Below are 140339 nucleotides of genomic sequence, written 5' to 3'. Positions count from 1 at the left end.
TCGAGGGACAGACTGGGGCACCCCCTTGGCTTAGAGGAATGATAAGGTCGGAATCAATGACAATCCCCCCCCCCCCAGAGATGATTAATAAAACAAGGAATTAGTCACAAATGTCCAAATGTTCTACATGAAACCAACCCGAGTCCGCATTGATCTCACTCTGCCTTCGGTTCTGAATCCTCAACTGCAGCACTGAAAGACAAAATAAAAAAAGATGAGTAATGCATTTGCATCGATGGGATGATAGTTGGCTTTGATGGCTCCGTGAGGAATGACAAGTAAACAGCAGTCCAATCAATAAATCACACTTGACAGAGAGGAAAAAAAAAAAAAAAAAAAAAAAAAAAGAGTCGAGCGAAGATGAGAAGCTGGCTCGTATTACCTAATGACTTTGCAACGCTTGCGCGCACACACGCACAATTTGTCCATTAACATTGAGCACACACACACACACACACAAACAGGTGAAGCCGATGATACATTTGAGTGAGACCTGACCGAGGGTAGGGGGAGGTCTGCCCTGGGTGGGAGTTGGAGGCCAGTAACTATTTATCTCTCACTATGTCTATTTCAGTCAGCCGCCATCCCCCACTTCAGCTGTCCCGGCCTCTCATGTACCCCCCCCCCCCCCCCCCCCCCGCCACCTCCCTCCCTCCCTCACGTCATCCTCGCTGGTACTGTCAGAACTATACTCATCCCGTGGACTTCACGCAAGAAAAAGTGGAGCAAATGTAAACAATGAGAACATATTTGAACACAAAAAAAAAAAAAAAAAAAAAAAAGTAAGTTGTAAATGTATAGAAAATGTGTCATCTGTATGTTAGATGTGTGTCTTTAAGAGGCGGGAACTGGCAGGGTGGCATGTGATGTCCGCGCGTGAGCAGTGGCGGACAGCAGCTCCCGCAGAAGTGTGTTTGTGTTTTACTGTTCTCCCGACAATCAAAAAACAATGTACTGTAAAAAAAAAAAAAAAAAAAAAATACAATAAAGCGGATGAACACTGTACATAAACAAAATATCCACACTTCCTAAAGTATATGAAAATAAAAGGGGTTAGTTAGAATTTAACAGAAGAGAAAACAGGTCCAGTTCCATAACATAATTCAGTCCAAATATTTGGTCGTCTGGCGGTCAACTTTAAATGAATGAAATTGAATTCCACAGAATTCCTACAGTGTTGATTGTTGATTTTGACATAGAACTGGAATGAGCAACAAAAGTCAAGTGAAATCATTTGAAAACATTTGACTGGCTGGGTCATGTCACATGTGCGCACACAAAAAAAAAAATCTCATTTATAAAACGTAGTAATTGTATTTGAGCCTCCCCAAAAAAGCAAGCAAAAAATGTTTGAACTGCACTGCGTTTTTATCAGGCAAAAAGCACTGCGTAATAATGTACTTTTTATAAATATAAAAACACAGTAATGATATACGTAATAATAAAGAGAATGTTAAGAATTCTGCAGCTTTTGCCACGCACTATGAAACAGAAATACAGATATATATTTTACATGGACATGGTCACAGCTTCTGAGTAAGCTGCAGTAATATTACTCGTTCCTCACAGAGGATAAAGAATATATGCCCGTGAGTAGTGTTATATCACTGCGTGTGCTGCGCCACGTGTGCTGCTTAAAGGGTTGTAACACCAATTCTATGCCCCTTTTTTGCATTGTTTGTTAGCATAACCTAAGTGGATTTTCCTCAAGCAAGGGATAAGCATGTTTATAAGCAACACGTGTTGAGCCCAATCATCCCAATGAGAGGACATGTTCAAAGTGATATTAGTGTCTTGGCATTCACCTCTCAAACATGCATGACGGCACACACGCGGAGCAGCTGCCAACCTTCCTCCTCCTCTTCCTCCTGCCCCCCCCCCCCCCCCCCCCCGCTTAAGCCCACCACCCCACAAGCCAGGAATCACGTTTTCCAGCAGGTGTTGGAACACCTTGGGGACAGCCTCGACGACCACAACGTCATTTCCTCCGCTCGAAAGGACGACAGCTGCTCGCCGACGCGACAAAAGCGCCAGGACGTGCTCGTTAAAAGAAGCCCATGGAATTCCGGGAATGCGGCTGACTGGTGAAGGCGGAGTCATGCATTGCGTTGACCAACACAATCATTAGCTCAGACAGACAATACGCCGTCCAATAACAAGCGTGTACGTTTTTAATTAATATGTTTAAAAAAAAAAAAAAAAATCCATCTCGCTACACTTAACAGTATATCATCTGGCCCTTGCCTTAATGACATCAGCATTATTCAGTCCTCTGATTGGTTGGTGAGAGTAAACCTTGTTACAGCCAACTTGGACTAGCGAAACACGTTCGTAGCAATCCGCACACATTCATATATGTAATAATCAGCATCTCTGGTGAATATGGTGTGTTTCATTTAAATGTTTGATCTTTTTGTCATACTACACTGGGGAACACAATTTTTGTTCAGTTTGGTCCAAAAGCTGATTTGAACTAACTTTTGGGTGCAAAATACCATACTGATCTCAGTTTTCCTCTATCACGTCATATTTTTGAGCTATAGCATCCCCATTTTCTGAAAAAAATATTATATAAATGTGTATGTATGTAAATAAAACACTAAGATGGAATAGTTACAAGCTTTGAAAACTAAAAGAAAACAGCATAAAACGATAACGAACTTAGAAGGTTATGAGAAAAGCCAGCACTAATACGCTTAATTTCTAAGACGTTAGTTTTCTGTTTGCAGATATTGAGAGTCTGACATATTGGGAGCCATACACACCTCTCACCACATTGTCTCAATTGTGACTGCAAAAAAAAAAATTAAAAAAAAGTCAAATCATAATAAGCAGTCAAGCTGTCAATTTTGCTTATCTGGTAGGCTGTGGAGAAAAAAAAAATACTTTTCCAATTTTGGAGTCAGCATGCCAGTTTTAGTTTTAATCAGCATAAAAATCGAATTCAACAGAATATTGTTTTCAAACTGTTGACCAGTGTTATTAGATAAATAATATAACAGAAATAAATTGATTAATTGCAAACTGCTATCACAGTATAAAAAGGTCGGTCAAGTATTGGGTAAGTCATCACTAAAGGCTCAGTAACACTGGTGAAACTGGTGAAATTATGATAGTTCATATTCTGAAACAAATATGATAACAAGGATAACGGTTTTACTTACCATTTTAAAATTGTGCCAACGACCCTTGTGAGGATACTAGATGAATGGATAAATAATTGTGTTTATATATAAAATAAATAAATAAATAATTAAAAAGAGTTTAATCAATGACTTCCGCCTCATGTTACTCATTGCTGCCGCCTAGTGGCACTTGTCTGCTATTGTCAACTATAGCCGGCAAAGACATTCTCACGCAGTACATTTATACCAACTTTATTATGTCACAAAGTAACGCATTTATACTTTGAATAGTAACTCCAGACTACTATTGGATGTAGTAACGCGTTAGATTACTAGTTACACAAAATGGCAGCCATTTGGCATCACTGTTTATAGTAATATAAATAGACTATGGTACAGTGTTATGTCATGTGTGTCCTCTCTTAACTCATTCACTGTCAGACATTTTCAGACCACCTTTTACCCTAACGTTTGACAAAAATGGCAAAAAAAAAAATATAGGATTGAATAGCTAAACTGTGAAAAGACAAATACATTTGTCAATGGCAGCGAATGAGTTAAGTGTCAAAACAGCAATACACAAAGCCTCTGGCGAAATCCCAGTGTGACAGCAGTCGCTAAATCCATTCCCCGCGATCGAATCCTTGACGCTATTGATCACATGACACCCCGTGTGACTGAATATCCAACTCACCTTCACCTCTGCATATTGATGCTAATGTAGCCAATTACCCGCCAGTTTGTTGGAGGGAAAACTCAACTCTCCACTGCGCGTCGTCTACTTAATTGCTTCCATTCCCACATGCTCACCTGAGCGGAACTTGTTCCGGATGAGGAGTGACCTCTCGGAGGCCAGCAGCGTCATGGCGGCTCTTGAAGGGCGGCGCGGCGGAGAGACACAAGAGGGACTACCTGGTGTGTGACCACCAGGATGAATGCAAGCTGTTCTTCTTTTTATGTGTGTCACTGCGGGGAAAGCCAACGGAGTGAGAGAGGCAAATGCTCGCAAGTCCGCTGATCGACACAAAGTGGTATTGATAGAGGCACAGCAAACGCACACACACAGACACAGATAGAGACGCAAGACCTCTAACAAGCCAACTCTGGCATCGGCAGTCGTCCCGGTAGACGGCCTGTAATGATCGCGATGACCTGATCACCGCCCAACACCGCTAATAACCACGCGGACCATTATGACGAGTAGAAAGGAGGAATGAAAGCAGTATCCTGATAGCAAATTTATTCCATCATCGAAAAACAGTCGGCCTGATTTGAGATTTTCTCATAGACAATTATGGAAAATAAATTCAACAGAATTGGACAATTGAACTGTACAGGACAGTCTTGACTAACGCTAGAAAGGTTATTATAGTTAACGAAAACTAACGGGAAAGCGAAACTTGAGGAAACATATTTGTTAACGAAATTGAATAAACAGTCGAAAGAAGGTCAACCGGTTGTGTGTGGATTGTCGTTCACTTTACTTCACAGTCAAATGAGTGTCCACTTTAATGTTTCTTGCTGAAATACAAAATTTTGTCTTCACATTTACAGAGATACAGTATTGCAAGCAAAAATAGTTTAATTTTTTTTTTTTACTGACTTCTCATTTTAAAACTAGTTATCCATCAATTTGCTGGGTATGTATGATAATATGAGATGATCGTAATCAGTAACTACAAATGGCTCATGTTAGAAATGAGTTTGACTACCCAGCTTTTAGTACTTTGCTTGATTACACAATATATAGTATTTTTTTTAATCTTGCAATTGACGAATACTCCATATTGTTAAAACTCAAACTAAAACTATGAATAATACAACTAATAAAAACTAAACTAATACGTCATACAGATGCTATCGGTTAGCCCCATCTACAGTACAGTGTTTCCCATTAGCATTTAGCTAACTGACCTTAAAGACAGTGTTATGAGATTTTTTTTCAAGTACACAATGTAATGCTCTTTGTTTTATGTTTAGGTTGACCTTTAGTTGAGCTTTAAACAGCTTGCTGCGTCGTTTTTGAAGAATTGTTCACTATACCCAAAGACGTCTTTTTTTAGGCTAGCCAAAACAATTTTATTGTTGGGTGATTTTTCTTAAATTCAATCAAATATTCCTAATTTCATTTTTTACAAGACCAGTCTTTGCGGCACGGTTAACCCTCTCAAAACACTCACTGGCTTGAGAGAGAATTATGGCCAGTGGCACGTTATTCTTCAATAAAAGAAGAAAGACATGATTGTGAACGCCTGTACGGTAAAAAAGATGAGCGAGAGCGGGCTGCCAATGGAACGGGAAAACTACTTACATGAAACGAGGAGAGAAGCTGAGCGGCCCCTCGGGGTGGAGGAACTGGAGTTGACTTAAGATGAAATTGTAGGAGAGAATTGAATGAGGACAAGGAGGAGAGTTGAAGAGAGCAACTAAGTGGCCGTTTGTTTAGTGGCGAGTTCCTTCTTTCATGTTCTTTTCATGTCCGCACTTTCATCGCTGCTTTAGTTCTGACCCGCTGCGTCCTTTTTTTCTTTCTTTCTTACTTTCTGTCTTTCTCCGTCCAACTCAGCCTGTCGCCCCCTCTCGCTTTGCCCCTCTCTGCCTGCCCCAAAGCATCATGGGTCCTGAGTGCCAACTGTGAGAGACTGTCAAACCCCCCCCCCCCCCCCCCCCGCGCCGCCGTGGCCTTGCCCACCATGTTATGTCGCCCAGCTCACAGCCAATTCCCCCCTTAACCCTCACCCCGGACATCTGGTGACGCTCCGAAAGAGCAGCATTTTTTTTTTTTTTTACAGCCATGTATTCTTTTTTTTTTTTTTTTTTTTTAACTTTCTCGCAAAAGTTGATAAAGTTAACACGTCGCTCACTCTCAGTGTGTCATGTGATCCGTTGAGCAGCACCTGGGCCGGGAGACGTTTTATGACCGCGAGGCCAATGGGGAGCGTTTTGGACGAATGCAACAGGGCTCATATGCTGCCTTTGGGAAACCTTTGGGTCACCCCTCTTAAAATGATTGACTGCCGCTTATGCGAGCGTGTGCGCGTGTGTCGTATCCGACTTATACTGTTACAGTTACAGCGCAAGTGTACTGAATCAGCAAAGTTTTATTTTCTAGTCTGAAAAACAAGTGCGCGTGCGTGTGAGCGTGCGTGCGTGAGAGTATGTCCGATTGTGTGAGCATGTAAGATAAGCGTGGGTGTAAGTGTGTGTGTGTGTGCTGTGAGCGCGCGCATGATTTACCTTGTCCCAAAAAAAACTGACATTGCATACTGCATGTTCTCTATGTGTGTGCGTGTGCGTGCGCGTGTGTGTGCTGCGATAAGGCTGGTAAAGTGGGGGAAGTGAGGACGTGGCAGGAGCACCTGTTCCTCCTCTTTGATGGACGGGCCTGTGTGTGCTGGTTCAGCAGGCCGCAGCAGGGGGGAAGAGAAGGGGGGGGGGGGGGGGGAGCTGTGAAGGATGGGAGAGGACAGGAGGCAGACACGAGGGGCTTCGGTTTTGCGGACGATGAGGCACAGCAAAGCTTTGAAGTGGCAGTGTGGGGGCATGCGGCAGCCAAGTCGTAATGACGGCGGCAACGTGGGAGCGCTGCAGGGGCTGATGGGAAAACAGGCTAAAGAGCATTGGGGGAGGCTGAGGAGGGTGTAAAAAAAAAATAAAATAACACCGTGGCATTTTGTCTTACGAGTTTGATTCTTTCGTTGATCGAGCTTGTGACTCATTAAATCCGTTTTCACCACTGAAATTAAGTGAATCCGTTGTGTAGTGGATGTGTGCATTTAAGGGGCATGGTCTAATAAATGATGTCCGGAGTCGGGGTGGCTGTGATGTTTTACTGCGAAGCTTATAAGCTTCAAATACAGTAAACACAAGGACAATGATTACGTTTACGTGCAGTCACAATCCGAGTTAAAGCGGAAATCAACCCAGAAGAGAATATTTTCCCAGCAGGCCCATAAGTTCAAACAAAGCATTCTGATAAATATTGCGTTTGTGGAATAAGAGTTAATCCACTCGTTTTTAGCCATCTCCGGGGGCGGCCATTTTGGCTTCTGTCGACTGAAAATGACATCACAACTGCTCACAACGACCAATCACGGCTGACCTGTTTTCTGAATCTGAGCCGTGATTGGTCGTCGTGAGCAGTTGTGATATCATTTTCAGTCGACAGAAGACAAAATGGCCGCCCCCAGAGATGGCTAAAAACGGGTGGATTAACACTTATTCCACAAACGCATTATCAGAATGCCCGTTTTCAACGAGTGGGCTTCCATAGTACATATCTTGAAAAAAAAATGTTTGCATTGACTTCCCTTTAAAAGGTTTATTGTCTGCATGTAAACGCAGTCATTGTTAAGACGACATGCCGACAGCCTCAACTGACACCGTCACTCTCAACACAGAGTGGCTAACGGTTTAGCTAGTTAACAGCCAGGCAACTCTACCTTCTCATTAGATGACTTCCATGCTAGCTAGGCCTGCCTTTTAATGTGGACAAAAATAATACCTGCACCTCACATACATATATTGTGGTTTTATATGCGTGACATTTTGAAATATACATAATCAAATAATTATTTGGTCACTATACTTTATGGATTTCGTCTATAAATGGGGGATTGTTGCATTGCGCAAAGCAGAAATCGTCAGTGGGCGCAAATATTTGACTTGCTCTGGGCTCTGGCAAGCCATTCGATCCAGTAGTGCGAGTCCTCATTAGGGTGGTGGGTGAGCTGGAGCCTATCCCAGCTGATTTTGGCAAGAGGCTGGGTAAACCCTGTACTGGTCACCAGCCAATCGATGGGCACATGTGGAAAATTTGGAAAGTTCAATGAACCGAGCAACTTTTGGGAATGCGGGAGGTGAGAAATTGGCCATTTGTGAGATTTGAACCCTGAATCTCTTGCCTGTCAGGCATATGTGCTAACCACTAATGCACCGTGCAGCCTGCTACCAAGATTATGGGATGTAAAAAGGAGGGGTTCAAGATACACACAAAAAAATGGGTGAACTCAAAATTCAAGGCAACAAATGATCACATTTTTAGTTGGGCAACTTCATGTTTACATTTTTGCTGTTTGTGAAAATTGGCTTTCCCGCTTTTCGCAACTTTAAGATATAAGGAAAAACAACTCACATTTTTTTGGAGCAAAGAACATGCTTGCTTTTCTGTGCTGACTAACATTGTTGTCATAAATGTCAATAATTTAGATTTTCAAGGTTTTCCACCTTAAAAAATACAAGTTGTTTGGGTTTTTTTCAGTGCACTAATCAAGAGTCGAACACTGCATTGGTCAATTATGGTTGCCATGGAGCAAAATGGAACACGCCGCAAAAAGGTTTTATTTAATTTGCGCAAATGGAGCAGGCCCGTATGGAAAACCAAATGAACCTTGTATGTTTTCCACCTGAATAAGGCTCAACCTATCACATCTTTTCACACAAATAATTTCCGGTAAAATTGAAGCAATTGCTCGTTAGCGCTGGTTGCACTCCCTCCCTCTCAAATTAACACCTTCTTTGCCCCCACAAAAACACTCCCTCGGTGTTAATGCTGCTCTGAAGCCTTGTGTGATGTTAACCTTTTCCTTGGCGCAATATCAGATTTCACACTGTGCTCCCTGCTGCAAAACGGGCATGCATTAGCATGTAAGCCGGGAAGAAAATGTGCTAATGTTAATCGATCACTTGCATTTTTTATTTATTTATTTATGATTATTATCATTATTTTTAATATGACAGATTGTGCAGAAGCTGAGTGTAGTGAAGAGGCATGCTGAAAATGGAGAGCCAGAAGAGGTCCTAACCCATCACTGATATAAGTGCGCCCTCACGTGGCCAAAATGAACACTGCCAAATATTCCGGTCACACCCCTGAATTTAGACTCTCAGGTACACACAAATTGAATGTGTTTTTGTTCCAGCAGAGCCGACAAACAGCAAATATGTCACGGAGCAGACGGAGTCACGGGGGAATGAAATGCTCACACTGTGAGACAATCATTCAAATGTTGCACTGCAACCTTTTGCATTTCAACGACTTGCCAGAGTAAAGCTCCTGATGTCCTGTTCTACTATGTGCCACACGCACGCGCACACACACACGGTTCGGTTTGCACAAAGCTGGTTTGATCAGTTGCTATTCATCGTCATGCACTGAGGACCTTAATGTAGACTGAGTGAACTACAGTCTCTTCTCAAGGACCTCAAATGAGCATTATTAATAACATGAAGTAAAAAAAAAAAAAAAAAAACATTAAACAGGTGTAATACATTAAAAAATTCATATTTATAGACAAATATTCATTAACTAAAAAGTCTTAATAAATTAAAATAAATCATGAGTAAACACACTAATAAAAATGTGTATTAAGTAGTTGAAGTAGTAGTAGTAACATACAGTACTACCATTAATCACTATTATAATTTTATATGATCAAACATGGGCGTTAGTTATTTGGTCACATATACAAAAAAAAAAAAAAAAACACAACTTGTATTTTTACGGGGTTAAAACCATAATTTAAAAGGAAACTTTAAAATATCAATTATTATGGCAACAATCAACAAAGTAAGCAAGTTGTTTGCTCCAAAACAATTTGAGTTGGTTTAAGTTAACTTCAAATTGGGGGAGAATACAAGATACAATTAGTTCTGTTTTAGTTGTTGTTATGAAATGTGGGAAAAATTATTTACCACAACAGCAAAACTTAGAATATTTTGTTGAGGTGTCCAACTCAAAATGTTATCAGTTTTGTTGCCTTGAAATTTTGAGTTCACTCAACTTCCTTTTTTAGTGTCACCATAATCAGAATCATGATAATGACGACGATAAAGTCACCTACCAAAGGACCCGAAAGTATTATGAGGATGATGATTACTATTATTGGACAGTGAAGTCAACCAAGAACCAGAGATTACTACAGTATTTATTATTATTATCATTACTATTATTATTGCTACTACAGGGACCAGACATTATTACAATTGTTATTCATATTATGGTTATTGTTATTGTAACACCGAGATCGCCACAGGAACTCAATAATGGTGGTTGTCGACTAGCATTGTTTTTGGTGCATTATGATTAGTCATATACCTAAGGGCCATAATTTTGTTTTCATGCATTATATAACATAATTAGCAGCGGTGTAGAAGTCACCGCATGCCCTATTGGAATGTGAGTTGTTGGATGGTTCGCAAATGTAAAGGCGGCATGCAGTGATGAACTGAGCCCACAAACCGTTCACGGATTCAATTAAATCGTACATTTTAGCACACACACACAACCACAATCTATTCTCAGAGCTTGTTATAACCTTTGCTCTATGTGTACACACACACACACACACACACACACACGCCCGCCTCTCCTTCCACTGCCCCTCTATAAAGTCTGTTTGCCAAAGTATAATAAAGCCAGGCTTAACGCCTTCCTCTCGATGGGACAGTCACAAGGACCAAGTGGGGTCATTTGAGCAATAAAAAAAAAGCATTTAATAACTTTTCGGAGCTGTGCAGCTTTTGAGGGGCCTCTGCGGACTGACTGAATGGAGAGGACAAGTAAAAGTGCAGTACGAAAAAAAAAAAAAGAGGAATGTTATCACACAGGAACAACCAAAGCGTCAGTGGAGCAGCAGTTTAGACTATGACCCTTGAGCTTCTTTTTTAATATGTGTAAATGTGCAAAAAAATAAATAAATAAATAAATAAAAGGGGCAAAGACTACGTTGGAAGTTGTCAAACTGTATTAAATACAATTGAATATACTCCACAAATAAACAAAATGTGAATATATATATATATATATACACATATATATATATATTGTATGTGTTGGAATAACTCGTTTGGTCTTGAAATATATGTATTAAATACATCAAATTAGCAGGCAAACAAAATATAGAAAGCTTTCTTTTTTGTTTTGAATTCACTACATAAAAAAGTGAATATTGTGCTAAATAAAACAAGTGCAAATGACTCACAGTGTTTTTGTTCTGTTAAGAAATATAGATTTCACTACAAGGTAGTGCAGCTCTCCTTACTTAATACAAGGAGACACTGAGAAGAGTTTCTGTTATTTTTAAGCACTTTAAGGTCTCGTCGTTGATTGTGTGGGAATGCAATTTCAAGGAAACGTTTTCAATTTACAACAAAATCGCTATTTCAATATTCAGCCAGAAAGCTAAAGATAAAGTATTTGTTGGCCGTTAAAGTCCCTGTAAAGTGAAAACAAATGTCTACACAACACAGAGAAGAGTGACGGTTGCAATCCGGACAAATTTGAAGGATTAAATAAATCGGCAAGCATGTAAAATGACGCTTCAAACTCTAAAAAAAAAAAAAAAAAAAAAAAAAAAATCAAGTCACTGTCGCCAATTACGAATGTTGTGGGCGTGTCCGCTGAATGTGCTAAAACCACACCCGACTCAACAGTCAACTGTCAATCAAATACAACTTCTACCACCTGGAAAAATGGACGCTACTTGGCTACTTGGACTAGCGTCCTTCTTATGCCGAACATCCCTATATGGTGGTTGGAAAAAACAACGAGGCGCTGCTCTAAAGCGGCCACGACAGCGTAAAACACGCCTCCACACACTAGCTGTCACGTCAGACTTTAAAAAGAAAAGTCGGCTGGCTTTTCCGCCTTCTCTCCGTGTCGTGCGCACACTCGGGGCCGACAACCAGGCGTCCTGAAGCAGCCATGCTAGCTAACTATCTGAAGCGAAGATGCCTTTTCGGGGTGTAGCCAAAGCTTGCTAGCTAAACTGCAAATCGCAACTGCTGAGGCGAACAAAGGTGCTCCGCCCCCAAAAATCAGGCAACCTGAAATGACGGGGGAAAAAAAAAAAAAGTGTAACGCTATATCTCCACAACAGTGTTGTCAGTCTTTGCACATCTTCAAACAAGTATAATGTATTTAGAAACAAACCTCCGAGTTCACTTTACAGGGTCTTTAAATGAAATGGGAATAGCACACATTCGTATAAATAAAGTTGCTTTCAAAACATAAATATAAATATTGCAAGTGCTCCCGTCTTTGTATGTTTGGAACATTTTAAGTCTCCATTTCGGAATCAGAGTTTTCGAGATGAGACACGGTGGAGCTGTACCATTCGGCAGGCTCCTCCTCCTCTTCGTGACGAAGGCCGCCGACGCCGCCGTTGTTGAGCATTTCCACGGCCACTTGGTGGAAGGGGTGCTTGCGCTTGGTGTGGCGTCGCAGCGTGTTGCGCTCGGCGAAGCGCGTGTGGCAAAGTTGGCACTGGTAGGGCTTCTCGCCCGTGTGAACCCGTTGGTGGCGCTGGAGCTCGCCGGCCTCCCTGAAGCGTTTGGCACAGATGGGACACACAAAGTTCCTCTGACCCGTGTGGATGTGCTTGTGTCTCTGGCGGAACGAATCAAGGACAAGAGACATTTTTTATCCCAGCTAAAAATACAGTACAGCACAGTGCTACCTTCACTTACGAGTTGTTGTCTGTTCCGTGACCAAGTTTAGTAACTCAAACCAACATAACTGAAGCTGTAATTACAACTCTAAACTGCCCAAGTTAAATTGGTTGGCAAACCAAGGGGAAAAAAAAACAAAAAACAATTTTTATTGTTAGCGCCGGATACAGGAAGTTTAGCCTCAGTGATATGATACCTAAATTGCGTGTAAAGCAAGCAACAGCTCAAATATGTTTGTATTACTGTAGCTGGCAATCACAGAAGAAAACAACAGATCCAGTTTTGAGGGGCGGTTGACAAGCTAATGCTAAAAGCTAACACAAGGGTGTTGAACTTGTTTAAACCGTGAAATTACTCAAATGTAGAATTATTTTGGGTGTCATAGTAGGTCATGGTTCTGTTAAAAAGAACGAAGACTAAATCAACAGCAGATTGAATGACTTTTCAAATAAAACTAATAATCACGGTCCAGTAGTGCTTTTACTATAGCATATCGCTAGTCACCATGTTTGCTAGCCAGAAGCTGAGCGGCACGGGCAGACGCCCATTTTGGGGACGAGAGGACGGAGTGCGAGGATTTTTTTTTTTTACAAAGGACGGATGTGGGTTTTCGTCCGTCCCTGTAATCGTCCCTAACCGGGTCAAGTACTGACTGGCGTGTTGTATTCTTTTGAAAAGAAAGACCACTGTTCCCTTCTGCATTACTACAAAGCCTTCTTTTTTAACTTCCTGCAACAACACTGTAGTTTTTTTTTTTCATGTGCGTTCCCTGCAGTAACATTTAGTACATACCACACAGCTTTGCATGTGAAGTAAGTCCTTGTCTGAGACATCTCTAGAGCGGGAAAAATCCCTCCAAACCGTCATTCATACTCATGCCAGCACCGCCGTACACTTAAAGCTACGACCCGGAAGTAGAAGTCTTTTGTTCTCCTAAAATAACTGCGTTATTTCAATATCATTATTTTTATTGCGAAATAACGCAATAAAAACTGAAAGCTTAGTGCGTTATAAGGCAAAGGTGTTGCAATAAAACACAATAGTACTGCGTTACAATGCAACAGTATTGCGAAATTTCACAATATTGATTGCATTATATTGCAAAGTATTGCGTTTATATCTTAACTATTTTCGTGATGTACCCCCGGCGGGTTCCGTAGTGGAGCACTCGTCCTCGGTCCAAAAAAGTTGACACATCGCCAGTCAGTGACCGACAGTGGTTGTGTTGGCAGCTAAAGGCTATCTTGGTTGACACTTAAAACAGTTGTAAACAATTCAATCCGCTCACAAGATACTTCCAGCCGGTAAGTGGATGTGAATAGGAAATCATCCAGCTAATGAGCTTCAAAATGTTTATGAATTATTATTATGAAACTTCTGCCGGACACTTTTTTTTTTTTTTTTTTTTCGCCAGCGAGGGCAGACTGATGAAACGTAAGGACGGAAGCGCTTTAAAAGGACGAGGACGTTTATTTTTTATGAATAAGGAGGGAGGGACGACGACGGAAGGGTGCCCAGGTCGCGGACGGAGGACGGGCCGGCAAAATAGGCTCAAGTGTCCATCTCTGATGATAGATTTGACACCTGTGAGCTAACAGCTAAATGTACGGCATGAATCCAATTGTCCCCAAACACACAGCACTGACCTGCAGATGGCTGGAGCGCTTGAAGGCTTTTCCGCACTGCTGGCAAACGTGAGGCTTCTTCTGTGAGTGCGTGATGGCGTGGCGCTCCAGGTCAGAGAGGTAAAAGAAGATCCGCGGGCACAGCTGACAGTAGAGCACCCGCCGGGCAGACGGGTCGTTGGCTGATTCTGAAGGAGAAAGGGGCTCCGACGGGTCCAGCGGGTCCAGCGGGTCCAGGGGTTCCAGTTTGGGCGGCGAGGGAGGAGCAGCGACACTGGAAAAGTACATGTGGTCATCCAGGGGTAAACGTTCAGAGTCCAACAGGGGGTCAGGGTCCAGCAATTGGCCGTCTGCGGGGTCGGGCGTCAAAGTAGCGGCGGCTGCTGTTGTAGAAGATGGCTTATCGCTCTCATTCGGGACCTGCTCGGCAGGTATGGCTTCAATTCCAACGGGGGGGTCGGCGTGAGTAGGGATGAGCGAAGACGAAACGGCGGCCAGACTAGAGGCCAGGGCGCTGCCGGATCCCCCGGGTAGTATCACAGGGGGGTTGTTCAGGCACAATCCCGTGACAGGTTGAGCGAACGCGTTACCGGGCGCCAGGGGAAGGGAGATCTGGGACAGCTGACCAGTGGAGGGGTTTAGGATGGCGATCGGGGTGGAGGTAGAGTCACCGGAGGAAAGGAGGAGGAAGATCGGGGCAGAAGCATCAGCGGCGTTGGGAGTGAAAGACAGAGGAAGAGAAAGACTCAGGGGAGCAGAGGGGAGCAGGATGGGAGCAGTGGAGGGAGGGGTGGTAAGGATCTGGATGGGCTGGTTGGGGATGGCTAGTCCAGAATCTTGGGAGGAATTTGTATCCAAACTGCTCAAGACCTGCGGCGTCAGAGACGGCGACTCAGAAACCCCTGAAGGCATCACGTCGCCGGAATGCGCATCTAGTGCGTCAGCCAAACGTTGGCCGAGGTCTGAAACTGCCGAGGCGGGCAACTGCGAAGCCCCTTCGTTCTCGAGCGGGCCCTCGCAGGCGGCGACGTCCACTTGTGGCACCCTCAGTCCGTCCGGGCTGAGCGTGTACGGAATGCCCTGGTCGTCTATGAGAAGAAGGTTCTGGGCAAAGACGGAGGCGGGGTAAAAGGAAGGCGGTACCTCTTCGTCCTCCTCCACCACATCCCGGTCTCCCTCGCCCTCATATTCGTCCACCTCCATAATGAGCAAGCTGTCGCACGCGTCCAGAAAGCGTCCGTGTCTGGGGTCTCGATTCTCTCTTTTCTTGGGGAGACTCAAGTCCAGCGGCTCGCTCTGCTCCTCCACCCGGGTCAAGTCCTTCAGAGAGTCTTCCACTTGCCTCCCTAAATGTTCTTTCTTCACTCCCCGGCCCAGTAATATAACATCACTGGCTATATGGGTTTCTTTTAGGGCTTCTGAGAAATCCGAGGGGATGGCCTCTGCGTCCAAACCATCTCCACTAGCGTGCGTCGCTCCTGTGTGGTCCTTGGTCTTCACAATAGATATTTGGTTTGTTTTTCGCGCACTACCGAAATGCAAGTCTTTGGTGGGTCTAATGGTGGAGTCGGCGTTGGGCGTCTGGCACAGAGCAGGAACCGCAATTTGGTTTCTGAGTGGCTGCCTTGACCCATGAGTCTCTCTCGTGTCCCGGGGGGCGGGCTGGCAAGTCCCGCCCACCACTGGCTTGCTCCTGTTGATTGACAAAGCATCCTGGTTGGCGGGGCGCAACCGGAGGCTAGCTGCCCCGGTTGCTTCTGAACCTGACCCCTGCAAATCCCTCTTTGGCTGTTCGCGCGGCACTTCGTGCGATTCTGCACACGGGCTGCCATTTTGGACCTCCGGGCTGCCTCTTGTAGCCAGCTGACCATCCATTTTGGTTCATACCCATTTAGACATCTTGAATTTAAGAACATAACAACACATTAGTGAGTCAAATGAGCATAGCAAAACAAACGTGTCAGATACGTGTATGTGTGGGAGGTAGAAGGGGGCTCGAGATCAAAGGGGTCCTCAGTTTAAGACGGCTCCGACATACACTTCGAGGGTAGGAATGGTGCACAATGAGTTAGCGCAAGCAAGAACACCGTATGTAGGTTAGTGACTACTGTACAGCTTAAAGGCCTTTTCACACTGCACTTAGCAACATGCAGCGTACCCCAAACCACGCAGGTACGGGGGTACAGGTTTGCAGAACATGCTGACTCCACACAGGAGGGCGGGATTCGAACCCATGACCACTGCACTGAGAGGCGGACGTGCTAACCAGTCGACCACTGTGCCTCAACATGTGTATTTTATACAAAATGTTTACATAACCACTGCGTTAGCATGGGTTTGTGTGTCGTTCGGCCCACCGTAGCCTAGCCTACTGTTTTTCATTAGATTTTGTGAATCATTATTGTCTATATTTGCTGGGCATATTTGTAGTAAAATTGATATTTATTGATATGCTATGCCGCGTTCCGACTTCCATACACGTTGGGGTTACCGGTACGTCGCTGGCCGTAAGAACGGAACTCTGTCGTAAGCCGAGGAGCCACATGCAGTATGTGGGTCAAGTTCGGTGAGCGAGATGCTAATGAGCCTGTCACGTGATCTCACCAAACTCCACGACATCCTATCAAATGTGACGTTCACTGACACTCTGTTAAATTATAAAACACGTTGCAAAACAAATCTTAAAGGGCTCGTGTGTGGGTGTAGCGAAGCACACTGCATGTCGTCTCTCCTACTTCCTCATCGAAGCACACCGTGGGAATTATATGATTATTTAAAAAAACGTGTTAGTGGCTCTGCCTGTGTCGCAAAAGAAGAGAAGGCGATAAGAGACAAGCTGAATAGCAGGACGCCATTATCCACAGTCCAGGGTGCGAGCTGTCATTGCGCCGTGACGGGGGGCGGGGGGGGGTATCGAACCCGCGACGTCGCCGGCCGGCACACTGACGCGTCGTCCCGACATCCGAGAAGCAAGCACACGAGAGTTATATTTACATCTTATGTGTGCAGGAAGGGAGACCGCCGCACCGCTGCTTCTTCCTCGAACCTCCAGCCAGCCATTTTAGAAGCCGAGGGTCCGAGCGCCAGCAGGACAAACTTTACGGCCGTCCCCCAACGAGCTCTTCGCGGCTGTTGACGACGAGCGGGCACCGCTTTGAAAATGCATTTTGTTTTTTATCTTTATAAAAAAAAAAAAAAAAAAAGGAAAATCTAAAGTGTGCTCCACCCATACGTAGCCGCCGTGCTATGAAGGGACTGTCTTACCCGAGCCGCGCACGCTTCCGGAGGACCAAATATGTCTGAGCTGTGTGCAGGGTGATACTGGCTGGGGCTCGGCGAGGGAGGGGTCAGGGGGAGTTGCTATGGCGGAGCAGCCTACCGGGTCCGAGCAGCGGCCATGCTCAGCCTATTAGGCATTTAGGCTGCTGTGGAACCTGCATCCCGCAGGCTCCCCACGACCACTGGAGAGGATGGAGACGCTTTAATCAAGTCTGATGACATCCAGCTCAAGTATGGAGTCACACTACCTGTACTTATCTGCATGGATTATGTCGTAGATTGTCTGTCTTAAAAGTCAGGAAGCAAAAGTGGGGTGGAGCGGTTCGGACTCAATATTTATGGTAAAAAAACAACAACAACAACAAAAAAAGCGCTCACTCCGGTCAGAAAAAAAATGAGACTGGAGCCAATGTTAATCTGTGTCGATTTTATTTCAAATCACTCCAATCACTAAAAAACTCACAAGCCTCTAGACTTGGTGCGTCACGTCAAGCAGAGAAGGAGAAGAAAAAAGATCACATACAGGAGCTGCACTGTAGCTAGCAAAGAATGTGTGAAATGTCGTCTAGTGCAGTGCTCAGTGGACACTTCATTTGGTATAGACCACGTTTGTTCGTCTGGTTTGGCATGTCTCAAAGAAACTCCTCCCCTCATTTCAACATAGTTCTCTGACAACAAGATGCCATGAAATGGCACCACGGCACTACTTTTATTTGAGATGGATCTTTAGCCTACCTAATAGAAGCTCCTCCCCTTACTTCTACATAGTTCCTTCGCACCAAGATGCCACAAGATGGCGCCAAAGCACTCCACAGGTGAGTGGCAGACTAAATGCTGCTTCACTTGGTTCTGGGAACACAAGACAACACACTATGGATTTGCCTCGAGTATGGCTGGTGCTATACAAATTGCATTGCCTGTCTTGTGAAGGCCGAATCTTCTATTTTTAGGTTGTCTGGTGTACCTAATGAAATATCCACTGTGTGTATGCATGACCATGGAGGCCCGGTGATCGCTATTTACAATATATTGCAGGATCATTCATGTAGAGGTTGAGTGTACCTGCACAATAGGGGGAGTTTGCAATTAAAAAAAAAAAAAAGCTTTTTGTCATATTTATTCAGACAGTGATTATGACTTGACATTAATACATGATGAAAATCATCTGTTAAAAAAAAAAAAAACTTCTCTGGCCCCATCTTAAGCCTCTAATCCACAGATGTCACACTCCGGTCCTCGAGGGCCACTATCCTGCATGTTTTAGATGTTTCCCTCCTCCAAGACACCTGATCAAATGATCAGCTGAGCCTGACAACCATCCTGATCATTTGAATCCTTTGTGTTGGGAGGAGGGAAACATCTAAAACATGCAGGATAGCGGCCCTCGAGGACCGGAGTGTTACCCCTGTGCTCTAATTTGATGTACTATCTCTGACGAAACTCGTGGCTTATTTCTCACAGCTCATATTAAACACGTACTGCTGTCAAAACATAATGACTGTTTTAACAAACGTTACAAAGAGTATTTTTTTTTTTTTTTCTTAATTGCAAACTTCCCCTATGGAGGAGAGGGGTGCAAATGGTCAGAACAGGGTTCAAACCACGCACCAGGAGGCACAGATCAGGCAGTTTGAACAGGAGGCGTTCACGGCGTTACAGTGCGTCGCGAGTAACACTACGAGGTCAGAAGGTCTCGGCGTCGTCGCACGCTTCAATCTCGGAGACGAGCCGGTGAGGGAAGAGTTTAAACTGCAGCCATGTGGGCTCTGCAAATCAAACACAGGCTCATAAAATATCACGGCAGCCGTCCACCGCCCACAACCGGACGCCGGGCGAGAAGGAGCGAGCGTGCGCGGTGCACGGCCGACGGCCTTACCGAGGTAGCAGGCCGGCGGCTGCAGCTCGCCGTCGAAGCACGTCCGCGCGGCGCCGAAGCCGCACTGCTTGTGAGGGTGTTTGCAGAAGAACGTCACGTTCTCTCCGTGAGGGACCATCGCGTCGGTGATGTCAAAAGGCCAACGCTTCACGCCGTCAATCATCACGCGGCTCCTCTCGGCGGGGACGAGGCAGCGAGCTGGGAAAAGCAGACATTTTTTGGGGGGGGGGTTACCCAACTTTGCCAGCCGCGCAAACATACACCCGCACAATCTCAAGAGTAGCCAGTGCAAGAGGACGTAACTGACTTCATCACAGATGTCATTTATTTTTTTCGAAAGCTACTAAATATGATTATTATTGTCATTGTGGAACTGTACCTCAGCACTGGGAGCTTTTTCTCATATTTTGGCGATGTACGTTTTGGCAGCATTTCATACACAAGGTCCTTCACAACTCAATGTGCTTCACATACTTAAAAATTCAAAAGCATTTACAAACAAAAGAGGTGAAGACATTTAAAAGCAAAGTAAATAAATAAAAAGTAGCTTAGAGGGGAAATCAACCCAATCACATTTTTTTTTCAAGAATATGTTCCCAGCAGGCCCACAAGTTGAAACAAGGCATTCTGATTAATATTGCGTTTGTGGAATATGAGTAAAAGCGGAAGTCAACCCAAACATATTTTTTTCAAGAATATGTTCCCAGTAGGCCCACTAGTTGATTAATTTTGCCTTTGCGGAGTAAGTGTTAATCCACTCGTTTTTAGCCATCTCTGGGGGCGGCCATTTTGTTTTCCGTCGACTGAAAATGACATCACAACTGCTCACAACGACCAATCACGGCTCAGATTCAGAGAACAGCTCAGCCGTGATTGGTCATTGTGAGCAGTTTAATTTTGTATCATGTTGCATAATGCTGTGGCCCATATTGATGCCATCACCTCATCACACATCAGAGAGTCGCTCACCTCTGCAGGACGGGGGCGCCGCGCTCCAGCTGCCGTTAGACAAACAGGTGACCTTCTGGGGTCCGTCCAGGCGGAAGTTTTTCTTACAGAGGTAATGGATGTCAAAGCCCACCTCGTACTCGGTTTTCTGGACGGCCACCACGTAGCCCTGCGCCACCTTACGAGGAGGTTCGCAGTACACCTCTGACCCGTGCATACAAAGACATTTTATGTAGTTGCTAGTGGGCGGTCACCAACATTATCAACCAAAATTCAGGATTCATTCCATCAAAATGTATTAATTTATTCCCTGTGCTCTTCATTTTCATGATGTTTCTCTTAGCTAAGAAATTTGCCACAAAAAAAAAAACGTTTTCTAAAGAGACTGAAGAATACAATATTAGAAATTAATGACACAATAATAAACAATAATAAATAAATAAAAAACATTTGTCACATTGTCAATCAAAAGTAAGCATTATTATGTATTATTATTATGTATGTATTAAATTTGTAAAATTAGATTATGCACTATGAAGTATAATGAGTGCCATGTCACATTCCACCACTAGATAGCAGTAAAGCACTGTGAAACTGACTACTTCTTGGAGCATGCGTGATGTTTGGAAATTATGTTGAAAATATATCTGACTTTCCAGATACACTGCCTTCATGATCAACTCATTTTGTCGTGCGCGGGGGGGTGAGGAAATAAAGGTGAAAACAAAACAAACATTGCAGGTGTGCGCATGGATTGCTCACTTACTTTTACAGATGGGGTGCGGATACTGCCAGGTTTGATTCTCCTGACAGTAATTCTCACTGCTTCCAACTATGTCGGCCCTGTGTAGGAATAAAAGAGAGTGGCGGGCAGATGGCTCGTGAGTGACATGTGACATTAGAGACGGCGAAAGATGCTCCTCTGCACGGAGGGGAAGAAACAAACGCCGATGAGAAGGGAAAAAAAAAAATAAAAAAGGTGTGAATGATTCCTTTTCTGCCACATCCCTTTCATTTCTGTCTGGCTCACATCTCCACTCATCTTGCTGCTGTGGATGAGTCAGTGTGGAAGGGAGTCCATTCAACACAAGCCTGTAATCATGACCCGTTTTGCTCAATGGAGGGAGAGAATTAGCTGGCTCGCATCACCATGGGGCCCCAAGCGAAATTTGACTTTGGGCCCCCCCTATATCTGACAATAAAACTGATTTTTGATCAGACATTGTTGGATTTCCATTTGAGGAATTCAAATTCATGAACAAATATGTACATTTCGTGTTTGCTGTTTTTGTGCTCAGGCCAAAGCCCTGTCTAATATAAACGTAGTGCTTTGGCGTCATCTTGTGTCTATATTAAAATGAGGGTAGGAGCACCATTAACGCAGACCACAGCTCTGTCGAAAAGAAAAGTATTGCTTTGCCGCCATCTTGTGGAGGCAGTCATAAACTTTTGAAGAGTGGGTCTCCGTCCTGCAATTAGTTCATAAAACTACAGGGGTACCTTGAGATACAAGTTTAATTTATTCCGTGACCACACTTTTAACCCAAAACACTTGTGAATCCTCTTTCATCCATTCCAGTCAAAACAACAAAAACACTTTTCTTACGTTTTTTTAGAAGGAAGAAAAATAGAGCATAATATTGCCCTCTATTAAAAAATACGGTAATGAGACATAAATAATAGAAATTAAAGAATTGAACATGTTTTGCCACATTTTTTTCTTCAACTCAGTGGACATTGTGCTGTTCCTTTTAGCGTGCGCACCTTGGCCACCTGGGGGCAGTATAATACGGGTGTACATACATCATGGTCTAAACGGCCCCGTAAGCCACAGTAATATGACTGGTACTTCGCAGAGGATAAAAATATATGCCTATGAGTGTTTTATTATCTGTTTAAGATAAGAACTACTAAAAGTTATCTTATCTCACATGAGCTTCTCCAGCGTGGCGTTCAAATATCTGTCACTTAAAGACTCATCTAGAGCGTTTCCCATGATGTGTTGGCATTGAGCTGGAGGACTTTATGGCAACGTTTTGTGGTTGGTTTGAATACACAGTGTTTACTATCGTCCACACTGCTGCTTGCTGTGAAGTGAGTTGAGTTTATTGCTACCATACAAATAAACGACGTTAACCCAAATATTTGTAATGTTTCTCTGCCGCTGGGGGCTTCATAGTGGTCGCGGGCGCTCAGTCCTCTTATGCCTTGAGCTGGCTCTGACTACAATACATCAACCCCCCCCCCCCCCCCCAAACTGCATTACTGCCATTCATCAGCCATCAACCCCCTCGCTCTCCAACACCTCTTCCCTCCTTCTTCTTCTGCTTTTTCTTCACGCTCTGTCACTTCCTCCACATCCACCTCCGTACCACTTCAGGTTCACATGCAGCTGCAGCCTACACACAAACTCACAGCCTGACCCCCCTCGCTCCTCTTACCCTCCACCACCCATCCACCCTCCCCCCGCCCGAGCTCACTCACCCTGACAGGCAGCTGTAGCGGATGGCCGTCCCCACGGTGGCGGCGCCCTCGATGGCGAAGGTGCTCGTCACCTCCCGAGGAAGGAGGCACGTCGGGGAGGATGCGGTAGGCTCAGGGAGAGCAGATTCTGGAAATACAATTCACTCGTTTAAAGCCGACAGTTCATCGAACATGACTGTGAGGCCTATATTTTAATAAGAATTTTTTTAATGGATAATAATGCTCACTTTTGATTAACTAGGTTACTATTGCGGTTGTATTTGTAACTTTACTCTATTCCCCAGAGAGCTGCCTCTGATATTAGGAAACTAGATGAAATATTGAAAATCCTTTCACCTATTTAAAACGATATTTTTTTTTCAATGTGTTATTCGAGTGGTTGTACTTGTAACTGCTCTGCATCCAGTGGTGTGCAAAGGGAGGGGATGATGGGGTAGAGGCCCCGTGCAGCACCACCCCAAATCGACGGCATCATTTCAGTGGGGCACCGAAACTTTATTTTTATTATTTTGCCAGGCAGGATGTACAGTTGATCTGGACTGGGCCATCCCACAAATAGAAAAAAATCTGCCAATAATTGATGACCATTGAAATGCATAAGAGAATAAATAAATAAATACATTTGAACCCCCCCCCCCAAAAAAAAAAATGTTCAAAAAAAGGCTGATGAACATTCAATATACACTTTCAGCCCTGGTAAAATGGGGTGGAAATAGCGCACACACAAAAAAACAAAAGGAAAAAAAAAAACATTAGAAAAAAATATTAAAAATAATTTTTGAAAAAAAAAAAAAAAAATTCGGAGAAATCAGGTGCTCACCCGCAAGTGTACAGATGTCCACTGTATACAGACAGCAAATAGCAAAATGGGTGTCACTTGTGGTACAAAGGCTCCCTCTAGTGGTCCATAAAAGAAAATCACTGCCTAAGTACAGATCAGTTATATTTAACTTTGAAGTTCAACACATTTTCATTTAATCTTGTGAAAATCTACATATTTTAAACATTTATCTACGATTCATCTTTATGTGCAATACATTTTAAAAGCACATTTTTTTTTATGTCCTTATGTCCATTTTTAAGCACAGTGTTAATGTTCAGACTGTATTTAATGTTACAGTGGATGACAATCGTACTAAATATCCCGTAGTACTCGAAGAGATAAGTATTATTTGAGGTGGTACTTGGTGTAAAAAGTTGGAGAAACATAGGTTTTAATACTAATAATACCATGTCAAGCTCGCCCAATAAAAAATATTCACATATCCCCAAACACAGAATAGAAAAGTATAGAACACAATAGAACAGAATTTTTATGACATAACTACTGAACAACAGCCGTCAGAACGACCTGACAGTGACGTCCCAAATATAGAAATTAACCACACTACTTCGAAAAAATGACAGCCGGGGACATAATGTGGCGTACAATATGTGTGACTTTAGTGCTAAAAAGCTTGCAGGGCTTTCAATGTGGATGTCGCTGAAGCACTTCAAGTACGCCCGATGGACAAGAAGCGAGGTCAACGGTCACGCATTAATGGAGGGTCTTGTTCAGTTTAAGCTGCCGTCGCCGTTCTTAGGTAACGCATTAGAGCACCTTCTCCACAACAGCGTCATTGTATAACAGCTCGGGCTGTTGGCTCGGGAAAAAGTTTCGAGTGCAAATAAAAATATCAAGAGCCCGCGCAGGTTGCTCATGGGGAGCGCCATCAAACGCCGGGCTTGCCTGGGGGGGGGGGGGGGGGGGCTATCTTTTGCTGAACGAATGTAAAGGCACCTATGGGTGAGGGTGGCTGGCTGTGGATGAGAGCCTGGAGCTCAGTACACTGGTGCTGCCTCCCACACACGCTGCGGCACCAAAGTGCAATGAAGCAGGTGTGTAATCTCAGTCTTTTTTTTTTTTTAAGATACATTATGCATCAACTGTTGCATCAATGCACCGAGAATAAAGGACATTATTTAGTCAGAGGTGGCTAAAGTACTGACATTATGTACTGTATTTAAGTACAAGTACAGATACTTGTGTAAAAAAAATTTTTTTTAAAAAGGCACAAGCAGCACTTTGACAGACAGGGAAAGAAATGTCACATTGCTAAGAACTAGCTAGCACTGGCTCAACGTTAATGCTATCAAAACAACATGTTCCCTTTGCTTTGCTAACGTTGTGATGTAAGTATCAAACTAATACTAAATTAGCTAATGAGCTAAAAACACACACACAACTTGGATGTGTTTTTTTTCCCCCAGATTTGACTGTTTTTGAAGGCTAGCACAAGACAACATAGTAGCTAGCTAGCCCGAAGTAAAATTCAAATGTTCTCTAAAAAGTAAATGCTCAACTACTGTAGTGTCTGGAAATGTACATATTAGCGGTGTACTGTACTTGTTTAAAAATGGTACTAGCCATCTTCTAACTAAAATTTAAGCTATAGCTTAAATTGATAAACTGGCCTTTCAGTAGCCTTGTACCAGACAATACGGCACCGGGACTATTGAAGCATTAGCTCGTGTAAGTCAGGCATTTGCAGGTTATAGGTTAGTGACCTGCTGGGGTTACTTAGAAAATACAAAGAGAAGATTGATGGGCATGTATGTCAATCAAAGACGGCTGTGTTCCGACGTTTCCCCATTATTCTCCATCTTTATTCTGACAACGGAATTGCCAGGACGATTCCGCCTCAAACAATTCACTTCAGTCTGAAAACCAGAAATATACGTATAGTATATTTGCACTCCCCACCACTGTTTTGAAAAGGCATTTTCCTCAAACTCAACACCCCCGAGCACCCCCCCCCCCGCCTCAACGCTGCCTTTGGCTGCCATTGTAGAGCGAGCCCTGATCAGAGGCCTCTCGCATGGAAGAGGATGAGAGGGAGAAGGAGATGAGAGGAGAGCGGGGAAGAGAAAGGCCTCAAGCAGCAAGACCAGCACAGCTCTCTCTCTCTCTCTCTCTCTCCCTCCCTCGTTGACTCTGTGGACTGTGATGGGCCGCCCACACACACACACACACACACACACACAAAGCGCGCACACACACACACACACACACACACAAAATGAACCCCCTCGCCACAATACACACACATCTACACTCGCATTTCTGTGCGCCACTTCGACAGTGATCGGCCGCCCACAGCCTCTCAGCAGGCATGAAGGAGCTCCAACACACACACGCACACGCGCGCGCAGTTGCAAAGCGGCGCTCTCACACGTTTAAAAAAATCCACCTACCTTCTGGCCGTCTCTCAGCAGCAGGGCGATACTCAGCACAAAACACAGAGCTGACAACGGTATCCTCATTTCACATTTCACGGCCTTCCGATGGCTCGCAAAGACCCGAGCGTGTGCGTGCTTGCAATGCATCGGGACCTTTTAAAGTGTCTTTTTCTTATGAGAGCTGGCAGGCTGACAAGAGAAATAAGCGTCGCGGTTTGGAAGGCGTTTATGCTGCGAGGAAGTGCACGTGCGTAGTGGGATTTGATTTGTGAATTCGACATTAATACGTGTTACATATTTGGAAGAACACCCATTCAAGGCGACACGGCGCAGTAGGGGGTTCGTGCATCTGCCTCGCAGGCAAATAGTTTTGGGTTTGAATCTCAACTTGGACCCTCTTTGTGTGGTGTTTGGATGTTTTCCCTGTGCTGGCGTTGGTTTTGTCTGCCCCCCTTCTTCAAAATATATAAAAAAATATATATTGCTGACTGCAATACAATACAATTTTATGTGGACGTCAAGATTTTTTTGTCCAATCGGATTTCATCCTTTTTGTGTTGCCGTGCCAGTGTAATCTGCCCAGGACCTTCAGAATCAGTGCTGCTGGCACATGTGACTGGAGCTGCTGCATATTAGCAACGGGACTGTTTCTTTAACCAATCAGAGTTGAAAGTCCAGCTGGCCCTTGATGACGTCATCGTCTGTCTGTCCTCTGATTGGGTGGTCAGAGCAAAACTAATTTGTGTTTTTGTATCGTACTGATTAGGGATGTTCCAGTCCACTTTTTTTTCAGACTGACACCTGATTAATTTCAACTCAGCCGCACGCTGTCTGCTGAGAGCGGAAACCGAAATTCAGAGTTTTTTTAATGAAAACGTTATCCTTTTTTTGCCAAACAGTATTGGCAAAACCAATTGTCATTTTTAGATTAAGCGGGGTTGTCGCTTTTAAAAAAAGTAATCAGTAACTTTTAAAAGCAATCAGTAACGTAAATACCTTATTTTTTCAAGGTAACTGTGGCAACGGCGAAGAAAAAATACCTTTCTTTCTGACGCACGCTGATTCATCTTTGTGTCAAACCGACGCAGTGTAGCACCACCTACTGGCAAGGAGGATTTATGTCCGATTTTTGTCCTTGAATTGGAAGTCAACCCAAACACATTTTTTTCACGAATATGTTCTCTGCAAGCCCACTAGTTGAAACAAGGCATCCTGATAAATATTGCATTTGTGGGATAAGAGTTAATCCACCTGTTTTTGGCCATCTCTGGTGGCGGCCATTTTGTCACTTCTGTCGACTGAAAAGGACAGTTGCTTAAGGCTCAGGTAATGAGTAATCACAGCTCACCTGTTATCTGAAGTTGAGCCATGATTGGTCGTTATCTGAGCTGATGTCATTTTCAGTCGACAGAAGTGACAAAATGGCCGCCCCCTGAGCTGGCTAAAAACGGGTGGATTTTGCTGCTTAACTCATATTCCACAAACGCAATATTAATCAAAATGTTTCAACAACTGGGCCTGCATAGAACATATTCTTGAAAAAAATGTTTGGTTTGACTCCACCTTTAACTATCGGTGGCTGGTGTCGACAGCCTTAATGAGTACCTGATACCTTGAAATAAGTCCAGTATCAGCCTGATACGATACCTGGTATCAGTACTGTCCCTTAGTGAGTATTGATGGTTTGAATAATTTGCCCGTTATTGTTATATGAATACCAAGAATGGTGTCAATCAAAAGTGAGCAGCATTCTCTTTCAAATAAAAGAGCTCTTGTATTGCGGCTCATTATTAGGTTGTGCAAGTGTACATGTTTACACTAAAGGTACAAGGCTGACTGCAAAATATTTTTCCAGCAGCGCAGCTGTGGTCGCTATGGCGACAACGAGGCCAGTCAAACACAATGGCCTTCATTCTTGAGTATGTCTCTCTATTTTGTCAACCAACACACCAACACGCCAACACAACACGAGAGCTACCTTCAATCTTCGGACACATGCACGCACTTCTGCTCGGATGAAAAGAAAAAATGAAAAAAAAAAAAAACCATGACTGGCTGGTATTACTGAATGCTTCCTGGTATTTTTAAATAAAGAACTTTGTACAATCATAATAAAACGTAATAAAAGATGAAAACAACAAACTGCCGTGGCCTAGTGGGTGACTGTCAATCACGATTATTAGTAATCACAATTATTCGTCATGTGAAGGAAAATATGTATTTTTACTCTTTCTCAACAAACAATATGTAAACCGTTTTTAGCTGAAAATAAAACTTTAAAATGAACGGGTTACCATTAACGCAATATTAATCAGAATGCCATGTTTCAACTAGTGGGCGTGCATAAAACATACTCTTGAAACAAAAATATGTTTGGGTTGAATTCCACTTTAATGCAATCCAAACAACAAAAACACAATTAAAGGGGAAGTCAAGAATATGTTCTATGCAAGCCCGCTAGTTGAAACAAGGCATTCTGATAAATAAGGCGTTTGTGGAATAAGTGTTAATCCACCTGTTTTTAGTCATTTTTGGGGGCGGCCATTTTGTAATTTTTGTCACCTGAAAATGACATCACGGTTGCTGAGGGCTCAGGTAACGACCAAATCACGGCTGACCTGTTTTCTGAAGCTGAGCCGTGATTGGTCGTTACCTGAGCTCTGAGCAGTTGAGATGTCATTTTCAGTCGACAGAGGTGACAAGATGGCCGCCCCTGAGATGGCTAAAAACGGGTGGATTTTGCCACTTAACTCATATTCCACAAACGCAATATTAATCATAATGCCGTGTTTCAACTAGCGGGCCTGCTGGGAACCTATTCTTGAAAAAAAAATGTGTTTGCGTTGATTTCCGCTTTAATGACAAAATTGATCATAAAAACAATTTACCAAGGGCTAACTGAAGAAATATGCCGTTAATATCCGAAACAAGTCCAAGTACAACTCATCATCTCCAATTTTTGCTCTACTTTCTCGTGCCGTGCATCGGCAGGGCGCGCTCGCTTGTTATTTCGGCAGTTTAAATGAAGACTTAACCATGTGCTCGCCCCCTGGTGGTTGTCTTACTAGTGTATGAGAAAGCGTTCGAATAGATACACAGCAAAGCCCACATTTTAAACGTTGATATCGTTGACCAACTGCTTCATTGAATCGTGGCGACGGAAATAGTGATCATGATTAATACTCTCCCACCCCTTCACCTGTGCAAGGGCCCTGCGGGGGTGAAATACTTGTAGATGACAGTACAACTCGTCACGCACCTGTGCAGATGGGCTCGTCCCCACTCCACTGACGGTCGCCTTGGCAACGACGAATGGTGACATCCAGGCCGCTGGGTAAGGCAAAGCCCGGCTTGCATCGCACTTCCAGGAGGGCGGAGAAGGAGTGAGTGGGGGAGAGCAGGCGCGCCGCGGCGTCCTCTCGGGGGGGCAGCGGCCAAGGACAAGCGCGACCTGGTGGGGGGGCAACAAACAAGGGGGGAGGGGGGAGGCAGACGATTTACGATCAGAATCACTGATTTAGTCTAATATCTCCCCTTAGATTATGTGAACTAAATACTTCACCCACACACCAAAAAAACTCTCACACACAACAAAAAAGTCAAAGACTCTCACATAAAAACAACTTACCACCTCTCAAGTCATTCTCTAATGCCCGATAAAATGTGTTAACTGTAGGATGTAAATAAATGTAGTTACAACCTCACTCGCACCTTCACTAGGAAACTCTCACACATACCAACAAACACGTTCACGCGCGCCAAAAAACTCTACCATTCACTGAAAAAAACGACCAAATTTTTCACACTTTGCCCGAAAAAATTCTCATGCTCATCAAACGGTCTCTCACATTCACCCAAAAACTCTCTCCAACATGCCAAAAAAATGCTGGCACTAACAGCCCCCCACAAAACAAAACCAAATAAACAAAAAAAAAAACAAAGGGGAAAAAGATCATCTTTTCAGTTCACCTTTTTTTTTTTGTCTAGGTGACAGTGTTTTTGTCTTATATGAGAGTCAAAAATTATGGTGTGAAAGAAACTCAAACGGGAACATGAAAACCATCTCATAAGTAACGGGACTTTTTTTGGGCTATGTGTGAGAGTTTTGTGTGGGTACAAAGGGTAAATGTAATTTTCGGCGTAAATGGCACCTCATAGGCACCCTTTACACCTCTCAAGTCATCTTCATTCAGCAATCATCATCACAATCAGTGAGCAGCCCCACATATGACACTGCCTGCTGATGTGGTATGCTTTGGATCACAAGCCAATCCTTTTCTTCCCCACACTTTTCTCTCGTCATCATTCTACTACAAGTCGACCACAGGCGCATGTGTGTTGACACAGCTGTGAGTAAACACAATAACAACTGGGCCTGGACGCACGCGCGCGCACGCGCACACACACACACACAGATAGAAATAAGCTACCTGGAGCCACACAGCTGAGCCCACACTGTCCGTCGCACAGACACTGCCGCTTGCTGCCGCAGTCTTGGTCGGCTTTGCACGGACGGGGACACGTCCTCCTTCTCTCGTCCCCCACGAGTCTCTTCGGGCACGGCTCTGTTGCGCGCACACGCACGGTTACATTTCCGTACATTTGGTGTTTTGTTTTGCCGCTGCATTCGTGCCCCCCTTGTAAAAACAGCAAACACTTCAAAGTCCACAATAAGATTTTGTTGGCCCCTTCTGCTTTGTGTTGTGTTTGAAGACAAAGCAAACCCGGGTGGGTGGGCCGACCAAATGTTTGCCACCCAGGTTGCCTTTTGGGTGCTTTGATCAGGGGTGGGCAAGTGTGGCCGGGGAGCCACTGAGTATTTGAATTATAAAGAGCCCTGTCATATTTGTTGAATTGATGGAGCTTTCTTTTTTTTTTTTTTTTTTCCTGAATTTGGTGAATTCTGATGTATTTGGGATGTTGTTAAGTATTATTCAATCACTTAGCTGATTAAATAATTGATTCGTTGTAAATAATAAACATTAGTACAGTGAACAATTTCAGAGACACTTTATTTTTTGTTTTAATGCTTTGAATAATTATTCATTTTAACAAAATAAATCAGAAATAATAAAATGAAAATTGAGAATGAATCATTAAAAACTATTTCACACGCACATTAAAACTCTTTTTTTCCTACTTGTGTCCATTTTAGAAAGAAAAGTTGGTGCTCGAGCACCAAAGTTTGCACACTCCTGATTTAAATGCAAAACAAAGAATTTGGGAAATTCGATACGACTTTTTTTTTCCAGCCCGATACCAGTATGGGTATTAACTCTTAAATACCACTAGTGCTTATAATAGAGAACATTTCAATTAACATAATGACAGCTAATTGTGACCTTTCTGTCTTTCTGACACACTTGATGATTCACCAAAGTGTCAAACAGACGCAGTGCAGCACCAAATACAAGGGAGACTTACTCGATTACGGACTATTTTTACTTTTTTTTTTTTACCTTAAGTATCGTTGCTGGTATCGGCAACCTTCATAAGTACCCCATACCTTGGAATAAGGCCGGTATTGGCCGAAACCTGGTATCAGTACTCACCCACTCCCAATAATAATAATGAAAATAATAGAATAACTTTTAAAAAAATAAATAATCATTTTATATATAAATTATTTATTAAGAATTTCATGTAATTTAATTCATAATTCATATTAATTCTATTCAATAGCGCTCTTCTAGGGAACCAAGGGCACTTAACAATTCATAATGGATTAAAATATATCTTATATGTCTGTGTGTTTGTGTGTGTGTGTGATGTATGCTTAGATGAACAGATGGTGCTTGTGTTTGAGGTTTTTTTTTTTTTTTTTTTAATATCCAGAGAAGCAGCATCACATGTGTTAGTAGCTTTTAGCTCTTACTTCCAAAGCCTATCCCTATTTTCATTCATTTTTCTTGCTTTGTATAATCCATCATATCACATGTCCCACAGCCAAATCCTTGTTTTTAGTCACATGCCAACCAACCTTCCCGCAAACAACACTTGAGCAGGAAGAGGGCAGGAAACGGGGGGACAGCCGCATGGGATCGCTGTCCAAGAATGAAAACATGTGTGTGCTACTGTATACCAGACACATGCAATCACATTTTTTTTTTTTTTTCTTTTGTAAAACCAAAGCACACGTGTGCCACGATGACATGCTACACTCTTCATGGAGACACAATGTACAGTACATACGTGTAATGCACACATACTATTGTGAAATACTTGTATAATGAATGACAGTATATACAACAGTGAGTGCTTTGTATGAATATTGTACAAGGTCTTCATATGTTTTATTCTTTATCATTAGATTTTAATCTATCTTTACAGTAGAGTGCAATTAGAATGAACTTCCAAAGGAACCTTAACATTTTGTGTTATTTAACTTTTGAACTGTCTCCAGCATGGACAGCCATTGTAGCAAAATGTCTTTTTTTTTTTTTTTTTTTGCAAATGATGCGCGGCTTACTGTACCTGCAGTAGGCTGCGGGGTCACGCTCGCAGTCAGAGTGCACATGAGGGACAGGAGCAGCAGCGCACAGTCCATCCTTGAAGCCAGGCCTGCAACCATCTGAAGGTGGGACATGCCCACACACGGACTTTGGAGGGAACAGGGAAGAGTGGGAGGGGTGGACGGGGTCATCAAAAAGAAAAGGAGGGCGGTTTTGGAAGCGAGGGAGAGATTGCAACACATCCGGTCTGTAGTAAGGAGGAGAGAAAGCAAAAATTCCAGTTGGAAGGACCTTTCACCCATTTCGGGAAAGATGGTGGATAAGAGTGAATTCAATTAAATGTGATTAATTGTGATGTATTTTGCAAAAAGAAAAAAAATAAAGGGTAGTTAAATTATAAAAGTAAAATGAAAATGTAAAATAAAAAAATGTTAACATAATAGCAAACGATAGTAAACAATAAATACAATTAAATACCTGCTGTTCCTGCTGTGCTCGCCATGGCCTCTTAGGGGCAGTATGAGTCCCGCATGGAGATACATAATGATAAAAAGAGTAGAACTAGAAGTGGCAAACTTTAATAATATAACTCTTTTTTTCACACATTACGAATAGTAATACATTTGACTACTGCTCTATTACCTGTCCGTCTGTATTACTGCAGCGTTATTATCATCATTATTTGAAGGACTCTCACTGCCGTATCTTGATGCTAATTTTCTATTAGCCTGTAAATGGGATCTTACATTGACTTTAGCATTGGCGATGTTTCTAAAACTGATTGTGTCGCGTATTTGAAAATACAATGGGTATATTGTTGTCGTTGTTTTTTTACAGTAACCTCCAACTGGGGCGTCATTAAACAGCCGAAAGCACACTCACGGAGGACAGAAGGACATTCGTCACACGCTTGCCGCTTGCAACACAGGAGCATTCAAGGTGTTTGGAAAATGCAGGAACTTCGTAAACACACACACACACACACACACACACACACACACACACACACACACACACACCGCTGTTGTTCAGCACATTTAGCATTTTTTTTCGACTATAATGTGTTGGTTATCATGAGAAGTCAAAATCGAAATCACAATCGCATTCTTGGCATTTTTTAAGTTGATATTTGGCAGATTTGTTTTTTGGTGTGGTTACATTCCATTGATCCCAGACTTGAATGCATCGTTTCCCCAAAAAACACAAAAGACGACAGCCGACCATCAGCTTGATGTGTCCAGGCCAGGGTCTTGTTTAATCATTGTGGATAATTATTATGAGAAATCAATAACATGATCAGTGTCTTCACATAGACACATATCATGGATTATTAATAATAACATAATTAAATGTATCTTTCGTGAATTTGTTATTTTAGAAATATGTTTATCCAAGTGGTAGTCCTTTGCATTAGTACCCACAACTAGCCCCTGTCAAAAGGTTCGGTTTAGTAACCTAACATTTTTTTTAGTTTTTAGTTTTCAGTTTAGTAGTCAGTTTTTAGAACGTGGATGGAGAAAACCCTACGTGAGTAAGGGGAGGACATGAACATACTGTACATTAAACTTCAATGTTCAAAGCAAATGAGTGGGGAAAGAATACATATTTGGACAGTATAGTCATCACAACGGGAGTGGACATAAAACAGGCTGACTGATTCCACTGTGTGGTGGTGAAGTGTGGGTCATTTGGACGGCTACAGTTAGGTCAGAGATATTTGGAGAGTGGCATACAGCAGCCTACACAAACACAATTGATTTGAAACAAAGAAAATAAGATCTGACCCAAGTGGAGACTTTAAGATGTTAAGCCCCGACCCCCAAAAATATAATAAACACCAACCAGGTGCAAACCACTTGTACCGCTCATACACAGGACACCGAGATTAGACTTTGCCAGAAAACGTTTCAATATGAACCTCCCATATGGTGGAAGTGCATTCTTTAAACAGGTGAAACCAAGGTCGAGGAGAGAAAATGATGGGAAAGGGAAGAAGCAGCTTGTGATCCAAAGCATATACCCCATGAGCGATTGATGGTGACGATTAACTCCAATTTACCACCATCACATAAAAGAATAAAGTGGAACTCAAAGCAAAACATTTCTTTGCACTCGTTGTTTTTTATGCCCCCACTTGTCTAAACACGATATTCCGATTAATATTGCCGGCTTAATGGAATAAGAATTAGGCGGATGAATCCATGCATTTTCATCAATCTCAGGATTCTGCTGTTTTGGCTTTATACCGTCCTGCTGCTGTCGAATGAAACTGATGTGCCCTCGGGCTCGCATTGCGGACGTCAGACTCAGAAGACCAAACTTAAATAACAGGTGAATACAATTGGAGCCTGAGGAAATTCTGTGTAGTATAGCTTCACCGTTATTGATCAAATTACCGTGTTTTTTTTTTGTCACACTTCTTTTTCATAGTTTGGTTGGTCCTGCGACTTATGCAAGTTGTATAATAAATTACAGCTCGGACTCTGAAAATCCCTGTTCACTGATCGTGTTGACGGTAGCGAGCAAGCTCCGGTTGGATTCGAAACCTCCGCTTCTAACGATAGAATAACTTTTCTTTTTAGTTATAATGGCTTACCTTAACTAGAATCATGTGTCGCATTATGGCCAAAGATAGAACAATGGTCAATTATTGCGCCTTTTGGGGCTGTAAATAGTAGTCGATGCCGCATGCTAACTAGCGAGCTAGCTGGCGAGACAGTACCTTTGTTTGTTGCCATGAGAGGCGGCAGCAAACTAACGACATATGCCACGCATTAGTTGCCATGACTACTTCTTTTTCTATTTCTTAGTATTCTTTTTCCACTTCTTCTACTTTCTTTTGGCGGTTAGCAAATACTTTGGGTGTATTAACGCCACCTTCCTCAGCATGCGGCATCCACCACAACAAATACTTACTATTTACGGCACCAAAATGACAATACGCCAAAAATGTGACTTATAGCACAGTGTCATTTTTGTATGTTTTTTTTTTACCTCCTTCATGTTACCTTTTTATAACTGTTGCAACTTTTAATACAGTATATGACAATAACAGCAAAAACAGAAAGTTGGTGAATGAGAATAATCTTTTATTGGTGTAATTCTGGGGAAATCTCAACTACATCCAAAGAACCAGCACATAGTGGGTCGGACACGGCTGAGCCCACTGATGTCACAGGAGGGGGGGGGCAGATGTAGTTCAATTAGAGTCACTCTAAAGATTGATCAAGCACATCTGTGAGGATATCAACAACAGTCCTGTTGGGAGAGAGCGAACAATCACTTGACGCAGGTGAGAAAGGCTGAAAGAAAAACGACCAAAGGACGACGCCGTGCAAAGTCCAGCGGGTTCGTGAGGAGCTCGTCCTGGAAAGAAAGGCATGTTTTGGGGGGGGGGGGGGGGGGACACAATGGTGAAATCCATTCAAGCAGTAAGTGTCTGTGGGCCACGTTGAGGGATACCAAAGAGTGAGAAGATCATAGTCTTTTTTTTTTTTTTTTCGGGGTGCATGGTCAGACACTGTATCAAGGTGCATCAAGGTGGATCATTTTCATCCAAAGGAAGAAAAACAGTCGTTAATATAGAACAACAACAATAACAGGGCTAATCCTCATAATAATCATAACAAGAAGAATAATAGCAGTATTGGTGATTACTCATGACAGGGATTACAATCACACTCTCAATTGTGGCATTGAACATGTTGGTACAGAGGGCTTTATGGATGCAGTACAAAGTCAAGGAGGGGCATTATTCAACTAAAGAAATACAGAAGCAATCTTGTCTTAAAATCTGAGACGTATCTTTCTGAAGATGAACAAAAGGCCCTTCCAATGAACGACAATTTCAACTCCAGAAAATGATTGGAGCACATAGCAAAAATGTTTCCCCTTAGAAACGCCTTTTTAAAAAATATTCTGAATTGTAAAAATAGTTATAACAAAAATCTATGTCATATATTTTTATTTTGAATTACCTTTGTTTGCTGATTGGCTGGTTTAAAAGCCTGCGCTCATTTTGACTTGCCCTATTAAAGGAAAAATGAAGCTTTAAAAGTAAAAAGTTAAATTTTAGTGTTAAAGTCCAGTACCAATGAGGTACAAAAAAAAAAAAAAAAAAAGGGAAATGTGATCATACTACAGTTATAAAATAAAATGGGAATGAAAGGAGTAGAAGTAGAAGCAGCATCATGACTTTCACCAGTGAAGTACCAGTCTGATTGAAAATTAGCCTGGGTAGTAAAGGAGATTATAATTACAGAGGATTGTCTATTTTTAATTTTTTCCTTAAAGATGCACGAATGTGTCGGCTCGGCTCTCCAAAACATAAAAAGGATGCGGTGGGACTCGAGGGGGGGGGGGGGGGTAAATCAAAGTAAAACATAAGTGCTTGCGTTGCTTGCATAAGTAAAATTCACAAAAAAATGTTGAACTATACCACGTGAAGATCATTTTTGCTCTCTATATTACAATTGTTACACACGTCCTCGCCCTCGCCGCAGCGTCCCGACATTAATCAAGAAGTCCAAAGAAAAAAAAATGAAAATACCCATCCATGGCTGACCCTCGTTACGTAAGATAGCGTTCCCCAAATCTCTAGTCATGTAGAAAATATACAAAATTATTCTCCAAATTTCTACTCTCCTTCTAATTGTTTTCTGAAGTATTATAAAAATATACAATTCTCCAATAGCAAAACCCTTAAAAGTCACATCTGTTAAATTATTCTCTCCCTCCGTCACTTTTAAGAGCTTGACAAAAACAAGACACCTGAGCTGCGGTACGCACGCCTTCCTCGTCCTCATCCTCCTGATACATTCAAAATCATCATCGTCGTCATCATCATCATGATTCCAGACTTGTCCATCCTGTCATCCCCAAAAATGTCAAAGTCTTCCAAAGGAATCCAGCTTATTTCACTCGTCGTCTTCCTACTCCTCCATCACTGGTCGGCCAGACGGTTCTCGTATTTGCTCAGGATGTTGCGGCACCGGCCCAGTTCCTTGCGCATCTCGGCCACTTCCTGTCGCAGGGCAGCATTCTCTCGCTCCAGGTAGGCGGCGCGCACAGAAATTTGGTTCTCCTTGAGGCGCCGCGCGTCCCGGGAGCGCTTTGCCGCTTCGTTGTTTTTGTATCGCCTGCTCCAGTATTTCTCGTCCTGAGATCACCGCACAGAAGATGCGCAGGGGAGATGGATGGACGGACAGAGAAAAATAGAAGATAAAGCATATTTTATACATTAAATCGAAAGCAATTTAAAATGACAAAAACAAATATAAAGTAAATACCGAGTTAAAAAGAGGCATGAACTAAAATAAAGACATAGAATTAAAACAATTCAATGTCAAATTAAATTTAAAAACTATATTAAATATTAAATCGACACTTCAAATAGATATGAAATAAAACAAACAAATTAAGTCAAGAAAACTATTGCACTTAATATAAAGTAATGAATTGACACGTGAAATATATTAAATTGAATAGATTGATGAAAAAGAACGGTAAGGGAAATTCAAATGTAAAACGAAGCGACACAGTTAAATTACAAAAAAATAAAACACATTAAATTAATCAATAGAGTAACAGAATTGGTTACATTTGTCAAAGACTTAAATTCCAAATCAAATAAAATGATAAAAATGACGAATTAAATTACAAAGAAATAAAATAATTAAAATGCAAATAAAAATTAAATTATTAGATGGGGGGAAGAACAAACACAGGTAAAAAAAATAAATTTTAAAATGAAACGACAGTATAAATAATTTGCACTCTTCTATTCTCACAGTTATATCCACCCGAGATATCTGACCGTTAAATGGAAAAAAAAGAAGCTATTTCTAATATGGTTCAAATGGTATTTGTGCATGTGTAGCACAATGGTGCACATTGCTCACCTTCATGTTATCAGGCACCAGGATCTTGCGCGCCTTCTTCACCATGGGCTGAGGCTTTAGCTCCTCTTCGCTGAAGGTCTGCCTGGGGTCAAAGTTCTGCTGGCCGGGGCCGTTGGACAAAACCATGTCCGACGGATCCATATCGAAAATTCCCACCCCATCTGGCCCGCCGCTCGTAGGCGTCAGCAAGGGCGGGCACGAGGACGACGGCGAGGAGGACGAGGAGGATGGTGACTCGCACGAGTCGTTCATACTCGTCTGGCTCCCTGCAATTACAAGAGACGGGACGTCAGTTCTGTTACCCACAGAAATGGAGACGATATCATTAACTCGTATGTGCACCTAAGAGCCCAACCGATTAACGGAAAGATATTTGCTAATCTTACATTGGCAAAAATCGGCCGATTTTTTTGGGCCAAATCTTTTTTTGAACTAACACACTAACACATTATAAGGCAAATTTTGTAATAAAATAAATGTTGTCGTTGCACTAAGGGGTAATTATATATTTTTTTAATTGAATGCCTGATTAATCACCAATCGCAATTTTATTCTGCCAAATCCAAAAATCCATATCGATCGGGCCCTATGGGTTTAATGTATCTTTACTCAACTTGTCTGTGCCAATAGTGGCAGGCAGAACAGGTCAAAAGGTACAATTAACCGGGGTATTATTATTCAACTTTCTGTACTTTTAGTGACATTTTTTTTAGTTCAGATTTTTCTTGCGTAAAATACGTTCTTGGGCTAGATTAAGAATAGGAAACACATGCAGTGTTACATAAAAGCGGCCACCAGGGGGAACTACAGAGCAACTTTCTATGTGCCATAAATGTCATTCCAGCTGTTTTAACTGCATACCATCCATAACCCATCTGTAACGCGAATAATCTATTACACAAGAAATACTGCTATCACTGCTACTTAATCAATCAAACTATTGTCAAGTTCCAAACACAGCGATCTAACTGTGGAAAATGTTATGTAACGCGCTACCCCTCCCATTCAAACCAGTTGGATCAAGTGGGGCCACAGAAAGGGTTTTACCTAACCCTCCGGCCGACTTGGAGGTGCGATGTACCTTCAGCACACTGCAGCCAGTCACACTCACTCCCGAGCGCACGCAACACGTGGAGGGCATTCGTTATGGACGTGCGGCCAAAATAGAGCCGGGAATCGATATTAGCTAGGCAGGGGTGCGACGCTATTGCTGGGGTATTGACGGGGCACGCTCAGCGGTACACCGGGCCAATGAGATGACCGTATGTCCATGCAAAAGCAGCCGGTTGCGATGGAGTTTCAGATGAATATTTAACTGTTTCAATGACAATAAAAGCCAAGTGTGTATAGCGTTTTAAGGAGGCGGGGTGAGGAAGCCTGCGGCTCAAGGGCCAAACGCGGCCCGCTGGTGCCCACCAAACACCTCTAAGGGCATAGCGACGGAAAAACTAAATCTGCAAGTGATTGACGCCTTTCCAAAAAGGTTTGTAATGACCACAAATTGGCGCCAAAGCAGTATTTGTTACATATACTTTGGGCCTGATCATAAAAACAGTGATAATGGAGGATGGCTACCAGAAAAAATAAAACATTTAATGTGACTTTGTGAATGCTGACTATGTCGGGGTTTACTGTATCATAATAAACGTACATTTGATATATTTTTCAAAATATTGCAAGGATTTAGTTGCTGCTAAAAGAAAAATTCTAAAAATCTACTTGTGTTTTAGCCTGGGATAAAACACAAACGATGCCTGCAGAGTGACCAAAAAGACAAGCAAAATAGCCGGAGGCATGTCCTCAAGGGCCCGAAAACTTGAAGGTGAAAAAACATCAAGACCCAGATACACTGGGGGGGGAAAAAAAGGACTTCACTTTCGGTTGCACATGATTAAAAGATGGTAAGTCGATGTAATTTTCCTCTTTCTCTTTTCTCAGAAGAATATTCAAATGATATGTTCGTTTGACAGATTTTAATCATGTGTAACCGATGTACATGTCCGAAGTAAGTAACTCCCAACGATCCTACAGTTTTTGCGATTGTGTAGCGAGCCAAATTTAAGGTACGAGCTAGAGGGGCAACAGTGAATCGATGAATCGATTATCACATCAAATACTTCGATAATCAATTCATGCTTTAGAGACTTTAACCAGTTCCAGATTTTCAACGTGAAATAGTCTCTGATTACTGAAGTCCTCCATGAAAGCAGACTCTTTATCTTTGTTTTCATTTCAAGTACATTTGTAATGGTCTGTTTTTACTTTGGAAAATCAATCATCAACATTTTTGCCTGTTTTCGGACTAACCTAACCAGTAAGGGAATGATGATCACTTTATGTGTGTGCATTCATCAATTAAGTTGGAAGTCACACGTTTACCACTATCAACCGCCCACGAGAACCTTGGTATGCATCACGCCTTCATTGTTTTTTTTTTCCCTTTCCCGGGCTGCGCTTGCTAGCACGAAGCAGTCAGTGCAGCCACCTGCTGCTGGAGGCTTCCGCTGGAATGTGGCGGCTCTATCCCCGGGCCTCCAAACTGGAACATCTTTCCCAGCTAAAACTCCAGTACAGCTTCATGCTTGAATAAGCCAATTTACCCTTGAAGGTAAAGAGTTAGCTTTCAGCGTTCTTCGCTAAGATTTGATCATTCCCTTTGACGTTAACACGGTTGGGCTCTCTCGCAGAACAGGCCGAGGAACCATATTTGGTAACGTGACAAAATGGATGCCGCGCGACGGGCGAAAGGCCTCACGTGACTTCCCCTAGCCAATCAGAGAAGAAATTGAATGATAATAATGAGGACGTATCAAATGAAATGATATTGCTCTTAAAAACTGGCAGATGAATTTCAAGTAGCGGACTATCTACGAGTGTGGTATAAAAGTAAAAAAAAAATTCAAGGTAATGTGAATTATTCACTATGTGCCCCTGCACGTCGATATTTGCTGGCATTATTCATCGGCGATCAGATGTCCAGAGTTTCCAGCAGCAGTCGTCTTGCTGTAGCCCAGCGCGTCCCTCCCCCGTGCGGGCTCCTCCTCCATGTGTACCGGCCCGCCTCTAGTTCTCTCACTCCAGCAGACTCAGGCAGCCTCGGCACGTGTAGCGACGCGTGCACATGGCCGTGGCGTGTGAAGTGAGGAGAGATTTAAAGACACGCAATCATAAACACTCCACGCGCTTCTCACTCTCTCTCTCTCTCTCTCTCTCTCTCTCGCTGTCTCGTTTCCAGAAACTGCTTTTGGCCTCGCTCGCCTCCCATGACGGTGAATATTAATAATTGGCCCGCGTTGAACGCTGATTGTGTTCTGACACCGGGGAACATTGATCACATGCAAAATACTGAAAGCTGACTCATAATATTTCAATCCCGTGGTCTGTTTTGCTCGCTGGAATGGCACATATCTCGGCTGCCCTGAGCTCAAGGGAGCAGATTTGAACCCCGGGGGAAATTTCAGGCATTGTTTCAATCCTCAAGTCTATTTCTATGGTCTTGTAAAAGCCCCGTGACAGTATCTTAGGCCTTCGCTTTTGATTCTACGGGACAGAAAAGTGCTTTGTCACCGCGGTATCTTCTTTTAATATTCCCTCAATAGCCTGTGGGAACATTTCACGCATCGCGTAGCCCCCACTTGCATTTCAAGTGAACTGCAGGAGCTTCAATTTCAGGAGACAATTTGTCAGCAACGAGGGGCCCGTGTTCTCGAGCCTTCTCCGGTCGTGTCAGTGAACTCACCGTGAAGGCAGTCGTTTCCTCCGGTCAGGCTCGGAGGCTGCGCCACCTCCAAACCGAGCAGGGACGGGGAGGACGAAGATGAGGGCGATGAGGACGAAGAGCCAGGCGGGGATGGGGGCGGTAGGCACTGGGAGCTCTGGTTGGGCACTGCGGACTGGGAGCTCTGAGAGGGGATCTGGGCCGAACTGGAGCTGTTGTTGCTGTGCATGCTGCCCATTCCGTTTTCGGTCAGAAACTCCTCCAAGTCCATGTACTGCAGCTGGAAGAGGCCGCCGTCCGCCGGGAGGGTGCGATCCCACAAGAGAGGGCCCAGGAACTGGTTGAAATTGCCACCGGTACTTCCGCCGTTGCATCCGTTGCCGTTGCCGCCGCCGCCGCCGCCGCTTATTCCGGACGTGTTCCTCATGGAGCACACTCCCATAGAGTCTTCATCCAGGTCCATTGATCGCTCTTTGTCTAACAACAAAAAGAGGAGCGCTGAATTATTATTGGATCATGAATAATGTGAATCAATAATTTTAGGATTGAGCCTTTTAAATTTTAAACTTACGTTTGTACCATTGGGGGGTTTATAATGTTGGGACTTGGGCGGTGCCTTACAAAGTGTTGGCTTTTTACCATTGACTTTTACAACTCGGGAACACTCTTTGGTACAAGGTACCAAGAGTCACACTGGAGCCCTACAACTATCCCTTATCCCAAGTAGTATGTGTTGGTTCACTTTGGTATGATTTTTTTGGTTCCCATTGCCAAAGTTGCTAAGCTAACAGTCACCTTGGAGCCCAACAATTAACCTTTTGAGGTCTTGTACATTGTATTTTGAGGGACTTATATGGAGCCTTAAGTCTCATTTCTACCAAGCAGTGGAGTTTGGCTTAGAATGGTTTGGTGCGCTTTTAATGGTTCTTGTTGTCAACGTTGCTAAGCTAACAGTCACCTTGGAACCCAACTATTAGCCTTTTGGGGTCTTTGAAATTGTATTTTGAGGTACTTATATGGAGCCTTAAGTCTCATTTCTACCAAGCAGTGGAGTTTGGCTCAGAATGTTTTGGTGCGGTTTTAATGGTTTCTGTTGTCAACGTTGCTAAGCTAACAGTCACCTCAATTCGCCCTATAAGGTCTTTTCGGTTGTATTTTGATGGACCGCTATGGAGCCTTAAGGCCTGTTTAGACCGAGCAGTATGTTTTGGTTCTGTTCGTGTTTGGTATGATACTCTTTTTGGTTCCTGTTGTCAACGCTGTAAAGGAAAGAGCCACCTTGGATCCCAATAATTTGCCCTTTAGCGTGTACTAAATTGTATCTTGAGGGACGGAAATGGAATTTTAAGCGGTGGCTTGGTTCAGAACGGTTTGGTTCATTTTGGTTCTTGATTGGTTCCAATATCTAAATTGGAAAGGTACACTATTGTATCTATTATTCTATTGATCGCACCATAAAGAACCGAATCCAAGTGAACCATATCACTCAGTGGAAACGTGGCTTCTACTGCCCATCTAATTCTAAGAGTGTTTCCTTAAGATTCGCTTTTTGACAAACTCCTTCATAGAAACCAACCCCACACCCCCTCCCCACCCCCACCTCGCACAAGCACACAACTCACAGATGGAGCAGATGGCAACAGAATCGCAGTATTAATACGAGAGCCAGGACCAGTTAGTTATCATGGCGTATATTCAGTACACAAGCTCATGAGCTCATCTCACTATGGCAGGAGGTCAGAATGCATGTGAGCCTTGACTTTAAACACACATGTAATCTGGATAATAATTGCCAAGTGATTATAATCCAAGGCAGGGGTATTATAGTATGCGTCGGTGCATCTAGCTGGAATTATGATGGATTCATGATGCATATTTGTTCTGAAAGTGCAGCATCAGGTGGAACTGTGACTGATTTGTTGGGAGGCAGGGTCACGTGGTACATAACAAACAAGTGCCCACCTTTAAGATCACAGGGACTTCTCAAGCGCTGGTCCCCTTTCATGGGATGCTGCAGGAGGGATTTGAGTCCTGCCATGGAGTTGAGGTGCCCCCCGGTGAGGGAAACCGCCGGCTGGGTGCAATTCCCAAATTGTGGGCTGGCGCCTGCGGGCAGGTCCGGGGTGGGGAGCTGTGTGAGCTGCCTGGACATCCTGGGCCTTACAGGAGAGGGGGGGTGGGGAGGTTTGGGGGAATCACGGAGAGACACCTGTGAGGTGGAGGTGGGTTTGTACTTGGAAGGGGCGAGGCGAGATGACCACAGGGAGCTACCAATAAGAGTTTGGATGACTGTACATGCAGGGGGGGGGGAGAGGGGGTGGGGGGGAAGAAAGAGAGGGGAGAAGAGGAGGGGGTTGTTTATAGTTGCTACCACTGTAAAGAATTATAACATCGAGTATAGTATTAACAGCACATGCATCTTGTATTACCTTTTACGATGAGATGACAAGCAACCTCCCTTTATCTCCTTGCAGGACTGTTAGCATCGAAGTATTCCATTGTATTCCTCGGGGGGAGGGGGGGGGTGTCCAAGTTGTTATTCTCAGTGCAGTGTGGGAGGATCAGCTGAGTGGAAAATCTCGCCAAATTTAGTGGTGTAGGGAAAAAAATGCAATACGTAAAATTGCAATAGAAAAATGGAAAATGATATCCAGTTGTTTGAAAAATGGAGCAATGGATCTTGTTGAAAAGTCTCCAAAAGAAAGTGTGGATCGATGTGTTGAGGAGGAGGAAAAAAATAGATGAGAAATCGACGAGTGTCGATGTTGTTCAAATGACAAGTTGATGTTTCTCCTCTCTGGGCTCGCGCTCACTTGCCCGTCGCGTGGAAGTGGGAGGAGGGACCGAATGGTGGTGGGAGTGGGTGTCGGGAGGGGTCGTTTCCTCCTTCTCTGTCTGTACTCGTTCTCATTTGCACCCGATGGCTCCAGTCACGGGCACGGTGGTGTGTGTTGTGTTGTGTGTGTGTGTGTGGGAAGCCGACGTCCTCCTCTTCGAGCTCAGATGGAACGGACACGGGCGGCTCACGTGACGTCAAACGTCGCCGAATAAGCCCGGAGAGGGTTGGCCAAAACTCTTGACTGATCCCCTCCGAGCTTGCGCCATTATTTATGAGCAACGCCCACTCTCGTGCCACACCTCGAGGAGAGACGGCTGCTGTCACTTGTTCTTGTTTGTTTACTTCGCGGAAATAACACTGCCAGAGTTAGCATACGCGCTAACGTGACCAGCTAACTTGACCGGTCCGTTAAGGAGAGTTGAGCGTACGAATAGCTGTCAACTCGCCATGTTTACGTTCCTATATTGCCTGAGTAGTAAGGTTATAGCGTGTCTTTTAGGGTTCCCTCCTCAATAGTAATCCAATGAAAACGTGAGTGTGCAGATTTTTTTCCCACGTTGCCTCCCGCTGTACTGTACAAAAGCGCCACGGCTCACGTGTACCGAGCACGCGGAGACAAGCTTGTCCGCTCGCGGCTGTCGCTCTGATTGGCTGGGAGCTCGCCGTCTCCGAGCTCCCCCATTGGCCAGAAGTAGGTCGGCCAGTCCCGCCCACTCGGATTCCCTCCGTGCATGCTAGTGCCGCGTGAGAGCGAGTTGGAAGGATGAAAAAACGGCACGAGGGCGGCCCAGCTCGCTCCACTGTACCCGAGCACATGCAAAACAGCGCGCCACAGGAATCCAACTGTGCACGGCCCACAGACGGATGTGCTCGAGTTGACAAGTAAACAGTTGACAGAGCTCTGAGACACCGTTGGCGGGTGAATCATTTATAAGCGTGAGCACACACGTGACTTATTATTCCTTACATTTAACCACGATGTGAGCTAGTGCAGGAGGTGGTCGATTAGACACAGATTCATGCTTGATTTTCAAATCATATCAGGATTTGAATATTAAATCTAAAACATTTTTAACGTGAACTTGTGTCTAACATTCAGACTTTGTCATGAGGACAAGCCCCGAGCCTTGGGGCCCTGACTTTGATTTGGGGGGTCCCTCCCACTATCGCTGAGTCACCTTCGCATGACTTCTACCACGTGTTACTACACTTTGTACATCAGATATTGATTACCTTAAATTCATTTAACGTTTCAGAAGAAACATAACATCGGGGGAGGGATACGTTTTACTTCTTCAAACTCCTTTTCAAATACTGCTAGTTGTACTTTTTAAAATGTTTTTTTTTTCTTATCCAGTCTTGTATTCTGGTCTTCAAAACACACTGCTTATTACAATGTGGTTACAGGAAATCCTCATACTATTTGTGGGGCCCCAAGCAGCTTGCTTATGCCTCAGGCTGGCACTGTTCATTAAAACGAAGTAAACTGAGAACTAATCCAGGTGGCACACCTTTAGACGTCTATATAGGCTTGATTTTACAAGTCAATTACACCTTGTCTGGATTTCAAACCCTTCAGCATGACCTTAAATACTTTATCAGGATCAGTGCTAGCCCAAGCCTGTATGGGACCCCAAGCAGAAGAAAGAATTGTGGCTTACCTCGGCTCAACTAGAACACATACAAGTGTTATGATGTAAACGAATCTTATTTTTTAGAGGGGGTAGGGGTCTTTGTGGCCAGTGGACCCTAAGCAGTTCATTTTCCTATGCCATCTCCGCTCATTAAATGTAACCTAATTGAGGCTTAATATGGGGGAAGGAGAAAAAAAATTAACTACACAGGTTATGTACCTCCTGCCAAACGGAAAGTGTATTTAATTGCTCCGTCTGTCACTTAATAGTCCCTGGTGTAGCTATAGTTAATTAACCTTCAGACCAATAATGAGAAATAAGATAATTTCCAGAAGCACACCTGATGATCTCTTACATACAGTAATGGGCCGAGGCACAGTGGTTGGGACTCTCTGGTTTAAGATTTCCTATCGTTAAGATTTTTAGGCCGGTGTACATTTTTGAGCATTCCCCAATTGGTGTAGTCCACTGGTCAGAAACTGCCATCGTCTTGAGTTTTGGTATAAATATAGGTCAACTGGTCACATCTCCTGAGAGATGCTAAAGTATAAATTCTCCCTCTGTTCCGTTTTAAGGGAGAAAAATCGCAGGCTGAATTCGCAGCCATAAAGCATTATCCCCTGTCACAGTGCAAGTCCATGTGACTTGGATGGCAAAGTCACACTGGAGCATGGGAACCGTAGTCCTATGTGATTTACTGACACCTAGTGGAGTTAGAATGACAGTGGGTGGATTGAGCCCAAATCTATTTCACAGATAGTCATTCCGTATTCTATATACTGAAGCGCGTTCCGTAAACTGCCATTATTAACGAACTGAACCTTTTGTGATGCTGACAAAAAAATGCAGCCTCCAATACATCTGAATACCAGGAAGAGTGCAAATACATCGCTGAATGTTTATTTATAAAGCCTGGTATCAGGAAGTGTATTAGTTGAAATTTCTGTATTGTATTCTCCGTACGGCTTTGATCAAGAAAGGAACACCAATTATTACACTCAAGGTTTATTCATTTCAAATATAATCAACTACTGGCTTTTCAGTAAATAAAGTGATAGAAATTTACTAAAACTATATTTTTTTTTCTTTAGAAGAAAAAAAACAAGGTGTGAAACAGGCATGGACATTTCATGTGAGGAAATTAACATCTTTCTTTAGAAGAAAACAAAACAAGCATGACAGGAAGATTATGATTGCAACTCAGCACACACTAAAAAGGTTGAGGTTCAGTCTAAGATTGGTATGAAGATGGTTACATACATAAATACATGGAATAGTATATTTGCTTGGAGAATAGGTCCTTGTCTTAAACACAAAGTGAAGCACTGTAGAAATAATCACTGCTAAAAAGAGCATACAAATAACATGAGACAAACGTGTTATAGTTCACTTGTTTACCTTATGTTCTATCCCTTGGTACAAAAGCTACGAAAAATTTGAAATAAATGAAGCCAACATAAAAAGCAAGGCTTTTTGTAAGTTTCTTCATTTTGGCAGGAGAGAGACCCTTTACGCTAATTACCATCAACATGTTTTTTGTTTTTTTTTTATCTATACGTGATTATAATCACTAGGGTTGTATATCAAATTTACACTACAAACTTCTGGGATATACTTGAATAAGCCATCACATATCACCTCAGCAAAAAACTTGACCAGAGAACAAACATGCACTGACAAACTATCAACAAATGTCTTAATCCCAAAGTCCCTACTGCTAATAAAAGCACTTTACATGTTAAAAAAAAAAAAAAAAAAAAAAAATCTTCAGAGGTGCTACATGAACCATACAAAGTACACAGCAGAGACACAGTTCATCATACAGCAAAAAGGTGTGTAGCAAGGATGCTAGTTAGAATATGAGGAGAGATACTTGTGCAGGTAACTAAACTTGCCTAGTGACTGCACAGTGTCTGCCAAGCATAGTGTCAATGCACTTAAGGGGTTAGTGATCCTATGGAAACAGTCACATTTTTTGAAAGACATTCCAAAAGAATCTGGAAGCATTTCAGGTGATTTATTAGGATGCTTTACAGTAGTTGTTACCACATTCAGTCCTAAACTCAGCAGAGTCTAAAATCGACTATTCCTTTTTCCGAGTCCCTTTATTGTCATCATGTCGTCACGTCGGGTACCAGGACGCTCAGTATCTATACGATCCCAGTAGATGGTACGGCATATCACCCTGACCATCTCGGGTCTGTCTTTCTGCTGGTCTCTTTAATAGCGCTGGCTTCTTGGCCTCGCCTTGCCGCGCTCCTTTAGCCACGGGGCTGCAGGAACCCTTGTGCCTTTGGAGGAGTACAGCGTTCCAGAAGCGAGCGCAGCAGCGCTGGCAGGAGAAGGTCCCTCTGGCACGGTGAGAAGCCCGATGGACAAAAGCTGCCATGGGCCTCTGAGACTGCTTCCCACATACACTGCACTGGAGTCGCTCTCGAGTGGTTTTGGCTTTTTGTGGGTGTCTAATTGCCATGTGGACTAGCAGCCCCGCTTTGCGGGGAAACACTGAGCTGGGGCATATGGGACAGCCAAAGCGCTTCACGGGAACTTTTAAGGATGACAAGATCTGAACTTTGACGCCCCCGGTGTTGACAAGTTTATACCCGCCGCCACCAGATCCTTCTCCCCGCCTAATTGTCAAGCGTAGAGAGCCTTGCTTTTTGTTTGACTGCCCTCTTACTGTACAACTGATCTTTCTCTTCTTGGGGACGCCGTCAAATCGGACGACGTCCTGGCATTCGTACTTATTTCCCTGCCAATCTCTCCTATCGGACTTTTTTTTTTTCTTCTTGTGTCGTCTGATCTCATCGTGCGGCAACTGGCTGCTGCAGTCGAGGTGTTGCTGGGGCTGGGCACCCGACTGATGATGAGGATGGAGGTGGGGGTGATGATGATGATGATGTAGATGGTGATGTTCGGTGGAGGGCAGTTCCGTAAGGGGCTGGAACGGGGCCGTGGTGTGTAGAGTGCGGCTGCGGGATCCGGCCGGATATATGTGCTCTCCTTTCACCCCGGCTGGGGAGTGGGGATGGTGGGGGGGCATGATGGTAGAATTGGGGGGCAGAGGCTGCGAGTAAGACTGGGCGCTGGAGGCTGAAGACTGGGCTGCCGTCGCATCATAAAAGAGGGGCGAGTAACCAGCTGGCGGCTGCGGCGGCGGCGGCGCCTGTTGGTGGCCGTGAGTGACAACGTTAAGACCCGCAGCCCCGTGGCCGTCGGTAGACGGGGCCATCTGCAGCAGAGCGTTGGTGGCGGCCTCGCTCTCCGACGTCGACTGGTTCACATCGCTCCCTCCCCGGTTGTCTCCGGACCCGCCGCTGCCTTCTTGGGGGTTGGGCGGCTCACTGCGGGTGATCCCGTGCTGGGACTGCCTGTGTCGGGTAAGGCTATTTGAGTAAGCAAAGGCTTTTCCGCACACCTCGCAGCAAAAATGCTTTTCACCCCCACCTTCGTGAACCGTCTGGTGATGGGCGGTCAGATGGAAGTGGTGGCGGAACGACTTCCAGCATATAGCGCAGGTGTAGAGACGAGGCGGAGGCTGTGAATGTGGCTGGGTATCATGAGGCTTGACATCTTGAGGGTAGGAGTAATAGGAGGAGGTGCTCGGTACTTGGTTCTGGCTCCCGTCTTGGGTCACACCGCACTGAGGGTTGGGATTAAAGCTGTTCATGTTCTCCGGAGCTGGTGTTGTGGGGACCTCTTCAATCTCCCCTTTCTGGTGGAGCTTGCTATGCCTCCTGAGACTCTGGGAGTAACCAAACTCCTTGCCACAGATGCTGCATTTGTAATTCTTAGCCCCAGAGTGAACGGTTTGGTGCTTGCTAAGGTGGAAAGCCTCCCGAAAATACTTTCCACACACTGTGCAGTGATGAGGCTTTTCTCCGGTGTGTATGCGGTCGTGCCTGCGTAGAGTCTCGCGACGTGCAAAACCCTTGCCGCAGACACTGCAGAGGTGAGTGCGTGGGAGCCCGCTGGTTCCCATTCGCGGAGTGTACTGCCTACGTTTAGGGGGCTGCCCGTCGCCTGATGGATCTTTCTTGGCTCTGGGTTTGCGGGGACGTTTGGGTTTAGCGGCGGGATTCTGCGGATTGTTGCTCAACGCCTCCTGGTTGCCACCACCGCCTCGGAAATTCTTCTCCATGCCGGATGTTGACGGCGAACCCAGAGGGCCGAGACCAAGACCACCGAGTAGACCTCCTATGATGTCTCCCCTGTCATCTCTATTTCCAGTTGCTGCGGTGATAGCAGAGATTGCATTATTGACGGAGCTAGTGACATCATCCTCTGAGTCATCTAGTAGCGAGGAGAGGGGCAGGTGGGGCTGCTGCTGCGGATGATGGTGCTGGTTGTGGCTCTGAGAGTGCGGATGCAGTGTTGGGGCCAGGGGTGCCTTTCTCAGAGCTGGGCCGGCCATCCCACTTCCACAGGGGGATGCGCCGGAGTAGCATGGAGACGGATTACCTTGAGAACGGTGGTCTTCATGGTAGCCTGTGTAACGATTCCGAGAGTAGTCAGTGGGGTATTTACCATCTGTTCTGTCCCTGTCATTTGAATTCCCTCCCCTTGCAGACCGAAACAGATCACATCCTAGCCCTGATTTTTGATCTCCTTCCCCAACAATGATTACACCCTCCTTTTCCTCAGTTTTCCCATAAATGACCCCCCTATTGCTCGGATAAGTTCCCCCTCCTCCATGACCTCCTCCACTCCCTCCCCCTATTCTGTCCTCGCCATCGCTTCCTGTCTTGCTGCCTCGTGGTTTGGGTCCCCTACCTGGCTTGCCGCAGGTGCCTGAGGCAGCGTGGTTGAGGAGAGAGGTGCTCTCGCGGAAGGCACGACCACAGGCAGGACACCGGAATGGCTTTTCCTCATGTATCTTCTCGTGCCGTGTCAGTGACTCTCTACGATTAAAGGCCCGAGAGCAGGTGGAGCAGCCATATGGGCGGGCCGAAGAGTGCAGGACACCGTGTTGCAGGAGGTGTCCTTTTTTCTTAAAGCCTTTGCCACAATCGGGGCAATGAAATATTTTGTCTGGGCTAGGGCAACAATTGGACAAGGGCTGGGGGGGTTCTTGGGTCGAATGGGGGAGGGTCGGGTCTGACTGACTTTTAATGTGAACAGGATTTGGGCCCGTAGTGGTCGATTTGCTAGTGCCAGCTGCGGTTGGCTCATGCATACGCATATGCCTGCGAAGGCTCGAAAGGTGAGGGAAGCTTTTGCCACACTCTCCACAGCTATAAATTGACTCGGTATCAGACTCGGTGGCGTTCGCTTGTATTGAGCTCAAGTTATTCGATTTAGAAAGGTGAGACTCGTTAGTGACCAGGACTGAGGCAGCAGAGGAAGAGGGAGCAGAGGAGGAGGAAGAAGAAACTACTGATGAGGATGAAGATGACGAAGCAAGCAGGGATGACGGGTCTCCGCCTATATTTGACAAGCCAACCCCACTCCCGATTAAGGCCGGGGGCTGACTGTGACTATGTGCTCCATTGCTACTACTACTGCTAGGATTACTGTGGCTGCTGGGGCCATTACTAGTGCTTTCTGATTTTCGCTGGGGCAAATAGCCAGCCATCGCCTTCTTCCTCCTACTGCTACTGGTGCTACCGCTACTACTACTACTACCACCACCGCCGCCGCCGGTTCCACTACCTGTGCTTTCCACTTTACCGTCGTCCTTAGACAAGGACAAATGAAGTGGCAAGGGAAGCGGCAAACCCGCTTCCTGCTGCATCAGTGAAGCTATCTGATTTGATGAGAGGACGGGGATGCCTTGAAAGTCAAAGCCGCCCAGCGACGAGGGCTGGGTAGCGGGGTGGAGCGGGTGGTGAGGATGAGAATGAGAGTGAGGATGAGACAGGGTGTGAGGCGGAAGCTGTTGCTGCTGGGGGGCCTGCTGCGGAGCCTGCTGTGATTGAGAGGCGGGGTGGCTATGCGGGTGAGAGGAATGCAGCGCGGGGGGCGGAGCCAGGCCACTACTAGGCTCCCCGCCGGTTTGACTCAAACCAATCCCTAAATGGTTATGACTACCCTGTTGAACAAGAAACTGCTCTAAGCTAGCGTTAGCGGGCACCCCGGAAAGGAAGTACTGATTAGCAGCTAGCATGCAACTAAACTGTTGGTGAAGGCTCCGTGCATCAGACTGGGCCCCAACTAACTGGTGTCCCAATGAGCTGACTGCACTGCTGCTAGAAGGGTTGTTAGCGGTGGCCGCAGAGGTCGAAGGGGAAGGGGAGGACGAGGAGGGGCCAGATGATGCTTGGGGGACAGAGAGGCCGGGATGCAGAGGAGGTGGGGGTGGAGGTGCGGATGTTACTAATCCTCCTAATCCCCCAGCACTCACACTACTGCTACTTCCTCCGGCAAAGTGCTCAAAGCGACCTACGCCTGGGTGTAACTGCTCCTGCGCTAGTGCTGCCTCAGTCGGGTGGAAAGAGCGCAGGAACTGTGGGTAGCCTGAAGAATGGTTTGAGCTGCTGCTGCTGCTGCTCATCTTGCTTGACTTTGAGCGCGAGCTCTGAGACGAGGAAGGCTGCTGTTGTAAAGGTGGGGGAGGAGGGGCACTCATCTTGGCAAAAATGGAGGCAGAATCAGAAAAGGCGTTACCTCTTGACCCCTGCAGGGGGCCCAAGCCAAGTCCAGACAGAAGAGCTCCAGACGACTCAGCTTGCTGCTGCTGCTGCTGCTGCTGTAGTTGGTGCTGGTGGAGTTGCACTTGCTGCTGATGCTGCAGTTGTCGGTCTAAACCAAGGCCTTTAAACTGGTGGGCCTGGTGCCCACTTAACATCTCTATAATGTCCAAATTGTACTTTCCGAACTGGAACATTTCCCACTCACATGCACATGGGGGGTGCAATGCCGAACCTCCAGTGCTAGGAGCAGCAACAAGAGTCCCAAGACAGAGTAGTGAGATACCAACAAAAAAAAAAAAAACCCAAAGCCTAAAAGATGCTTCTGTGGAAATGTTTTGTCCAGAAACACTTGAATGTCAGTTAAAAGTTTCTTATCTGGACTGCACAAAATCAGCTGTTGGTACTCGCGATCATCCACTGCTCTCAATTTACTTCCAAAAGCAGTGGAGTAGCTGGGAAACTCAAAAGCATTAAAAAAAAAAAAATTAAAAAAGCGTTCCGTCTAATTTCAAAATTGCTTAGAATAACTTAGAGCAAAGCAGTTCAATTGGCTTCCTCTTGTTTCCTTTGCGAGTTAGTGCATTGACATTTCCCTTGATCTAAGTGAGAATCCTCATCTGTGTTCAGCCAAGAAGACCCTGACGCTGAAAAAAACACAAAGTTAAAGAAAAATACATGTCACAGAAGGAAGTCATATCTTCCATCACTGACCCACATTTTAAGAACACCAATTTGAGAAAGCTATTTCTTCGCTTATGCTTTTTTTTATGCTGTAACTTGACAACTTTAACCGGTGGTCATAGTTCGGGACTTCCTCCTGTAGTAGCCGGGGGCTTGATTGTTTGATTATTCAACAGTTTATGTATATTTTAAAAACCAAAGAAACTGATTTATTTTTCCCAATCCATTTTTCAATTATTTGAGGAAGTAGGGCAGATTTAAGTCAACAAAGTATCAACATCGTAATTCATACTTAGAAAAGGGTTACTTTAATACAAAACACATCATTTGGGGGCTTTTTTTTTTTACTTTTTTGAAGTTTTTTTTTTTTTTTTGTAATATATACTTCTTTAGCCACTTCAGATGAGTAATCATAATGAACATTTGAGATTTTACAACAACTTACCCTGAAGTGGTTCTGCTGGATTGGAGCACACTGATGCTAAATGTTCAAATGCCTCACTTTGATTAGTGAGAGATAAGAAAAAAAAAAAAAATACCAGGGACATACGCCAAACAATTTCATTATGACAACTTGCGAAATCTAATACGATCCAGTACAAGCACTATGTGACAAATTAGGCCTTTACAAGGACAACGATGCTTAATTTTAATTGAGTGTCAGCCGTATTAATTGAACATGTTCATAAAAAAGAAAAAAAAATACATTATTCATATCATTCCACCATGAGTCAGCCAATCAAAATTGAGCATATTCATCTTTGTAAAGGCGAACAATTATTCTTGTATCATCTCCGTTAAGATCAGTAATTACCAACCAAGGTGTTGTGGCAAATGTGGGAAATTAGCCAATTCCACTTAATTTTTCCCCATATTTATTTACTAATCACAAAGACATCTTTGCTCATTGATCAATGCCAAGAACATATAGTGAACGGCAGAACAATCAAACGCTCTTCCACCAGGCGGCAGAAAGTCCAACAAACCCGTGTATCCCCGCGTTGCCGCTCATACGGCTTCCAGCAAATATTGTGTTCAATCAAACAGGGCCAAGACTTCACACCGAGTCTGCGAATTTGTGAGGAAATTGAAACAAGCTCATTAGTTCGGTGTTCATACCATTTGTGACCTTTTTGTTTGGGGGTGTGTCATGAGGTTTTCATGCTGTAAAATGGGTGCCTTGGCTCAATATAGGTTGGGGAAAGACTGGCTTAGACTGTGCAAGTGTCATAATGTTGTGGTCAGTGGGTGTATATACAGTGGGTATAAAAAGTCAACACACCACTGTTCAAATGCCAGGTTTTTGTGATCTAAAAAAACTGTGAGATTAAACTAAATTTTTGAGCTCGTATCGTGCAATACCCAATATTCCCCACTACTGTAATACCGTGCAATACTCAACATTCCCCACTACTGTTAGTCTAGTTTTATTTTTATCCAATGCTGTTCCTTACATTTCACTACAGCACTGCAGCACTGTCACTTAGAGTATTTTTTTCCTCTGTACTATGTACAGGCCGAAATGAGTGTTCCTCATATTTTTTATGTAGATGTAGGTTGGTGTGTATACACATGTGTATATACACATGTTACTGCGTATATCTACATAGGTTTGATTCTAAATGTTTGCCGTCAATGTTATACATTAATGGCCACATTATGCCGCCGCCCCTGTGTGACCTATATCTTTGCTACTGTAACAACGAAAATTTCCCCACTGTGGGATCAATAAAGGCATTCTTATCTTATCTTATCTTATCTTAAATCAATTTTCCCCAAAACCTTTTTCCACCAGTGCGACCGAAAACCTGTACCACTCAAATGAAAAAAAAAAAAAAAAAAATCTTTAAGAGGGGAAATAAAAATAAGCGAATTAACGTGGTTGCAAAAGCGTGCAAACGCTCTTACAACCGATGACGTGGCTGTGTTGACTATTTTTCTATTCACATTCAAAGTCAAGTTAAATGACTCAGCTGACACCTACTGCCATTCAAAGAGCCTCTGATTAGCCCCAAGTAAAGTTCAGATGTTCTAGTAAGCTTTTCCTGATATGTTTTCTTTCCTATAGGTTTTGTGCTAAAACTGACTGCTATTTGGTAGAGTGTTGTCTAGAATGCATTCCACCGTGTCTAATGCCCAATTTCCAAATGAAGAAAAATAGCCCCAAAACCTAATGAAGCCACCAACATGCTTCAGTGTTCTTTCAGTGATGAGCAGTGTTATATTTGTGGCAAATATACCTTTTGGAAAATGGCCAAATAGTTCAACCTTGGTTTCACTGGACTACAACCAAACATGTGGGGAAAATGTGTTCAAACTAGCTGTCGGATTTAGCACAACACCCTCAGGCTTTTGTTAAAAAAAAGCAAAAGAAATGTTAAGGAAAGACTTCTGGAAAGCTGAAGTCGAAATTGTGGTAGGTGTGCACTCAGTCCCATTTAACATGAGTATAAATGTGCTTGGTTAATTTTGAACACGACCGCGTGGTAGTGATCCGAGGGTCTCCACAATTTTGCAAGCCCATGATTCCAGCTGTTTATTTTTAGCACCCCTCTTGAAAATGTTTTTTTTTTTGTGTAATTCACTTGAACTGTACATGTTATGGGTCAAATTAACAGTAGTTTATTTATCTTGGTCTTATTTTTTGAACCACTAAAACCTGGCATTTGATTAGTGGTGTGCAGACTTTTTATATACACCGACCATTATTCATCTACATATAAACTCTACACCACCAAAAAGGGACCTTTGTGCTCCATCTTTCTACCTTTGTTACCTCTCTTGATAATCACAATGGCACCTACTACAGTAGTTTACAGTGTAGTGATTTACTACAGTAGGAACAGCAAAGTAGTGGGGATTACCTTTATTACCTTTATACCAACCTTTCATGGCTTTTATAGTTTTATTACCGTACAGTGATCGCATGCGCAGATGACAAAGTTGACTTATTATTCTATTATGAAAATTCAATGAGAGCAATACTACTGCACAGATGAAACACGCATTAAAGACGCATTTCATCATAGTAAATGTCAGTCAAAATGCCTGTAAACAATTGTAACTCATTTTCATCCATTCCTGATTGCTTGAGTCACTTCTCATGTGGGGCCGGCCAAAACATTAACACAGACTTCATTCATGTTGGGTACAAGTACTAGACCTTAATACATTTGCACAATGGAAATTTGTTTAGAGCTAGGGGTGCTCCATATTGCGCACAGCTGACTATCTGGATATAAGCTTCAATCTTTCATTTCAAATTTTTTTTTTAATTACTCTCACAGTATAGTGTGCTTGCTAAAAAATGTGTCTGTGTAGATTTTCATTCATCCAGGTCTAGGTAATATGCAAAGAGGGCAATTGGGCTCTTGTTTGTTGATTTTGTTGTAGTTTTTTTCTTATTTAAAAAAAAAACAGCAACAACAACAATAAAATATGACTTTGGCAAATATTCTATCAGGCTAACTATACTGCAATGAATATTATGCATATTCACGTGTGGACATTTTTTTCACATAATCCATATGTTTGTCTCTCTGAATTCGCATTCATTGTACTCTTTTTATCTCTTTCACCTTACTGGATGATTCCTAATTATTAATACGAGTGCATGTATAAATATTGCAGCTGTAGCATTTTTTAATTCCCTCAGGGATGACTATCATCTCAAGACAAATGTAAACAAAGCAATGCCGATGTTTTCTTCATTTAAGTTACAAATGGGGAATTTAACTGGTAGTATGATGTGGAAAGTTTTAAATAAAATCATGGTCAAATCAATGCAAAGTAGTTTTAACGTGTTCCTTTCCGTGTGTTGCATTTGTAAACACGTGTTAAAAAAAACAGCAATCTGGCTGCACTCCAATGTCTCACTTTGTACGTCGTGTTTTTTGCTCACCTCTTCACTTCTTACCGTTTCTTCCAATCGATCCTAAGGAGCTTTTGCACAACACGATCCCCCAAGTGATGAACGAGGGAGTTATTTTATCGCAGTTTGGGCCGATTCGCATTTTCGGTAAAGCATCAATCCTGCTGCTGCTGCTGCAAAAAAAAAAAAAAAAAGCGACGAAAAGAAGCGCACACATTAGCATCGCCCTCACAGCACAGTGTAAACATTGGAGGCGGGTTAAAACACGCAAACTAATAACTAGCCACTACGAGGAAGGCGCCTATATTAAGCAATAGAAAAAAGTGGAGGGAAACAATATATCCAAACTGTACAAATCAACCAGGTTAGATCATTTAAACTGGGCCGATAAAGTGGAGCTGCTCTATCTCCGTCTAGTGGGGGGAGGAACTGCACCATGCTAACGTTAGCCATCTTCCAAACATCGATATAAAACATAAGCAGGCTATACTTGGGATGCAAACAGTAGTTTCTTCCACCCGGAATAGTTTATTCGGACATAAAATATATTTACCTGGGCGTGGAGAGAGTGAACTACGGATGCGGCCTGTCACGCCTTCTTCTTCGAGCCGAATAGCAATTAGCTGCGAGTTAGCAGCTAGCACTTGCTTCCATTGCTGCGTGCTGTTTTCCAGTGCTTAGCCGGGGCCATTTTCAGCAACGCCGAACCAAAAGGCTAAAGCGAGTCCGGCCGCCCGCTTGGCAACCTGCCTGTCTGTCTCCCTCCGCACGGAAAACAATTACCGACTGATAACGCCGTCGACCTTCCGCATCTCACTCGAGCCTCGACGGGGAGCAAGGAAGGAACTTAGTCGGAGGAAAATGTTGGAATGGTGGTGGTCGCTAATTATTTTGGGGTTAAAAAAAAAAGTGAGTGACGTGTGCTCCCCAAACATCGGTCCTTTCCGGCCCACCTAATGTTTCCGGGTAGCAGCAGCGAGGCTGGCCGGTGGACTCTTGGCTCTTTTGCCGACATACTACGGACGTCCCCGTCCCCCCGACCCTCACATTTTCAGTCATCCTTCATACACAAAATAACTTCCAAACTCTTCACTTTGGACTACGACCCTTCACTTTGGACTACGACCCAGACAATGTTATGCTTTTCAGATGTTTTAGGTACAGTCAGTGGATACAAAACCTAAGGGCCAGGTTTTTTTATATATATATATATATATATATATATATATATATATATATATATATATATATATATATATAATTAGTATTCCACACATTTCCACGCATGCATGGCTCTTTTACAATGCAGCAACAATTGAATAAAAGCTGAATAAAAATCCTGCAACATGTGTTAGTTCAAATGGAATCTGACCTGATTTAATACATGCTATTACGCTCTAATCATGATAGTAAAACGTACAGCACATTTCCCAAGTATTACAAAGATTTACGTGGCTCTCCTTCTTACACGAAATAATTATTGTATCATTTCCCCGCCTGCCTTTTATTATTCAATGGTTGTAATCACACAGATGTGAATCATCCCAGCTCTTTGTCGCTCTGAATTTTAAGAGTATTCATCATGTCTGAGGTGGGAGTATAATCATGAGGACGGAGCGAGTCTTTCTCCATCAAATGGAACTCTAATTTCATCGTCATGAACGTATTATTGAAATATTCATTCGTGCACGGTTGTCTTGTCGGCCATGTCTTATGAGCAAACGAGGTGAAAAACAATTTACATACAGTATTTAACATAATATTGGGGACACATTACACAATTTATTGATGTCCAACACAAGAGCTGCATCACAATAATCAGTATCCTTTGCAAAGATAATGCATCACTGCAAATCAAAGAAAAATCTTGAATTGGATATACAGGGAAGTACAGTGAACTAGTGGCTAACACATCTGCTTCACAGTTGTTAGGTTCAGGGTTCAAATCTTGGTTCCGGCCTAGTTGTGTGGCGTTAGCTTGTTAATTTAACTGAAGGCTTTTAACTGTATAGGTGCACATGGCTGGCGTCGGGCCAAAACCTTGTACCTCCAAAAGAGTAACTTTTCAGGATACCCCAAAAATGGCAAGTTTTTTCAACCATTTGCATTGCATCTGAAAGAGAGCAGGCCATTTTTAACACTTTAGATTGGCAATAATGTGTAAAAGTAACACCCGGGTGTGTGGACTGACCAATAGTAGCGATTTTTGAAAAAATATTCAATTCATCAAAATATGATTTATGAGGATTTGGCCTGATGCCAGCGAAATGCTAATTTTTGAAGATTCCATGATTACTGTACTACATTCTGTACCTAAGTTGAAGTACATGTACTTGTGTTATAAAATACTAGAAAAAAATAAAGGTACTGTACCGCTTTAATTCCTGTAGGCCTATTTAAGTACAGACTGAGTACAAGATTAAAAATGAATCTCTGACAATTATCGAAATACCCGTACTGATAACTTGACACAATGAAAAAAAACAAATTCTTGACAACAACTGAAAATTACATCTTACCAGTGTGAGGTTTTTTTTTCAGGATTTTTAGGTTGGTATAAGACAGCACACATTTCCCACTTTTAAACGTGTGTCGTCATCCGTGAAGGTTCAAAAAGATAACATTCTTATGTATTTGACGAAGTAAGGAGAGTACAAAATCTGTTTTCAAGAGTATGAAAAAAAATATGAAAATAAGATTCAAGTAAAGCACGGATATTTGAAAAAATCTACTCAAGCACAGCAACAAAATATTTGTACTTTTTTTTTTTTTTTTACTTCCTATCACACATTTATCTTACTGGGTTATTCTGATGAATATTTCCATGCAAATGAGCCCTTGAACCCCCTGGAGGTGAACTGAACAAATTACAAGTGTAGATCCAAACATGATTTTTGTGTCGACCAAAAAGCAATCTGCTGTGCTCTTTCATTCCAACTCCCAATACAACTCAGTGCAATAAATGCAGTCATAGGAGGCCTTTTGAATATAAGCTCAATTGCCTTGGTGAGAGCGCAAAGTGCGATACAACTTTGTGCGGGCGAGACAGTTGTTTGAGGACGCTTTCTACTTTTCATTTCATATATCAGAAGTGGAGCTTATCCACTCCCACAGGTGCTGCATAACCTTGCTGCGCCGACATTATACAACATGTTCCATTTATGTGCATGTTGAGCCACATTTCCCCTGTATTGTATTCTATTGCTTTTATCATGCTGACTTGGGTCAAGCCTTTGAAAAAAAATGTCTTTTTTTTTTTTTCTTCTTATCATTGGATATGCAATGTAGAATATAAATACAAAAAAAAAGACAAGGGACAAAAAAAAGTTTCCCACCAACTTTATTATACAAATTCTCTGCAAGTCATTTGTTGTATCCAAGGGGATTGATGCATTGAACAATAACAAAAAGAAGAAAAAAAAAAAAGGTTGAAACTTAGAATCATGAAAATAAATTCATTTTTAGGCTACTGGACACCATTATTGTCCTTACAATTGTCATTTACTTTTGGCAATGCTTTTGTTTGACATTTGAAGTGGCCATTAAGCATCCTCGCTCTAAATGAATTCATAATGGTTCAAAACACACACCATGTTCATTCATTTCTCTCTCTCTAAAAAAAAATGGTCCCTTACATTCCTAGGTATTGTTAGTTAGCTCTGAGCGGTGAAAAAGATATACAATAGTGTACGTTGTAGCCACTCGGAAGGTCATGACAATAAGCAAGACTGCAAACGTTATGAGTTTGGCACCGCACAGTTCATTAAATACTAACACATAATTTGCTTTTTAATTCTCAAATTAATGAAGATATCACTCAAAATTGTTTTCTGATTGTACTAGCTATACAAAATACATTACTTGCACAAATTATATTAACCATTTAGAAAAGTGTGAGAACATGAATTTGGATGGATATGGCTTGTGATAGTTTACAAACTTTGCTACAGACCTTTTGTGGCACTATTCAAATTTAAAATCTAAAAACAAAAACACTACTCTCTCTTTAATAGACCCTTTACATGTGACGTCAGTACACATAGCTTTGTCTTACCTTCAGTTGTGTTTAAACAAATTAAAAAACAAAAGAATGTTGAAAATGTGACGTGCACACTGAGGAAACTGAACAAGAGAAGTAAAAAAAGAACAAACCCAAAAGAACACTAGAGATGCTAAGATGCTAACAGAGGCAGAATTGTTGCTCGCAGATCATCATGCTAACTAACCACCAAGCAGTACAGTAGTGGGATGATATTGCGGTTTTGTGTAGTTTTTATGGTTCCTATAACTGCGCTGTGATAGTGTTGGTATCAAAGAGGTGGATTACGTTAGGTTAGACTGGACTATACTCAAGGCCCGGTGCCAAATGCACAGCCCGCCGCCGATTGCTAGCCATTAGCAGGTTAGCAAACCCGTGTGCTAGCTCTTCTGCCACCACTAGCATCTTGAGCCGGATAGACACGCTCCGACAATCGGGCCAAATTTGAGCACTGGTTCTGAACGATGAGCCGAAAATCAAAATAGTTGCTTACTAGTTTGATAATCAATGAATTTAATCAATTATTTGCTGCACCAGTAGACCTTATTACCTTAGCGAATGCGGAGTGGGAGTGACGTATGACATCACTGTGAAAAGGGTCTATTTCCCTGAAATATGCACGGATGTTTTTCCAGCAGATCTTCTCTGACAAAAACATGTTATAAACATCACGTATGTATCATGGAATCACAGGTTTTAACTCACGAGACTCAAACATGGGACCTTTGCTCGTACGGTGGCGTTAAAAACCGCATCCCAAACTACCCAAGCAATCGTATGAGATCAAGACGCCATAAGGCCGATGTCTAGGCACAATACGCACAGCTAGAAACAAGAAAATGGCCTTACGAGTCCGGACGTAGTAGAAATGCTTCTTAGAAGAATGGAACCAGGCATGCATCAAGGAACCACACATATGGAACGAAATAGAACCTAATGAGGAAGCTAAAAGTTATCCAAAAACAATAAACACTAAAACCCCACCAAGTAAACGAACATCACATCATAAGTTAATCGTTGATAATAACCATAACAATTATAATAATCATCAATAAGAACACTCCATCATATTCAGAACAACTACATTTAGCACTGCGTATAAGGAAGATTGTTCAAATGAAATCTGTGTCCTTTCGTAGAGAAAAGCGAGCGGTTGAATTCCCTTTGTCGTTAAAAACTGGAGGAGAAAAAAACAAAAAAAACAACAACAAAAAAAAACATCCCTTCGGCAAAATATGAGGGCCCGGTTAGTCTATATGTGCAAATTTCACTCTCTTGCGTTGCGGCTCTTTCAACTGTGCTCCGATTGCTCTTCTATCTGTTTCTACATGAATATTCAATACGCAATGACAATATCAACACAAAATCAAGAGTATCTTATATGGACCACAGATATCACATACTACAGTGTATAAGGATAGGATAGCCCTTAGTATTGGTAAGCGTTGTTATTGATGTCTATTGGGGTTATTTTTCTTCGGTGTGTTTTAACCCCTTACTGGCTGCAGTGCGTTATGATACAGCGAGGTCTTTGCGTGCGTGGGAGGATGTTTGGAAAAGGGCTTCCTGGCCGTCCCGAGTCTCCTTGCCTGTACAGAATCTCGCTCGCGTGTTTGGAACAATTGGCAAAACGCATTACATTGGTGATTGTCTGACCAGCTTCCTCTGTGGTATTTTTCTTTGTATCTCCATAAAATGGCTTTGAAGGACATGTTGGGTACGTGCAACCTCTGCGACATCTCGACTCTTTCTATTCTATGCATTTGTGCTCTGTTTGAATCGTTACAAAAACAAAAGAAAAACATCGGTTACATTAAAGCAAGTTGACTATTCTTAGGTGCGGCGCATAGAAAAAGTCTACACGCTCCTGTGCAAATGCTACATTTTTGTGCTATATAAAAAAAATGGGGGCATGATGAATCTTTTTCAAAGGAAGGAGGTAGGAAACGCCTACAGGATCAGCTGAACTTTATTTGGGGTGAATCAGAGGCACTTTGAAAGCTGGCAGGTAAGTGTTGACTCATTTAACATGAGTTTTAATGTGATTGTTTCATTCCGAACACGACAACATCCCCAGTTATAAGAGGGCTTGCACACTCGTGCAACCGCGTTATCTCAGTTGGTTTATTTTTAGTTCCCCTCTCGAAAGGATTTTCAAAATTGAGTTATACAGGTTGCAGGTCACATGGATGGTGGAAGAAGTTTTGAAAAGATTTATCTTGCTCTCATGTTTATATATTAGCAAAAAAAAAAAAAAAAAAAAAAAAAAAGCTAGCATTTGAACAGGGGTGTGTAGACTTTTAATATCCACTGTAATCATGGCTCTTGGTTATTTGGTAGCCCATTTGTTTTTGCAGTCAGCTCCTGATTTCAAACAACGGGACACTGTCGTCCGATGATATCGTCTTTCACACTTTTGGCAACGCAAAGCGACGACCGGTGAGACTTCCTCCTCGAAGCTAAGGTCACATGGCAAACTAGGCAACCCGGGCGTCGGACTGGTGCGTGTCTGTCCGCAGTTTGAATGCGTGCGGGGTCCCGGCTGCTCCGTCGTCCCAGAAAGTCCAAGAAAAGTCACTCTTGCTGACGGGAAGCAGCACGAGTCGGTTTCTCCCTGTGGCGAGGGCAGAGCAATGTCCTTCTGCTCACCCACGAGAATCGTATCGGTAATAAATCATTGTAGGCGAGGGCTGGCCAAGCAGGGAGTTGGCTCCGATCTTTAATCAGTTCTCTATCTCATATGGGCTTCTTCTCTTTATCAGTCCTTTGATTCTGTGTGTGTGTGTATGTGTGTGTGTTTGTATACGTGTATATATATATATATATATATATATATATATATATATATATATATATGCATATATATATATATATATATATATATATATGCATATAGGTGTATATATTTATATATATACGTGATATATACACGTTTGTATATACACGTATATATATATACATACATATACACATATATATATTTATATATATATATACACATATACACATATATATACACATATACACATATATATATACACACATATATATGTATATGTATATATATACAAATGTATATATGTATGTATGTATGTATATGTATATATATACATATATACATACATATACATATATACATATATACATACATATACATATACATATACATATATATATATATATATATATATATACATATACATATCAAAATCTAATATGGCTCCTGAGTGCTTTTTTTTAAACTGTCTACTGTACATGTACTGCGTTCTTTCACCCTACCGCTCTGTGCAAGTAATGGCACTGCTGTGTATATGGCAAAGATGGCAAATTCACTTACAAAATATGGCTGATGTACGCTATCACACAACTGAAGTGCTCCTAACATTTTAAAAAGTGGTCGTATTGAAACTGCTTCACTATAACACTAATTAGAGTAGCCTAAATACGCTCCTCTCAAAAAGGTTTGCCTTTCAGGTGAAATTTCAGGATGAGCTTGAGATGCACTATAACCTTGACAGGTCAACTTAAATTTCAGTTTCTCAAATGTTTCGAATGTCAGTACAACATGCTATTTTTCGCAAAGGAGGAGAGCTGAACGGCAAAATTAAAATCAAAACAGGTGTTTGATCCATGAATGGACATACATTTCCTCTCGAATTAGAATCACATTTTGACAGAATGACACCAAGACATTACACTAAAAGTTAGCGATACAGCGAACCCAGCATAACGGTTCAACAGTCATTTCTTTCTCAGGGCATTGAATTGGTCGCCACTGGACTGCTCTGTTTGTCTTAGGAGACGTTTTGCTTCCCGTCCGAGAAGGCTTCATCATTTCATGCAAGCGCGAGTTGGTGTGGGAAACCCACATATTTATGGTCCAAGTTGGAGGCGCGCCCCAACACAAGAAATGGTATCATTCTTTTGGGATGCAAATGACCGTCATTAAGATCTATTTGCTGAAAAACTTGTTTTGGAGTCATCTCATGGCATCTGCGTGCAAAAAATAAATAAATAAGTGAATTGAGTAACTTCATTTAGACAAAAGTAGTCCTTTGCTGCCATCTTGTGGCATCTATAGGCAATTACAATCCTCTGTTTTGGGCACCGATACAGAGAGACTGGAAGAGTCACAGAGAGAAGTGGATGGCCTGGCAAATTTAAAAAAAAAAAAAACAATCAATAAAAAAAAAAAAAAACACACCAATGTGACAATTTTGCCTCTCAGGTACTTCTTAGAGAACAGCAAATTGTTCAAAAAAGTAATTAAAAAAGTCAAATTAAGTTCACCTGTAAAGGTTTGAGTGCATTTCCTGAAATTTCACCGACTATCCCTTATTTTTTGTGAGTAGTGTATGTTATACCGTCACAATATACTATTTCTGGCAGCTGTGAATCTATCGGTTAAATGCAGACGGGCGCTCTGGTCCCGTGGCGGTGGGGGGGGGGGGGGTGAGCTCTACGTTAGGCACAATGCCCCCCTCACACCGTCACCTCATTTTTGCTCCCTGTCCTGATCCCCTGACTGCCGCCGCCCCCACCGCCGCCGGCTCCGCCCCCGCCGGACCCGGCGCCGCCCCCGCCCGGGATGAAATGCAGCTGCTCGATGGTGTTCTGCCGTTTGCTCGCGAAAGCCATCCTGCGGGCGTTGTGGCCCCCGAGCGTTCCCGTCCCCATGACGACACCCGCCCCGGGCATCTCCCCCGCCCAGCCCATGCCGCCGCTGATGTGGCCGGTCATGCCCGGGTTCCTCTCCTGCTCTCTGCCGGACGTCGGGTGAGAGTTCATTTTGATCATGTGGTGGCGGTCCAGGGAGGGGGTGGCGCACACGTTCTGCTGGGACTGGGCCTTCTGCTGGCGCGGCAAGGTGGGGACACCCCCTCCCGGGTGTGCGTACGGATCCATTACCCCCATCCCGCCCATGCGCTCCTCCAAGTGGTCGGGGGACATGAGCATCCGCTCCTGTCTTTCCTGTCTCTCATGTCTCTCATGTCTCTCCTGCCTGTCTTGCCTTTCTTGTCTCTCCTGCCTGTCTTGTCTGTCTTGGGTCTTGCGGGTGAGGGTCTGCGTGTTGGAGTTCTTACCGGAGGCAGCCATGGCTTTGTAGTATTGGTGCTGCTGGTTCTTGGAAAGACGGGACAGGGTACCCGTGTTGCCGGGGACGTCGCCCATGTTGAGCAGCTGGTCGCTGGACTTGACCTTCCTGGGTTTGGAGAGGGTGTCGTAGTTGGGGTTGTACTGGGGCTCCGGGGGCTCCAGGGGGTAAGGGTTGGGAGTGGGCGAGGCGGGCATGCCGGACGGCGGCGGCGGAATCCAAGGTCGGGCGGCGTGCCTGGGGAGCGTTCCTCTCCCGCTCAGGGTGTAGTCCCCGCCCCAGTGGAGGTGGTGCTGGGAGGACTGAAGGGCCGGCTGAGCGGTGTGCGGGCGCCGCTTGGTGGTGCAGTAACCAGACGAGTACTCATCCAGACCTTTTTCTGAAAGCCAAAAGGAGATTTGGCAGAGTTGTTTATCAGCACACCGTGACGCATCCCTCGCAAGGGGCTCAAGAGCGTCGCCGCGCTTTCGCCGGAGTCTGTCCTCACCTCCGGTAACAAAAAAACAAACAAAAAAAAAATGATCGCACTTACCGAGACGTTTGAGCGAGGAGTATCGGTTGAGTTCGGGCTTGGTGGCGCTCTCGTAGGAGGGGGGCAGCTGAGCCAGGTTGTGCAGCGAGTGGTGGAAGGCGGGCTGGGATTTGGTGTTGTTGTGCTTACTGGACAGCAAGGTGCCCCCCGCTGCCAGCTGAGCGTTGTTCATCCGTGGGGTGCGTTCTGTGAAAAGCCACGGAGGGGGGTGTTAAACGACATGATCGAAGCAGAGCGTGTCCTGCCTAGAACCTCAATTCCTCTCTCAGTTCATCAGTACGGCACTAATATTAGTCTTTCTATGCAAAGGATAAAGCAGGGGTCACCAACGTGGTGCCCGCTTACCAGTGATAGGACATTGTGATTTTCTAGGAATGCTGCGGAAGCGATCATTTGAAAATGTCAACTCTGGCAGTGATTTATGAAAAAAAAAAAAAAAATGAAGTCTTGCACATTGATATTTATCTGTTTCTTAATTATTCTGACAAATCATTCCCATCTTCATATAAATGAATATCTTTCATTATCAATCATAACATAATAACATCATTAAGGGTAATTTGAGCAAATTTGTTATTTCAAAAGTGTGTATGAAACTGGTTGGCCTTCACATTAATTAGTAGTCTAGTAACTCATTTTCAAAAGGGTTGGTGACCCCTGGGATAAAAGACATATGAATGCGGCTAGTTTTACTGCATATCGTCAGTCTACATGATGCTTCACCGTTTGTTTTCAGCCCGAGTTACGAATGTGTGGTCACGGACCAAATTAAAAGTCGTATCTCAAGGGACGATTGCAGTACTTACCAATAGTCGCAGTGTGTTTGGGGCTGGAGCCTGACGTGTGGATAAAATTGTGCTGCAGGTTGCCCACTGTAATGAAAAGAACATAATGGTTCATAATCAGCTCGCAGCAGTTTTTACATTTCATCCAATCGAGAGATCTTTTTTTTTTTTCAAGCACACTCGACACCCTCTCAGAGTTTTTTTTCGAGTGACTCGATCATGAATGGCAAATTAAAATCTTAAATAATTAGTGTTGCGAACCTCTGCTTGTTGAAAAAAAACCACCTTTAGTTGTTTTTAACAATGCTACAATGAGATTTTAATTAAAAAAAAAAAAAAAAAACAACAACGTCCTTCTGCACACAAAAATGGTCATTAAAACAACAAAGCTAGTGTTGGCCTACGTTTTTTTTTGGGGGTTTTTTTGCACAAGAGTTGTTAAAAAGCCGGCATTCACACATTCCATCGGCAACACAGACAATAAAGTGGTGAGTTTGTGCTATAAAAAGCCCTAAAGCCTCACATCTGTTGTCCTTGCTCGGCAGTCCCGGGGCGTAGAGGTTTTTGGGAGCCCTCCCCAGCGTCCCCTGGCCGTCAGCCACAGTCAGAGCCACACTGTTGTTTCTCTCATCCTGCTGCACCGGACTGGACTGGTGCCGCAGCATGTCCACCAGGGCTCTACAGTGCTCGAAGGGGGGAGGGGGAGAACGGTTGAATGACGTGGTTTTGGAATAACACGTATGAGCTGTCTTTTCAGAGGCAAAAGCAGATGAAGCACCTGTTGAGAGTTTAAACAATCAACATAGCCTGGCTTAGTATTAGAGCGGAAGTCAACTCAAACTTTTTTTTTTTTTCTCAAGAACATGTTCCCAGCAGGCCCACGAGTTGAAACACGGCATTCTGATTAATTTTGCGTTTGGGGAATATAAATTAAGCGGTAAAATGCACTCGTTTTTAGTCATCTCTGGGGACGGACATTTTTTCTTCTGTCGACTGAAAATGACGTCACAAATGCTCGCAACGAGACGTGATTGGTGGTTGTGAGCAGTTCTGATGTCATTTTCAGTGGACAGAAGACAAAATGGCCGCCCCCACAGATGGCTAAAAACGAGTGGATTAACACTTATTCCACAAACGCAATATTTATCAGAATGCCCTGTTTCAACTAGTGGGCTTGCATAGAACATATTCTTGAAAAAAAAATGTTTGCGTTGACTTCCACGTTTTAGGTGATGCTCGTTGGTATAAAACATTGGCTTAGATGATATTCAGGATCCCACTTGGGGCTTTATCACTTGAAATGTTATGAAATCACCCCCAGTCTGCTCTTGTAGTCTTACCATGCTGCAAGAAGTTTATAGTAGGTGTAAAAAAGGATCAATAGTTCCATATTTTTAGCAGAACTAAAACCCCCAAATCAAATTTTGCTTGGGGTCCTATGGAGGCGTGGGCTGACTGGTTATTTTTGCGGATTAGGGGACGTATTAGAAAACTATTGTGAGGATAGAAGGCTTTGGGGCATTTCAAAAAGGCTTGCCAGAAAATACTGTTTGTGTTATTCATGATATTATCATTTATTAATAGAGCCAAGCCAGGCAATGGAATTTTGTTCAATAGGGAACTTTGGTTTGTGTTTAAATGGCAATAATAAATTTATGCTTACAAAATTTGAGAAGTTCATGGAGAAAGGAGTGTATGGGAATTTTCAGGAATAAATAACTATAGTTAATTCATAATTAATAAAGAAATCATTTCCGCATTGTCACCTAATTGTTGATAATAATTTGGTTTGCTTGGCAATACGCGCACAAGAAAGAGAAAAAATTAGCCAATAAATCAACTGAAACAGGAACAGAGGCACCAAAACAAAGTAAGTAAAAAAAAAAAAAAAAAAAAAACCAGAACATATTTTTAAATGTGTTTGTGTTTATCTGCAATACATACAATATTATGTACTGTATGTTCTTGTATTATTATGTGAAGACGTGACAGAATCACCCAAATGTCCAGTTAAGTCTCAATAATTCCCATGGGAAGTGAACTCAACAGAATATTTTCAATAAGAATAAGAATCATTTTGCCCCTAGGCAAGTTTACAGAAATAAAATAAAAAACAAATTCATAAAAACATAAATAATCTAGAAATCAGAGGCACAAGTATCATTTTTAATTAGACGGTGAGACTTGTGTTTTGCGCTACAAACGACAACAACAATAATTAACCTGGTGTTAAATTCAATCAATCAATCACATTTTATTTATATAGCACTTTTCATACATAAAAATGCAACTCAAAGTGCTTTAAAACATTCAAAGCAAAACATAGAATTATCTTCAATCAAAAGAAAAGATAAATTATTTAAAAGTTGTTGAAAGCCAAACTAAAAAGGTGTGTCTTGAGCTTCCTCTTAAAAATATCAACAGTCTCTGCAGACCTGACATCCTCTGGCAGGCTATTCCAAAGGTGAGGACCAAAATGGCTGAATGCAGCCTCGCCAAATTCATCGTTTTCTGACAGCTTCAATCGATACTGAACATGATTGTCTTTCGATCTTTTGTGTCCTGGATCTGATTAGATTGTGCCAGTAATAAAACATCCGGTTCGTGTATACAAACAGTATATTGCCAATATTGTTGGTTACATACAGTGCAGCATATGAGCCTAAAGGCCCGGAGGAATTTGCAGCAGCCTCTCGCACTTTCCAGCTGATGACTAAGAGAATTATTGTGAAGCCAGAATGATGAATCTGGGCCATTCATTGAATCCTGAAAACCTAATTTCTTCACATCATTCATACACGGATGTGTGGAATAGCCAGAGGTGGCAAAAGTACTCACACTCTCTACTTAGTAGAAGTACAGATACTTGTTGAAAAAATAAAAATATTCCGGTAAAAGCAGAAGTAATGATAAAAAAAAAAAAAAGTACATCTAGTAATGTAGAAACATAAAAATGAATTTTTACTGTCAATTATATAAATAGCCGTTTTGGTACAAAAAATACACCTTACCTATATGTGTTTTTACATATTAGGCATCTGTTTTCAAATGCAGAGAGTAGAAGTCAAAAGTCGTTTGAAAGCTAAATAAATAAATAAGAGTCACTGCATACTTGAAAGTAGCCACCGATAACAAAGTACTCCCCGCCGCTGAGAATAGATAGATAGTAAAGAGAGACAGAGAGTGATAGAGATGAGAGAGACACATTGAGGAAGAGAGTGATGGAGAGAGTGAAAATGAAAGAGATCGAGAGGGAGAGATACTGTAGATGTAGGAAGGGAATGAGAGAGTAAAAGAGTGATACGGACAAGTGACAGAGAAATATAGATGGCGAGAGAGTAAGAGAGTCAGAGAGAGAGATAAGGAAGGGAGTGATAAAGAGTAAAAAGAGAGAATGGTAGAGATTGAGAGAATGATAGAGGATAGAGATCTATGCGAAGAGAGTGACAGAGTTAAAGGGAGAGATAGCTAGAGAGAGCAATAGATGCGGCTATTGATCGAAAGATTAGGAGAGCAATAGAGCGATAGATTAGAACAGATATAGCAATCGATAGAGATGGAAAGACTGAAGGATTGAGAGAGCAGTAGAGAGTGATAGAGCGAGAGAGAGTGATACACAGTATTATATAGAAGGCGAGAGCAAGAGATAGATTGGCAATCGCTAGAGAGAATGGCTACAGCGGCAGAGCTAGAAAGAGTGATAGAAATAGTGATGGAGCGATAGAGTAGAGTTTGAGAGATATATAGGAAGAGTGTTTGAAACTAAAGATAGCTAAATATATAGCTAGCTAGAGATAGATAGATGGATGGATGGATAGATAGCTAGATAGCTAGCTAGCTAGAGGTATCTATCTCTAGCTAGCTAGCTAGCTAGAGGTATCTATCTCTAGCTAGCTAGCTAGCTAGCTAGAGGTATCTATCTCTAGCTAGCTAGCTAGCTAGAGGTATCTATCTCTAGCTAGCTAGCTAGCTAGAGGTATCTATCTCTAGCTAGCTAGCTAGCTAGAGGTATCTATCTCTAGCTAGCTAGCTAGCTAGAGGTATCTATCTCTAGATAGATAGATAGCTAGAGGTATCTATCTCTAGCTAGCTAGCTAGCTAGAGGTATCTATCTCTAGCTAGCTAGCTAGCTAGCTAGCTAGAGGTATCTATCTCTAGATAGATAGATAGATAGATAGATAGATAGATAGATAGATAGATAGATAGATAGATAGATAGATAGATAGATAGATAGATAGATAGATAGATAGATAGATAGATAGATAGATAGATAGATAGGGAATAAAATTTACAATACTAGGCATTTTTCAAAAAGCTGGAGAACTGCTGACCTTGGCATATTGAGGTCCCTCTGGATGGCCTCATGCTGGACCTTGTTGAAGACCACCTTGATGCCCACGGCCACGGCCACCATGAACACCACCACACCTCCGATCACAAAACCCGTGTTGTGGCTCTGCTGCTTGAGGGGATCGAAGTCCGGGTCGGGGCCCAGCTCCTCTTCGATGACCAAGGCGTTGGACTCGGTCTTGGCCCAGGCGGGCGAGTCGTAGTTCTTGCAGCTGTCCTGGTCCAGCTGACGGTTTCGGTCAGGGCAGCAGAAGCGGTAGTGGCACGTCCCGCAGCAGTAGATGAACTTGTCCTTGGTGCAGTTGAAGGAGTTGTCAAAGTGTCCCATCACGTCGTAGTAACCCTGACACACGTCCATCCACACGTCGATGAGGCGCGGGGCCACCTGGGCGGCGCCCAGGGGCGGGGCTAGGGCCTCGGATGATGTCACGTTCTTGGGGAACATCACTTGGGCCATGGGTTTAGGGGGCGCCTCCAGGACTCCCTCCGGGGGGCTTTCGGAAACTTTCTTAGGGACTTTGGGCCGGCTGCGCAGGGCGGCCGGCCTCGGGTTCAACTGCGGGATAGAGGGGCCGGGCTGGGTGGAGGACAGGTCCACGTCCTCGCCGGTGGTATGCGGGGCGGCAAGAAGGAAGAGCAGCGCGAGGATGCGGAGATTGGCTGTGGGCGTCATTTTTACATGACTATGGGACGGCGCTTTTGTAGTGCAGGTTTTAGCTCACCAGCTGATTCCAAAAGCGTAGTTGTGAATATTCACAATACAACGGCAGCTTCATTCAGAAAAGCTGGCGAGATCACATTTGGCCAAGGGAAAAACGGGTCAGAGGCCAACGCTGGTAGCTTTTATTTTAGATAATGCCTTTGGAACAGGAGAGTCTAACGCGCATGAATTTTGTGGCAAAGCTTTCCAGTCTCAGCCTGTAAAAGAGCTCAATTTGAGTTATGAGGCAGTCCTTTACATTCCTGTACTGATCGCGGCACTTGAACAGCAATTTTTTTTTTTCGTCGTATATATGCGAATGTAAACGTCTGCTTTACGGAAGTAAGTACGGTATGGCACATTCAAAAGTAGGCACTCGTTAGATATCTCATCAGCACATTGTAAACACGGACTGTCGCTCACTCAGTGACTTAAGGGGAGCCCGCAGGAGACTCCCCCCCATCGTACTAACTCTTCCTCGGGCATATCTATAGATAACACGCTGTACTTTTATCTCCTGCTTTTTATTCCGGGATTGGATTAGCGTGTATCGGCGCCGGCCTGGCACAGGCTGTAACTGTGATGGGGTGCTGGTGGGTGATAATGAGGGAGCTTTTAAGTGTGAGAAGGAGAAGGAGAAGGAGGAGGAGGATGCTACTGCTGGAAATTAGGAGTAAGCACAAACCGAGGAAATGGCTCCCTGCCTGCGAGAGACATCGCAAGCGACGACTTCTGCCGTTCTTTTGCGTTCGGCTCCGAAATTGCCAGTCCCATTTAAACTCGGGTGACTAATTAAGCGTGTGATGAATGGTGCCTCTTCTCCAAATAAAATATTTTAAAAAAAATTTAAAAAATCAAAAGGGAGAAAAATTATCCCTGACTTGTCACTGGGAAGTGGGGAGGGGGGGGGGAGTGCTCAAAGAATATCACTTTTGTGGAGAAATATGTAAATTCGTGAAAGTTATTGTGCCGCAAATAATAAGACGGTGGCAGATCCGTCTCCCACTGGAGAAAAATATAATTACATGTAATTTTGAAAAATGTGTGGCAGAGAATGGAGGCACATATGGATGGGAGAGGCGGCGGGGAGGGTGGGCTCCTGCCAGCTTTTGAGGGGGTGTTTGGTGAAGGGGGCTCGGGGCCAAAAAGGACTGAGAGACCTCTCTCGAAGGGGGTTCGCTGGAATACAAACAAGAGATGAAGTGATTAGTGGCAAGGTAAATCGAGGAAAATGGAGCCAGGGAAAGGGATTGAAAGGAACACAAAGAGAGGCGAGGAGGAAGAGCCAGAGGTATATAGGAGCAGAGACGACCGTGAGTGGGAGGGCGGCGTGTGGGTGGGTGGCTACACAATCAAGTACATTTCTCCCAGCACTTAGCGCCACAGCACACACGAGAACCGCAACTCTAGGACACACGTATAGATGGACAAATAACGGCCACTGTGTTTTTGGAGCAGCAGATATTTAGCGTTTTAATGCAAAATCGGTGATCGGTTTTGGTGTAAAGTCATAATTTCAGGCTGGATCAATGACATCATCGATCGGATCCGCAAAATAAGACATTACAGCAATTACAATCGATTTTTTATTGATGGGGGTTGTTTATCAGCACTTTGGGGAGAATTATTAGGTTTTTTTTTTTTTTTCCCTAATGTATTTCAGTGGATGTCACTTACAAGCACATTTTGTCTTGCTGATCGGCTCCAAAATCCTGATTGTGTGAAGCCTAGTAAATACTCTCTTCTGCTTTTGAATTGTTCAGTGTGCATTTGTGGATAAGGGTTATTTTTTAGACAAACGTCACTCAGTTTCAAGATGTTCACACACACAGATAGGTTTCAGGCACGCATGTGTGGAAAGGTCCGTCCCACTTCCGTCCGCTAGGAGGCAGTGTTGCTGTCTCCATTGAATGGGAGCGAGTAAAATCCCTTTTTTTACTTAAAAATTTGAAATTGAAAATCGGAAAACGAGCACACAAAACGAGCGTTTTTTTTCTAATCTTCTGTTACGTGTTTATTTAACACAAGTCAGGAAACAAGACACATTTCCGTATGTTGTTTTCCTCTTCTGAATTCAGAACTTCTGCTGCCACGCTTCTTGCTGTCGCAGCAGCGTAGAAGAAGTAGTAGTAGTCACAGAAGAAAAACGTCTTCGAACTGCAAACCAAAGTGGGCTCAAGGGAAACAAATTATGGTCTTATTTTGTTTCCCGACTTGTGTTAAATAAACACATATTAGAGGATCCGATAAAGGCTCATTTTCCTGTTTTCAATTTCAAATGTTAAAAGAGGAGATGGCTCGTTCCCATTCAATGGAGACAACACTGCCTCCTAGCAGACGGAGGAGGCATGGCCTTTCAACTCGTGAATGTTTAGAACTGCCGTGTGTGGCTGTCTTGAAACTGACTGCGTGACGTTTGTCTCAAATAAAAATGCGTGTGCCCGCTGATCCACAAACGTATACGTTCAAAAATTCACAAGCAGAATTGAATATTTACACATGATAAATAATTACAAATGCTCATACAACATTAAAAAAAACACCTGATATATTTGTGTGAATAATTTTGACACAAATCTTTCCCTATATCCTTCCTCTTTCTTTCTGCCTTTCTCTCGCTTTCTCTCAGATTCCGTGCGTGGGTTGAGGCAGCTAACTCTCTCAGAATAGCACTGCAGCGCTGTCTGTGTGAAGGGGAAGGGAAAGGAAGCGAATACACACCGAACCCATGGGCAAAAAAAAAACCTATGAAAATAATTTGGGGGGGGGTGATTATATTCAACTTCAAATGAACACTTGTCGCAAGTCAAGCTTCATGTGGATTTTCCGCTTGACCACATTGTGTTCCAAAAAGCATCACTTTGGCCAACGGCCTCCAGCAAAAGCACACTGTGCCACTGAGGCATTGCAGCAAGGGGGGGCGGGAGGAGGAGGGGGGGGGTGAATGGCACACATTGACAAGTGTGAACATGCATAGTTACGAGCAGCCACTGGGAGGAGGACGCAAAAATATATATATTTTTTTTTCATAAAAAAAGGGAATAAAAATGCACGAAATGCCCCCGCGTGAGTGAGCCACACCCACCCGAGCGTTACTTTGACGCGAGTGCGTTGCAACAGGTGTTTGTCGGGAAACCACAAAATACATCGGAAACATCCAGAGGGGATATTAAAAATATTTAATTAAAAAAAAAACACAGCACCGTGCCGTGTTTTTTTTTTTTTTTTCAATTTCTTCTTTTTTTTTTCGCTACTGCGCAATGAGTGACTGACGTGCACATCGATTCCATCCCCCCTCGCACCGACACATGAATTAGTTGGAACTTGTAGCGGGGAAATGAACATGACTTGCATGTAGCTGTGGGGCTGCTTGCTTGCTTGCTTGCTTGCTTGCTGCTGTGAGTGCGTGGGTGTATCCTCGCCGGTGTGTGTCTGCTTCTTCGCGAGTGCTCTTAATATCATTATTCTCATTATGCGCGTGCACTTGCGCTGGTTCGGCTCGGTCATGTTTAAAAGCAAACAAACAAACAAACAAACAAAGGAAATAAACATGTTTGGTCGTGGAAAAGAAGCGTGCACGTGTTTGTAACAAAAAAACAACAACAAATAGATATATATTTATATATATAAAAGTAATGCAGCAGATATAAAAGAAACTCACAGCAGCATGCGCTTTGATAATAAATATGCTAATTTACAAAAAGTGCAGTGTCGTGTCTTACCTGTGCGCCGCTGTGTGAGATTTGACGCTGGAGTCTGCGCACTCAACCTCCGCGTCTCTCACTCAGACAGGCAGCCTGTTGTTATTTAGACCTGCAGATGATCCGGATCCTGGAATCCCGGATCCTGGATCCTGGATCTGGAGTTAGACCAAATGTTTTTGTTTTTTTTCTACCTTGTGTTGTTTAATTAGAACGAACAAGCGTCGCAGGTCTCCATCGTCCTCGTTCTTGATAAATCCACGCACACGCACGACATATAGGGGAGGAGGAGGGGAGAGGGGGGGGGTGGCTTAGTGGGGGGAGGGTGGGTCAGCACCACCAGACGAGATGTTCTGAGATGTTCTCACACATGTCAGCTGGAACATTCCGATTCAGAAGAAACCCACGGCGGGGTTAACGATGCAACTTTTGTAGAATAGAATAGCATGCCTGATCCTCGCCGAGATGCTGCCGCGTGTGATTGGACCCTCACTGGCTGCCGCTGATGAGACTCAACTCAAGTCTCCTCCGAGCTGATTAGGCGCCTTCTCATCCCTCCTGTTTTTAATCACTGAAAAGTGCGAGCCCAACCCAGAAGCAGAAGCGGCAAAGAAGTTTAATTGAAGCGGCAGCCGGCAGAAGCGTGATCAGCCTCCGGTGAATGTGCGAGTGGGGGGACAGAAAAGAGAGGAAGAAGATGAGGAGGGGAGGGTGGGGGGGGGGGGAGAGGAGACAGAAACATGGTTGCCAAGGCAACAGTGTCATTATGTTGGTGGCAATTATGAAAGCGATGAAACCAGAGGAGGGGGGGGGGGGTTGGGGAGATTGGCGCAAAAAAAAAAAAAAAAAGAAAAAAAAAAGCGTGAATACACTAGTCACTTGCATGGATGAATTATCAAGAGACTTTGTGCTGGACAAATGTGTGCTGTTTGTGGGGGAGGCGGAGGGGGGGGGGGCATGGTGTGTTGCATATGGTCTTTGTAATGGTGCATGAATGAAAGTGCTTTTGTGTGCTCCTTCAATGCATTTGTTGTTGCAGAAATGCAAGGACGAGCGCCACATTAATATTGGCTAGCATGCGCAATGTGGCGCGCTAGTGGTGAGCAAGTCTGGCTCGCAGTTCTGAGGTTCAAGGTTGTCATTACAGGGGGGGGGAGCCGATACCGGCATTTTCGATTCGTTGAAGAATCAGTAAGTCAGGAACTTTTTTTATCGCGGTCGAGCAATATTTGGCTTCCCTGCAGGGGCCATTACGATGGTGAAAGTCACCCATCCGTTTGTCCGTTTTCTTTTGTCCTCATTAGGGTCACAGGTCAGCTGCAGACTAGCCCAGCTGATATTGAGCAAAGGTGGGGTACCTCAACTGGTTATATTATATTATTTATATTATATTAGATATAAAACATTTGCCGATGGTTTTCATTGCATGGCTTCCAATATGTGGAGAATAGAGGCCAATCTTAGAGCAATCAGTGTGTGATTTGTTTCTAATTTGGGTGGAAGGATAAAATGGTCTGGGTAGTCCTGCAATATTTCACCCCCCCGCCCCCTTGCTCCCGGGGACGTCTTATTTAACCCTATCAGAGGATTTCTTTTTGTATTCATGATTATGGCATAGAAACAACAGCTCAGGACATTCAGAGACTTTAGTAATAAGAACGGATGGATGGATATAACAAATAATAATAAAAAAAAATTTAAATCACTATATGTATGTTTATAAGGTTTATATCAATGCTAATTGTTTCGGAATTGTGCTATCAAACTCGCGCTTTGGAGCGATGCGCAAAGGCTCGCCAGAAGAGTTGAAAAAAAAGAAGGTGCTGGGATGCGGGTTCGGGGGGGGAGGGGGTGTTGAGTGTAATTACCTGCATGTCAGGCTGCTATTTCCACACAGGTGGGTGGCAGGCCGGTGCAGGCCGTCATTAGACGCACTCCGGTGACGCTCTACAGGGTGTGCTTTTCCACTCGCTGCTCTGCGTGCAATTACTGGCTCCCCTCATAATGCTCGTTCCATCAACGCCAAACAGGAGACCACTATAAACAAATTGAACGGTGACAGGCGTATACGCTCACTCGGATACAACACTGAGTTCGCCGGGTCAGAAATGAAGCCTTCACAAAAGGAGAGTAAAGCACTTTGGATTGGCACCGTCGAACACATGTGGCCGAACCAAACAAGCATCGGTGTGACGCAGTCAAGTTCTAAAACTAAATTTGGAATCATAACTCATGGAAAATAGTGGCAGCAAAATATTTAAGTATGCAGCAGATCTCTACATTAAAATTCAAAACTTTTTCCACCGTTAATGTGATTGTAATTTAAAAAAAATAAATGGGGGGGTTGAATAAACAATTCAAATCTTGTGATTGCATAAGTGTGCACACCCTCATAAGTGGGGTTGTGGCTGTGTTCAGAATGAACCCATCACTTTCAAATTCATGTAAAATAGGAGCCGGCACACACCAGCCATCATTCAACGTGACTCTGAAAAACCCCAAATCAAGTTTAGATGTTTTAGTAGGCTTTTCTTGACTTTTTTTTTGCTTTCTCGCAGAAAGCGTGAACCTTTCGTGCTAATACTGACTGGTAATCAGGTCAGTTCATTATCCCAGCTGGAACTGGGGCATTAGATGAGGCGAGGTCTATTAGAACAGCTTAGATTTATTTGAGGTTAATCAGAATTACTTCAAAATTTGGCAGGTGTGCTGTCTCCCATTTGACAAGTTTGAATGTGACGTGCTAATTCTGAACGCAGCCACATGCACACCTGTGGAACCACATTTTCTCAGTTGTTTAATTAAAGATTTTTTTTCCCCTACCAATCAGGTTTGTCCAGGTTATGTCACATTAATGAAAAGCTTTTGACATGATTTGTCCGGGTCTTGTTTTTTTTTTTTATATCACAAACGTAACTCCAACAAACCTGGCAGGTTTTGAACAGGGGTGTGTAGACTTTTTAACTCATTCATTGCCAGACATTTTCAGACCCTCTTTTACCTTAACATAGGGCTGCTCGATTATGAAAAAATTATTAATTGCGATTATTTGGGTAATGATTGAAATCACGATAATTCAAATGATCATTTATTCTTCGGTGCAAAACAAGAAAATGTTTAAACGTAAAAAAATAGAAAGACACATTTTTTTGACACACTATAATTACCTAAGTTCCGTTTGGGCCAAATAAAATTGATAAAATTAGTTTTTATAAAATAAAAAAAAGGTACAAATGTGTAAATTCAACTATGATTTCCTTGTGTAAACAAACGTAGTGGGTAGGATATAAATGCATATTAATAATCATTTTTTACGGTTACAAATTGACGACAATTTGGGATGGATTTCATGTCAAAATGACAATAACAAATCCATTTAGCAAGAAACATGAAGCAGCCACATTATTTTCTTCAGCGAACCACAAGAAAGAGAGAGAAAAAAAAAAACGATGTGGTGGGTCGGGCCTTTAGTTCGACACCTGCCTTCATTGAAACCTACAAAGTAGCCTGATTACAAAACCAACACAGAGAGAACAAAACAGGCCCCAAAAAGGCCGAAGCCGAGTTTCGAGCCTCACAAACGTGAAGCAGACACGCAAACCACTCACCCATCATGCTGCAGCAGCTCCACTCCCTGAAAAGACAAAGCACCCCCCCCCTCCAAAAAAAAAACAGGAAGCTACACTGTTCATTTCTGTTGCTCATTCAAATAAAGTCAAACTGACCTAAAAAGTCTCACCCCTGTCGTTTTTCCAAAGAATCTTTTCCGTCCAATTTCAAGCGGCCGTGCACTCTGTTAGAGATGGAAAGCCAGGCTGCAGGTGAGGAAACCATTTTGTCGATAAAGTGTCTCATTAGGTCTTTTGTGTCATCCAAAAGAGTGACGCTGGAAAGCTGGAGCGCATATTCTGCTTAGTAGACAAAAAGTCAACCACACACTACAGTGTGTTTATAAAGACACGTTTAAAGGTGAGTGATCTTGAAATGATTGCACGGATAACCATTTTGAAATTGGAGACCATTTACCGTCACAAACCCCTGCTTATCATGTGTTAACATTTTCAAGAGTGTTCAAAGATTGATTTAAGACATTCGAATGCCAATTAAGGCCTTGTTCATGGATCCAATGCCTTTTAAGGCTATTTACTGATAAATATTGCATTTGTGGAATAAGAGTTAATCCGCCCGTTTTTAGCCATCTCCGGGGGCGGCCATTTTGTCACTTCTGTCAACTGAAAATGACATCACAACTGCTCATGGCTCAGGTAACGACCAATCACAGCTCACCTGTTTTCGGAAGCTGAGCACACTGCGATGTCATTTTCAGTCGACAGGGGCGACAAAATGGCCGCCCCCTGAGATGGCTAAAATCGGGTGGATTTTGCAGCTTAACTCATATTCCACAAACGCAATATTAATCACAATGCCTCAACTAGTGGGCCTGCACAGAACATATTCTGGAAAATAATATGTTTGGGTTGACTTGCTCTTTAAGGACGAGCAGGAACCCTGAATTGTCTAATCGTTAACACAAAGAGCATCTTAGTACGTGGGCCTTGAGATCGATAGATTATATTGAATAAAGGTGCAATCAGCTTTCCGTATTAGCTCATTGTGAAGATTCTTGCAATGTGTCTTTTTTGTGTGTCTTAAAAGCGGAGAAAGCCTTTATCGCTCATTAATTTCATTCTGAATTTTATTCTGACAAGTCAAACGCTACAGTACAAAGTGGACAGTCTGGATGGTGGTCGAAAAGGGAAAAAAAAAAAAACTTAAAAAGGAACAAGTTGGATATCTGTATTTACACTTTTACACGCACGCACACACACACACACACACACACCCACGCACACGCCCGCAATCAAACAACCTGAAAATGTTGCATTAAAGTCGCCTCAATGCGCGCTTTTTATCTGCTTTCTTTTTCACGGCTATGTTATTAATGGCGCTACTGCTACTACTGCTGGCGGTCGTGCTGGGTCCGTTGGCGCCGTTCCCAAGAGCGGCGGGCACGGCTGCCGCGCCGGCTCCCGCCCGCTTGCCGAGGTCCCCCGCGTGCTTTTTAGGCTGCGGCCCGTCGTTGGGGTCCTGCGAGGACCCCGAGGAGCCGCCGGGCCCCGCCATGGCGTGGATCTCCGTGAGGAGGCGGGCGCGGGCCTCGTATTCCGTGTAGTCTTCCAGGAGCAGGCGCCCCGCCTCCTCGTTGAGAGCCGACTCCGGGTTGGGGTGGATGAGGAGACACTTGATTGTCTGCGACAGGCGAAACGGGGGGGGGGGGGGGGGGGGGGGGGCACATTTTGGGGCCGATTAGAAAGGGCGCGAGGGGAGAAGCCGAAGAAAATATGGGACGATCAATCTTACGAGCAAGACGTGTCTGAGGCCGAGTTCTGCCTTCCAGTCCCTCTTGAGGACGTTGACACAGATCTCGCCTTTGTGGCCCACGTTGGGGTGGAAAATCTTGGTCAGGAAATACCCCTTGGGCGGAACGGCAGGGAAGTCCTTACCGAGGACAAGGCGCATTCGGAACAGGCCGCCGGCAAACGGGGTTCCCTCTGTCGACGCGTAAACAATTCATCACATGAAGCAGACTGCTGCCAGTCGTACTCAGTAAGCGGAGTCAGCAAACTCTGGAACCAACTTATGGAAGACAATTTTAAGATCAACCTGAGGCCATTTGGAGCCAGTTTAAGTGGATGATATGGGCTCACTCATATTTTTGACTGAACACATTTTGATATGTTTTACATAAGCAGCACTGTGGGGCCGGCTCCTCTGGTGTGCAGACCTTGGCCACAAGGGGGCAGTATAATTCGTCAGTCCATTTCAGAACTGTTTAGCATCTCAAGGGTCGGACTCGCAAGCATATGCGTAAATGTAAATGGAGCTGGTCATTATCAGCCAGGCCAATTATCTACGCCGGTATTTGGCATTTTGACACATATCAGCAACATCTGCCTTTTGAAGAAATCTCTTTAAAAGACCCTCTTAAAATTGGGTAAGCCTCAAGCAATTATTGCTTTAAATTTTCATTTAACTTTCTAAGAGATTCTGCTGAGCCTGGGAACTACCTGCACTTTTTGTTTTTGTTGGAACTTCAAAACAAATCTAAGTGAACCATTAACATTTCAGTTCTACTGAAATTTTGGACAACTTTATTTACTGTAGAAAATTTTCGGGAGCTATTTGTTTAAGGTTTTCATTGAGCTTTCTAAGACATGATGCTGAGCCTGAGAGCACCTTGCACTTTTTGTTAGAATTTCAAAACAAATATGTCTATTGTCTAAGATAAAAAAGAGAAAAAAATATATAACAGGTTGCAAATCTGAAAATATTCTACTTGCACTTCTAAAATTTCAGGTTAGGGGCACCTGTGCTCCTGAACAGGAAGAGTACAGCGTGAAAGAGTGCCCCTAAACTAAACACAAAGCAAAAATATGCTGATTAACTTTAAGGGTGACAGTTTGAATATTTCCATCCTTTACATATCAAAGAAAATGTGCTGCTCGAGAATGTGTGATGACAAACAAAAGATGGTAAGCTTCACTCATTTAGTACTTCGCTACCTCACCATTATGCCGTATAAGGACACATCTAATTGGTTCGGTCACAAATGTTTGTTCAGCGTGATGTCTACTAAGTTCCGTTTGCTTGCAGTTTAATATGGTGCTATTGTTTTTTTTCCCCACAGCTAAGTAATATTTCAATCAAAAAAGGTGGGACCCTAACCATTAACATGCTTAATAGGATGTCAGCAGAAGAAAATGCAGTCTCTCAATAACTCTTACCAGGCCCCTCTATGGCTGTGTGCAGTTCTGTTATGTCTTCATCACTGGGGTAGATCTTGATACCCTCTGGTGGATCTGCGGCTAAGGCTGAAACTTCTTTGTAGACCAAGCGAAGAACATGAGGGGGCAAATTCTCCACATTGGAGTTCTGTTAGAAGACAGAGAAGTTAATCAGACTGGCACAAGACTTAAGAGTACAGTATTGCCCCGCTATATCGTGTATTTTTAAGCAACGGTTTTGGAGTTTTTTTTAAAGCATAATTACACACTTTAATGCCCTCGCATGTGTGAATGGGAACACCGTGGCCAACCACAGCGCTCACTCACTCTCGCCAATGACACGGCGTCGAAACCAGGCCCTGCCTTTTAAAGGCACGCATGTATACAGACATACAGTATTTTCCATACATTTTATGCCGATCATTTCTGTGTGTTTGTTTCCAGATTTTTACCATTTAAATGTGTTTACGGTGTTTGGGAGGGTTAAAACTATCTTTTTCAAAATGTTATGATCTCTGTAGTCGCGGATTTTCACCTATTGTGAATGAGTGTGGAATGTATTCCCGCGATAAACGGGAGTTCACTGTACAGTACTGTAATCCTGCTTCATTACGATCACGCACTAAGAATTAATCAACTGAACTCACTCAATAATTCATCACTATGTAGCGTTTAAAAGCTTAAACAGTTTGTACACATTTTGTCAGTGCATATTTAAAGAAAATACGGACAATATTGTCAATTACAATCTATTTAAAACTTTCTCTGAAACCAAATGGTTAAATACCGAGCTGCTGTCGTTGTTTATAGACTGAAGTAAAACAAGGAAAACGTTTGAATGAGCCTAGTAAAATCAGATTGGGTTTTGAATTGACGTCACATTAGCTACGCTAGCGCAAAATAAATAAATAACTCGCGTGTAATACTTGATGTAAGATATTTCTTCTCACCGATACACGCACCAAGATAAAAAAAAAATCTCGTCAGAATATTTAAATGACATCACTATTCGTGTTAACATGACTGAATCGGAGTAAGGAAGCTCGACGCCTGGCGACAGCTAAACACCGAAACAAGCTAATGGCTAACTGAAGCTAGCCGTACAATCGACCGCTGACGTCCGTTTTACCATTTTCAGGATGAGCTCTTTCAAGGCAGCGGATTTTAGATGACGCGCTGGTGGCTTTCCGCTTATGTGAAACGAAAAAATAAATATTTGGTAATAACTTCTTGGGTTCTCACTAACTGCTGCTCTTTTCTTCTTTTTTCGTTGACACAGGAACAAAAATACGTTGCTCGGTTAACCTGGCACCACAGCCCAATGGTATCGAGGCAGCTGGGTGCGTTGTTTGAATTCAACCAATTGCGATGTATCTGTGTCAACGTCATCAACAGGAGCCCAACCATCCGCTCGGAGGTAGTGATGGTTAGACTCAATACACGATCTGTGACCACTGCACGATATGAGTTGCGCATGCGCAGAAGTTAGACCTGTATTGTTCAGGGTAGGAAAGTCCAAAAAGTTAAGGCCACCCCTATCACAGGGGTTCATTATAACTGACTTTTTGATATGATGGGTTTTGTTCTTCCAGTCAAAATTAAAAAACATTTTGTATATATCCTTCAAAATCTTTGTTTATATCGAGAGACAAGGCAGCATATGTAAGTCGAGACAAACCCTCATCTTTGGTCAGCAAAATCATTCCTCTTAATGACTGTGATGAAATTCGCTTTGGCACTCGGGATCTTAAGTCCTCCCATTTTAAACATTTATTTAATGTCCTACATTTTGACTGATTCACATTCCAGTCCAATAGATGTCAGTAATGCTTGTTAATGTCTGGTTGCAAACCGTTATTCAACTTGAACAAGAAAAATAATATAACCAAGAATATGCACCAGAGGGCGCTCTTACACAGCAGCAAAAATTTGATGATGGCGTAACTCGGAAATAAGTAAAAATTAATTTATTTCTGTCTTTTTTAGGACAGCAACTTACGACAGAACCATGGAAAGTGTGGTTTTGAATATCATGAAACGGTTGAATCATACATAAAATTCTGTAAAAAATAAAAATAAAAATAAATACAAATAAAGACTCAGGTAAAAGTATCATTTGTAAACGTACCAATTCAACTGCTATATTCAAATGCAGGTAAACAAGTACAGACTGAAATGTACTTGAAAGAAAGAATATGGAATAAGAATAAAAAAATAATTTATACAATACGGTTTTGAAACGTTGGCGCAATGGAAAACAAAAGTAACCTTTTTTTTTATAAAGTTACGACTAGAAAGTTCATCTGTTATAAAGTGCAGGTTAGTAAAAGTAAAAGGTCGTCAGAAAAGTACATATATAGGCTACTAAAATTAAATGCATTGTTTTGAATGCTATAAAACACTCGCAGCAGCAACAACAACAACAACAACAACAACAACTACAACAACAACAACAACAACGCGCGAGCAGTGCACTTCCGGGTTCTCGATGGAACTGTCAAGCGCGTAACACCGCCTTCCTGTTTTTGGCTGTGAATCGCTTCGTCAACAACTTATTTCATTCGCTCTCAACAAAACTGTCGACACCCTCGTTGGAGGAAAAACAAGCCAAACACTTGCAGGCAGTTTTTTTTTCATTATAATTTTTTTTACAGTTGTTAGCTCGGCGGGCGGCGAAGTAGCCATGTTAGTTAGCTACCTCGCTAGTTAGCTCGGCGCTGCTGGTGTTGCTGACGCCAACGAGGTTGACTTTAGTTTGGCTGGGTTCCTGTGAAAGTTCACTGTTGTTAATTCTGCGACTATTATGAGTGAAGGGGACGTGTTCCACGAGAAGCAGCGCCTAGAGCTGTGCGCCATCCACGCGCTCAACAACGTGCTGCAGGAGCGGGTGTTTACCAAGGAGACTGCCGACGAGATCTGCAAACGGTGCGTGAAATGATATCCTTATTTTTGTTTCATGATTTGGGCGCGTGTGCAATCCAGTGATCAAAAAACATGATTGTGTCTGCTTCGGTGGGGCAAACAAAGCTGCAAATGAACAGTGCATCGTGTGTGGAACAGGGGCGTTCCTTAGAAATCTTCCTCCAGGTGCGAGATGCCACCGCGCCCCAAAGTTTCATTTGCGTTTGGTACCTCGGCCAATTAGGTTACACAGTGGTAACTTGATTTAATTGTTTGAATCGTTCCAAGCACAACCTTGTAACTCCGTCCATGCCTACTCTACATATCAAATCAAATGTCCCCATTGAAATGCTCTTAATACGTTTTGAGGGGGAATGTTTAGATACAAAGTGGGATAATTTTGTGGAGGAAGTAATGTATATTTTTTTGATTACATTCATCCAACATTTAGATTTCTTCATACAACCTTTTTTTCGCGAAAACATACAACTTTATTCTTGTAGGATTTCAACTTTAATCATGCAGTGTCATTCCTTTTTTAAAATGTTTGTTTTAATGCTTTTTAAGTTGGACTAATTTTGGAATGTAGTCAACAAGCAGTGGACCAAAATATTTACATTCATAACACTCAACATTTTTAACAAACAGTTGTGAGAAAGTTGATTTAACCTGTATAAATCTCAAAGTGTTCAAATGTTTTCCTCAATGACGCACTGCGGAGACTCATGCGGAAACAGCACAAAAGTCATGTGTTGACTAATAAGCTTCTATTTGGGGGGGGGGGGCGGGGGGGACAGTAGTCACGTTATAGACATCAGCACAAAGTGACCCTTAGACCTGTTATTGTGCATCTGCCTTGTTTACCATCCTGGCCATAGAATGTGTGCGGTTGCTTCAGATAAATGCTTCGCGTCGCAATGAATCAGCTGTTTGCGACTGTGGCCGCATCCTGGAGGGAATCTTCGTGGATGAAAATTCACATTCCCAATGACTGAATCAGGACTCGCTCAATGCGTTAAGTGTTGCTGTTTTTTTCCCCCCTCTCTCTCACTCTGTAGACTGGCTCCACAGTGTGTGGTCAACCCACATCGCTCAGTGTTCGGCACGGGCAACTATGACGTCAACGTCATCATGGCGGCGCTACAGAGCAGGGAGCTGGCAGCCGTGTGGTGGGACAAACGCAGGTGACTAAGAAGAATAAAAATGAGGAAAAGTTAAAATTATCCGCTCATGTCACTGACCGACGGAATCCTTGTATATCCAAAACCATTATGATTCCGAAATGTGAAACTGACCAAATTTAGATGGAGAAGTCTTCCGCCCGACAGCAACGATAAATTGCCGATTCGACCTTTTTCCATTTGTTGTTAATCGGCAGCAGAACATCGGTATGTTTTAAGAAATTCAGCCGCTTTGCCCAAAGTCTGGAGGAAAAATAGCTTTTTGTGTAAACAAACATATCAAGCTAAACACTGACTGTGATGCTAACATTTTTTTTCTTTCGTGCACCTCTAATATCTGAATAGTGTTTTTGTTCTACGAAGCAGTTAATTCAACATTTTGGAATGGCTTTTGATTGCAAGATAATGAGAAAGGGAAGGGGAATAATTTTTCTGATTCCCTACAGGACGGTCCAGAGCCTGTGCATCTCCAAAGTTCAGGGTTTTATCTTGAATGTACCTTCGTGCGTCTCGCTCGGCATCCTGTCCCTGCCGCTGCTCAGGCGGCGCCACTGGCTCGCCGTCCGCCAAGTCAACGGGCAGTACTACAACCTGGACTCCAAGCTGAAGAGTCCCGTGTGCATCGGAGGGGAAGCGGAGCTACGGTAGGAGATAAGAAATTTGATGGAATTCATCCACTTCACATTATTTATCTGATACCGTCATTAAAACAAAGTGTTTGGATAAAAGACATCATACTCACCAACGATTTATTTTTAAATGTAGATGGGAAATTGCTGACATCATCGAGGGCCAGTTTGCTGGCTTCGGAATTTAAAATCTCATTGGAGTTGACAATTCTGAGAACTTTCAAAATTGGAACTAACAGGAATTCGGGGAATTTTCAAAATTGAAGGTTTTCTCTTAATGAGGAATTTAAACATCATTGGGAAAACGTGCATAATCCGGACTAAAACAACCAGATTTACACTCAAATTCAGTGGTACTTTGATTTAAAAGTGCCTCACTTAAAAAATTTAAGTTACAACCCGGTTAATTTATTTTAAAAAATGTTTTTGATGTGTAATACTTCCAAAATTCCAGGTGAAAATTTACAGAAAAAAAAATCCTTAAAATTTACTGGAATATGTTCCACCCCTTTGTAACCTTAAATGTAATTGCTTCAAGAAATATTCCCATTCCTAATATGATTGGAATGACTTCAACCAGCACTACTGATTCTGAAGGTTCTGGGCAGATTAGATTGATACGGCAACATTTAGAGGCTACAACTCTGCCTGGCCAAAAAAATGTAACATCCACTAACATGTAGTCCGTGCGCTCTCTCAGAACGTTTCTCAGCGAGCAGCTCTCCCAAGACGTGGCGGAGATGCTCCTGGTGGTGCCGCGGGAGGTGGAGGAGGACGGCTCCTGGTTGAACCCCGACCCCGCCGGTGAGGGGGCGAACAGTACAGCGTGAGAGCAAAACAAAGGACTTTTTTTTTTTTTTTTTTCTTTTAAACACAACTTCATGGCAGGAAAGTCTTCAGGGAACAAACATTTACCGACCACACGCGCCAAAGAGAAGCTCGTTTGGATAGCCTTTGAACATTTATTCCATATGCTTGGTATCCAGTTTAAGGTTCATTTACTAGTGCACTCTTTGTCCTCATCAGTCAGACAAATCAGCGCACTCGTAGAATGACTGTCTTACTAGTAATGTTTTTTTTTTAACTTCTGTATGACATTCCTGCACACTAGTAGGACAACTAAATGTTCGGGAAATCTGCACTCGGTGACATCTGCATGCTACTGGTAGTACCAGTGAATTTTATGTCACTTGTAGTACTAGCAGCTCACAGTTGTCAACTAGTCCACAGTTTTGCCTCATTAAGAAGTAACTCGTAGTGCCACTTTTCTCCTACTAGTATGCTGTTAAACCCTTCTAGTAAACTACTGCGCTGCATTAGTAACCCTACTAAGCGCTACTAGTGGGCACGTGTCAAGCACTTGTAGCCTCCTTAGCAATATTTGATACGCTTGATATTCCGCCTAAGACGTACTAATATGCTGTTTGGCATTCTAGTAGGACAACTACGTTACCAGTGAGGCAAAATTGCGCTAGTTGACAACTGTGTGCTACTAGTACTAATATAGATATTGTCAAATTCCACTTGTTAACATCTAATGCTTCACTATGACCGGTAGTACTAGTAGTGCACACATGGCAACTAGTGCACAGTTTTGCCTCACTAGTAACGCATAGTTGTCCTACTAGTATGCCAACATTGTCCTACTAGTGAAGACAATTTATCTATCTTAAGGCCCATGTCCTAGTTTGTTCTCACGAGTAGGACAACTTTGGCCTATTTGTAGAACATCTACATGTTACTAGTGAGGCAAAGCTGTTCACTAGTTGACGTGTGATGCTAATACTACTTGTGAAGCACTAGATCTTTACTAGTAAAGTGTTTTATTGTGACTATTATTACAACTTGTCAACTAGTGCACAGTTTTCCCCTCATTAGTATAATGTAGTTATCCTACTAGTGTGCCAAAAAGTGGACTCCTAGTACATTGACCTGCAGCTGGATATCAAGGATTTGAATGCTCCAAGGGCTTCCCAATCAACTTGTGCACTTGTGATGTGACGATCCAATGATTGTAACTTTTTTTCTCTGCAGCTAAGCTAACGTGGGAAGCCATTTTGGATGTATTGGCCTGAGCGCTTTAACGGTTTAGCGGTAACAAAGTGCCGGCATGATGTCATCATGTTAATAACAATAACAGCGATAGCACATGATTGGAACCAGGAACGCAGATTACAAAACACTGAGACGGTTTTGTCTTTGTTTCTAGTGAGGCAAAACTGTGCTCAAGTGGACATCTGCACGCCACTAGTACGACTAGTGAAACACTACGTTAACTCGTGCGCTTTTTATTCCACAAGTAGTATCCGTAGCACAGTTGTCAGCTAGTGAACAGTTTTGCCTCCGTAGTTGTCCAACTTGTTTGCCAAAAGTAACCTCCTCCCGAGGACAAAGAGCGTACACTTACTAGTAACATTACAGTAAAACTAGTAACGTTAGAAAACAAAACAAACAGCAATGGATTGATTGACTAAGTCAAATGCCCATTCCTAGTGTCTCCTATTGATCTATGCATATCCAATAAGAGTTGCGTGTCCATCTTGTGACTTACTGACTGACGATCTAAGTTTTTAACGTTGAAATGTATTTATAATAAACTTTGGTTGTTGTTTTAACCTTCAGGCCTGCTTCGATTTTACTTCCTTTTCAGTAACACGTTCAGACAGCGTTAAGTCAATCAGTGCAAACTGACACCAGTTTTTATTAGTATAAAATATACTGTACATTCTTTTTTTGGGGTGCGGGGGGGATGGGCTTCAATTTTTTTTAGTTTGATTGCACAATGTACATGTTGTAAAACGACCTCAGTAGCATCTTTTTTTTATAAACTGTGTTGCTAATACAGTGGGGCTAACTCAAATTACACACAAAATTTAATCAGCGATGGCTTTATGTATCGTGCTAAAAACAAACAAAAAAAGTTGTACTTTTTTTTCTTGACACATTAGGTTTTTGAGATATTTTCATTTTTTGTTTTTAAATTTGACCTATAAAAGCGTGCGCAATACGGATTTTACAATGCATTGCAATTTACTGCTATGACCTTTCAGACAAAAAATCCACCTGTTGCTGAACCTAACCATTAAGAAACATTTGTAAATGTTACTATATTACATAATATTATTACGAAAACCTGATGTGACAAAAAATATTTCTAAGTTTATTTCCATTTCTGACTAAACATTTTAGTCCAAATTTGTTGACCAATTATCTTTCCCCATTGTAATGAATAGAAGTCATATCAGTCGTTCTTTACAGAGGATAAAGAACATGTGTCTAAATATTGCTATATTATCTGTCTACAAGTGTTTTTGTTCAACTATCACTATTCCACTATACTCTGCTAGTTTGTCTTCAGAGTAAGGGACACTAACGTACTGCAGTACACTGCCTCAAATGCCTATCACTATTTTGCTTTGAGATCATAAATATCTGTATATTAATACATGCCTACTTTCACTCCATTAGCATTACCACAACTAATTTGGTTCAAAAACAGGAAGGGAGTTGGACCCCATTGCCCATTACAGAGGGTTAAACGTGAGTTCAATGACTGTCAGACACGTTGAGCGTCAGGTTCTTGTTATATTTTTTATTATTATTATTCATATTAGACTCTTGAGTGTAAAAGGATGCCATTCAAAAGGAGCATTGAGAGTACAAACTCAATTGGAGGGGGTTAACACGGTCGGGTGGGAAGGAGGATTCAATAAAATTTCCAACTTACCGTAATATACACAAAAAAACATCGCAGAGACCCAATGCTGTGCTGTCCAGTGGATATAAAAAGTCTACACACCCCCGTTGCATTGGCAGGTTTTTGTGATCTCCCCAAAAATGAGCGCAAAATAAATCCTTTCAAAACATTCTTTCCACAATTGTGACCGACAACCGGTACAACTCAATTGAACACAAAATGAAATGACAGAAGTAACAAAATGGCCGCCCCTTGAGGTGGCTAAAAACGGGTGGATTTTGCTGCTTAACTCATATTTCATATGAATATTATTGCCTTGTTTCAACTAGTGGGCCTTCATAGAACATATTCTTGAAAAAAATATGTTTGGGTTGACTTCCGCTTTAAGGGTGGGAAAACATTTTTGAAATGATTTATCGTGGTCTAATTTTTTTTCTCCATCGCAAAAACGTTTAAACAGGGGTGTGTAGACTTTCTATATCCACTGTACATTAGTTTTATTGCTATGTACCTGCCGTTGCTGTAGTTCTTTTTAAGGGTTCTTCGTTCAAACAAGGCTCTCGTTATTATTTTCTTTTAAAAGAGAAATGATTATTATTCAGATATAGACAGTGAGATATACTCAATACCATCAGGTAATACACAGAAAATACAGAATTACCACCTATAAAAAGTAATAATAAAAAATATATACCAAGTGAGGGGAAACTGCATAACCATTGACAGAAAAAAAAATGTGCTTTGTTGCTACGTGCCAGTGCTTTTTCTACAACAATTTCATATTTATATATATATATATATAATATGCATATAAAACAACTTTCAAATAAACGGGTGATACATTGAAGAATATAAAACTACATAATGTAGTCACATCAATACCATTCTCCACTTGCCTCACCACTGTTCACAGTTTACAAAGTTTGGACAAACATGGGGAGGGTTTGGTTTCACATATCCTACCGGTGTGTCCACAGTCCTTTTTTACTCCTGCTTTTTTTTTTTGTTGTTGGTTTTTTTTTTGTTTTGTTAAATAAGTGCTTCTAATCATCAGAATTGTCAGAACAATAAAATTCAGTGGTACCGACGTTATACGCAACATTAAGCCTTCGTTTTGTTTCTTTAAGATTAGATTCCCTTCCTTTTAAAGTGTCCATTCATATGAAAACTAAACATTTGTTTTCTTCTTCTATATAATTGCTAAGAAAAGAAAAATAGTTATCAACGTGAATACAGGTTCCTCGAATGGGCGGGGTTAGGGTGTGATTGACTTCCCCCGTAACCAGTCAGCATGCTGGGAGAGTACTGCGGAAAAAGAGCACAGATGTCATTCAAACACGGAAATGGAATCTGTAATTGTATAATTATGTCATAACGGCTGGCAGCCTTTTGCCCAAAAACACAGATTATTCCATTTCACAAACATTTTTGAACCTTTGTACTTGGAAATGAGCTAAAGCAAGACCCCGAATGCACACCATTCTATTTATGCAGGGGTGGGGAACCGATGACCCGTTGGCAAAACTAAAATGTGGGAAAACACTTATTGGTAGTTCATTCCCATTTTTTCAGGAATTGGGAGAGTTAAAAATTGTTTAGTTTTATTTCCCCCCCGTTTTTTTCACATTCACATTTTTTAAAGCAACACTGTGTCACACGTCAGTTTTTGTTGATTACGGCGGCGCCATGTGGACAAAAGCGGTAGTGTTTTGACAAGTCAACCACATTTCCCATGCGTGCCACCTCTCGCTGGCCTGCAAGTTGGACTGAATTACATTTCTATTTCCAGTGGCTGTGTGAAAGATGAATAGCGATGAGGTCATGAAATCTCATTTTGTTCAAACAATACTTTTGTTTTTTTTGTTTGTTTTGGGGCTTCTGCCATGACACCAGTAATAGCGCGTAGACCTTCGAATCGACTTCCGTCCTTATAGCGAAAGGAGGAAGTGAGTATGCCGTAAAGCAATTCAGGACATTTGTATTTTTATTGTGTGCTAGGCTTGCTCCCATCCTCCTCAAAGTTGCTTAGTGTCAGTAAAAACGATACAGACGCCCCCCAGGGCATGACAAAAGTCCCATTCAACAACTTGTAAGTCAATATGTCATCAAAAGAGTTGTGAACATTTTTTTATTAAGGTCGAATTCTTACCCAGTGCTGCTTTAAACCATCCTCTGTTATTTAACCCCCCGCCCCCAAAATGTGCTCAGGCCAAAGAAATAAATGTATTGCTTTGCCATCATCTTGTGGTATCTTGGTGCCAAGAAACTATGTTGAGGTGAACTGAGAAGCTTAATTTAGCCAAATGTAGTGCTTTGCCGCCAAGTACTGTGCAGCAAGTACTCGTGAATATTCGCGGCGAGGCTCAAACCCTGAACAGAGTTCAATTAAGTGCAGTTTTGGGGGAAAAAAAAAAAAAAAAAAAAAGTGAAACGACTCCCGGTCGAACAAAGTTCCCCCAGTCGCGCACTAGAGTGACGAGCATGATGATCAAATGGCACACACAAGAACAGAGGAACTCACAGAGGGGGGTGGGGACTGCCTGTCAGTCAAGGGGAGGCTCTCATAGCCAGGGTTGCCATTGGAGGAAACGTTTGGAGTCCTGCGTAGAGAGAGTAGAAAGAGACAAGGGGAGGAGGAGAGGAGAGGAGGGATGGAGGATGAAGAAGACACGTCGAGAAAGACGGGAGACGGTGGCGGTGGCACAGGAGTCGAGGGCAGGTAAAAAAGGGAAGAGGGAGAATCAGCGGTTAGAGATCAAGCGCACAAAGCACAGCTCTCGCTCTCTCTTTCTCACTTTCAGTAGGCGTGCATCTCCGCTCCTGACTGGAGGTGCACTCATCTGCATGCATTTCGCTTGGCATACTAGTGAATGCGTGATATATATATATTAAAAAAAAAAAACACTCCCTACTCAGCAGAGGAGTGGACTGATTACTGTTCGTGTTAGTGCCACACCTGCGCAATCCAATCACATCCAATGTTAATTCATTATTCATAACTTTGTATCATCTTTAGTTTTAGGCTAAAGTTGACCTTGTTCCTTTCGCTCTCTCTGATGTTGTATTCTCACTTTTATCTATTTTTATTAAATTGCATCGTTCAAACGTTGGGAGTCACTTGGAATTGTCATTTTCAATGAAGGAAGGTCACATTAAATGAGAACAGAAATACAGTCTGGGACAGTGAGTCCCAGTTATCCAATGTCACTTAATTGGTCAGAATTTGTTTTTAATTTCATACAATGTGTCTTTGTTCATCTCTCTATGCCAACGACAGGCAGACAATTAAATGCTCATCCTCTTGACGTCTGAAAGTACAATTACATAAACTGCATATTTCAGTATACTGTATATATTTTTTTTGTAACACTTGTGTTTAATGGTTTTCCGTCAGAAGTAAAATTAGCTATTTGCTTAATAAAGGTTGAAAAATACAAATCTAGACATTGTAAACTCATTCACTGCCAGACATTTTCAGACTCTTTTACCTTAACGTCGAAAAATAATTGAAGAAAATATAAATAAATCCCTGGGATTGAATGGCTGGACTCTGAAAAGACAAGTAAATCCGTCAACGGCAGTGAATGGGTTAATATTGGTGTTTAAAAAAAAAAAAAAAAAATTCCAAGCGACCCCCCATATTTTTGAACGGTAGCGTATATTTTTCAAATTCTCATGGTGCACAACTGCACCGTCACATTGAGAGCTGTTTTGAATTTTACAATGCAATACTAGTCAATGTCATTCGATTGCACAGCTGTACCGAATGTTGTAGCCTGCGGTGAGTCTATTATCATATGATGCCAGCTTCCTGCCTTACTAGGCGGCAAGACTATGGAAAACCATCGGAGGATTTGTTCCATGTCCTTGATATTTTTCTACTAATACACTCTTTGTCCTCACCAGTAAGGCAATTCGGTGCTGTAGTAGAACAAGCAATTTTTTCCCCCACAACTAGTACCACTTCTGGCCTACTAGTAGGACAACCTAAAGGCTACAGGTTTTTGTGACACCTGCCAACGAATTGGACATACGCTGTAAAAAGAATATGTGGTGAACTCCAAATTTCAAGACAACAAGTTTTGATAACATTTTAAGAGGGGCAATTCAACCGCCGGTAAATGTTCTAAGTTTTGCTGTTGTAAAAATATGCTTTCCTGCATTCCACAACAAAGAAATAAAAGTTTACAGAACGGTTGTTTAACCCCAAATTCAAGTACAAACAAATTGCTTGATTTGCTACGATTTGCTTGATTTGCTATTTATTTTCCAATTGTAAATTACTTTGTTAAGCCCAAAAATAACAAGTTGTGTTTTTTACAGTGTAGTAGTGTTACTGGTGTAGTACTAGTAAGGTTAACTTGTTAACTCGCAAGCCAAAAGTGGAACTCATAGTAGAAAAACATGATTACTACAACTAGGCAAAACAGTTCACTTGTTGACAACTGCCGGCTACTAGTGACAAAAATTTGACTGATTGACATCTAACATTTCACTTGTAGTACTGGTAGAATGCAGATGTCTGCTAGTGTATTTTTGACTCACTAGTAACAAAGTTGTCCAACTAGTATGCAGAAATGTCTACAGTAGTGGGGAAAAAACATTACTAGTAAAGACATCCTACTAATATGCTTAATCTTCTTAGCTGTGAGGACAAAAAAGTACTAGTTCTTGGACTTTAACTAGCGAGACAACTACATGAACAGTAGAACAACTAAAGCGCACTATTAGAATTACATTTACATTTTATAATTCTATTAGTTAACATCTAGCGCTTCACGGGTAGTACTAATAGCACGCAGATGTCACAGTAACATTTAGTTGACTTACTAGCGTGCAGAAATGTGTTTCTGAATAGCCTCATTAGTGAGGACAAAGAGTGTACTAGTACATGGACATTCAACTAGATATCAAGGAGATGCAATCAAATGGTTTTCAGTAGTGGGACTGCGCTTAAAATACAGTGTTAGAAGTGTGAGGACTCAGTCATGAAGAGAAAAAAAGCCAGGAGAGATCACAGTGAGGAGAGAAGTGATGACGAGTGATGCGGAGGGTAGAAAAGGTCGGTACCTACTCGGCTTTTCTTGCCAATTTACCCCCCCTGAATCCCCTTCAAAAAATACAGCGGTGGTCTTACTAGGTGGAGACTGTGGCGCCGCAATTTCGAGTCTGGGGCGGGGAAGGAAAAAAAACAACCAAAAAAAAAAAAAAACGGGCCTGCGTGGTCTGTCCGGAAAACACTCGAGACAGACGGACGGGTTGGACAGACACACGGGCAGACAGACGGACGGGCAGACAGACAGACAGACAGACAGGCCTCTGCAGTTGTGTCCGCTCCTCTGTCTACACTGTCGCCCATGTTGACCTGTCTGTGTGTCTGTCTGCCTGCGGAGGAGGAGCAACTAGTGCTGCGTGTGGAACAGCGCATGGTAGCGTAGGAGCGTGCCAAGGCTCACTGACTGTCTCTCATGTGTCCTGGTTACAGTCAAACTTGGATATGATGAAAGAGGGGCGGGCGGAGGGGGGGCGTAGAATTGAAATGCAGACTGAGCGGACGCAATATTAGGTACACTTGCACAATCCAGTAAGATCCAATAAGGGAAAAAAAAAAAAAGTCAATAATATTTTTTTTGCGTTTGACATTGATTGCTGTTGTAGGTTGCAGTGGTGTAATACTGCACTCACTCAGATGGATGGATTTCAACTACTTCTACCACCACGACTACTACGACTTCTACTATTTCTTCTTCGATTTCCACGGCAACAACTTTTCACTTTTACCTCAACTTCTACTATTTCTACGACCTCCAATGCTATTTACTAGGGTTTGTACTCCTTCTACTTCAACAATTTTTTCTACTAGGCGGAATTCTGCGAGGATAATGACGGAAACAAAAAGTTGTGATATTACGAGAATACATTTTTTTTCCTATTGTTCTATTGTATCTTATATATTCATCCCTGGAAAAATAATCATTATGCCGATAAAGTTTTCTACCATTACTACAACTATTTCATACTACAAAGTACTTATACCACCACTGCAACGGCTACTACTTCTACTGCCTCCAGTAATATTTATACAACTACTATTTCTATTACTTCTGCCTCAACAACTATTTCTATTGAGTCCAATACTATTTCTACCACAACTACTACCTCTGCTACAGTTACCACAACTCCTACTACTTCTACCGCCACCACCAATACTTTTTCTACTACCTCTAATATGATCTGGACTACTATAATTTCTACTACTACTTCAATACATTTTTTACCACGATTTCTACTACTTCTACATCAGCTACAATTTGTACTACGTCTACTATTTATATCACAACTACTACTAGTACTTGCACTACTACTACTGCTACTACTAATAATAGCAAAATAGATTACTGGCTAGCAAGCTAATGACTAGCTCGCTATCTGTCTAGCTAGCTAGCTATCTAGCTAGCTAGATAGATAGAGCTGTTGTACACCACTGCAAATTACAGCCAACCTTTGATACCCGCCTTCATTTGGATTTCATTCGATTGTGCAAGCGTACCTAATATTGTGGCTGGTCGATATATGTAATATGTGAGCCTACATGTGATTTGTATGTTTTCTGGACTCTCCTGCAACATCTGGAAGCTTCTGTCTGTCTGTCTGTCTGTCTGCGTGTCCGTGTGTCTGGTGTTACTCACGGGAGGGGCGGCGCGCTAGAAAAGGGGGGTGTCCACCCGGCCCCCGGGTAATTATAGAAGGGGGCCATGGCCCCGCGCTGAGACCCCGAGGCCGTCTGTCTACGTGCCTGATGGGAGGTGAAGGGGTCCTCACTCTCGCTGTCCGAGTCCTCGTACTCTTCCGAATCACTGGCCAAACGGCACCCATGGAAGAGAGAGAGATGGAGATGTGTGAGGATGAATGGCAAACACAGAGTAGGTGGATAAAGATGTAACATTAATCGTCATTTTCAGGCTTGGCTTCTTTGGCGTTGCATTTTCATTGTAACACGTTTTTTTTTTCCTCAATTTATACATACGTGGGAGCGCTCAGTGTGACAACAAACCCAAATAAAGAATGATGCTGGTGGTGCGCAGTACAGGTTAACAACACTTGTCCATCCATTCATTTTCATGACCATTTCATCTTATTAATAAACAAGGATAGGTGCAGGTGGCAGAAATTGATTTGAGCAGGATTGGATGTCGCAAACGGTTTGCGAGACTTAGTAGCCACTTCAAAGAGACAGACTGGTAACCAAACCTCCGTTATCAGGTTTGTGGAAGGCATTTTCCCACAGGCATGTATAAAATCTTTGATGGGAGTTGTCGGAGTAATTTAGCAAAATATAATGCTTAGCCTGCTAGCTATTTCAGCCTTTTAACTGAAAAGTCAATGAACCAGCCAGTCCCTCAATGATCATGTTGACTGTGTCAGAATTTCCACCACATCTATTTTTGAATCAACTCACCTGTTAAAATGTAAATTACAGCACCTAACATCTTCTTCTCTACTGACACTTCGCACATTCAAACTACGGCGGTCCGGAAGAAGGCTAAAATCGTGAGCAGTAGCAACATAAGCATAAACTTCTCATTCGGAGTAACAGCAGGATGATTTTTATTTATTTTTTTCGGTTGGGGGGGGGGGGGGTCGTCTTCCTCCCTCCTCACCTTGGGAAGCTCCTCCAGGCACCAGGCAGAGAGCAAAGAATGGCAGTGAAGGCCAGAGCGGAGAGGAACGAGTAAAGGGAGAGGTAGAGCAGTCCCTCCATCCCGTCATAGCACAGGCCTTTCAGTGAGTCGATGTAGTCCTGCAGGACGGACAAATCAGTGTTGATTGATGATGTACGTGGAACACTTGCATGTTATATTGCGCTATTGCGCAGTATTAGTGGTTTCTAGAAATTTGACATGGAGATAGTGGTGGTATTAAGAGGTGAATTAAGTCCCCGCTGAATGGCCAGGTACCAAAATTCACAGCCCGCCACTGCTTCTCACCTTGTTGAGGCCTCGGCAGTTGAGCAGCGCCACCAGCTGATGGAAGTTGCCCTCTGTGCTGTTGAGAATCTGTTGGACATCCCTGAGTGATTTCTGCAAGTCAAGTGCCCCGCGAGGGGGGAAAAAAAAAAAAAAAAAAATCAATACAAGTACATGACGGACCGTTTTTTTCAGGATGACTCGAACCCACCTCGGCTTTGGGGAACTGTGTGAGGGCGTTACGTTCCACGCTGGAAAGGTGTGTGTGGATGTTGGACAGCGCCCTTTGCGACTGGGTGAGGAGCTGTAGACGGAGCATGAGGATTTATTGATCAGCATCGCACTCGAGACGTACATTATGACATTAAGTATGAAATGTAGCCCGATAACGTATATCAAGTGTCAGTAGCATTAAAGCGGAAGTCAACGCAAACATATTTTTTTCAAGAATATGTTCTATGCAAGCCCACTAGTTGAAACAGGTCAATTCTGATAAATATTGCGTTTGTGGAATAAGTGTTAATCCACTCGTTTTCAGCCATCACAACTGCTCACAATGACAGATTCAGAAGACAGGTCAGCCGTGATTGATCGTTGCGTGATTGATCGTTGCGAGCAGTTGTGATGTCACTCTCAGTCGACAGAAGACAAAATGGCCGCCCCCACAGATGGCTGAAAACGAGTGCATCTTGCGGCTTAATTTATATTCCACAAACGCAAAATTAATCAGAATGCCGTGTTTCAACTAGTGGGCCTGCTGGGAACATATTCTTGAAAAAAATATGTTTGGATTGACGTCCGCTTTAAGTTTTATTATTTAAAAGAATAGTTTGATGTTGTCAGCGGCAAGAACAACTGGTGGCGAGTACGTCTTGTGCAAGCCTTACATAACAGTTTCTAGCATTCAAAAGTTCTTAGCCTGATTAAAAAAAAGCTATTGTCTTTATTAGCAATTTTAGGACAGTATAGCAGAAGGAGCAGTACAATGTCTGATAAACTGTAGTAAAAAATGAGAGAGAAGCGGTTTAATTCTTTACATTCTACTTAACTATGTTATTTCTGTATGTTTTGATAGAGGACAATATTAGAGAGTGCTCTTTTCCTTATTGAAAAACACGTTACAAAAAGTTTCGTTGTGTTGGCCTCTAGCTGTAATTTGCGGGGACACCGAAGGAGATTTCAATTTTTGTCCCAGGCTCAAGTACTGTTTTTGATGAAGAACCGCGATGCATCATACTAAGAATGGTTTCTCACATTTTGGATAGCGAATTTAGTGACACGATGCTCGCCAATTGATCAAAACTCCATTTGTAAAGGCAGAATTCTGGATACAACTCATTGGCTTTTAGCAGGCTGTGCAAGTGAACCTAACGTTGCGCTAATACCTGCGTACTCTATACGGAGAAAGTAGAAGCCTTGGTACCTGCTGGAATGGACTGTTCATGCGTCGGCTGCAGGTCAGGTAATAACCCAGCACATCTGAGCGGCAAACAGAGAAAAAGGACACAAAGGAGGTCATGTGGGATTATCCAGCGTCATTATACACAGTTCAGCTGATGTGGGCACAGTTGCATGGCAGAGAGGATAAACAACAACAAACACCAGTTTTTTGTTGTTGTTGTTGTTTTTTTTAGTGTGGGGGCAGCGGTGGCAATTGGTACCTGAGCTGGTTCCCGTGTTGAAGTTTGTGGAGTTGAGCACAAACATGTTTGGATCGGTGCAGAAGTCGCTAAGGGCCTGGCAAAGCAAAAAGAAAAAAGAAAGAGGGGTCAAATCAGGAAAAGGAGGAGGGAGCGTTTGCAGGCACGCTGACCGAGTGACATACTTGCCTCCTGACATATCTGAAAGGATGCAGATGGCACGCGGCCACAAATTGACGCGCTGCTGCTGTTCTCAATAAACCTGCGCCAGCCTCTCATGTCATCCCCTCAGCACAAGGCACCCGTATTGTCAATATATTGTACAGTATATGAGTGGCCTTCTCTGCTAGTCTAAACGCTATCACTGACCTACATTTACAAATTCAATTTTAATATTTCATCGATGTCAGGCAGAAACTTCAGAAATGTCAAAACATGGTCGATTTCATATTTTTTTCCACAAATCGATACAATTGGTCAGTCCCCACATTGTCCGTTACTTTTACGCATTATTAGCCTATTTAAAGCATTGAAAAGAGCTTGTGAACATATCTATTAACACTTGAACGCTCAACTGCCCGAGTGGTGTTGTAAAACTCCTCTTCTTCCCTCTCTCTGCGGGAGCCGTGCGGCACTATGTTGCCTCAAGATTGAAAGTTTGGACATTTTTTAGACCATAATGGATGAAAATAGGTTAGAGACAGTTGAGTAAGACAGCTTTGTTAAAAATGGTTCGCTGCAATGCTTCAGTGCAGAAGGACCTGGTCAGCCACGACGGTACGTGCAGATTCATTTCCACCTATTACCCTGCTATGTTGTATTAATGTCGCTGTGCGTCGATAAATGTAAGGCATAATTACGTTCAGTAAAAGTGAAGTGGAAAACAGCGTAGCAAGTAAGACGTTTTATTGCATTCTATTTTATTGTGTTTACCGTTTGTTTTTTTTGTGCAGTATAAGTGACTTGACTTGCAAGTTCTAAAAGACACCAGTCATCAATCGACCAATTTCAGGCACAGTCAAGCATATATTCTTCATCCTCTGCGAAGAATGACTAATATTACTGCGGCTTTCAGAGTAGTTAGGTAACAAAATTCATGTACTGTATATCCCTGTCTGCATTATACTGCCCCCAGGTGGCCAAGACGCACACAGCAGAAGAAGTAGCACAACGCCCATTGTATTGAGGCACACAATATGTCAAAAACTGTTGCATTTTTCATTCTATTGACTTGCATCATTACTAGGGATGTAACGATGAATCGAAAAGCGATTTAAAATCGATTCACCCCGATTCATCGATTCGATTCATCAAAAATCGAGTTGATTGAATTCATCTAGAAAATGATGTCTTGCAACGTTTTTTCATTCCAGATGCATAGCACATTTTGAATGTGTGGATCAAATTACGCTTTCGCGCCAAACATCATTGCGCATTGCGTTTGTGGCTGGCTGCAGAACCACACTAGTGCACAGAAACGAGCATGGTAGCAATTTTTTAAAAATCGAACCGAAAGTCGGGAAGTGAAAATCGAAAATCGAATAGAATCAGGGCTTGAGTGAATCGTAACATCCAGTCCAATATTATAAAGCACTATTCTCCTTTATTGATCTTCTTTGGGAGGCTGAAACAGATTATTGGCATTTCTGATTTGCGATTTGGAGCATTTTGTTTGCTTGGTGACGTGCGGAGATTTTTCGAATGTAATGCAACTGGCTGGGAAACACTGCGCTCCGGTACAGTACTGAACCCTGCTGTATGCACTCACCAGAAGAGGGAGCGATAGTCCCACAGAGAAGCCCACTCTGGCCGGTAAAAGTGGCCACTGAGGACAGAATAAACTGGGCCGGGGCCCACAGCGAGCCCTTTGTTTCCTTATCACTAGCCAGGGACAGAGTGTCTCTGTGTAGACTAACAGACTTTGGGACATCTCGCACCAGCTCCGCGTGACACAAAACAGGCAGCGGAGCAGAAAAACAGCCACTATTTTGGCCTCTTTATACATTCTTTCGAGGGGAAAGCTGGAAATGGACATGAAACGCTCCCTCTGTGCGCCATTACCAATAAATGTCAAAAAAAAGGTTGCGACCTCCTCCCGTTTGTGAGTTTCACTCTCACTGGATTGCCTTTCTGACACTTTCATATTTGAACCCAGCGATAATCCCTAGAGGACCCGAGGAGAGAGACGAGAAGCCGCTGATGGTTCACAGACTCTCCTCCTCATCTTCCGCCATCTTTCTAACTCGTCCTCCCTCCGCCCGCGCTCCTGCTCGGAGCACTTCCCGTCATCTTCCATCTTTACGTCTCCGAGCCAAACGCCCACGCATCCACCGGCGCACACTTTGCTCGCAGACGCTGCTCGTGAACACACGCGCGTTGAATTTTTAATCTCTGCCCCATTTTCCCTTTCTTTTTGGGGCTCTGCCATCACTGCGGCGCTCCCACCGAGGTTCTCAGTTCGACACAATGGCTGCAGATAGTTTAGACACTGGATGCGCTTGGCCTGCCATCAGGGGTCAAGCTCCCAAAACCCTCCTTCATCTGCATTCAGTGACGCAAGTAGCAAAGTACAAATACTTTGTCGCTGTACTACACAAGTAGATTTTCAGGGTACAGTATCTGTTCTTTAGTTGGGTACCATTTTTATTTTTCTGATGAACAGATTTGTAATTGAGAGGTGTACTGTAAATACAACCACGGTGTAGAGCTTGGTTGATTTATTGATTGAGATCTTGTGGACTTGTCAGGCAGGAGAAAAAAAGACAGGGCAGCAGCACAAAGCTGGAGAAAAGAACGTCTAGACGTTCCCAAATTTTTTACACCAAGTACCAGCCCATAAAATAGTTGTCTCTGCAACCGTAATGACCAGCATTTTGACACAGGAATGTAATGTTAATCAAACACGAGACATTTTTCCCCTTAAAAAAAATATATTCATTATTTACAGAGAATAGATGGATGGATGGAAGCTACTGTAACATTATGCAGTTTGCACACTGCCACTTTGATTGAATATAAAAAAAAAAGGAACTTGAAAAAAATTCAAATGAATTAATTAAAATGTATTCCACATAGAAGTTGAATAAAAAAATGAGCAAAATCAATGTGTGTAAACAAATATTTCCTGATAATTAAATGAAAATTTATTTCACCTAAAAGTTAAAAACAACCGATATGCACTTAAATATACTGTACCGGATTTGAAAAAGTTGAAGCCACATCAACTGATTATTTTGAGTACCACTAGAGCGGCACTTCTCAATTATTTTTTGCTACGTCCGTTTCAACTCTCCAGCGCAATTACAAATAGCATCTTTTGTCAATAAGATTGTGATAAGTACACCTCTGCATACCATTGTATCCTAAAGGAAAAAAGAAATATAAATCTGCCGAATAACTTTATTCACATTTATACTCCTTGCGCACGCGCTAACAATGAGAGCGCTGCTGCCACCTACTGTAGTGGATGTTCAATTACACTTTACTCTGCTACAGCAACATTTTTTTTTTTTTTTTTAAATCCCCACTTTCTCTACTCTCAACTCGTCTTTTCATCGGATCGGTTTTACTGGACCCACTCACCACCACAGTGGCCGTCTCCAAGCCCAGCGAGCCCCAGCTTAGGAAGAGAGCCAGCCAGGCCAGCACCGTCATCCTGTAGGCGATAGCGTAAACACATCAGGAGGACCCACGTGTGGATGAAGATGCAATCGTGTGTGCTTACGCACAAAATGAGCAGCCATCGTGCTTGTTTGGCGAGTCCGAGCAGGATGAACAGACACACGATGAGGTCGAGCAGCAGCAGCATGACGTAAGACAACCACCTAAACCGAAAAAAAAAACAACAACAACAAAAATAAAAGAAGAAAAAAAATGAGGTTTTCCCCTTTTTGTTTTTTTCTTCAAGGTTTAGCCAAAACATGCAAACACAGTCCATTCCTGAAGACAGGAATGTGTGGTTAGGATGTTTTGGGAAAGGCTGCTGTAGTGCATCATTTCTCCTCTGCGTGTGTCTGTGTTTCTGTGTGGTTTGTTTATGTAAAGACGCACTCAAGTCCAGCTGTTGTGAGATGGCAATGTGCGGTTCAAAGCGAAGCGGTGCCATTAAAAGGAAAGTTTTTAATGGACTTCCACAAAACAAAATGAAGTTTATGTGTGCTAAATTTGGATCCTTAAAAAAAACAAACAATTCTATTAAGTCTTTTAAAAGGGTTTCTTAAGATTATTTGAGTAAACGTCCACGCCAAATTTGAATGATAAAAAAATAACAAGTAATGAGGCTTCCAAATGGTGAAAAATCAAGCCATTATCTCCGCTCTCAAACACCGTGGGCTCAGTACAAACAAGAGTTTAAAAAGTAAGATTACTTAAACGGCATTCTGATTTGGAAAATGAATTAAAATGAACTATAATTGTAGGAAAAATGTCCTTTGTTTTCATCTCTGCCAATGTAATATATATATATATATATATATATATATATATATATATATATATATATATATATATATATATATATTTGATTTGTGGATAGTTGTTCATCTGCCTTGACCGAATAACTTTTTTAAGTAGTATCTTTTGTTAAGTTTTTATTACACAATATTTACTGTGAACTTTTTGAAATCTCCCACCTGACAAATACCGTGCACGTAGGAACCGAGTGGCATCTGCAAGTAATTGATGCCCCCCAAAAAGGTAAATAATTGCCTTTAGATGGAACAAGATTGCAGGAAAACACTACATGAAGCGCCGCAATTTATTTCAACACAGCTTCCTGGCAACAAGATGCCGTAATCCAAATAGCATGATTGCCAGTCGTTTTTCAACACTTTTGGAAAACAAGAAAAAAAAAAGACAACAAACATGAAGAGTCCAGTTGCTTGGATTAAACTTTCGTAATGTATTTTTATTGATATTATGACACTAAGTTAAAAATGAGTTGAGCAATTATCCTTTTAGGCTATTGTTATACAGGGCCCTGGCCTCAATCCCCCCCCAAAATATCTTTTAATCTGTGAATTTATTAATGAAGAATCCGGATATTGCTGTGTTTTGCTAACTACAGCTAACGGAATTTGAATAAAACAAAAAGTCAAAACAAAATTAAAAACTAGACAAATAACAAATCCCAAACTATTATACTCTTGCCCATGACCCCCTCACCTGTAGTCCTCATTCATCATTAACGTGTTGGCCGCCCAGCCAGGTGAAAAGGGGCCAGGCAACAGGCCGCCCGAGGGCGCCACCGTGGGGGCCACCGAGGGCGGCACCGGGGTCAGAGGTATGATGGAGGCCCCGCTCACCCCGCTATCGTTCCCCGGCCCCGCCTCCAAGCCGGACCGAGCCACCGAGATGGAGGAGAGGAGGTTGATGACGTTCTCGGATAACCTCCGGCAGTTCCGCGTGGAAACCAGGAAGGGTTTGCTGCCCGTAAACATCTCCTCCATTGTGGTCAGCGGGCCCGAGACGGACAGCTGCAGACCATTGATTGTGTCCGAAATCTGGAGAGGGAGGAAGAGGATGCGGGTAAACCACAAATTTGGGATGCTATAAAGTTGTGGTCGGATTTGGAACAGACAAGTGGAGATTCTCCTTTGTCTGAACCACAAGTATGCCTGAAGTACTTCAGTAAATTGCCTAACACATTCACTATACGGACAAAAGTCTTGAGACACAACCTTAGTGTCCCGTTATGACCTTATGTGCAATTGTATCCTTCCAACATTATGGGAACAGTTTGGGGGTGGCCTTTCTGTGTTTCCAGTGCAGAAAACAGCCCTAAAAAGGCCTGCTTGAAAGACTTTGTTGTAGAAGAAACCAAATTCGACACCTAAAAGTATCATTCCTTTGTCTGAACGTCGATTTTTCAGGTATCCGTACTTAAAGCGGAAATCAACCCAAATATATTTTTTTCAAGAATATGTTCTATGCAAGCCCACTAGTTGAAAGAGGGCATTCTGATAAATATTGCGTTTGTGGAATTAGTGTTGATCCACCCGTTTTTAGCCATCTCTGGCGGCGGCCATTTTGTCTTCTGTCGACCGAAAATGACATCACAACTGCTCACGACGACCAATCCCGGCTCAGAGTCAGAAAACAGGTTAGCCGTGAGTGGTCGTTGTGAGCAGTTGTGATGTCATTTTCAGTCGACAGAAGAAAAAATGGCCGCCCCCAGAGATGGCTAAAAACGAGTGTATTTTGCCGCTTAACTTATATTCCACAAGCGCAAAATTAATCAGAATGCCGTGTTTCAACTAGTGAGCCTGCTGGGAATATATTCTTGAAAAAAATATGTTTGGGTTGACTTTCGCTTTAAGTGTTATTATTTAAAAGAATAGTTTGATGCGGCAAGAACGACTGGTGGTGAGTACGTCTTGTGCAAGCCTTCTAAAACAGCTTCTGGCATTCAAAAGTTCTTAGCCTGATTAAAAAAAAGCCATTGTCTTTATTTAAGTTTTTTTCCCCATTCAAAATTTGGTGTCCAAACATTTTCCTCTGAGGGCCACATACAGAAAAATCAAAGGATGCAAGGGCAAATTACATTTTTTTTTTTTACGTTTTTGACTAAAATCAGTCAATCAAGCAATTGTTTATTGTTTTTTTAAACTTCTGTCTGAAAAGCTTTCTATATGGCATATAGTTTAGGATTTTACAAGATTTTGGGGTGGTCAGAGACCATGAAACCCACTTGAAAATATCTGCCCCTGTAACTGAACAGCAGCAGAATCCCACCTCTACATTCAAAACCAAAACAGGAACAATCTGTAGTAAACTGACCATAACTTGGGAATCACCTTCGCATCTTGTTCACAATTTGGTTCTTGACACAGAGCAGAAAAGTGGAGGAAAGGAAACCATTTTTCTTTGTAATAATAAATTCTCTATTCAACTCTACCTTTGAATTAAATAATTCAAATGTATTGAATATAACAGAGTTAATGAACGAGTCAACTTTTTACCCAAGTGTGTGGGTGTGTTTATATGGAACAGACCATCCTCCTAATAGTGCAGCTCACATCAGATCAGCAGCACCTGTACTCAGTGGTCCTGAAGGTCATAAAACATTCAGCGTAGTTCTTTTTCTTTCTTGCCGTGCAACTGCTCTTAAAAGTATTTTGACAAGTGCTTTTATGGCAATAAATGATCTAAATGTTTATTCAGTGAGTCATATTCTTTTTTTTTTTTTTTTTTGACTGACCCTGTCTGAGGGGCGCTAATGTAACATATTTATTATTGTGGTTAGGCTGCAGTTTAAAGGTGGATTTTTGAAATAGCTTTTCTGTGAAGCTGTACTGCCAATAGTATTTGTGGATCACGTTAGATTATTTGGTCAAATCATCTTGCAGCCTCTATGTGTTGCCATGTTAATCTAATCTGCCCGGGGCCTTCACAATCAGTAGTCCCGGCCCATGTAATCTAAGGGTCCTTCCATCAAATCGGTGCCATTTGCATTCACAAAATTCACTCTAAAATACACTTATTTTAAATCAAATATGCTGAAAAACTAAATGATTTTTTAATGATGTTATTTGCTTATTTTCAAAATACATTTGTTGTTGAATCACTGTGATGCGTGCTAACATGCTATTAGCATAAATGACACGTGGCTATATTTCATGTATTTGCTAATTCCATGCGAAAAACTCACTCTTGTTACTCAAGTGAGGAGTTAGAGTACAATGAAACAATGACAAAAAACCCAAAGTTCCTTGAGATGGGACAATAAACATTTTGAGTAGTTCAATGCGTATTATCGGATTTTGAGTTGAATAAAAAAAGAACGTGGCACAGTTGCGTGCTTTTATATCACAATATTGATTGTCTCTATAACTGCGAGATGATAGTGGTGGTATTAAGTGTTGGGTTAAATTGTATAAATCCTCACTGAAGGCCCAGGTACCAAATTCACCGGCGCACCACTGGATTTGACTGACCTGTAGCATTAACTGAGCGCTCCGGAAGACGGACAATTAGCGACACACTAGCCACTGTTTGACCAGGGGGGGAAAATCAATCAGAGAGACATTTGTATGCCATTTTCTCTCACACTCAACACACACAACACGCACGCGCACACACATTGGCAAGCAGCGTCAAGCTGGGTAGGGATTCTGCATGACATTTTACTTGCGGAGAGCACCACTCACCAGCAAATCGATGGAAGCTAGCGTGTAATTGGCTGTGAGAAGAGACGAGGTCAACTGATACATCCCATCATTAGCCTCGCTGTTGCCATAGAAACCGATGCCTATGGCAACACTGCAAAAGAGGGAGGCAGAGAAGAAGGCCGGGGGGGCGGGGGGGGGGGGGGGGGGGGGTAAAGAGGAAACGTGAAAAGACTGTGGGAGGTGCGCATATGAGAGCAGATTGCAGAGGCATGAAGCGTCATGTTTGACTTTACATTCGAAATGAATGAGATGGCAAGAATGAGACATGTCCTTGGTGCGTGCGCAAACGACGCCAGCGATCAAACAGACAACGGCGAGAATAAAAAGCCGACTCTTGAAGGGAAGCAATGGAAATGTTAACCACAGCAACATTGTTTACACATCATTCTCTTATTCAAATATTCAGATTAAGGCTCAGGCCAGATGTTCATCAAATCCCCTCCGACCAGAGACGAATGGTATGACCCAATCTCCCATATAATGTGACCCAGATTAGAAGTGTGGGGGCGGGGGGGGGGGGGGACGTTTGTGTGTGTGTTTTATGCATTGGAAGCTGCCCAACGTGAACGTCACTTCAAATCACGTTGGCTTTTTTTATTTCTAAACAGAGACGAAAAGGCCACCATCTGTATAGGGAAGCCAGACTCATTTAAAACGGGGCCATTAATTTTACGGCACATGTGATAATAATTGATGACGATTACAAGACGGTCCATAAGGGGGAGACACGGACCGCATGTATTGTTTGCATATCATGACATTATTAGGATCCGGTCCGTACATTACGTTCTGCGATGCGCGCGATCAATTTACGTGCATGTCGAGGCGATGGGCCAGGCGAGAATAGCAGCATTACATTGCAGTGTTGTAGCACAGTCTGCAAACTACAACCACAACAATAAACATTCATTAACGATCAAAACTAATTTTAAAGGCATCGATACTGTACGTCAGGGGTCCCCAACGACCGGGCTGCCCGGATAAAAGACAAAAAAAAAAAAAAAAAGGTACAGTACGTCCGGGTTTATTTATTATCCAATATTTTGAAAAGTGATCGTATTTTCTGCGTCACATGCATCTATGACTGACTCTTAACGCATATCAAGTTGTGTCGCGTAACGCTAATATTAAACACACAAGGTGGCAAATGAGTAAAACAAACAGACAGATTTGGAAAGGGTCAGGTCTGGTGTGGATGATGACCCCAAGTGGACAAAAAATATACCTGCACCTCACATGCATATACTGTATTAGTTGAGCGTGGCGAAGTGAACGCATTCACTTAATATACTGTACGTATATAGAAATAATACCATAAATACATGGTTGCTACTTCTTTGGGAAATTTCATCACATTTGCTATTACACAGCTAAAACTGTTTAGAAAAGGAAGCAAGGTGGATAGAAATGGCCAGCATAGAGCCCTGAGGATTAACACTACTTACTTAATTATTCAACAATTCTGCCCATAACTTTTCGCTGATGTGACTTTTGCTTCCTTTTGAAACAGAATAATAAGCAAACAAATACACTGTAGGTGTGTCATCGCGTCACGGGTCGAGGTTGGAAAAACGGCAGCACGACATGACAGTCAGATGTCAAGTAGGCCTCCCCTTGTTTCTGGTGACATTGGTGACAAAAAAAAAAAAAAAATGCATGTGATGATGATGATGAAGGCGATGACAGCATGTGATTTACAGCTTTGCCGCTGCCGCTCAACCTTAAGTAAATGCCTGCGGCTGCGTTGTGGTTGGTGACCTCAAGGTGCCACTATATCATATTGATGTCACTTCCTGCTTTGGATTCTTTTTATAGACAAATATTGCACTGACTGCACTTAGTCACCAATTATCTTTCAGTTTTTTTTCTTTTCAGGACAGGATTATGGGAAACAGTAGCATTGTGAAAGGTTAGACTACTAGTGACGAGTAAAGGCATCCTTTTCCTAGCGTTTAGAAGAAGGCCTTTAAAAATTGATTTTCATTAAAAAAATAAATAATTCGGCATACTATACAGTGTACTGATGTATATTGTGAGATTATACATTTGCTAGTTTACAAAAAAATGGATTTATGTACAGTAAACACACAGAGGGAACGATATATTGTTACACCGTTTGGACAATTTTTTTTGTGTTTTGCTCTTGTTATTAAAATATTACACTTTTGAATGTGTTTGTACAATTTAAAAGTGTAATTAAATGCGTAAATGTTATAAAACAGCATTCAAGTAGGATATTTCTATATCGCGGATTTCACTTATTGCGTGGGTGTCCCGGAAAGTGCGGAGCGGAGGATTACTGTATTCGGAGGATTACAGTATTCAAATAATTTGATTAGGGGCAAAACTTTATCAACAACTTTCAATACATATCACAAGAATTCTTCAACCCGCTACCCACCCAGACTGATCAGACCACAATTCCGCTACATTCAAATTTCCTCCCCATCCAAGCGGTCAAGGGAGCGTGTTGCCACGGCAACGCCGTTTTAAAAGATGACACGTGCATCCGCCTCCTCACCAGCACAGCGTGACGGACGCCACGGCCACCCACGTGACGCAGCAGATCCCTCGGCCCTTCTTGCCGCTGTAGCCGTGACCCGTGCTGCCGTCTTCGTCCTCCTCCTCCTCCTCGGATCCCTCGCCGCGGTCGCCGCGGTGACAGCAGCAGTAGTGTATGAGGAAGGACAGAATCACCAAGAGAGAGATAACGAGGGCGATGGCAGATAAACTGGACAAAACCAGCAGGGTCTGACAGAGAGGGAGGGAATAAAAGACAACGTTAGCGGGGTGCCTCTGAGAAAAATGATCTTTTATTGTGTTTTCAAAAGATATTCAAGCATTAAAGCGGAAGTCAACCCAAACATATTTTAGTTAAAGATTATGTTCTATGCAGGCCCACTAGTTGAAACACAGAATTCTGATTCATATTGCGTTTGTGGAATAAGAGTTAAGTAACAAAATCCACCCGTTTTTAGCCATCTTGTCAATTCTGCCGCATGAAAATTACATCACAGATGCTCAAGGCTCGGCTTCAGAAAACAGGTGAGCCGTGATTGGTCGTGAACTGAGCCCTGAGCAATTGTGAAGTCATTTTCAGTCGACAGAAGTGACAAAATGGCTGCTCCGTGAGATGGCTAAAAATGGGTGGATTTTGCTGCTTAACTCATATTTCAGATTGATCATATTGCCTTGTTTCAACTAGTAGGCCTGCATCGAACATATTCTTGAAAAAAATATGTTTGGGTTGACTTCCCCTTTGAGTCATCTTGCTTGTCCTATAATGTGATCTATAAGTAATGTAAGATTTAAGAGAATATAATAATCATAATAAAATAATGTAATTGAAAACACTCAACAGGTGGATTTTTTTTTCTGAAACATTGCTAAATATTACAACTTAATTTGAGCTTTTAGGGTCAAACGAAAAAAGAAAAAATGAAAAGATCTCAAAAAACGGATGTACTCGAAAAATGATAAAGACATCAGCATCAAAAACATGTTTCGGGACACATAAAGCCATCTCTATAAAATGTCCTGTTGACCTGTGTAATCGGAGCCATTACTGCGGCTGCTGGCTGATTTCTATGAAAATGTATTTCAGTTGTGACCGAAGAGAAAACAGGAAGTTGTGCAAAATCACATTCAGAGAGAGTTGTGCGCTTTTCCTGCCATGCGGCCTGCCAAAGTGGTTGCTGCCCCCGCCATGAAACGCAGCAAGTCGGCTATCACATGGAGACGCTTGATGTCACTAAGCCATATCAGGCGTCTGATCGGGCCTTGTGTCATCAAGTCAACATTACTGAAATGCATTTTTCAGCGCACATCTCCCCGTATTATCCTCTCATCCATCTGGCCGTCTGTCACTCGCGCCCATTCCTCTGCATCCCCCCCCCCCCCCTCTGTCTCACCTCCTCCTCGCCCTCCTCTTCCCCACCATCCCGCTTTCCCCACGCTCCCGCCGCCTTTCTCTCTCCCCCGTGCTACCCTCTCGTTTCTTTCTATCCATCCACAGCGCCTGAATCTCTATTAATAATCTGTGACCTACTTAAATACATTCAGTGCGACTCTCGCTCGCTGCTGCCGCTGCCGCTGGCTGACTCGCTGTGAGCCTCCCCCAGCCCCGGACTTCTCCTCAGCAACCTCCTCGCATTACTCATTCCCTCTCTCTTTGCCTTCTCGGAGCACTTTAAGTCACTTTTGTCTTTGTGTTCTGCAGGATAATTTGCACACACTCTCTCTTTCTCTGTCGCTCTCTGTCTTTTTTTCACACACCCCTCACCACCACCGCCCGCATCCTCCCTTTTGTGCCGCAGAAAAGTCACAAGCACGCACTGTGAGACAAGTTTGTTTAAGATGGGCGAGACCTTCTATTTTGCATGGCAACGTGGACAAATTCTGATCCGTGCAGCCAGCGGCAATTTGGATTTTTACGCGCAAGTTGATAGCAGGCTGCGTGCACGCACAGGAGCAGGTGCAACTAAGTGACCTAGTAGAGAAGCATTTAAAATAAATAAATAATAATAATCTTACACAAGATGGAGAATGAGTCAAGGCATCCCTCATGAGGGTGATAATGGCATAGATCCACTTTCATATATCGTTTTACAACATGTAAGTTTTTTTTTTTTTTTTTTTTTTTTTTTTTTTAAATAGCACTATACAGAATTATACTTTATAAAAATACACAACATATTTAAATAGAATGTAAAGCATTAAAGATTAAGTCAACTCAAACATTTTTTTTCAAGAATATGTTCTATGTAAGCCCACTAGTTGAAACAAGGCATTCTGATAAATATTGCGTTTGTGGAATTAGTGTTGATCCACCCGTTTTTAGCCTTCTCTGGGGGCGGCCATTTTGTCTTCTGTCGACTTAAAATGACATCACAACTGCTCACAATGACCAATCACGGCTCAGATTCAGAAAACAGGTCAGCCGTGGTTGGTCGTCGTGAGCGGTTGTGATGTCATTTTCAGTCGACAGGATACAAAATGGCCGGCCCAGAGATGGCTAAAAACAAGCGCATTTTGCTGCTTAACTTATATTCCACAAAGGTAAAATTAATTAGAATGCCGTGTTTCAACTAGTGGGCCTGCTGGGAACATATTCTTGAAAAAAATATGTTTGGGCTGACTTCCGCTTCAAACGGTTTGTGCGTCGTGATTAATTCATTGTGTAGCTCCTTCCGGTCTGGACTCATTGGCCATCAGGGGCAAGTATTGTACGAATATAAAATAAGAAGACCGTCACAACTGGTCATTAAGCTGCAGTAAGAGTAATTTTTCGTAGAGGATAAAGCATATGTGCCTGTGAGTATTGCTGCACCATTTGTGTTCAAACGTCTGTTGCTAAGCGTCATACAACGCAACATCGATGCTAGTTTTGTTAGCCCATCTATGGAGTTTTGCATTCTGTACTAGCTTTGAGCTATCTGGCAAATTTACGTGGTTGTTTTAAAGACAAAACGTGTCATTCTCTTTGTTGTATGTTTAGTTTGACAATAATCTTCAGGGAGTAGCAATAAACCGTTTTTGAAGAATTGTTCACTGTCTGCCAAGCTGCTGTTCCGGCATGAAAAGGCATACGGATCCAGCATCGTGCATGACTGAGCAGCCAAACAGTACAGGTTGTGGTGGGGAAAAAAAAAAAGACAATACTGAAGTGTATCTCCCCTAGTGTACCTTACCTTTTTACGCCGACAGAACGCAACGGCTACAGGATCATCTTATAATGTATTGTACATCGTTATTGATGTATATTGTGAGATGCTAAGTTTGTTAGTTTAGAAAAAAAAAATCATACACAGTGAGGGATCGATACACTGTTACACACTGTGTACAAAATGTTTGTGTTTTGCTCTTGCTCTCAATATATGACACTTTTGAATGCGTTTGTGTTATTTAAATGCTATAAAGACGGGATATTTCTATATCGCGGATTACATTTCTTGCCGGGGTGGTCTGGAACGTAACATCTGAGATGGAGGGGGGGAGTACTGTATTATGTAAAAACCCATAAAATATGATAAACTTGAAAAAAAAAAAAAAAAAAGGTAGCCGGCGGCACAAATGATGAACTGCGATATAGCGGGACAATACAGAGCTGAGGGCAACCATAACAACTAAGTGGCCCATCATCAAAACGCATTCGACACCCCGGACTGACACTCAATTTATGACATCATTAAAACCGCAGTGTGTGCAAACTTGATTTCAGTGCACCATTGAGTGTGCGTCTTGGTGGCAAGTGTGTGCCTGCGTGCGTGCGTGCGTGCGTGCGCTACCTGCTGGTACTCCCAGCTGTCAGGGGCGAAGAGGTTGTCCCTCATCTGCATGGTGAGGTCCAGCCGAGGGAGTGCGTGACACATCCGCACCCACAGCGAAGGGGTATAGCTGGGCACCGTGGTCATGGCAGCCATTGTCCACCGTCACTGGATCCCCTCCTCCACCCTGCGCAAGAGAGAGAGAGAGAGAGAGGTGTCAGGGTCGCGGGGACGTGAAGTGCGAGCAGCGCTGAAGGTCCTGCCGAGGGCGCCGCCGAGCCCAGAGGACGACAAGGTCAGCTTTGACGGCAGCGGCTTCCCCGCCTCCACGCGGCGCACGGTGCGGATAATTTAAGAGCGCCATCAACTGAGAGATGCCAGGGTCAACACGAGACACGCAGTTTCCAGAGTGGAGGTTGCTGAGATGTTCATATACAGCGCCAATGTTGCTCACGGCAACACTAAGTTGAATTCGAGTGATGATTAAGAGGGAATAAAGCCATATGACATAATTAAGTACATTTGAGGCTCTTTTCGGTGTCAATATATATATATATATATATTATATATATATATATAGTGTTTTATATTAATTTATTGATCAACACTTGCGTATTATGGCCTTTTTATTGTTTATTATTATTATTATTATTTATTGTTTGTAAAGTGCTTTGTTGCAGCTCCAGCTGTTATGAAATGTGCTATATAAATAAAATTTGTATTGTATTTTATATGCACTGATGCTATTCACTAAGCCTGTAGCGATTTGCATTGTTAAAAAAATAAAACAAATAAAACAAATAACGGATGCACGGATGTACTTCAACTTGGTCTTCTTTAGATAACAAGCCACAATCAATGCCTCTGCCGGTTGCAGCCAAGTAGTGCACTGGATTTTTCCTTAATTGATTCTAGACATGATAAATCAATTGTTTCCACACAATCGACAAAATTCTTAATGGACCCTCAGTAATACACTTGGTTTGTCTCATGCTTTTACATTATTTCTTTCTAGTATTTAAAGTGGAAGTAAACCCCCTAAAATTCTTTGCAATATGTTCTATGCTCCTCCACTAGTCTAAACACGGCATTCTGATTAATTTTATGTTTGTCAAATATGAGTTAAGCAGCAAATTCACACATTTTTAGCCATCTCAGGGGGCGGCCATTTCGTACCTGCCCGTGACTGAAAATGACATCACAGTTGCCCAGGGCTCAGGTAATGACCAATCATGGTTCAGCTTCAGAAAACAGGTGAGCCGTGATTGGTCGTTACCTGAGCCCTGAGCAACCGTGATGTCATTTTCAGTGGACAAAAGTGACATAATGGCCGCCCCCAGAGATGGCTAAAAGCGGGTGGATTAACTCATATTTCACAAATGCAATATTAATCTTAATCCCGTGTTTAGACAAGTGGAGGCTGCATAGAACATATTATTGGAAAGAAAATTTTGTGTTGACTTTCGCTTTAAACTGTGCAGTTCTTGAACACATAATACTTTTGAATACAGTTCAGCAATACTATTTCAACTAATAATTTGAATCCTTCACGAGACATTTCTTTTTACTTTTCTGACATTTTCAACATCATCTTTTCATTACGTGCTGCTGAGGATCTGGATAAATGTTCAGATAGAATGTACTACCGCCAATTAAACCCTTAGTTCTGTAGTTCTGTAGGGATCCCTCCAGAAATGTACTGAGCTCCTGTTTTCAATGTGAGTGTTGAGTGGGTGTCCCTCAACTTTCTATGTTTATCTTCTTTTAAACTGCAAATGAGCTGAGACAGCTGCTTGTAGCTAAGTGGTTCACTCCATTTTGCCTCACTTGTAATGCAATTGATCAATTACTCACAATCAATAGGATGCCTTAAAATTTGAATAATGAACATGCCCATATTGTCTAAAAAAAATTGTGTTCAAGAATCTTGTAGTGTACATATGGTGGATATAAAAAGTCTACACACCCGTTCGAATGCCGGGGTTTTGTGAAACATAAATGGGACCAAGCTGGATCATTTCAAAACTTTTTCCAGCATAAATGTGGCCTATAACATGTACAGCTCAATTCCCCTTTTTTTAAAATCTATTTGAGGACAAGTATGCACACCCTCTTCAAACTGGGATGTGGCTGTTTAGCATTAACACCTTAAAGCACACACCTGCCACTATTGAAAGTAATTATCCACCAAAATAAAGTTCTGCTGTTCTAGTCGGCCTTCCCTGACATATAACCAAACATGGCTCCGTGTCCAGTTAAGTTAATGCAAGAACAAATAACTTAGATGTGTGGTTTATGAAACACATAATCAACTTACTAGATGAAGAAACTAACAGTAAGCTGCAAAATCGTATTACAATACATGACAGCTTTTGTTATTTTTGCACAGACTGTATGCCATATGGACTAGCATGGCTTATATAGGGGCTATACGGGGTCTTTGACGGGGCCACGGCAAATGTATTAACAAAGGGGAAGAACACTATTTCCTGCAACCGGAGCATGATACCAGAAGAGAGCGTTTCGACTCTCTTGTTGCCTGCTGCTCTGTGCTTGGTGTCTTTAAAGCCGCCCAAGTGGGCTAGAAAGTAGGGTAAATACAAAAGGCAAATCCGGTTAGCCAAAACACACACTGGGATCCAATGAGGGGAGGAGATGGGGGGGGGACAGGGGCTGAGACACAGCCTGGTTGGCGTCTGATACCAGCATCACCGTGTATGAAAAGGCACATTTTAGGACAGCACAAAGCGCCAATGACGCGTACATACAAAGAACGCATGCAACTCGGAATTTGAGAATGTTGTTTCAAACTAAATGTTCGATTGAACCATTTAACACGGCTATTATGCATTCGTCAATATTCAACACAGACTGCTTTTCACACTCCCCACTGATCCACACAGCAGCTCATTGTGTTAAATACTGTCCAAGATAAAAGTTTGGATTCAGCCAAACGTCAAGGCTGAACAATTTCCTTATTCAAATTGGATGATGAGTTTAAATGCTCTCCCTCAGAGGCCGGATGGGGACGGCGTTAAGCACGTCTCTATAAGCTTGTTGGTCCTAATGGTTCCGACAGCCTAACTGTTACAAATCAAATTGTTGCCAACGCTCCATTTCACTTATTAAAATGGAAGCTGAAAAATCAGTTTTCGCACACGCGGAAAAAACTTTATCCAAAACTGGTTGGAGACGCACTGAGAGGCCGGCCAAGCCCTGGACTGGTCTCCAGCCAATCACAGCCTACTCGTATTTCAGTGTTTTCACCTTTTACTGGGCGAAGCTGTTACTACTCTTTTCATTGTTAAAAGTGCTTATTGCAGCTGTAATATTATTGTATCCAACTAAGGAAATCCTGCTGAAACATGGCTGTCTGTCCACAACAACCATCACAAGGAGTTATTGCGTGGAGAACACAGGTCGCAGTGTTATTTGAATCATATGGGTGTACCTTTCTATTATTTTGATATAGTTATGACATTTTCTTCTCTTGGGTCACAGATGGTGTCACGACTCACTCGGCTGACTGAAAGCTGTGCAGATCACAGTGGGTTGAGTTCCCACTCAGAAGTGACAGTGTCAACCAGTCCAGGTGATTGGCTCCATCTTACCTGTGACCCTGAACTGGGTAAGTCCTATAGAAAATGGATGGATGGATATTGGTACCTGATTGTGTTGAGCAACTTTTATGGTCCAAGCAAGTGGACAAATGCCCAGTGGTAGATGAAAAGTGCTCAGCGAACCTATCCAGGACACGGCACCAATTGAAAAGTCAGAAAAGGTCGCAGCAATACGACGGCCTATTTCAAGTCACCTATCTTCTTATGTGTCATTGAGGCCTAATCTAACAGATACATTGCGGCTGCATTTTGCATGTCCATTTTCCACTGGTCAATTTTCAATTTGTTGGCAATTCCAGTGTGTACCTGTAATCTATAAATGTATTGTTTATTGTCCAAATCCATACCGAGAAGCTTTGAACCCATTGATGTGCAGCAAGATATTAACATTCTTATGCACGCTACATGATTAGGTACACAGAGGAAATCTGCTTGGATTGCGAACTAAAGGAATGAGTCATTAACCAAAGCAGAAGTCATCTGTCTACATGACTCCCAAGCGAAATGGGCTAATAAGCATTTCCAGTGATGGATGACAACACTACACGCGTAGTACATGTCTATTGGCAAGGTGACAAATGTATCAAACAGTCAAGTGTATCTATTTAAAGAAAAAAAAAAAAAAAAAAGGAAATAGGAATCACCTGTTTGCTGCATTTCAGAAAGTTATTTGGCCAACCTAACAAGGTGACGATAGAAGCGAGGGGTGGAAGTGGGTGGTGGGTAACAGCAGTTACTCAACGCTTGTCACACACCAATAGCCTCCCGTTGACGCGATGTCCCCTGCCAGCTTGTTATCTCGCCTCTTGCATAAGTGAAGACGAATAAATGCGATTTGGAGCCCGCTCGCTGACCGACGGCGGCGGCCTAAGGAAACGTGCGCTCACAAATCCACGGTTGGAGACTCTTAAGAGACTCCATGATGTCTGAATGAGAAATGAGAAAAGGGACATTTTGTGAGGCCGCTAATGAGGACGGGGCAATGCAACATGGGAAATGGCCTTTCACAAATGTACCGCATAGGGTTATGCCTACCATTTTTGCAGCTATGACAGAATGTGCATTATTTTTTAAATATTTTTCCAGCTGATGATGTGCACGCAATTGACCTCACATACACATGAGCCAATGCTGAGAAACAGTAACCAGCACTTAACAACAACCTTTAACGACCGGAATTTACAGGAGGGCATTAAAGGCTTATGACACACTCCATCAGCTTGGGGAAATTCATTAACATCTTGTATGTTGACATGCTTCGCCTAGTATGCAAAGCCTCCCTGGCATCCGAAACCCTCCGCGTCCATTTTCAGTCGACATTCATCCGCGTGATTAAGGTCCACTCCTGACATCGCGCGCTCTCCTCTAAAAGTGAGTGCAGCTGACCGAAGGGAAGTGAGTGCAGTCAGTAAGTCGGTGCGAATCAGTGCGGGAGAGTACGACACGGCAAGTTGACAGACACAAAATAGTCGCCACCTCCCCACCATCAAAAAAAAAAAAAAAAAAAAAAAGAGTGGATGCAATGAAAGCATCAGCATCAATGCAGCATTTACTCCATCTCATTCCAGTGATATAAGGAGCCAACGTATTACATGTGACGGATGCAAAATATGCATGACCGCATGATCTTACAACAGATTTTATATTCATTGCATCCGGGCCAGACACAAAAAGCCATAAAAAAAAAAAAGGTTGACGGCAAGATTGATCCATTTCTTACCTCTGACAGTTGCGTTGAAAGGCTTCTCTTTTGGTGTTCTGCCGCTTCTCGCAACCACTCGTGAAATATTTACCCACTCAAAGAAGTATACTGCCAGCAATCAACGCCTGATGCTCTTGCAAAAACATCCTGCTGAGATTTAAAAAAAAAAAAAAAAAAAAAAAAAAAAAAAGCTGGGGTACATGCCAAAGAATTAGTCAAAATGTGTCAGGAGGGGCGGGAGACCAATTGTGTGCGGAGAAAGAGCGAGTAATTCTTGCAGCTGTTGAAATATTAAATAGCCAATAATTGTATGCTTGTCGGGTGACAGTGGAGAGCCGCTCGTGTTGATGGATGGGAGAGGAGCTCTCAGTGAGAGCGAGTGAGGGAGAGAGCAAGAGAGAAGGAGAGAGAGAGAGAGAGAGAGAGAGAGAGCACGCGAGAGAGAGAGAGAGAGAGAGGGAAAGGGGATTAAGATTGAGGAGACACCCCTCGGGGACCCTTTATCATTTCATTGCTGCCCTCCGTATCTTAACGCCCAACACGATGTCGCCCAAAGATAATTAATCAGTTAACGGCGATTTAACGGAGGGGGGGTCGGGGTTGGGTGGACCGCATCTCATTCCGAGCACCCCCCGCCCCACATCGACCTGACCAATCTCCATCCGGAGCAGCGGAATGAACCTTGACCAGATTACAGCGGGAACAGCGCGGGATAATATTAGCAATCCGCTCACATGTGAGATGCAAAACAGTGCGCTCCTGGCCAAGAAGGAGAGCTAATGTACTCGAGAGATACACATTAAATGAGCGTAAGTGGCAGCTAAGCGCTCTGGTGAAAGCAGGGGAGGGGTTGCGATGTTGGAAAAGGCAGTGAGGAACGAGGGGCGTGGGGGGGGGGGGGGGGGGGGGGCTTCAGAGGGGGGGGGGGGGTGGCAGGATTCCCAGGGAGTGATGCTGAGAGGCGATGGAGTGAACAATGAAAGCAGTTTGGCACGGAGGCTGCACAAGAGTGGCAAGAAGGAGAACATGTGACCACGCGGGTGAAGTGATGAGGTGGGAGAATTGAGGAGGGGGCGCTGAAAAGGTGGGGAGAAGCGAACTAGCAAAGGAAAAAAAAAAAAAAATTGGGGACGCGAGGGCGCCGGTTTTTCTGTGTCACCGAAAGAGAGTGGGGGAAGGGAGATCATGCGAGAGAGGGAGCAAAGAGTAGCGAGCCACAGAGCATGCCCACTGACTCATATGGAGCCTATGTATAGTGTGCAAGTGTGTGTGTGTGTGTCTCCGGGAGGAAGAGGGCAAAAACAGAAAATGTTGTTACGTATGCAAGACCTGCTACTCACGTTCGACCATCCGGGCCATCCATCACATCAAATATGTCCACTCGCAACTTAATAATTAAAGACCTTGACGATATGTACATTTTAATTCCGCTCCCAACCCCGTCCCCGAAAAAACAGAGGAATTGCACTTGTGGATCACAGTCCATTCAACATTCATTGAAAACAGATTTTATAAATGCTCGAATCGTGAGCCGCACCATACGAGCACTTTGGCGAAGTGGTTGACGTAAAGTGAACGCAATCCCTTCGCCTCGTAAACTATTTATGAGCCGCACATAAACATTTATTGCAAGTGTAGATTTTGTGCCGATACAGTGCGTTGATTGTACATCGTGTCATAAAGTATTCGCCAGAGTTATTAGAAGGAAAGCAATGTATATTAAATGGATACTACGGCTCATTCAATAATTTGACATAATAAGTACACCCGCACAAAAGGGATTCATTAGAAGAGCTGTAGATAAAGATGAATTGCATTGAGGGTGTACCTAATGCCGTGGCCGGTTAGTCGAGTTCAGGGATGGGCAACTGCCGGCCCGCACCCACACTCTGAGTCATTTATGTGTGGATTTTTTCAAAACATTTTACAGTATTTTATTTTTGGGGTTTGGGGGTTTGTGGCGCGGTGGCCAACCCCTGTTTTCCGTGGAGAAAACATATTGGAGGTTTATCAACATTTTGTTGAAAAATGTTTGGGGGTTTGCAAAATGAAAAAAAACAAAAATCCCCAATGCATATCAATGAGAGTCAATTATAGGTGGATTTTCGCTATTCGCGGACCAGCCCCTATCCCCCACGAATAGTGAGGGGATAGGGGCTGGTTATAGTTGTAAGTTGTAATATCACCATTCAACACTAGATGGCAGACATTGCTTAGTTGCACTTGCACTAGGTCTCATACTGTCCTACACTAAAACATGAGTAGGGATAATTCATTTAATTAATGTTAGTTTGCTGTTCAGCAGTTTTGTGCTGTCCTTGAATGGTAACTTTTGCACTGGAGAATAGAAAAAATGTGGTTATTTTTTGATTGTTCAAACCTTTTGTTTTTTTGATCTCTTATACATGCACTGAAAAATATTTGATAAAAAAATGAAATCAATTACAATACAGCGATGTGCACTGGTTCGATAAAAAAATGATATTTGCTCATATTTGGCCCATATTTAAAATGGCATTTTTGTCATACATCTGGTGGTTAAGGATGTACGCGCTCCTATGTTGCTCCCAGTAGCACTGATGAAACATTCTGGCCCACCTCCATCATTTAAGTTGCCCATCCCTGGTCTAGTATGACTACATGCATAAAACAATTATGTAAATATTGAATAATAAAATCAACAGTTCGCTAAATAATAAAAATGTTCTTTTGTTTGATTATGACATTCTGATTAATATGAATATAAATCCCTTGCTACATTCATCTTCATATATTAATTTGACACACAATAATAAGCATTCAGTCACCCTAGCATACAAGAGCTGTTGAACTGTAGTTTGTATGCAGCTGTCCTGCAGCCTAGCACATTTTTCCGCATTTCCACCCTTCATTAGACCGTTTTTGAAAACCATTTTAAAAGTTACAACTCGTTAAAAATCATATGCCCAAATATGATTGATTGAGGCGATATCCTCAATCACATCCCCCAAAATCTTGTAGCTGGTGATATTCAACTTAAAAACATTGTAACACACACATTGAAAGACCACAACATTACATATCGTCGCTATCGTGTGAAAAACACTTATGTCCAATTTGTAATTTTTTTTTTTTAATTTTCACGTTAATGCGATGTCTGAAACGCGGAAACACCATTCACGTAAAAATAAGAAAATTGAAAAAAAAAGGAGATGTGTTTTTCACATGACAGCGACGATATAATAATACACAGTTATGAGAGGTATTCATTTAACAATATGGCTATTATTATGGTTCCAATAGTGCAATGAGCTGTTTCTAATATTTTGCCGCTCTATATCAGAATAATGCAGTGTAACTGTACCCTAGAAACGTTTTTTGTTGAATTATTACCTCATCAAAACTGAGCATAACTCTCCTCGTAAATTAAACTTGCGATACAGATCTGATATCGGATCTCACTGTGTTGTCAAGATGTACTTAATGAAGAGTCCTGTGTGTGTGCGTGAAGTAACCCTGCATGAACTATCATTTATCGAAGAGCCACTGTGCATACAGTCTCATAAAAGCCGTCCACATTCGCAGACCCGATGACACAAAGGTGCAAGGAGTTCACAGGCAAACGGCCAAAATGTAAACCTTTTCCCACCTTCAGCTCGCCCACGCCATCGAAGATGCGTTCGCCCTCATTGTCCGTTACCTTGGCCAGGGTGAGATGGTAGCGCGGGTTGTAGGAGTTCCTGTGGAGCAGGCCCTGGCTCCTGTAGGCTTCCTGCAGGCCGCCATTGAGCTGCTGGAGCTGAAGCTGAGGCTGGGGGCTCAAGTACAGCACCCTGCCGTTGAAATGTTTCAACTTGACGGGAAAGCTCACCGCCACCGGTGGGTTGCGATCCAAGTGGGCAAAGCGCCGGAGGATCTCCGCGGCGGCCTCCACTTGGGCCGTGTCCCGCAGCACCAGGAGGCACAGGGTGACGTGCAGTCTCGCCGAGGCCTGCCAGTGAGGGGCGGACGACGGGAGAAGGGCGCTGATCTCTTCCTGGAGTTGCTGGAAAGAGGTGAGGATGGCAGGAGTGTTGGCCCTAAACGCGATGAAGTGGGTGGGTTTCTTTTTAGGGGGACGACGACCGCGGCTCCCTTCTCTCTGCTCGAGAGGTTCCGAGAGATTCTGGGGCATAAAAATGGAAAACGACTGGATGTCAGCTGGAATGAAGAGTAACGCAAGTCGATTAACATATTGCCCTTAAACGGTATCTCTCAAAAGTGGGTACACCCGCCACACTTTTAGATTTCATGGGGCTACAATGCAGAAACGGCACTTTGCTACAGTTTAGACCCGAATCATTTTGAAAAATAATCCATTTTCCTCATGGTGATTGCGATTTAAGATACAATTATTTTTTTCAACGGTCTTTTAATTGTTCACTACGTCGACTTCACAAGATTCTACGAAAAAAAAGTGTGGCGTGAACATGAGTCAGTAAATCATAAATCAACAATAACGCAAACAAATTTGTGGCTTTATCACTTCAACTTCTCATGTTTCATGAAACAATGATATGGAAACGTGGACTGCAAGCACTGAACCTATCTAGACACTATATACGTAAATATATAAAATAACTTATACAGGACATAAAAAAGAAAGCCTACCGACCAAACTGCAGCCTTTGCAATTTGAAAAACTACTACACTGCGATGTCGATTTGAATTCGATTGATTGTTCTGCCAGCCCCAATCTATAGCTTGTATAAAACTAACTCACCACAACCATTAATTTTTTTTAAATCGCTGACAACAAAAGTGAGTACACTACTAAGTGAAAAGGTCAATTCCATATCCAAGAGGGTTAAACCAGTGTTTTAAAAATAAAGGTGGCCACAGATAATTTTATCATTTTGGCCACAATTTGGACATTTTCTATAGTCCTTTTCCTTATTAGGGTTGTGGGAGCTTATCTCAGCTGACACTGAGCTAGAGCCGGGGCACACCGTGGACTGGTCGCCGGCCAATCGCAGGGCACAAACAACCAGTCACATTTGCATGAACACCTACGGAGAATTTAGAGTGTTGAATGAACCTAAAAATAATGTTCTGTGGGAGGACGCCCGAGTACTCCAAGAAAACCCAACCAAGCACTCGAAAACTCCAAAGAAAGCCAGAGGTGAGATTCGAACCCAGAACTGAACCGACTGTGACCAAATAGCCATCACGCTGCCCCTATAGTAATATCAAAAAAAGTAATTACCCTGGACATGGTGTCTTAGTGGCACTCCGTCATTTGTTGTTTTTCCTGAAGTGTCTACCGCACTTACGAGTTCATGTGGGCAACAGACTCAGCAATTAATGTGGGCAAGGCGCTTATTAGAGCAGAGGTCACTAAGAGATACACGGTGCTGAGAAGTTCTGCACCTACCATATCGCGCTGGCCTTCAAAATGCTCTTTCCAATCATTTGTGTCTCCATCGATTAAGCTCTGTCCTACATCTGTCGAGGCCTTCGCGCTAAAAAGAAAAACAGAACATAAACAAGATAACTCAAGAGTGCCTCTCAGGATGTGCAACACAATTCAGAGCCAGGCGCTCATTATATAACACGATGCTTGAACTCTTACTCTACATCCTGCTTGTGGAGGCTGTGCTTGAAAACTTGGGTTTCCAAACAAGAATTTGCGAATGCGTTTCATGGTCCAAGTAAAACAGGAGCTCAAATCTTTTGTATTAGTCACACTCCTAGGAAACATTTTGATTTTCAAAACCCACATGTAGGGGCTTGAATACAATCGAAGTTCATTTAGATTTGGATAAAAAGTGATTTGGGTCTGTTTACATTTCTTTCTATTCCCAGGGCATTGAATCAATCGCAAATTGAGGTTGTTTTACAGATTGCATAACATCCGCAGTCAAATGAGAAACAGTGCGTGTGCGTTGTTTCACAAACGTAAAAATTAATTGAGTGACTTTAACTTGGCATTCTTTGCAAAGGAATGTGGGATGAGGAGAAGGGAGCTGGAAGGGATTCGCCATCTATTTTCAGCGAGGATGAAAAGCAGACCTATTTGGAGCCTCCTCCGCAACGCTTTCCGACGCCCGACCGGCTTGTGCTGACTCAGCGGTGCGAGCGTTCATCTCATTGTGCTTGTCGTCCTCCAGATGTGTGCACTCAGCGTCAGTACGCTCCATTCTCAGGCCGACAGCAGCAGGTGGTTGCTCTCTTGCTGTTTCTGGGTGATCCAAAGTTACTTCCACTTGTTGCTCTTGGTTGTCAGATTGTGTTTCTTTTCCCCAAAAACAAAAAATGATGACAATGGGTCAGCATACTTACTCTTTTTAAGTGTAGAAATACGAGGTCCTCCGGTCCTTGCTTACCTCCTACTTCCTCTTCCCCTCCAAAGGGGGGAGCCAGAGATTGACCAGTGGAGCCAAACACCCTGTCGGTCCTGCTGTGGCGGTCCCAGACGCGGTGCCCTCTGTAGGTGAAGTACTGGATCCTGTGCCTGGGGAGGGCGAGCTCAGTGGTGTAGTCGCAGTCACACGGGTTGGTGTCCCAGTTAAAATCACAGAAGGGGCGCTCCAGCACGCCCAGGAAACGGTCCACATAGCCCACAACGAATTGGGACGCGTCCAGCGAGGAGTCCCAGAGGATCCGAGAGATTACGTCGTCGGCTGTCCGCATGCGGGGCTTTTTGTTGACGTCTGAGGGGAGAACGGCGTATCGAGATGGTATTTAGGTTGAGGGAATGACAGCAGAGTGCAAACATTGAAGGGTATGTCAAATAAAAATGACCTTTTCCCCCATTTTCTTTAGGTTTTGCTGTTTTGTTTTTGTTGGCTTTCTTCTTCTTTTGTATTTCTTCATCATGTTTGTCCTTCTGGTCAGGAAGAATCACGTCTGCAATCGCTATTGCTGGGTCACTGCAAAGGAGATGAACAAAATTATCTATCCGCGGTTGATCGTTATCTGAGCCCTGAGGGTCTGTGATGTCATTTTCAGTCGACAGAAGTGACAAAATGGCCACCCCCTGAGACGGCTAAAAACGGGTGGATTTTGCTGCTTAAAGTTGAAATCAACTCAAACATATTTTTTTCAAGAATATGTTCAATACAGGACCACTAGTTGAAACATGGCATTCTGATTAATATTGCGTTTGTGGAATATGACTTAAGCAGCAAAATCCACCCCTTTTTAGCCATCTCAGGGTGCGGCCATTTTGTCACTTCTGTCAACTGAAAAGGACATCACATCTGCTCAGGGCTTAGGTAACAACCAATCACGGCTTAGCTTCAGAAAACAGGTCGGCCGTGATTGGTCGTTACCTGAGCCCTGAGCAGTTGTGATGTCATTTTCAGTCGACAGGATGACAAAATGGCCGCCCCCAGAGATGGCTAAAAACGGGTGGATTAACTCTTATTTCCCAAACGCAAAATTTATTAGAATGCCTTGTTTCAACTAGTGGGCTTGCATAGAACATATTCTTGAAAAAAATATGTTTAGGTTGACTTATTCTTTAACTATATTTCATATTAATCACATTATTTTGTTTCAACTAGTGGGCCTGCATAGAACATATTCTTGAAAAAAAAAAAAGGTTTGGGTTGACTTCCACTTGAAATCAGAAGCGCTGCGATCATACAAGACTTAACAAGTCAAGGTTATTTAAGCTGCCATGAAAGTTAGAAAAGTAACCAAATTACATTTAAAAAAAAAACTTACATTGAGCTGCTGGTTACTTCACAGATCAGCTGGGTTGACCTGTGAGACATACGACATCTGACACCAAAGTGACACTTTCCCTCCAGGAAGTACGGGCACACGTCGGCTCCTTTCTCCTCTGTCAGAGCCATACAAGGAGAGACCGCGCACAAGTTAATAGATGTGTCAGTATGCCTTTCTGTATATTGAGTCTCTCTTGGGCAAAAAAAGAACACAAAGCAGACAAAATAAACATTGTTGAAACACTAGCAGGAGCAACATGCAAAACATTGTCTGAGCACTGCGATTCAACTGCAGGCCAGACCAAGTGAATCTGCCAGAGAGTGTGAGGGGTCTGCCGCAAGATTTCACGAGTGGCCACTGGTTTTGCGGCGATTCAAAATATGAAACGCAGTTGCATGACGTGGCGATGTCGCAGATTATAGCCCATCAAATGCGCAGAAGCTTTCACACAGTCGAAAAATCTATTTCTGCGTTTAACATAAAAATACAACACAGTACTCCCTCGCCAATTCGCCGTTCGACTTTGGCGGTCCGACTGCATCGCGGGTTTTCAAAAAGTATTCATCCAAAAATTCAAATGACAAAAATACAGCCATATTGCAGAAAGACTCATTGTTTCAAAAAGATGACAATTTACTTATTCTGCCTATGTGTTACATTTTTATTATTTTTTTAGGGCATTCCAAATGGCTACACTGGCTATTGTCAATGTTTGTACGATGGCGCTGTTTGAATTTCCAGCTTCTATCAGTTCAGGATGCCCTTTTTTCTCCCATAGATAGCTCTCTGCTTTTCATGTTGGTTACACCTTTGGTATGAATGTAGTTTACTCAGGCAAAACGCAAATCCGGGTTCAAACAAAAGGTGTTATTGTCTAAGTTTGGGATCAGATCCAGAGTAAAATATTTGGAACACAAACCAAACAAATGAAGGAATTGTCCTCACTTTCTACAGTGAGGCAGAGTGGTACAATGTCTGGTGCAAGATCTTTGACGTCACTATCAGTCAAGTCAGACATGACTGCCTGTAAACAATTACGGTAGGCAGCGCATAAATCCTGGAAAGCCATTTCCAGAGAAAGAAAGTGGACATGACCCACAACTTGTATCAATTATTTAGAAGGTGAAAAGTTCATGGAACTTACTCAGTCTATGATACACCGTCAAGTTATTCTGTCTGAAGTGGGGAGACATCTCTTGAGTGGTTTTTTTTTTTTTTTTTTTTTTAATTAAGACCAGTCAGATAAGTAGACACTGACACAGAGTGACACTCGTGTTATATCAACACACGAGACTCATGATTCACTTCCAAATTCTGGCCAGCTCCCCAAAGCGCCAGGAAAAGTTGGTTGTAATTCATCTTGTAAAACTATCTATGTCTATCCACCCGAGGCATTGCCATCACAAAACATGACATTTACCACAATGTTTAATTGCCATAACAAATCCTGTTCCAAAGAATACAAACAATTTAGTATGAAAAGATATTTTCAAGACTTCGATAGATGCCATCATATGTGAAGCCATAAAGAACACGAGTAGCCAAAAAAAAGCAACTTCATTTCTAATTTTGTACTAAAGTTTGTAGTTCTTGTGTAGTTTTGTACTAAGAGTTTATACATTTTTACTTCAGTAAATAGTTCACTCAGTACTCCCACTTCCACCATAGCATTTTTTTTCCACAAGTATCAGTATTTCTACTCAAGTACAGCGTGTGAGTACTTTTCTCATCTCTACTTTACCTGTTTTGACAGCGTATGGGTCTGTTGGATCCTCTGCTCTGCTTGTGTCTATTTGCACACCCGCTTCCTTCGAGCTTGAGGAAGCTCCTGTACATTCTGACGCCATGCTGTCGATTTTAAAGATACAACTTAGTAAAATGCCGAGTCACAGTCTAACTTCTGATTTGTTTGACAGTCGCCTAACCTGAAACTGACACACTTACCGCTGAATACAACTAAGTGGCTAACGCGGAAGTGGCGTGGAAAAAAACCGAGGCCATACTATAATTTATAAGTCATAAAATACATAATAATATCGTTAGCGTTGAAAGCTTTAAAGACGAACATAGAATTATATTTTCGCTGAAATACTAACCTTTTCGTTGCAGTTTCGCCTTCGCTCACCCTTGACTCAAAATTTGTCATACCGTGAGAGATTGTGGGTAATGTAGTATTCATTTGTTTAGGTCGAAAAAGTGAGTTGTAAACGTGGTGTAAAACACCTTTTACAATCAAACATCCACGAAAATATAATGTTGTCCGAAATGATTATGTAGCACTCATATCAATTGAAGAAAGAAAAAAAATGTAGACCGCAATGTACCGTTTTGAGCTGGAGCGCGTGACTCTGTGTCACTCACATGACGTCATGTTAGCACTAGCAAAACAGTACGGAGGTAAACACAATAGAAGCTAGCGGTGCTGCAGGCAATAAGACACTTATTTTTAGTTTAACTTACACAAAATGCTGATTATTCTGCGATGTATTTTGGGGGTATGGCGAATAAAGGACGTATTTTTATAAAGTAGCAAGGTGTCTCAAGTGAACTTCCCTACATCGAAGGAGGTAGGTTGTGGTAACAACCGTGTCATACACCAATGGCGATTTTAATTTACAGTTTTAATTCTACTGAAACGATTGTTTAATTTGTAATTCTAACTCCCTTTCCGTTTAGATGAACGCGCTGGTGGCTCTCTGTCATTTCTGTGAGCTCCATGGACCGAGGACACTGTTCTGCACCGAGGCTTTGCACCCTCCGTCCCCAACGCCTTCCTCCCAAGCAGGCGTTGCAGTGAACGTGGACAGAGATGTTGACCGGGAGGGTGAAGGACTCACCATGAGGGCCAACAGCTCGGCTTCACAGAGGGGAGAAATGTGTGAGGTGAGCTCAGTCAAGGTGTGTGTGTGTGTTTGTATATATATATATATTTTATATATTATACACCTCGTCCCTCCGTCCTTATCCATAGAAAATAATCATCCCCCGACCCCGTCCGTCCTCATCCTTTTAAAGCGCTTCCGTCCTTACATTCCGTCCTTACATGCTTAGTCCGTCCCTTTTAAAAGACTGATTGTAGCACATTTAACTGGGTTCCAGCTAAACAACATAAGCAGTTCTGTCATGTGTCTCACAGTGTCCCTCTTTCCTGTCGCCTTACAGGGGTGTCGCTCCCTCCCTGCATCCCACCCAGGCTTCATGAGCATCGACGACGAGACGGGCATTCGCTTTGTCAGCCACCAGCACCCGAGAGAGCCGCAGCTCTTTAGCGTCGTGCGCCAGGCTTGCGTACGCAGCCTCAGCTGTGAGGTAACTGGTGACGTATGTCTATTTGTATATGTGTGTGTGAGTCACACATCTCATGCACCACTGCGTCAAACTTTCACCTCTTGTGTGTCCTCACGCGTCCTCATGCGTTGTGTTTACAAGGTGTGCCCCGGGCGCGAAGGGCCAATTTTCTTTGGGGACGAGCAGCACGGTTTTGTGTTCTCGCACACGTTCTTCATCAAGGATAGTCTCGCCAGAGGCTTCCAGCGCTGGTACAGCATCGTCATGGTGGCCATGGACCGGATTTACCTCATTAACTCTTGGCCGTTTCTGCTACGCCACCTCCGACTGACCATACAGAGTCTGCAAAGCACCGCCCTGAAGGTTAGCCTGTGTTTGCTATCTAGGAAGTAAAATAGCAAATTTTCATCACACACCGTGTTTTCACAAATATTGACTGGAGGCATTATTTTTTTCAACTGCAAATGTCTATTAGGGCTGACTACTTTCTTTAGGGCAGTTAGTTGTCCCGAGCCGATCATGTATTTTTTTTTTTTTTTTTTTTGCTGACCGGTATCGGCCGCCAAAGTTGTCAACAATCAAATGACCTCATTGTTATTTGTGCGACTCCGTCAGGTGTTTGACAACGAGCAAGGCGTTTGCCCCCAGCGAGCAGTGAGAATGAACAGCGTGTTCTCGCCCGCGGTGTTCCCGCACCAGAGGAGCGGCAACGCAGCACGCTCTCTAACATCTCTCACACACCATCCCAATCTCTGGGCCAGCCTGCACTCCTCCTTCAGCTGGTCAGTCAGGCCATCCGCAAGGCCTAATCAATAACACAAGCACTGACCTACAATTACAATCTAAATTGTAATATTTGTTCCATGAATTTGTATCAATATATTCCCAACAGTTTATTCTCTTAGTTTGATATCATTTCTCTTGGCTTCACCGCTTCCAGTTAATGAATGTGGATGTTCGATTTTTGTCCAATCAGATTTGAGCCTCTATATGTCACCATGTGAATCGAATCTGCTTAAGGCCTTTAGAATATCTGGTGCTGTCTGACGTAATTTAACCTCTACGAGCAATGGGACTGTTTTCTTTCACCAGTCAGTTTTTCAATTCATCCTCACAGGGCCACAGTGCTGAAGAATAAAGTAATCGAATTAAGTGTGTGATTATTAAGTGTTTATTGAGAATAAAGCAGAAATATCAAAATAATTTAGTAATTTGACAATAAACAAGACATTTAGGTTTGTGTGGGGATTTCCTATCACATACAAATGTATTCTTGTAATATTTCACATATTAGTTTTAAAAACCTCTCAAATATATTGCTTGTTTTTTCCTCCTAGATTTCGACATGTTTGTTGGTGTAAAAAAGAAGTTACTCCTGTTTTTCCTAGTTTATTCAGCTCGACTTTATTCATATCGCGCTTGCGCAACAGCTGCAGCTGTAATAAAGCACTTTACAGAACACGCGGCAAAACATAAACAACAATAAAATCATAACAAAGCCAATATTCCACCATTCCTATATTCAGATAACATTGCCATAAAAATGAAAGTTTATCCTTGTAATTGTATTTTTTTTTTTTACATACTTATAGCTGATCCAAAATCCAACGAATAGTTAAGTAAGTCGTTTCTCCTGAATATCCCACTTCAGTAAAGAGTTAATAAAATCACCTCTTGCAAAGAGATGACGGCACCCACTTCCAGAAAGTCTGTATTCCGTGACCATAAACTGTGTTTGTGTTTTGTTAAACGGCCAAAACAACATTTTTTTAAAACAACTCGTCATATCAGCATTATTGTCATCCCGCGACCGAGCTGTGATTCATCGTGCAACTTGTGGTTTTCCTCCTTTGCAGGCTGCTGAAGGCCTGCGGTGGTCGTCTGACAGAAAAGCTGCTGGAAGGAGCCCCTACTGAAGACACGCTCGTGCTCATCGAGAGACAGACAGGTGCCTAAAGTCAAGGAATCAATATGTTTTGCAATCAATCATGAATCAGAGTCTTTTTTCGCTAACCGATATTTTATGAGCGGTCCGAACCAAGCAGATAAATCTATCTATTTCACGTTTGCCCCTCTCCTGTGAAAAACACGCATCTCCAATTTTTGAAGCTGTAACGCGGAAACACCATTCATTTAAAAATACGAAAAATGCAGAAAAAAAAATGGAGAGTGTTTTTCACAGGACAGTGGCGATATGGTACAATTACAGTAAACTATTTAACATACAGTACTTCACAAAATAATGCGCCTTAGAATCTTGAATTTTATGTATTAATTTTTGTTTTGTTTTTTCAAAAAAATATTGCGCCCAATAGTCCGTAAAATGTGGTAAATTACTGCGCCACACTACTAGCCCCAACTAGTAGGCATGTTCCTTGCACTAGTAGCCTCCTATTAGTCGTTCACATGTCAGCATACTAGTGGGATATTGACTAAAAAAATCGCATGGCTTGCCACAGCAGTCTATATACTGTGAATCACTCAGCCTTTGTGCACATTTACTGTCGAAGGTCCCCTCTGCCGTAATAACACATTCACAATTTCCATTTGATCCGCTTCCCCAAGAACAAGAGGAGGAAATGAGCTGCTGGGAAGGAGCTGAAGGAAGCGTCGCCCAGCCACAGGGACACCAATTAGACGGCGAAGTGGGTCATGACGATGAGTCGCCTGGTCCCAGGTTTAGGTCACTGAGGCATTTGAGACAGGTAAAGATGAATAAAAACTGGGTTCCTGTTTGCGTGGCAATGCCACATGACTCTTAAGCCGTGAGCCTTCGTGAGTCACGGTCTGGTTTTGTGTCGTCCACGCAGGTGCTCGGGGCTGCTGAGTTCCGGCAGGTGGCGTGGCACGTGCTCATGGGGAATCAGGTCATATGGAGAGGCGCCGAGCCCAGGCTCATCCAGTCTGCTTTCACAGTACTAAAGGTACCCAAGTGCGCGTACTGAGCAATGAGTTGCGCCCGGTTCAGTGGAAGTCATTGCTTTGATATGGTATTTCCGTGGGAGTTGATGCTGGGGAAAAAATGCTGGGGGAAAAAACGGTGTCAAATGGAGATGTCGTGATCATTTTTTCAAGTCCAAGTCACTTGATTTTTTTTTTTTTCTACCCTGCCCCCGATAACTTGGTAATCCATTCAGAAATGAAAAAGAGCGTATCCAAATTGTTTCAAATATTTTTTTATTCGAATTAAGGTATCTCAACATGATATCTTTTATATAGTTGTAAGTCAGCATAAGGTCAAATCAGTTGAACGACTACAGATATTTTTTGTCCCGACTTTAGAAATCAATCTGATCAATCTGTTCAAAGCTTCTTTTTTTTTCATAATGGAAAAAAAACAAATACTAGAAAGATAATTTTTTTTTTTAAATGCAAAACTTTTTTAAAAATAATCTAATTGTTATTTGCTTTTTCTATAAGCAATGGGGGAGGGGGAAATCGGTTCAAATCGGAAATTGGATTTTTGTGAAAAGCCATTTTATTTTAGATTGTATCACACAGACCTATTATACAACACTTAAATTATTTTTAAACTTGAACTGTGTTAGAATGATACTAAAAGCATGTTTCATGAAGGGTTCGCTTCAGATTCCTATGTGGAAAATTGTTTTTAAATTTTAAAGGAGGTTGGTCATAACATTTTATTCACTACAACTCACCCCCAAAGATAATGACTGGAAGATCATAAGACAGCATTTGTTCTGAACGTTGTTTTTAATTCCTGCCTGTGGGTATAAGATTATTATCGAGTTACCGTTCCGCACCCTGATGTGTTATTTGCCTCTACTTGTGTCGCTGACGTGCTTCTTCCAGAGACAAGCCACAGCAGGCAGCTGTTATCAGCTTTTTTTTTTTTAGTAAAGCACAAGCAACAATTATGAGTGGACATGGTATCGCAAATATCTGAATAGAAGTTAAATGACTCTGCACCTGTGCTTTCCCGTGTAATTTATTCAGTGAGTTTGGACTTTTGAGATTAAAAGTCACACAAGAGAATATCGCTTCCAGTATGTTCTTCCTGAGTCACTTGACATTCCGGATATCTCGATGACCTCTTATGAGTCTTATTGGCCCATTGGGTGCTTATGACATGAGTAGGCATTTACAAATTCACATCCGTGTGTCATTTTTCTCCTGCTTTAATTTTTTTGCAGTAACATAATGAATAAGAGAAGAGCTTTAAGAACAGCATTTATAGTCACGTGTGAGCTGCCGTGTAAGGTGTCAATCAAAACGGCGCATTATTTTGTTTGCATTGTATCTCCTGAATGTACGGTATGCTTCCTCAAATTTAAGGAAAACTTTTTGAGGATTTATGCAATATTCTTATTATCTAGCTTAAAACTCATTCATTGCCATTGACGGCTATAGACGTCAAATATCAATTTTAACTGGGCTGGCAGTAAAATACATAGAATATCAAATAAATGTCCTGTCTGTCCGTCTTTCTCTCCCATCAGACATTGCTTCCGGTAGGGTGTGTGCGTTCAGTTCCCTACAGCGCTCACTATGAAGAGGCCTACAAGTGCAACTTCCTGGGTCTGAACCCCGATGTGGCCATTCCAGCCCATGTCATCTCTTCAGGTAAAACACAAACCCGGGAGGTTCAGTTCTACGTGTCCAAAAGTCATTTGGTGGGCCTTCTCTGCTGGTCTAAACACTGTCAGAACCATTGACCTACATTTTCAATCTCAATTTGTTTCATGAAATTTTATTTCCAATATTCTATTCTCTTCGTTTCGTAGTCTCATCCCAATGTCAAAGCACGAAGGATTTTTTTTCACACGACAAAACGCGAGCCTTCACCCACGTCCATGCTCTCGTGTCCTCTCATGTGTGTTCTGCATAAACGTAATCATCGACTAGTCAAGGGCAACTCCACTTTCATCACATCAAAAAACTATTTCTAGTACTGAATGTGGATTTTGGCTGAAGTATCTTGAACTATATTTGTGACGGGACTGTTTCTTTAACCAATCAGATTTCAAATTCGTCCTCACAAGGCCAGCCAGCTGGCCCTCAATAATGTCTGCCTTTTTTCTGTCCTCTGATTGGTTGTTCATTTGTACATTTGATATTCAGCATCGCTGGTGCGTGTGATGTATTTGATATATTTTTATATGTTTTGATCATGTTATTAGATATTATTACCGACATGTTTTTTTTTTTCCGAACTACTCCAAACATATATGTGGCATAGTTGCATTCTGTTATTTTGCGGTTTCGTACAGTAATGATGAAGTCTACTACAGCAATGTCATAGTGTTGGTATCAAGAGGTGGATTAGGTCGATAAAGTCCCCACTGAAGGCCCAGGTACCAAATGCACAGCCCGCCACTGCCACATGTTTCACGAAACATCTTCCCTGTGATTGGTCCCTGTAGAATTTTCAGTACTGGTGGACGTCAGTTCAGACAGTGGCTGTCAAAGCCCACCGTCAGAAGACAATATCAGCTCGCTTTATCAGTTCAGCTTGAGCAGTGCCAACACACAACCCACAGACAGAGGTGAGCATACCATGTTGTGACAATAATAGCCCGGGTCAGGTGTCACGGGCGCTCACAGCTGCACCCAACGCGCGGCGACGGCAAATTTCACGTAACTTAGCAGTGCGCAACATTGACATTTTCTTCATCCCCATTTGTGGAAAACTGTATACCAAAATGAAGCAGCACAAAATTGATGTATAAACATAGCAAAAACGAATTATTTGTTGCTCCGAAAAATTGTGTTTTTATTGTAAATTTATTTACCAATGTTTTAAATAAGTGAAAAAAAAACAACAATTACTGTACTGTAATATAAATATTGTAAGCTTTTAAATGCTTGGCCTATTCAACATTAAGAAATATTTGACATTTTTTTAAATTCCAAAGCCTGCCATGTGACGCCGCGCGTTTCTCATCCAGGCCCGACGTTACTCAACAAACTGGAGGTGGCGCTGTCCAATGAGAACTTATCTGTGGACGTGGTGTCTCATTGCCTGCTGTGTTTGAAGGAGGAGTGGATGAAGTGAGACACCCCGAGTTGCTTTTGACTCTTGCCCACACGTGTCAGCGCTCAACTCATACGACATGTTCTCGCTCCCACTTTCAGCAAGGTCAAAGTGCTCTTTAAGTTCTCCAAAGTGGACGGGCGAGGCAGGGAGGACACGCAGAAGGTTCTGGCTCTGCTCGGCACCACGGGGCCCGGCGAGGAGGACAACGTGAGGCTGCTCAAGTTTTGGATGACGGGACTCAGCAAAACCTACAAGAGCCATCTGATGAGCGCCGTCCGGGGAGGGGAGAGGAGCCCCAGCCAGTAACAAAGACCGACTCAAATAAGTATATGTACTGGAGAAAGGAAAGCGAAAGCAAGAATCCTTTCATGGCCTGAGGTTTTCATTATTTGCCTCTCTTTACTGGAACTGAATGAAGGGAGACCCTGGTTTTCCCCTTAAGGAATGAGAATTCTATTTGATTATTGTACAACTGAGTATTTTTCTATTGGAATTGTACTAATACGTCCATTTTAATTTATTACAAAATGCTTGTTTATTGCTCTGGTAATAAAATGATTGAATGGGCTTGAATGATGTCATTCCATCCATTTTCTATAGTAGTTACCCTCATTAGGATGACGGATGAAATGGAGTCTATCGCAGCAGTTTGGAGCAATATATGAAGACAAACTAGCATTCCTCACATTTTAGAGCAGGCATCACCTACACGTAGCCCCCATGATACCCCGACAGTATTGTTGAATGTTGTAGAAGTGATCCTTTGAAAACGTAAACATAGATTTATAGAAATAGGACTACTATTGTTGAAACTCTAACATTTAAGATAACATGTTTTTGGAATGTGGGTAGTATGACTGGAATATGTAATGATTGATAGGCCACGGCATATATAGTATGGCATCTGTAAAGATGAAGTTTGAAGACAAAGCGCTGCTGTAAACATTTTTTTTTTTTTTAATCAATCTTATATCAGTAGACAACTTAATATTCTGAGCACCTTTCTGCACTTGCGAGAAGTTGGCTGCCTGATTGTAGCCCAACACATCAGCAACCACTGCAACCCAATCTTCTTTAGGCTTTTACTCGCCAAGCCCAGAATTGGTGCTGCATGTTTGTGGCCACGATTGCTCTCTATAAGGACGTGAGGACTCCTGGATTTTAGGAAGAGCGTGCATGTAGTACAAAAGTACAAAATAAGTATCATTCAAATGTTTCACTCAAACGTTTCTGCCTGTATCACGTGCTTGCTGGCGGTTAGTTTCATTTCAGATTTAAAAAAAAAAAAAATTAAAAGTAAGAAAATCTGCCAATCAGAGCGTATGTATGTACACAAAAAAACATTCAAATTTATGCACAATCTAGAGCGTGAACCTAACACATGTGGCAGGAAGCCATATCGAACTTTAACTGTGAAGCAGACGTGCCAACCACTATTCACCATGCTCGTCGTCTTGCATGACGTTTTCTTTTTTGTTGTTGCTGTTGTTGTTGTTCCACAATTGGTGCCCTCTTGCGGCAAACAAAGGACAAAGGGAGTGAAAGGAAAGAGGAATGCCGCATTTGTTTTTTTTCTTTGTTTTTGTTTTTTCGTAGGCTTTGCGCACACCACAAATCAAAAGTGATTTAAGCAGACGCTTAGTCTGGTTCTATTTGACTCCTGGAGGGAGCACATTGTTTGCATGTTAAGAATTTCCAGCTAAATGACCCCCAGCAGCCATGTCTTAATGATCCACATCTTGGAAGACTGTTTTTTTTGGGGTTTTTTTTTTAATAATGCTGTATTGCATTCGTTGACGTGTGCACATTTAGTCAATAAAAATAAGTCAAAACATCTGGCTATTGAAATTACAAGCGTGGGCGCGGGAGG

The 140339-nt window shown here is 42.7% G+C and overlaps 11 protein-coding genes across 36 annotated transcripts in view; 2 read left to right on the top strand and 9 right to left on the bottom strand.

The window, feature by feature from the left end:
* Nucleotides 1–5784, bottom strand: part of LOC147143184 (uncharacterized) — an 18786-nt gene extending 13002 nt beyond the window's left edge. For 2 of the 3 annotated variants that reach the window (XM_086039194.1, XM_086039195.1), the window contains exons 1-3: nt 5437–5784; nt 3936–4091; nt 139–192 (exon numbers count right to left, since the gene is read on the bottom strand). In XM_086039194.1, the coding sequence (XP_085895320.1) occupies nt 139–192; nt 3936–3990 (109 nt within the window). In that variant the 5' untranslated portion in view covers nt 3991–4091; nt 5437–5784. Of the gene's footprint in view, nt 1–138; nt 193–3164; nt 3306–3935; nt 4092–5436 lie in introns of those variants that run through there. The other variant, XM_086039196.1, reaches the window with a different exon arrangement.
* A 4800-nt stretch (nt 5785–10584) lies between these two features.
* On the bottom strand, nt 10585–17471 carry LOC147143183 (uncharacterized). 2 transcript variants are annotated; one of them, XM_086039378.1, is made up of 3 exons: nt 16692–16769; nt 14222–16099; nt 10585–12513 (listed from the first exon to the last, which is right to left on the bottom strand). In XM_086039378.1, exons 2-3 carry the CDS (start codon nt 16073–16075, stop codon nt 12184–12186), a joined length of 2184 nt encoding a protein of 727 aa, XP_085895504.1. In that variant the 5' UTR covers nt 16076–16099; nt 16692–16769; the 3' UTR covers nt 10585–12183. The 2 variants fall into 2 exon arrangements, with proteins under 2 accessions (XP_085895504.1, XP_085895503.1); XM_086039377.1 differs by lacking the exon at nt 16692–16769 and adding an exon at nt 17195–17471 and having other exon boundaries at nt 10586–12513.
* A 420-nt stretch (nt 17472–17891) lies between these two features.
* Nucleotides 17892–35349, bottom strand: ntd5 (ntl-dependent gene 5). 8 transcript variants are annotated; one of them, XM_086038908.1, is made up of 11 exons: nt 35055–35349; nt 32936–32965; nt 32481–32705; nt 30437–30571; nt 29266–29457; nt 22788–22914; nt 21070–21146; nt 20325–20507; nt 19356–19553; nt 18764–19245; nt 17892–18730 (listed from the first exon to the last, which is right to left on the bottom strand). In XM_086038908.1, the coding sequence occupies exons 2-10, from the start codon at nt 32958–32960 to the stop codon at nt 19163–19165; spliced, it is 1245 nt and encodes a 414-aa protein (XP_085895034.1). In that variant the 5' UTR covers nt 32961–32965; nt 35055–35349; the 3' UTR covers nt 17892–18730; nt 18764–19162. The 8 variants fall into 8 exon arrangements, with proteins under 8 accessions (XP_085895034.1, XP_085895035.1, XP_085895032.1 ...); XM_086038909.1 differs by having other exon boundaries at nt 32936–32985; nt 35056–35349; XM_086038906.1 differs by lacking the exon at nt 35055–35349 and adding an exon at nt 33341–33391.
* A 177-nt stretch (nt 35350–35526) lies between these two features.
* On the bottom strand, nt 35527–45496 carry dbpb (D site albumin promoter binding protein b). 2 transcript variants are annotated; one of them, XM_086039141.1, is made up of 5 exons: nt 44506–45496; nt 44039–44365; nt 42098–42553; nt 38359–38624; nt 35527–37616 (listed from the first exon to the last, which is right to left on the bottom strand). In XM_086039141.1, exons 2-5 carry the CDS (start codon nt 44226–44228, stop codon nt 37401–37403), a joined length of 1128 nt encoding a protein of 375 aa, XP_085895267.1. In that variant the 5' UTR covers nt 44229–44365; nt 44506–45496; the 3' UTR covers nt 35527–37400. The 2 variants fall into 2 exon arrangements, with proteins under 2 accessions (XP_085895267.1, XP_085895268.1); XM_086039142.1 differs by having other exon boundaries at nt 44039–44235.
* Nucleotides 45497–47538: 2042 nt separating this feature from the next.
* Nucleotides 47539–58734, bottom strand: LOC147143180 (uncharacterized). 7 transcript variants are annotated; one of them, XM_086038116.1, is made up of 4 exons: nt 58287–58727; nt 57779–57906; nt 53156–53825; nt 47539–51037 (listed from the first exon to the last, which is right to left on the bottom strand). In XM_086038116.1, the coding sequence occupies exons 3-4, from the start codon at nt 53373–53375 to the stop codon at nt 48693–48695; spliced, it is 2565 nt and encodes an 854-aa protein (XP_085894242.1). In that variant the 5' UTR covers nt 53376–53825; nt 57779–57906; nt 58287–58727; the 3' UTR covers nt 47539–48692. The 7 variants fall into 7 exon arrangements, with proteins under 7 accessions (XP_085894242.1, XP_085894239.1, XP_085894235.1 ...); XM_086038113.1 differs by having other exon boundaries at nt 47539–53825; nt 57764–57906; nt 58287–58734; XM_086038109.1 differs by having other exon boundaries at nt 47539–53825; nt 58287–58734.
* Nucleotides 58735–64987: 6253 nt separating this feature from the next.
* On the bottom strand, nt 64988–78972 carry shisa7a (shisa family member 7a). Its single transcript, XM_086039042.1, has 7 exons — nt 78804–78972; nt 76957–77093; nt 72516–74413; nt 68708–68862; nt 68206–68271; nt 67400–67585; nt 64988–67246 (listed from the first exon to the last, which is right to left on the bottom strand). The coding sequence occupies exons 3-7, from the start codon at nt 73205–73207 to the stop codon at nt 66255–66257; spliced, it is 2091 nt and encodes a 696-aa protein (XP_085895168.1). The 5' UTR covers nt 73208–74413; nt 76957–77093; nt 78804–78972; the 3' UTR covers nt 64988–66254.
* A 2641-nt stretch (nt 78973–81613) lies between these two features.
* ube2s (ubiquitin-conjugating enzyme E2S) lies at nt 81614–85115 on the bottom strand. The gene is made up of 4 exons (XM_086038899.1): nt 84850–85115; nt 83721–83868; nt 82297–82487; nt 81614–82185 (listed from the first exon to the last, which is right to left on the bottom strand). The coding sequence occupies exons 1-4, from the start codon at nt 84850–84852 to the stop codon at nt 81820–81822; spliced, it is 708 nt and encodes a 235-aa protein (XP_085895025.1). The 5' UTR covers nt 84853–85115; the 3' UTR covers nt 81614–81819.
* A 1071-nt stretch (nt 85116–86186) lies between these two features.
* Nucleotides 86187–91052, top strand: josd2 (Josephin domain containing 2). The gene is made up of 4 exons (XM_086038900.1): nt 86187–86645; nt 87680–87805; nt 88249–88446; nt 89132–91052. The coding sequence occupies exons 1-4, from the start codon at nt 86524–86526 to the stop codon at nt 89259–89261; spliced, it is 576 nt and encodes a 191-aa protein (XP_085895026.1). The 5' UTR covers nt 86187–86523; the 3' UTR covers nt 89262–91052.
* A 951-nt stretch (nt 91053–92003) lies between these two features.
* Nucleotides 92004–122292, bottom strand: ttyh1 (tweety family member 1). Of its 4 annotated transcripts, none has more exons than XM_086037911.1 (15): nt 121510–122291; nt 116191–116356; nt 112425–112654; nt 109883–109994; nt 106899–107236; nt 105464–105559; nt 105318–105390; nt 101757–101832; nt 101519–101574; nt 100307–100399; nt 100117–100209; nt 99790–99929; nt 98818–98985; nt 94650–94728; nt 92004–93433 (listed from the first exon to the last, which is right to left on the bottom strand). In XM_086037911.1, the coding sequence occupies exons 2-15, from the start codon at nt 116323–116325 to the stop codon at nt 93350–93352; spliced, it is 1773 nt and encodes a 590-aa protein (XP_085894037.1). In that variant the 5' UTR covers nt 116326–116356; nt 121510–122291; the 3' UTR covers nt 92004–93349. The 4 variants fall into 4 exon arrangements, with proteins under 4 accessions (XP_085894037.1, XP_085894040.1, XP_085894038.1 ...); XM_086037914.1 differs by having other exon boundaries at nt 98925–98985; nt 121510–122286; XM_086037912.1 differs by lacking the exon at nt 94650–94728 and having other exon boundaries at nt 121510–122292.
* Nucleotides 122293–122895: 603 nt separating this feature from the next.
* Nucleotides 122896–131562, bottom strand: leng9 (leukocyte receptor cluster (LRC) member 9). Of its 3 annotated transcripts, none has more exons than XM_086038708.1 (8): nt 131280–131562; nt 130925–131031; nt 129181–129298; nt 128254–128381; nt 127836–128162; nt 127522–127744; nt 126884–126971; nt 122896–125515 (listed from the first exon to the last, which is right to left on the bottom strand). In XM_086038708.1, the coding sequence occupies exons 1-8, from the start codon at nt 131360–131362 to the stop codon at nt 125003–125005; spliced, it is 1587 nt and encodes a 528-aa protein (XP_085894834.1). In that variant the 5' UTR covers nt 131363–131562; the 3' UTR covers nt 122896–125002. The 3 variants fall into 3 exon arrangements, with proteins under 3 accessions (XP_085894834.1, XP_085894831.1, XP_085894832.1); XM_086038705.1 differs by having other exon boundaries at nt 122896–125635; nt 131280–131559; XM_086038706.1 differs by lacking the exon at nt 131280–131562 and having other exon boundaries at nt 122896–125635; nt 130925–131226.
* flcn (folliculin) lies at nt 131316–139036 on the top strand. 4 transcript variants are annotated; one of them, XM_086038709.1, is made up of 12 exons: nt 131316–131750; nt 131860–132081; nt 132346–132504; nt 132613–132834; nt 133087–133253; nt 134328–134419; nt 135037–135176; nt 135282–135395; nt 136932–137055; nt 137856–137978; nt 138381–138483; nt 138568–139036. In XM_086038709.1, the coding sequence occupies exons 2-12, from the start codon at nt 131860–131862 to the stop codon at nt 138773–138775; spliced, it is 1674 nt and encodes a 557-aa protein (XP_085894835.1). In that variant the 5' UTR covers nt 131316–131750; the 3' UTR covers nt 138776–139036. The 4 variants fall into 4 exon arrangements, with proteins under 4 accessions (XP_085894835.1, XP_085894836.1, XP_085894837.1 ...); XM_086038710.1 differs by having other exon boundaries at nt 131317–131750; nt 132346–132492; XM_086038711.1 differs by having other exon boundaries at nt 131319–131750; nt 131860–132066.
* Nucleotides 139037–140339: the final 1303 nt, after the last annotated feature.

This window comes from Filicampus tigris, chromosome 8 (assembly GCF_054856515.1).
Source record: "Filicampus tigris isolate MCC_2025a chromosome 8, RoL_Ftig_1.0, whole genome shotgun sequence".
Lineage (NCBI taxonomy): Eukaryota > Metazoa > Chordata > Actinopteri > Syngnathiformes > Syngnathidae > Filicampus > Filicampus tigris.
Note: the sequence above shows the minus strand (reverse complement) of the source record. Positions and strands in the feature narration are given on the sequence as shown.

Excerpts from the sequence above, each read along its gene's own strand:
- ntd5 (XM_086038907.1), bottom strand. The coding sequence starts at position 32,760 with ATGGGTGAAAGGTCCTTCCAACTGGAATTTTTGCTTTCTCTCCTCCTT. Across the intron at positions 21,147-22,787 it reads CGCTACAGCTGCCTGTCAGG|GGCCGACATAGTTGGAAGCA; the intron begins GTGAGTGAGCTC and ends ATTCCTACACAG. Across the intron at positions 20,508-21,069 it reads TCCGCACCCCATCTGTAAAA|AGGTGTACTGCGAACCTCCT; the intron begins GTAAGTGAGCAA and ends TGCACGGGTCAG.
- LOC147143183 (XM_086039377.1), bottom strand. The coding sequence starts at position 16,075 with ATGGATGGTCAGCTGGCTACAAGAGGCAGCCCGGAGGTCCAAAATGGC. Across the intron at positions 12,514-14,221 it reads AGCGCTCCAGCCATCTGCAG|AGACACAAGCACATCCACAC; the intron begins GTCAGTGCTGTG and ends TCGTTCCGCCAG.
- josd2 (XM_086038900.1), top strand. The coding sequence starts at position 86,524 with ATGAGTGAAGGGGACGTGTTCCACGAGAAGCAGCGCCTAGAGCTGTGC. Across the intron at positions 87,806-88,248 it reads GTGTGGTGGGACAAACGCAG|GACGGTCCAGAGCCTGTGCA; the intron begins GTGACTAAGAAG and ends GATTCCCTACAG. Across the intron at positions 88,447-89,131 it reads GGAGGGGAAGCGGAGCTACG|AACGTTTCTCAGCGAGCAGC; the intron begins GTAGGAGATAAG and ends GCGCTCTCTCAG.
- dbpb (XM_086039141.1), bottom strand. The coding sequence starts at position 44,228 with ATGTCCAGGCAGCTCACACAGCTCCCCACCCCGGACCTGCCCGCAGGC. Across the intron at positions 42,554-44,038 it reads AAGTCCCTGTGATCTTAAAG|ACAAAGAGCGATCAATGGAC; the intron begins GTGGGCACTTGT and ends TTTTGTTGTTAG. Across the intron at positions 37,617-38,358 it reads TGGTGCCTGATAACATGAAG|GACGAGAAATACTGGAGCAG; the intron begins GTGAGCAATGTG and ends CGGTGATCTCAG.
- flcn (XM_086038709.1), top strand. The coding sequence starts at position 131,860 with ATGAACGCGCTGGTGGCTCTCTGTCATTTCTGTGAGCTCCATGGACCG. Across the intron at positions 132,505-132,612 it reads GCTGTGAGGTAACTGGTGAC|GTGTGCCCCGGGCGCGAAGG; the intron begins GTATGTCTATTT and ends TGTGTTTACAAG. Across the intron at positions 137,979-138,380 it reads CACACAACCCACAGACAGAG|GCCCGACGTTACTCAACAAA; the intron begins GTGAGCATACCA and ends TTTCTCATCCAG.
- leng9 (XM_086038705.1), bottom strand. The coding sequence starts at position 131,362 with ATGAATACTACATTACCCACAATCTCTCACGGTATGACAAATTTTGAG. Across the intron at positions 128,163-128,253 it reads TAAAGAAAATGGGGGAAAAG|ACGTCAACAAAAAGCCCCGC; the intron begins GTCATTTTTATT and ends TTCTCCCCTCAG. Across the intron at positions 125,636-126,883 it reads TTGAAGGCCAGCGCGATATG|AATCTCTCGGAACCTCTCGA; the intron begins GTAGGTGCAGAA and ends TTTATGCCCCAG.
- ube2s (XM_086038899.1), bottom strand. Across the intron at positions 82,488-83,720 it reads CACAGCCATAGAGGGGCCTG|AGGGAACCCCGTTTGCCGGC; the intron begins GTAAGAGTTATT and ends ACGCGTCGACAG. Across the intron at positions 82,186-82,296 it reads GCCTCAGACACGTCTTGCTC|ACAATCAAGTGTCTCCTCAT; the intron begins GTAAGATTGATC and ends CGCCTGTCGCAG.
- shisa7a (XM_086039042.1), bottom strand. The coding sequence starts at position 73,207 with ATGACGCCCACAGCCAATCTCCGCATCCTCGCGCTGCTCTTCCTTCTT. Across the intron at positions 68,863-72,515 it reads AGGGACCTCAATATGCCAAG|AGCCCTGGTGGACATGCTGC; the intron begins GTCAGCAGTTCT and ends CGAGCACTGTAG. Across the intron at positions 68,272-68,707 it reads GCCGAGCAAGGACAACAGAT|TGGGCAACCTGCAGCACAAT; the intron begins GTGAGGCTTTAG and ends TTTTCATTACAG.
- LOC147143180 (XM_086038111.1), bottom strand. The coding sequence starts at position 53,375 with ATGTTCCAGTTCGGAAAGTACAATTTGGACATTATAGAGATGTTAAGT.
- ttyh1 (XM_086037911.1), bottom strand. The coding sequence starts at position 116,325 with ATGGCTGCCATGACCACGGTGCCCAGCTATACCCCTTCGCTGTGGGTG. Across the intron at positions 107,237-109,882 it reads TAGCTTCCATCGATTTGCTG|ATTTCGGACACAATCAATGG; the intron begins GTGAGTGGTGCT and ends CTCCCTCTCCAG. Across the intron at positions 93,434-94,649 it reads GGCAGTCCCCACCCCCCTCT|TACTCTCCCAGCATGCTGAC; the intron begins GTGAGTTCCTCT and ends CTTTTTCCGCAG.